The 144,179-nt window shown below is 38.8% G+C and overlaps 7 protein-coding genes and 1 pseudogene across 11 annotated transcripts; 4 read left to right on the top strand and 4 right to left on the bottom strand.

The window, feature by feature from the left end:
- The first annotated feature begins 30,957 nt into the window (after positions 1-30,957).
- LOC110607348 (receptor-like protein EIX2) lies at positions 30,958-81,270 on the top strand. Of its 5 annotated transcripts, none has more exons than XM_021746439.2 (3): positions 30,958-31,756; positions 32,405-33,742; positions 33,879-34,108. In XM_021746439.2, the coding sequence occupies exons 1-2, from the start codon at positions 30,982-30,984 to the stop codon at positions 33,736-33,738; spliced, it is 2,109 nt and encodes a 702-aa protein (XP_021602131.1). In that variant the 5' UTR covers positions 30,958-30,981; the 3' UTR covers positions 33,739-33,742; positions 33,879-34,108. The 5 variants fall into 5 exon arrangements, with proteins under 5 accessions (XP_021602131.1, XP_021602130.1, XP_043811062.1 ...); XM_021746438.2 differs by having other exon boundaries at positions 30,958-32,866; positions 33,044-33,742; XM_043955127.1 differs by lacking the exon at positions 33,879-34,108 and adding an exon at positions 81,117-81,270 and having other exon boundaries at positions 30,958-33,742.
- On the top strand, positions 67,050-72,019 carry LOC110607341 (receptor-like protein EIX2). Its single transcript, XM_043953832.1, has 4 exons — positions 67,050-67,261; positions 67,354-67,449; positions 67,648-69,042; positions 71,971-72,019. Exons 1-4 carry the CDS (start codon positions 67,050-67,052, stop codon positions 72,017-72,019), a joined length of 1,752 nt encoding a protein of 583 aa, XP_043809767.1.
- On the top strand, positions 78,221-81,089 carry LOC110607342 (annotated as a pseudogene).
- A 7,365-nt stretch (positions 81,271-88,635) lies between the features above and the next one.
- LOC110607343 (receptor-like protein EIX1) lies at positions 88,636-90,900 on the bottom strand. Its single transcript, XM_021746431.1, has one exon. The coding sequence runs from the start codon at positions 90,898-90,900 to the stop codon at positions 88,636-88,638; it is 2,265 nt and encodes a 754-aa protein (XP_021602123.1).
- Positions 90,901-93,242: 2,342 nt separating this feature from the next.
- On the top strand, positions 93,243-94,085 carry LOC122722531 (receptor-like protein 50). Its single transcript, XM_043953702.1, has one exon. It carries the CDS (start codon positions 93,243-93,245, stop codon positions 94,083-94,085), a length of 843 nt encoding a protein of 280 aa, XP_043809637.1.
- Positions 94,086-99,878: 5,793 nt separating this feature from the next.
- On the bottom strand, positions 99,879-100,909 carry LOC122721573. The gene is made up of 2 exons (XM_043949667.1): positions 100,888-100,909; positions 99,879-100,524 (listed from the first exon to the last, which is right to left on the bottom strand). The coding sequence occupies exon 2, from the start codon at positions 100,518-100,520 to the stop codon at positions 99,906-99,908; it is 615 nt and encodes a 204-aa protein (XP_043805602.1). The 5' UTR covers positions 100,521-100,524; positions 100,888-100,909; the 3' UTR covers positions 99,879-99,905.
- An 11,999-nt stretch (positions 100,910-112,908) lies between these two features.
- On the bottom strand, positions 112,909-113,783 carry LOC110607350 (receptor-like protein EIX2). The gene is made up of 2 exons (XM_021746441.2): positions 113,157-113,783; positions 112,909-113,020 (listed from the first exon to the last, which is right to left on the bottom strand). Exon 1 carries the CDS (start codon positions 113,725-113,727, stop codon positions 113,161-113,163), a length of 567 nt encoding a protein of 188 aa, XP_021602133.1. The 5' UTR covers positions 113,728-113,783; the 3' UTR covers positions 112,909-113,020; positions 113,157-113,160.
- A 4-nt stretch (positions 113,784-113,787) lies between these two features.
- Positions 113,788-117,455, bottom strand: LOC110607338 (receptor-like protein EIX2). Its single transcript, XM_021746427.2, has 3 exons — positions 114,735-117,455; positions 114,472-114,540; positions 113,788-114,405 (listed from the first exon to the last, which is right to left on the bottom strand). Exons 1-3 carry the CDS (start codon positions 117,453-117,455, stop codon positions 113,788-113,790), a joined length of 3,408 nt encoding a protein of 1,135 aa, XP_021602119.2.
- Positions 117,456-144,179: the final 26,724 nt, after the last annotated feature.

The following is a 144,179-nucleotide window of genomic DNA, read 5'->3' as shown; positions in this document are numbered from 1 at the left end:
TTCTATTCAAAATTCAGATTTTCATAAATTTTAAAATTTTAATTATAAATTTTTTCGGTTCGATTTAATTTTGAATCAAATGAATCGAATAATCATCCTAAATAGATTAAGGTGAAAATAATGAATATTAACATAAATGTACACATTATATATTAAATACCAATTAATTAAAAGTTGTAACTCAATATATTAATTTTAGATTATATGACATTATAATACCCTCTCATCTCATCGATTAAAAGATAGATCATTGTTAATTAAATAATTTTTATATTCTTTATTACTATAATTTTTTAATATCATTGAGAAATGTAATTATAAAATTAATTTACAATTACAATTAAGTTAAAATTAATTTACAATTACAATTAAGTTAAAGTTATATTATTATTTGATAAAATCAATAAATTTTGAAACTATATATAGAAAATATCAAATGATAATTGATTATGGCTAACAATTGATTGGGTATACTGATTCAATTAAACTTATTAGAATAATTTGGGTAATATATAATCTGGTTTGGAATAAATTTAGATTTGAAAATTAATAATTCTGGCTAGCTTTTAATTGTTATATATCTTTTAAAAAAAATAGAGTTTAATTTTTTTAAATAAAAATTATTAATTAAAAATATATTTTTTCGGATATTAAAAATATTGTTTGAGTTTGGTTTAAATACGATAAGTCATGGGTAATCTAACACTTGTCATCCATACTATTAACTTTGATCATAACTTACAAGTATCAGATTATGAAATCATTAATGCTTATTTATCTTACAAATATTAAATATACTAATAATTCAATTTATATATTAATTATTGATATAATTAAATTTATATATTTACAGAAAATATATTAGTTATAAATTACACTTTAACAAAAAGACTTTAGAGCAAAGCTTTATTTTTTCCTATTTTCATAAATTTGTAATTTTTTATTTAATTAAAGGTCAATTATTCTTATTTTGTTAACAGTAACTATTTAGTTTCTATATAAATTATTCAATTAAATATTTACATATTTTATAAAATTAAACTTTTTAATTTTTCAATAAAACAAAATGTTAACAACAAACTAAAAATTTTAATTATAACAATTAAATACTAAAATTAATAGCTATTACAATATAACATACTTTTAAAAATTAAAAGTAATAGTATATATATATTAAAATAACAAATATATACCACTAGTAAAAAATGTGGAAGGCAGGATAAATAAAAATTAGTTATCTTAATTTAAATAAAAAATTTTTACAGAAAAAAATAGAATTTTTCTCGATATATAGACTATTTCAGTATTCGTTCATGGAGTAATACGGTACAATTTCAGATAACTTTTAAACCGTAAAAATATATATATTATTTATCTAAATATGTGATTATGTTCAAATTATGTGATAAAAGATAATATTTAGTCTTTTTTTTTAATCTAAAAATTCTTCCATTTTCTAACACATAAAATATGAAAACCCCACATGAAAAAAAAATAAAAACTCAAACTATTACAAGAAAAAGGGATTTACATATGAAAATATCCGTTTATAAAATAAGAAAATATGTTCGTAAATATCTTATAAACGGATTAAATCCGTTTAGATAAACCTGGTTTATAATTCTATTATAAATGAATTTTAGTGTTTTATTTTATTACAAATAAATTCTTAAAAAAATTATTTATTTATAATACAAATAGATTTATAAATTTATTTGTAATTTTTAATAATTACAATTAGTGATTTATGGACGAAAAATAGAATTTTCATTTATAATATATTATTTTGTAATTTATTTATAATCTATGTATAAATTTATCTGTGTATAATTTACTTATATTACTGTCAGATTTTTCCTTTGTAAAATATTTATAATCTATATGTAAAATATTTGTATTATAAATGGATTTTCCGATTGTAAATCCATTTATGATCAGTTGTATTACAAACAAACTTCCATTTGTAATTCCCTTATTTCCAAATGATCAATTCATAATTTACTAAACCACCTACTAAATACACAATCAATTGTCTATTACTTGTGCTGCAAGTTTTGGATCAAATGAACCACAGCAATAATCTGCTTTGCTGTGGATCTGCAAAATATAAAAATATTTATAAGGTATTAACATACACGATGCACTTGATTAATATAAATTGGCTTTAAATATAATTACAAATTACTAAGATAGTAAAATGCTTAATTATATCTAAAAACAATATAAATGAATTTCATATCCAAAATGATTTCTAACTTTATGTGAACTTCATTTAGGCATCATCTTTAAATATAAATAGACATCAAGCAAATTATTTTATATTCTCTCATTCTTATCAAGATAGTAATTTATTTATTACATTTTTAATATTTTCTTTATTTATTATGTATTGAAAAGGTAAAATTTATTATCATTAATAATAGACAATATAATATTTATTGCTTTAATTATGCTAATTATATCTTCTTAAATCATAAGGTAACTATAAGATTATCTTTAGGAAAAATTACTTTTTTGTCCAAAAAATATAGCGTAATTAACGGATTCGTCTCTCTATTTTTAAAATCCAACACTTTCGTCCCTTAGATTTAATTCTATTAAAATTAGAGATCACTCTGTTAAAAATACCGTTTGATGATCTGAGATCCAGAAAATAGGGTTTTACAGAGGTTCTATAAGCTTGGAGAAAAACTTAAAATTTAGGGGTGAGTATTTCCCCCTTTTATCTGTTTTTTTTGTTTGCTAGTGACGTATAACAAATTATCTGTCATTGGACCACCTGTCCCTGCCAGACTGATACGGGCGTACAAGGATATCAGATTCCTGACTCATGTGTAACAGCCTCTGATTCTCCCCGGGTGCATACATGGATGGTCCCACAAGGCGAATGGGTTGAACTCCTTCTTGATGCCGTGCTGCACCGGAAGATAAGGTTAGAACTGAGCCCAGAAAGGATCTGCTTGATGGGCCGTGGGGCTGGCCCAGCCTGATTGAAGAAATTGACAGGAGCCCGGCACTGGGGGCTGAGGGGACCGGACCTGATACAAATAAGAGGCTTGAGAGTCTCTGGATAATGGGCTGGTATCATGGGCCTGGCCCCATACCGGGGTGAAGAAGCCCAGTGGTCATCAATTGTCCCTTTACCTTCTCGGCAGTTATTGCCCCAACTGTCGAGGGAGTAAATACCAAGAATCATTATGGTCGCGCCTGTTTGAATACAGCTTGCCTCATAACACCCTTTCATCTTATTGTCATTTGGAGTTTTGAATCCTCTCTGTCTTTTTCCATTTCAGGCTTTCCTCTATTCTTCGTGCGCACTGCCATCTTCACTTTCTTGCCTTTATCTTCCAGGTACGCTTTCTTTCATTTCTCATGAATAGCCTTTAAGGATCCTGATGCCATTAGCCTAGAGTCTAATGTCACCCTGTCTCACATTAAAACTTCAGTCTCTGGTTATATATTAATATCACCTCCTTTTCACCCTCAGGCACCTTATCGAGACGAATGGGTCTTTCTTTCTGATCCTCCTCCCTCTGGTTTAATCGATCCCCAGAAAGACGTAAGTTTAGTTTTCTTTGTTAGATAGAAGATGTATGGTTTATCCTTTCCTTATCTCCTTCCTTTAACGGGGTTTTCCAGTACTTCGAGATTACTCCTCAAACGCTGGCCTCTGATTTCTCTCTCTTCATATCTTCTTTCGAATCTGTCTGTCTAAGCGGGAGTTTTACATCCACAGGGCATCCGTTCGATACCTTCTTCAAGTTGACCAAGGCGAGCCAAAAAATTTTATTACTCTATCTCTTATGGAGGTCTGTTTTAATCTTGCCTTTGTGATTTTTGCAGAGAATCGTGCAGACTTGCCCCGATTTTTGCAGCTTTTGAGATGAAGATGAATCGGATTAAGCCTACTAAAATTCTTACGCCACCCATAGGGAGCTTGAACGTTGCCCCGGACGCCCTCCTAATAGGGCGATCGGCAGAAGGGATTGCCCAACGAGTGGCCGAAGTCATATCGTCCAGGTCGTCAGGCCGGCCTCCTCCCCTTGCTCTTGTCCGAGCTCCAAAGTCGAGCTCTCGAGGTGCTGAATCTTCGAGGCCACCAAGCAGCGGCAGGTCGATCGCAGCTGCTCAAGCTGTTCAAGCTCTCAGGTCCTCTTGGACTTCAAGGCCGAGCGAGGACTCCGGATTGATGGGGACGAAGCCTGCCTCGCCTTTTAGCTATGCTTCTGGGGAGAGGCTCGAGGCCTCCATAGCTGAGATGGGGGTCCTTGCCGAGGTCAGCCCAACTACCGAGGAGAGGGAACTCAGTTTTGTAGATGATGGGGGTGTAACGGAGAAAGTCGGGGACAAGCGTCCCGCTCCCACCGAAGTGCCTGTCCTGGTTCGCGTTCCGAAGAAGTCTTGGGCTTCTAGGAGATCGGCTCCTGCCTTTCTTCCTCTCGGGAAGAAGGAGGAGGTTCCCGTGGTGCCCCTGATGTCTGCTCCTGACTCAAACTCATGGAATAACATGATTTCTGAAATTTGTTGTGGAATACAAGATGCAGTCCACACATGTAACATAAGGCAGCTCATGGTGGGTTCGTGTCAGGATTTCCTTGCTGGAAATGGCGAAGATGATCAACTTGCCGTCGATTTTGATATAGAGCGCTTGTGCTATGAGAAACAGAGATTTGCTGCACTCAATCGAGCTTCTGTTGATGCTTTCAAACATGTGTTTCGTGATATTTAAAGTTTAGCTTACAAATATGCAAGTAAGGACAATGCATTGATGACTATTTGTAAATCAGGAAGCAAGGGTAATCTGCTAAAATTAGTCCAACATAATATGTGTGTAGGTTTACAACATTCACTTGTTCCATTGCCCTTCAGAACGCCTCGCCAACTTTCTTGTGTTGTTCATTTCTCCTATAATAACGAGACAGAATTCAGCTGGATTGCGAGGAGCGTCTAAGAGAGTATAAGGAGTCCTCCGAGTTGAAAAAGGGGAGATCCAGCAGGCCCGCAAAGCTCGTCTTCTGAACTATAAGGATTCTCCTGGGTTGACAGCTAAGATAATAGTGTAGGTAATAGTGATGTAAACATAGATGATAATGTATCTAGGCATGTAAGTCCTTTAAGGACAACTTTTCCTTCAGTGGAGTAGGTACTTGTAACAGGCTGCAATGTACTTTTCTTTTAATGAAATTTTATTTTTATTTGCTTGAACTACTTGTTTTTCATTCATACATGAACTTATCTCTGCTTATAAAAAATGAAACACTTAAACTATGTGCTTCGTAATTTTTCTAAGGAATTCACTACACTGTTTTTCCTTTTTGCCTTCAAGCCCATCAGCATTAAAATTCTATTAATTGACTGAACTTGTGGCTTATAAATTTATCTATTTTACTAAGGCATTCTTATCCGTAAGCTTTTTCCCGGCTGGACTAGCCGTACCCGTGAGCTCTGTTCTTAATAGTGGGTTAAACTCTCAACCTACAAGTTTTTATGATTCTTGTAAGGTCATTGTAATAGCCCGGAAATCCGAACCGCTACCGGCGCTAGGATCCAGATCGGCATAAGGCCGCCGGGAACCGTATCAAGCCTGACATAACCTGTAATCCTGTTTAATCCCATACATGATCAACAATGCTCATAAACCTGTAATCATTCTCATATAGCAACCAAGCTCAACCTGTACATAAACATAAACATAACATAAACCTCCACTGGAGCCCTCATCAAATGCTCCAATGGGGTATCTCATCATACATAAGCTTGGTTGAAACATAACCTCATATCTCATATCATAGAGACCATGTACATACAAGTGGGATTAACAATCTGTATTGGTCAAGCACAACTCTATCCTCAATATTCAAATTACATAACATAACTTAAAACACTTTTACATTTCATCATAATACAATTGTCATGTCCACAATCTAACTATTACATAAACATAACTTCCATACACTGGCTAACCTCCTGATCTACCCTGTACCTGCACATCTGGGGTTAGGGGAGAGGGGTGAGCTATAAAGCCCAGTGAGCAGAATAGAAAAAAAAACATATATTAAAATATTTCATGCTTCCATGAAATGCAACACATCACAAACATATCACATAACGATGGTATTATCACCTATAGTCCTCAACATAGTCCAATCGTGCCAGGGGCGTAGAATGGGCCTCACTGGTCTTTCTCTTAACATAGTCCAGGGGCGTAGAATGGGTCTCACTGGCAATCCATACCGTATCATCATCATATCATACCATAGGGGGACTAGAGGATCATTCAATAGCCAATCCGCATCCACATCATATTATGCAATGCAACATATTCGTGAATACTAATGCAAACAACCTAAAATATCACATGGCATATATGATGCATGAACATGCTCAAAATGTTATATTTCATTTATTTAAAAACTTAAGGTTCATTCCACTCACCTCTGGCTGAAGCTCTACAGACTCTGAAGCAGCTGTCTCACTGCTGAGGTCCTCGGTTCCTCGGGTCCGAGCCTACACAGGTGGACTCCAATGAGGGACCAAACATACATAAACATAACTCTAATAAACTCCCCAAAAACCCCCTAAAACATCAGGAAAACATCACATAAAAATATGCATGAAATGGCTGAACAGGGCACTTTCGGCGGCACCTTCGGCGGCCGAAAGTCCTGGACAGATCCGAAAGTTAGGCACTTTCGGCGGCACCTTCGGCGGCCGAAAGTCCCAGACAGAGACGAAAGTCTCTTTTCAGGGGCAACTTCGGCAGCCGAATGCTGCCTCCACAAAGGGGGTTCGGCGGCCGAAACTCCCTTCGGCTGCCGAACCTGGTTTCTGCCAAAGGGCAGAAACTTGGCTCAAACGAGCCTCTTGCCTCTCAAATCCTCAAATCATGCATAATCTTGCTCTACAACATGCATATTTCACATACATTACACCTAGGGGTCTCAAACTAGCATATACCCCAACTACAACACTTCAAACACACAAAAATCAACATACATTGTTCATCAAAACATCAAAACCCATAAACTCAACAACAAGCCTAACATGCATTTCTACCCAAGGAACTCATAAAAACTTGCTTAAAACATTCAAGGAGCTTAAGATCGGCTCTTACCTCTTGAAGATCGAGAGAGAGACGACCTAAACTTGGAGATCCAAGAAAATGAACTCCTGAGTTCCCAAAGCTCCAAAATTTGGTTTAAATGCTCAAAACTTGCAATGTGAGTTTAAAACTCAAGAAAAATGGTGGGGATTTGGAGGAAGATCACAAGATTTGCAAAGGGGAGGTTGGAAGCTTGCTGTGGCCGAAAATGGGAGAAAGCTCGCCCATTTTCGGCTAAGTACCCCATTTATAGTGGCTGGCCAGGCCACGTTCGGGGGCCGAACATGCCTCCGCATCCATGCAATGTTCGGCGGCCGAACCTGGACTTCCCTCACCTATGCTTTCGGGGGCCTAACGTGCCTCCAAAACGCATGCATGTTCGGCGGCCGAACTTGACTTTCGGCTGCCGAACCTGGGTTTTCCTCCAATGCTATTTTCATGTAAAAACTCATTTAATTTCCTACTTAAAACCATTAAAAACATGAAAACATTTCATAACAACATACTTTTACCCTTCTAGAGGTTTCCGACATCCGAGATTCCACCGGACGGTAGGAATTCTGATACCGGAGTCTAGCCGGGTATTACATTCTCCCCCCCTTAAGAACATTCGTCCCCGAATGTTCCTCAACTAGTACATGCATAGCAAAACAACATAACATACATATAAAACACATAGGAACTAACCTTAAAAGAGGTGGGGATATTGCTGGAGCATGGACTCCCGTGTCTCCCAGGTACATTCTTCTATATTGTGGTGGTTCCAAAGGACTTTCACCATTGGGATTTCCTTGTTCCTCAACTTTCTGATCTGAGTGTCAAGAATCCGCACTGGCTGCTCTACATAGGTGAGATCCTCTTGGATCTCTACATCAGGCTCACTAAGAACCTTGCTCGGATCTGACACGTACTTTCTTAACATGGAAACATGGAAAACCGGATGGATTCTTTCCATAGATGCAGGCAAGTCCAGCTTGTACGATACACTCCCAATCTTTTGCAAGATTTCAAAGGGTCCGATGTACCGTGGAGCTAGCTTACCCTTTTTACCAAACCGAACCACCCCTTTCATTGGAGACACCTTGAGCAATACTAGATCCCCCTCCTAAAAGTCTACCTGTTTCCTGTGGAGGTCTGCATAACTCTTCTGCCTGCTTGTAGCAGTTTTGATTCTCTCTCTGATGATGGGTACCACCCTGCTGGTGATCTCTACTAACTCAGGCCCTACCAAGGCCTTCTCTCCTACTTCCTCCCAACAGACGGGTGATCTGCACTTCCTCCCATACAAAGCTTCATATGGAGCCATCCCGATGCTAGCATGATGGCTGTTATTGTAGGAAAACTCCACCAAAGGTAGATGCTGCCTCCAAGAACCGCCAAAATCCAGCACACACATTCTGAGCATATCTTCTATTGTCTGAATGGTCCTTTCTGACTGTCCATCAGTCTGGGGATGGAAGGCAGTACTGAAATCCAACCTGGTACCCATAGCACTCTGCAGACTCCGCCAAAACCTGGAGGTGAACTGGGGCCCTCTATCTGACACTATAGATACTGGGACCCCATGCAGTCTGACAATCTCATCAACATACACCTGCGCTAACTTATCCACAGAGTAGTTGCTCCTAACTGGAATGAAGTGAGCAGATTTAGTTAGTCTGTCCACAATCACCCATATGGAGTCTAATCTGTTGGACGCCGCCGGTAGCCCCACTACGAAATCCATAGCTATATTTTCCCATTTCCACTCTGGAATAGGTAGCGGGTTAAGCATTCCAGCCGGCTTCTGATGTTCCAGCTTCACCCTCTGACATACCTCGCAGGCTGACACAAACTGCGCCACTTCCCTCTTCACAGCTGGCCACCAATATACTCTTTTCAGATCCTGATACATTTTGGTGGCTCCAGGGTGAACGCTGTATCTTGCATTATGAGCCTCTCTCATAATGTCTCCTTTTAGCCCTATGTCATCTGGTACACACAATCGACTCCCATAGCGGAGGATCCCCTTACTGTCAAATCTGAACTCACTATCTTTGCCTGACTGAACAGTCCTGGCAATCTTCACTAACTTTGGGTCCTCATGCTGTTTCTGAGCCACCTGCTCCAGAAACACGGGTGTCACTTTCATTTGAGCAACTAAGGCGCCTGTACCAGACAATTCCAACTGTAAGCCTTCCTCAATGAGCTTGTATAACTCCTTCACCACTGGTCTCCTCTCTGCTGTGATGTGGGATAGACTGCCTAGTGATTTCCGGCTTAGGTCGTCCGCCACAACATTCGCCTTACCCGGATGATACTGAATTTTGCAATCGTAGTCATTGAGCAGTTCCACCCACCTCCTCTGTCTCAAATTCAGTTCTCTCTGGCTCAAGATGTGCTGCAGGCTCTTATGATCTGTAAAGATCTCATATTTCACCCCATAGAGGTAGTGCCTCCACATCTTGAGTGCAAAGATGACTGCTGCCATCTCAAGATCGTGTGTGGGGTAATTCAACTCATGCCTCTTCAGTTGTCTAGAGGCGTAAGCGATCACCCTGCCATTCTGCATCAACACACAACCCAAGCCTACTCTGGATGCATCACAGAACACTGTGAAGTCATCATTACTAGTCGGCAGAGCTAACACTGGTGCTGAAGTTAACCTCTTCTTGAGCTCCTCAAAACTTTCTTCACACTGATCGGTCCATACGAACCTCTGGTTCTTTCTGGTCAATCTGGTTAGAGGAGCTGCAATCTTTGAGAAGTCTTGAACGAACCTCCTGTAATAACCAGCCAAACCCAAGAAACTTCTGATCTCTATCACTGAGGTGGGTCTAGGCCAGTTAGTCACAGCCTCTATCTTCTTGGGGTCTACTTCAATTCCGTTCTCTGACACTACATGCCCCAAGAACGAGATGCTCCTCAACCAGAACTCACACTTGGAGAACTTGGCATACAAGCCATGTTCCCTCAAGGTCTGCAGAACTATCCTCAGATGATGGGCATGCTCCTCTGCATTCCTGGAATACACTAAGATATCATCTATGAAGACAATAACAAAGTGATCCAGGTACTGTCTAAACACTCTGTTCATGAGGTCCATGAATGCTGCGGGGGCGTTAGTCAGCCCGAACGGCATCACAAGGAACTCATAGTGCCCATATCTGGTCCTGAAAGCTGTCTTTGGTACATCCTCTTCTCTGATCCTCAGCTGATGATACCCAGATCTCAGATCTATTTTGGAGAAACAACCCGCTCCTGCTAGCTGGTCGAATAGATCGTCGATCCTTGGCAATGGGTACTTATTCTTGGTAGTGACTTTGTTCAACTGCCTGTAGTGGATACAAAGTCTAAGGGATCCATCCTTCTTTCTTACAAACAGCACTGGAGCACCCCAGGGGGAGGTACTCGGTCGGATGATGCCCTTGTCTACCAACTCTTGCAACTGTTCTTTCAATTCCTTTAACTCGGCTGGGGCCATCCTGTAGGGAGGGATAGAGATCGGTCTGGTTCCAGGCATCAATTCAATCTCGAACTCTATCTCCCTAACAGGTGGTAAACCTGGCAACTCGTCTGGGAACACATCTAAAAACTCATTGACCACTGGCACTGCGACGGGCTCTCTAATCTGACTGTCTAGCTCTCTCACATGAGCCAAATACGCCTGACATCCCCTCCTAAGCAACCTACGAGCCTGAAGAGATGAGATCAAACCTCTAGGTGTACCCCTCCTGTCTCCTCTGAAGATGACCTCTGATCCATCCTGACCTCTGAACCTGACTACCTTGTCCCTGCAGTCCAAGGTAGCGCCATGGGTAGATAACCAGTCCATCCCTAGAATGACGTCAAAATCTATCAACTCTAGAACCACAAGGTCGGCGGACATGCATCTCCCCTCAACAAAAACTGGACTACACGGACAGACTGACTCTGCCACTGATGGATCACACTTGGGTCCACTGACCCAGAGAGGACACTCTAACCCAGAGACCATTAATCCCAACCTCTCTACGGCCCTCGGAGCAATAAAAGAATGAGATGCACCAGGGTCCATTAATGCATACACATCATAACACCCAATGACTAAGTTACCTGCCACCACGGTGTTAGATGCATCTGCCTCCTGCTGTGTCATGGTGAAGATCCTTGCTGGAGCTGATGGACCCTCACCTCTGAACCCTGCTGAAGAAGAGGCTGACCCTCTCCCTCTGCCTCTGCCACTGGCCTGTGTCATGGCTGGAGCTACTGGCTGTGCCACACTACCAGAAGCTGTCTGCTGAGACTGTGTCACAAAAGCTGCTCTAGGACACTCTCGTGCCATGTGTCCCTCCTGCCCACATCTGAAGCAGGCTGACGTCCCAACCAGACATACTCCTCTGTGCGGTCTCCCACATTTCTTACATACTGTATGATCTGCACCTGAGCTCGAGCCACTTCCTAATCCCAGACCTGACTTGATCTTGTTCCAGAACTTGTTCTTCTTAAACTTCTTGGTGGTACTGCCCCACCTCTTACTACCTGAGCTTAAGGAAGAAGGATCCACTTTTCCCTTACCTAGGGTTTTGGAACCAGAAGGCTGTGCTGCTGACTGTTTGACTTTTCCCTCGATGATAGCACTAGCCTCCATCCTCCTAGCCATGTCTACTATGGCATGAAAACTCTCTCTATCTGCTGACTGTATCAAGGAGGAATACCTAGAATGGAGCTTCATGATATACCTCCTTGACTTCTTCTGGTCTGTGTCAAGGTCCTGCCCAGCAAATGGCAGCAACTCCATAAACCTGTCAGTATATTCGTCTACACTCATGTCATCAGTTTGCCTCAACTGCTCGAATTCTATCATCTTCAATTCCCTTGAAATATCAGGGAAAGCCCACCCTGCAAACTCATTAGCAAACTCCTCCCATGATAGACTATCCACCCTCGGTTTCACATAGCTCTTGAACCACTCACGGGCCTTCTTGCATTTTAGTGTGAACCCAGCCATCTGAATGGCTCTACTGTCGTCCGCCCCTATCTCATCTGTTATCGCCTTGACCCTCTCAAGGTACACAAACGGGTCATCACCGGTTTCAAACTGGGGAGCACCCAACTTTATATAATCAGTCATTCTGACCTTGCTCCCTCCAGATGAGCTAGGTTGAGGTATTTGGGTTTTTGGGACAGTAGGTGCTGCTGGTGGTGGAGGAGGTGCAGCATCCCCTGAGATAGGGTTTGCTGGATTTGGGTGATAGGGTGGGGGTGGATACATAGGGTACTGTGGGTATGGTGGGTAATATGGTGGGTATGGCATCTGTGTGGGGTAAGGGCTAAAACTAGGGTAATCCGATGTACCTCCCATCGAATACCCGGGATTCTGTGAGAAAGGTGGGTAATGAGGTGGCTGAACAAAACCCGAGGCCTGAGTGCCTCCTTGGGACTCTCCCATACCTTCCTCTGACATACTCATCCCCAAACTGCCATCCCTCCTCTGGTCCACATCCATGTCATCTCCCACATCTTCTGACATTCCTCCCTGAACTGTTCCTCGTACTGACCTGCTTCTACCCAGATCCAGAGACCTTCTAGGGTCTCTCACTGCTCTTTCTCTGTTAGACCTGGTAGACATTGCCCTAGGCAATGCTGGAGGACGGGCGCTCATGCCCTCATCCTCAGGTGGTACTCCAGTCAATCTTGCAGATCGACGAGTTCCTCTCATCCTGCTTTCTGAAAAACCACACATATCACAAACATCAGCATCATATGGTTCATGTGGGCACACATGAACCATCATCACATACATTGCATACATAACATATCATTTATGCACATGCATATAATCATGGCATATCACATCATCATGTAAGACAGGACTCCACATCCTATCCTAGTGGACATGACCTTTCCTATTGTGCTTGACCCGCTATAACATCTATGAGCCCGACACTCTAGGTCCGACCATATTAACCTAGGGCTCTGATACCATTCTGTAACAGCCCAGAAATCCGAACCGCTACCGGCGCTAGGATCCAGATCGGCATAAGGCCGCCGGGAACCGTAGCAAGCCTGACATAACCTGTAATCCTGTTTAATCCCATACATGATCAACAATGCTCATAAACCTGTAATCATTCTCATATAGCAACCAAGCTCAACCTGTACATAAACATAAACATAACATAAACCTCCACTGGAGCCCTCATCAAATGCTCCAATGGGGTATCTCATCATACATAAGCTTGGTTGAAACATAACCTCATATCTCATATCATAGAGACCATGTACATACAAGTGGGATTAACAATCTGTATTGGTCAAGCACAACTTTATCCTCAATATTCAAATTACATAACATAACTTAAAACACTTTTACATTTCATCATAATACAATTGTCATGTCCACAATCTAACTATTACATAAACATAACTTCCATACTCTGGCTAACCTCCTGATCTACCCTGTACCTGCACATCTGGGGTTAGGGGAGAGGGGTGAGCTATAAAGCCCAGTGAGCAGAATAGAAAAAAAAACATATATTAAAATATTTCATGCTTCCATGAAATGCAACACATCACAAACATATCACATAAGGATGGTATTGTCACCTATACTCCTCAACATAGTCCAATCGTGCCAGGGGCGTAGAATGGGCCTCACTGGTCTTTCTCTTACATTCATAACATAACATAACATTCCAATATGCCAGGGGCATAGAATGGGCCTCACTGGTCTTTCTCTTAACATAGTCCAGGGGCGTAGAATGGGCCTCACTGGAAATCCATACCGTATCATCATCATATCATACCATAGGGGGACTAGAGGATCATTCAATAGCCAATCCGCATCCACATCATATTATGCAATGCAACATATTCGTGAATACTAATGCAAACAACCTAAAATATCACATGGCATATATGATGCATGAACATGCTCAAAATGTTATATTTCATTTATTTAAAAACTTAAGGTTCATTCCACTCACCTCTGGCTGAAGCTCTACAGACTCTGAAGCAGCTGTCTCACTGCTGAGGTCCTCGGTTCCTCGGGTTCGAACCTACACAGGTGGACTCCAATGAGGGACCAAACATACATAAACATAACTCTAATAAACTCCCCAAAAACCCCCTAAAACATCAGGAAAACATCACATAAAAATATGCATGAAATGGCTGAACAGGGCACTTTCGGCGGCACCTTCGGCGGCCGAAAGTCCTGGACAGATCCGAAAGTCAGGCACTTTCGGCGGCACCTTCGGCGGCCGAAAGTCCCAGACAGAGACGAAAGTCTCTTTTCGGGGGCAACTTCGGCAGCCGAATGCTGCCTCCACAAAGGGGGTTCGGCGGCCGAAACTCCCTTCGGCTGCCGAACCTGGTTTCTGCCAAAGGGCAGAAACTTGGCTCAAACGAGCCTCTTGCCTCCCAAATCCTCAAATCATGCATAATCTTGCTCTACAACATGCATATTTCACATACATTACACCTAGGGGTCTCAAACTAGCATATACCCCAACTACAACACTTCAAACACACAAAAATCAACATACATTGTTCATCAAAACATCAAAACCCATAAACTCAACAACAAGCCTAACATGCATTTCTACCCAAGGAACTCATAAAAACTTGCTTAAAACATTCAAGGAGCTTAAGATCGGCTCTTACCTCTTGAAGATCGAGAGAGAGACGACCTAAACTTGGAGATCCAAGAAAATGAACTCCTGAGTTCCCAAAGCTCCAAAATTTGGTTTAAATGCTCAAAACTTGCAATGTGAGTTTAAAACTCAAGAAAAATGGTGGGGATTTGGAGGAAGATCACAAGATTTGTAAAGGGGAGGTTGGAAGCTTGCTGTGGTCGAAAATGGGAGAAAGCTCACCCATTTTCGGCTAAGTACCCCATTTATAGTGGCTGGCCAGGCCACGTTCGGGGGCCGAACATGCCTCCGCATCCATGCAATGTTCGGCGGCCGAATATGAGCTTCGGCGGCCGAACCTGGACTTCCCTCGCCTATGCTTTCGGGGGCCTAACGTGCCTCCAAAACGCATGCATGTTCGGCGGCCGAACTTGACTTTCGGCGGCCGAACCTGGGTTTTCCTCCAATGCTATTTTCATGTAAAAACTCATTTAATTTCCTACTTAAAACCATTAAAAACATGAAAACATTTCATAACAACATACTTTTACCCTTCTAGAGGTTTTCGACATCCGAGATTCCACCGGACGGTAGGAATTCCGATACCGGAGTCTAGCCGGGTATTACAGTCATCCTCATTTTTCCCTTATTACTTCGTTACTATGAGCTTGGGCATATAGCCTTTGCTTAATAATAATAAGTCAGATCATGTACCTTCTAAGGTGATAAGCAGGGCTGGCCTTTTTGCTTTTAGTTCTGCTTTGGCAGGAATTGAAGCTGGGGTCTCATCTGCTCACGCCATTGGATTTCTCCTCGGGTTGCCCCTTTACCTCCTCAGCATTTATTACATGAGTGGTGATGGGGTAAATCCCTAGCCTTCATTTGTAACTGCGTGGCTTCATTTTAGACGATTTTACCTTTCTTTCTGGTTGTGAGCTCGGATATCTGGTCCCTCTTGGAGTGACCCTTTGTCAATTGGTGCGGTTTGGGCTGTGTGCTCGGCTGGGTTGGGGAGTTTAGCTTTTTGTCGTTTTCCTGTCCCAGAGTTATTTTTGCTAAGCGTTTGTTTACTGTGAGTTGATTCGAGATGTGGGCAGGATCTCTTGCTTTTGTTGTGAGTCCATCCATTCAGTGGATTAAGGAGCTCGAATTTTTATTCTTTGCTTAGGTTTTTGTGTTGTCTGTGTTACGGGCTCAGGAGTTCAGAATTTCGTCTTCCTCACTGTGAAGTCAGACTTAGCTTTCTTGTCGAGCCCTCTACGGGCTGTGTTTCAGGGATCATGGCCATTTTTGCTCCGGGGAGATCTTGAAGATCCCGCCGGCCGTTTTTTGCTTCGGGGAGATCTTGGAGATCCCACCGGCCGTTTTTACTCCGGGGAGATCTTGGAGATCCCGCCGGCCGTTTTTGCTCCGGGGAGATCTTGAGGATCCCGCCGGCCGTTTTTGCTCCAGGAGATCTTACGGGATCCTGTCCGTTTTTGCTCCAGGAGATCTTACGGGATCCTGGCCGTTTTTGCTCTGGGGAGATCTTAGGGATCCCGCTGGCCGTTTTTGCTCCAGGAGATCTTACGGATCCCGCCTGTAACGACCCAGAAACCGAACCGCTACCGGCGCTAGGATCTAGATCGACTTAAGGTCGCCAGGACCCGTAGCAAGCTTATCATATAACCTGTATACCTGTTGAATCCTATACATGATCATACATAAACATGAAAACTGTAAACTTTTTATTTTCGTTTACCAAGCTTAACCCGTACATACACATACTCATAACATAAACCTCACACTGGAACCCTCATCAAATGCTCCAACGAAGTAACATAACATACATTGAGCTTGGTCTATCATAAACATCATAAAACATTATATAGATCATGTATCCAAGGGATAACCATACATACTAGGGTCAAGCACAACTCTAATCCTTAAATATATCATTACATAACATTAATGTACTATCCTTTACATTACATGTCAAATCATCATGTCCACTACTATTCTATTCCAGAAACCATGACTTCTTACTCTTACTGACTCCCCGGTCTATCCCGTACCTGCACACCTGGGGGTTAAGGGAAAGGGGTGAGCTACTAGAGCCCAGTGAGCAGAATAGTAAAAAGATTAAAACACATGACAACATGGAATGCATCACATCACAACAAATCACATAAGGATGGTATTGTCACTAATAGTCCTCAACATATTCAATCGTGCCAGGGGCGTAGAATGGGCCTCGACCTAGACTTTCTCTTAATATAGCATAACATAACATGACATTCCAATAGTGCCAGGGGCGTAGAATGGGCCTCGACTTGGTCTTTCTCTTAAAATAGTGGCAGGGGCGTAGAATGGGTCTCGACCTGGACTTCCATATCATACCATATCATCATCATATCATATCATACGAGGACTAAAAGATCATCCAATATCCATCCACATCATCATCATCATATGCAATGCAACATATTCATGAATTCTAATACAAACAACCTACTATATCTCATGGTATTCGTGATGCATGAACATGCTCCAAAATTGATTTATTTACTTTAGAACATAAAAGTTTATTCTACTCACCTCGAGCTAACTCTGAGGCAGCTATCTCACTGCTGGGGTCTTTGGTTTCTCAGGTCCGAACCTACACAGGTGAACTCAAATGAGGGACCAAACATACATGAATATGACTCTAAACTACTCCCCAAAAACCCCCTAAAACACCTCAAAACAATCATAGAAAACATGCAAAGGAAGGCTGAACAGGGCACTTTCGGCGGCAGGTTCGGCGGCCGAAAGTCCCTCTAGAGCCGAAACTAAGCCACTTTCGGCGGCACCTTCGGCGGCCGAAACTCCCTTCCAGAGCCGAAAGTCCACTTTCGGGGGCAGGATTCGGCAGCCAAAAGCTTGCCTCCACAGGCAGGTTCGGCGGCCGAAAGTCCCTTCGGCTGCCGAACCTGAGTTCTTCCAAAGGGCAGAACTCAGCCTCCACACATGCACATAGCCTCCCAAACCATCCAAAACTCAAATTCAACACTTCCAAAGCATGCATACACATACCAACAAGCATATAGGGGTCTCAAACTATCCTAAACCCCAACCAAAACACATATAGCAACTCACATTGTCCATCAAAGCACATAAATCCTATTCAACAACCAACTAACCTAATCATGCATTTCCTCCCCATAAACTTCATAAACCTTGTTTAAAACATAGAATGAGCTAAAGATCAACTCTTACCTCTTGAAGATCGAGAGGAGAGGCGATCCAACTCGGAGATGGGAGGGATCTAGCTCCTTGGGTCTCCAAGCTCACAAAACTTGATCTTTAGCTCAAAACTTCAAAAGCCAAGCACCCACTTGTTAAAACTCGAAAGATTTAAGGAAAATCATTAAAATCAACCATGAGAGAGCATGGACTCACCTCTGGCCGGAAATGGGGAAGAAACTCACCCATTTTCGGCCATGGAGCTTCTTATAGGGGCTGGCCAGGCCACCTTCGGAAGCCTAAAGTGCCTCCAAAACTCATGCAAGTTCGGCGGCCGAACATGGGGTTCGGCGGCTGAACCTGGAATTCCCTCTTTGGTCTTTTTCATTCAAAATTCAATTTCTTTCTTATTTAAAATCATAAAATACATGAAAACATTTTATAAAAACATGATTTTACCCTTCTAGAGGTTTCCGACATCTGAGATCCCACCGGACGGTAGGAATTTCGATACCGGAGTCTAGCCGAGTATTACACCGTTGGCCGTTTTTGCTCGAGGAGATCTTACGGGATTCTGGCCGTTTTTGCTCCAGGAGATCTTACGGGATCCTGGCCGTTTTTGCTCCAGGAGATCTTACGAGATCCTGGCCGTTTTTGCTCCAGGAGATCTTACGGGATTCTGGCCATTTTTACTCCGGGGAGATCTTGGGGATCCCGTCGACCGTTTTTGCTCCAAGAGATCTTACGGGATCCTGGCCGTTTTTGCTCCGGAGAGATCTTGGGGATCCCGCCGGCCGTTTTTGCACCGGGGAGATCTTGGGGATCCCGCCGGCCGTTTTTGCTCTAGGGAGATCTTGGGAATCTCGCCGGCCGTTTTTACTCCGAGGAGATCTTGGGGATCCCGCTTGCCGTTTTTGCTCCAGGAGATCTTACGGGATCCTGATCTTGTACCTCTTTGAGGTCTTGCACAAGATCCGGGCTCATTAGCCTTACTGTTGCTTCGTTATTTCAGCTGATTTTGTGGTGTCGGGGGCCTTTTGGGAGCTCGGCCACCTGCCTCACTGAGGTCTTGAGCATTTATGCCTGTTTCATTTTTCTTTTTTGTTTCTTTCATGAAAGCAATGTGAGTAGAGACAAGTAATGAATAAGGACGATAATCAACGCCTATTTTATTATCATGCTTTAAAATATAATAGGTCTTTTACATTTGACGATACTTCAGGGGAAGTACCTTTTCAAGTGCTGGATATTCCAGGCATGGGGCTCAGGGTTTCCCTGCATATCTTCAATTCGGTACACCCCTGGCTTGACCACTTTTGCTATTTTGAAGGGGCCCTCCCAGGTCGGTGCCAACTTGCCTACTGCCGCTCTTTTTTCCGTAGCCTCCAGGTTTCTTAGGGCTAGGTCTCCCACCTTTAGGATTCTTTCTCTGACCCTTTGTAATAATGGGCTGCCCGTTGTTGATAAGCGGCAGTTCGGATTTGAGCTTCCTCCCTAACCTCTTCGAGAGCGTCCAGGTTGCTCCTTAACTTGTCATCGTTAGTGCTCTCGTTAGCAAATTGGACTCGATGAGTTGGGATTTGCAACTCGACTGGGACTATGGCCTCTGTGCCAAAAGTAAGTGCAAAGGGCGTTTCTTTAGTGGACGTTCTGGGGGTAGTTCAGAGTGCCCATAGGATGCTGTTGAGCTCTTCCACCCAGTTTGCCTTTGCCCCATCCAGCCGTTTTTTAAATCCTAGGAGGATAGCTCTATTGGTGACCTCTGTCTGACCGTTGGTCTGAGGATGGGCCACTGAGGAGAACTTATGCCATATGCCTATGTTTGCCATGAACGCTCTGAAGGCGCTGCAATCAAATTGCCTGCCGTTGTCTGATATGAGCACCCTTTGTATGCCAAATCTGCAGATGATGTGCCCCCATACAAAATCTATCATCTGGCGGGCTGTGATTGTGGGAATTGCTTCCGCCTCGGGCCACTTTGAGAAGTACTCCACAACCACTACTACAAATTTTTTCTGCCCCGTGGTTTTGGGAAGGGGTCCCAAGATGTCTATTCCCCATTGTGAAAACAGCCACGGGCTGGATATGCTGGACTGAGGAGTGGCTAGGACATTGATGGCGTTGGCAAACCTTTGGCATACATCGCATATCCGGACGAACTCTTCTGCCTCTTTTTTAACAGTGGGCCAGTAGTACCCTTGCCTGAATATTTTATTGGCTAGTGTTCCTGCTCCTTCGTGAGCTCCGCACATTCCCCTGTGTATCTCTTCCATCACCTTTATTGCCTCCTCCGGGCTCACACACCGGAGCTACGGGCTGGACTTCCCCCTTTTATATAAGGTCTCCCTTACTGCTTGGTAATTAGCAACATGAGCTGCTATCTTTCTTGCTTCATCCTTGTCTTCAGGGAGCTTTCCTTTTTCTAGATATTTCAGGTACGGGGTCATCCAGGTCTGGCCTTGTTCTACCTGCAACACAGTGGCTGTTTTATTAAAAGCAGGTGTACTGACATGCTGTATGTATACTTCATCAGGGAGCTGTTCTAGTTCTTCCTTGGACAACCGACTAAGCAGGTCTGCTTCTTCGTTTTCTTCTCGAGGTATCCTTTGATATTTGATGATGACTCCCTGACCCTTGAGCTTGGCTTCTATGGCCTTTACCTTTGATAGGTAATTCTGCATGGTTGGGTCTCTGGCTTGATATGCCCAGTTACCTGATTGATCACCAGCTGGGAGTCACTATTTACTTCGAGGTCGGTTGCCCCTACCTCCATTGCCACCAGCATCCCATTTATTAGGGCTTCATACTCTGTCACGTTATTGGAGGCCTTGAATTCCAGGGGTAGGGCGTAGCAGACCTTAAATTCTCCAGGTCCCTTAAGCATTATTCCAGCGCCACTGCCCCCAGCGCTTGATGCCTCGTCTACATACAACTTCCAGCTGAATTCTTGGAAGGGCTCTCCTTCTCTTCCATTCCCCGACGCTTCTGAAGATGACTCTCCCCGCTCTTCATTGAATGTGCACTCTGCTATGAAGTCAGCAAGGGCTTGAGGTTTTATAGCTGTCCGAGGTCGATACTTTAGGCAGTAAGGGCCGATCTCAATGGACCAAGTAAGCATCCGACCTGATGTTTCTGGCCTGTGCAGAATCTTCTTCAGGGGTTGGTCTGTCATTACTACTCCTTGGTGGCTTTCCAGATAAACCCTAAACTTTCGGACTGCTAGCAGTAGAGCATATGCCATCTTCTCAATGTTCAAATATCTGACCTCGGCATCTTTAAGCACCTTGCTGACATAGAAAACAGGCTTCTGCTCTCCTTCTTCTACCCTTACTAATACTGCACTGACTGCTTGCTCGGAGGCTGCCAGGTATATCAGAAGTTCTTCTCCTTCTAAGGGGCTACTGAGCACGTGAGGCTAGCTGAGATAGCTTTTGAGCTCTTTGAAAGCTTCTCGGCAGTCTTCTGTCCATTCGAAGTTCGGCACTTTTCTCAACTTTTTGAAGAATGGCAAGCATTTCTCTGCCGATCTTGACATAAAGCGATTTAACGCCACTACTCTTCCAGTCAGTCTCTGGACATCCCTTACACAGGTCGGCTCTGGCATATTTAGTATAGCTTCTAATTTCTCCGGATTGGGCTCTATGCCTTTCCCACTCACCATGTATCCCAGGAACTTTCCTCCCCTGATGAAGAAGGCACACTTTGCTGGGTTCAGCTTCATTCTGTACTGTTCTAATACTCTTAATACCTCCCTCAGATTTGCCATATGCTGCTGGAAAGTCGGACTTTTGACCACCATATCGTTTATATAAACTTCTACATTTCTACCGATATGATTTTTGAAGATTTTGTTCATCAGTCTTTGGTATGTTGCCCCGACATTTTTCAGCCCGAAGGGCATGGCCTTGTTGCAGTAGGTCCCATTTTCTGTTATGAACGAGGTCTTCATCCGACCTGTCCATTGGAATTTGATGATAGCCAGACATAGCATCCAAAGAAGACATGTAATCGAAACCGGCCATAGAGTCGACCATTTTATTAATATCAGGGAGGGGACAACAATCTTTAGGACAGGCCTGATTTAGGTCAGTAAAATCTATGCACATCCTATATTTTCCATTGGCTTTTTTGACTAATACAAGATTTGCTAACCACTACGGGTACATGACTTCCCTAATAAAGCCTGCCTCTTCTAACTTCCATACTTCCTCCCCGGTGGCCTGTTGCTTCTCCCTTCCTATCACCCTCTTCTTCTGCTTCACCGGTCTGGCATCGGGGAGGACGTTCAGCTTATGGGTCATCACCTCAGGGTCAATCCCGGGCATGTCAGAAGGCTTCCAGGCGAAGCTCAATGCGTGACCTCGGATCAGGGCTATGACTTCAGTTTTTTATTCTTCAGTAAGGTCGGCATTGAGACTGAAGACCTTATCTGTCTCTGCTTCTGATAAAGGAAAAGTCTCCAGCTCTCTGACCGGCTCTGTTCTGGCCTCTTTCTTATCGTCCCTGACCTCTAGCACTTCCGAGTCGAGCTTCTCTTCGGCCGAGCTCGATTCTGCCACTGTAGCCAAGTACACCGCTCTCGCCTCTTCCTGGCTACCCCGACTACTCCCACCCCTGTCTCTGTTGGGAACTTCAACGCCAGATATCTGATACTGATGACGGCCTCAAAGTCAAACAGCGCAGGTCTCCCTAGGATTGCGTTGTAGCTCAATGGGAGTTTGACCACTAAGAACACCGCATAATGGGTGCGAGTTCTTGGCACTTCGCCTAAGGTAAGAGCCAGCTTCACCTTCCCTTCCATAGGTACTGGGACTCCTCCGATTCCTTTGACAGGTGCCTGATCCCGGACTAGCTGCTCTTCAGGGATTCCCATCTGCTGGAAAACCCGGAATGGCAGCAGGTTGACCTTACTCCCGTCATCCACTAGGATCTTCTTCACCCGATAGTTGTGAATGACGGCTTCAATTTCAAGGGCATCGTCGTGGGGCATCTAAACACCCTGAGCATCCTCCGGGGAGAAAGTGATGGCCACTGGAGAATGCTCGATGACCTGCATGACCTCGGTGCTGCTGCCTTCCCCCTCTCGACTCCTCTTCTTCCCCCTACGGCTCATTCGACCTCCTGTTCCCCCAACAATCATGTTGATGGTCCCACTGGACCCATCATTCACTGGTCCACCTCCCACTCTCCTTGGCGCTTGGGCTGCCGGATTGAGCTGAGGCCTCTGTCCCTCTTTTTATCAGCCTCTCAATCTCTGTGATCAACTGGAAGCAGTTATTGGTGTCGTGGCCGTGTGTACGATGGTACTAACAATATTTGTCAGGATCTTGCTGGTTTGCTTCCGTTTTCATAGGCCTGGGCCATTGGAGGAACTCCTTGTCCTGGACGGCCATGAGCATTTCGGCCCTAGAGGCATTGAGTGGGGTTGGCTTCTCTGGAACCTACGGAGGGAATGGCCTCTGTTCTGAGATCCGAGGAGAGAGAGGTCTTTGGTCCCTTTGCTCCCAGGGCTGTCTGTAAGTCTCAGGTCTCTTGCCATGCTTCTTCTCGTGCCTCTCTGGCCTCCTTTCCTCTGAGGCTCTCCCTTTATCTGTCGCTCCCCTAGAGAACCTGCTTGTCACTAAGGCGTCATCCTACCTTATATACTTCTCAGCCCTCTTCATTAGCTCTGCCAACGTAGTAGGGCGCTTCCTACTCAATGAGCCAAAAAACTCTGCAGAGGTCGTGCCCTTCTGCATGGCCTTCCCTCATCGAGCTCGGGAATCTGCAGGGCCTCTGTGTTGAAACGGGCGACGTATTCCTTGAGCGATTCGTCTCTCCTCTGCCTGATTGTCTCCAGGTAACTTGTCTTCCTATCCGTGGGCACCTCGGCGATAAACCAGCTGATGAAGCAAGTGGCCAGATCTCCAAAGCTGCTGATACTTCCGGCCTCAAGACTGTTAAACCACGCCCGTGCTGGCCCTGAGAGCGTCGTAGGGAATACCTTGCACATCAAGGCATCTGAAAGGGTCTGCAGCTCCATAAAAGTCTTGTAGTTCAAGACGTGCTCCCTTGGATTGCCAGCCCCGTCGTATACTGCCATAGGAGGCATCATGAACTTTTTGGGAATGGTCTCCTGTTGCACCCACTTTGAGAAAGGTGAAGAGGCGGGCAGGAGAGCCTGATTCTGGTCCTTCGTCCCTAGCTCGGCTAGGAGCTGTTCCCTGAGCTTTTGCAACTTCTGATCCACATTCTCCTCTTCTTGTATGGGTCTTTTCTCTCGACGGTATTCCTCCTCCCATGTGTCACCTCCCGTCGCCCCGGTTGGTCCGGCAGAACGACTATCCGCCTCGTCATTCTCTATTAACTCCCTCACCCTTCTTCCATGAATTCTGGCCTCTGGCTCTACTTCTCCTCCAGCTCTTCTGTCCCTTTCTCCGATTTCATGGCTGGTTGTTTGAGGAGGGTTGAGGGTAGGTTGGTGTGGTTCATTGGTTCTGGGCTCTTCGACCATTGGCAATATGTTTACTGGGGTACTGAGTCCCCGCTGTTGCATTAGCTACCCCAACCAGTGGGCGGTGTTTTGTAGCTGAAGGGCCATGGCTTGAAGGTCCTGGTTGGATAAGGCAGCTCCAGGTACATTCCCTGCCAAGCTTGGCGAGGGGTTGAAAAGGATTGGTGTTTGGTTGTTCGGAGTTGTAGGACTGGAAAAAGAGAACTGCTGCCCCCTCCTGGGCAGAGCTCAGGTCATTGGGAGTGTTAAGATTGTTGTTTTCGTTGTGGTTGGCCATTGTGGATCTCAATGGGTATTGTGAGAATGGAACTCCGGTGATGGAAAAATCTCCTTCATTTCCTACAGACGGCGCCAATTGATGATCTAAGATCCAGAAAATAGGGTTTTACAGAGGTTCTGTAAGCTTGGAGAAAAACTTAAAATTTAGGGGTGAGTATTTCCCCCTTTTATCTGTTTTCTTTGTCTACTAGTGACGTATAACAGATTATCTGTCATTGGACCACCTATCCCTGCCAGGCTAATACGAGCGTACGAGGATATTAGATTCCTGACTCATGTGTAACAGCCTCTGATTCTCCCCGGATGCATACGTGGATGGTCCCACAAGGCGAATGGGTTGAACTTCTTCTTAATGCCGTGCTGGGCCGGAAGATAAGGTTAGAACTGAGCCCAAAAAGGATCTGCTCGATGGGCCGTGGGGCTGGTCCAGCCTGATTGAAGAAATTGACAGGAGCCCGGCACTAGGGGCTGAGGGGATCAGACCTGATAAAAATAAGAGGCTTGAGAGTCTCTAGATAATGGGCTGATATCATGGGCCTGGCCCCATACCGGGGTGAAGAAGCTCAGCGGTCATCACCGTTAATGATAGAAAAATAATCGAACTACTCTTTCTAGGACTCAATACTATGACCGAACTACCATTTCTAGGGCCCAACACTTTAATTCCTAAAATTCAATTTCTATAAATTTATATGTCTATCTCTCAAAGAATTAAAGGAAAAAATATTTTAGCCTTAGTTTCCTTTATCTGTGATTGCACTTTCTTTTTATCTAAATTATTATACTCGGTTCATTAGAAGAAAAAAAATTCATAAATTTAAAAAAATAAAAAGATATAATAAATAAAAATTCTGATTTTGGAAAAGGATTTCGAAATCAGAACCCCTTCCTTCTTCCTCCCGAAAAAAATAGAGTTTTGTTATGCTATTTATACAAAAAAAAAATACTTTTTCAATTCAATCTTTTTTTTTCAACTCAATCAATTCATAAATTTTTAAAAATTTCAATTAAATTTTTATTTAAATTAATATTATAATAAAAAAAGAAATTCTAATATTTGAATAAATAAATTTTATTTCATTTATCCGTATTATTGTAATTTAATTTATTTTTTTATTATTAAATAATTATTTTTGTGATTTAAAAATTAAAAAAAATTAATTAGTAAAATTTTATTTTTAAAATTAATAATTTTCTTAAATTAATTTAAATAATATTCATAGTAATTTATTCTGTGTAATTTTGAGAGTTCTAACTCTATCAAAATATTGACAAAATTTTTTTAAAAAATATATTTCTTTAATATTTAAAATTTAAAATTTAAAATTTATATTTTTATCCTAAAATATTTACTTATCATTTAGTTTTTTTTTAATTCTAGAAGAGAATTTAATTTTCGGTATAAATAATAAGATATGCACTCTAAATTTATTTTATCCTCGATACAGGTAGGTAGATAAATATATATATAAATAAATTTATATTTTTTAAATTAATAAAAGTAAAATTTAAAATATGACTGAATAAATAGTCGATTATATTATATAATATACTAAATAAATAACGGTTAATAATAAGTGATTTATTTTTAGTTTAACATATATTTATACTATTTTTAAAATACTTGATATACACATGTGTATGCCAAGTGATTATCTTTTGAAATTGCTCCGAAAAATATTTTATTTGCTTTTAAGTCAATATTTTCATTATAAAACCTAAAATATCAACATTACTCTTATACTATTATTATTTTATTTTAACATACCTGAAAATATCAATATTATCTTTATGTTATGAGTTTATGTAAATTTTATTTATCATATTTATAATTTTATATTTATCATTCCAGTAATGATATTTTAGCAAAATATTTATTTAATTTAATTTATATTAATTAAATTTAATTTAATTTTTATACATATTTTAATTATAAATAAATTATATAATATATATTTTTATTCATCAATTTAAATTAAATTTTAATAATTATAAAAATATAAAATAAATTAAAAATATAATAAATTATGAGAGTGAAAAAAAACTTAATTAAAAATATATATAAATTTTAAATTATGTTATAAATTAAAAAATAAAAAAATTTTAAATTTTAAATTATATTATAAATTAAAAAAAAAAAAAAAAATGGCGCTGCATTGAAGGGGCATCTCCAAAGCCAAAATAGAATTTGGCGCGCCGTTGGAGATGGCCTAATAAATTATTTTTATGCAAAGTGAAAACATATATATTTATCAAATACATTTACTTAATATTAATTATTTTAAAAAAATCATAATTATTTCTAAATTTTGACATTTTAATAAATATTGAAACAATTTTAAAATATGAGATTAAATAATTTAGTTCAAGCTTATCAAAATGTTTATAGAATCTCTATTTTTTTTTTCAAATTGTATTTTTTTATAAAAAAAAAATTATACATTTTGCAATTTGAATAAAATGAATTGAATTTAAAGAATTTTTTAATAATTAAAGTTTGTGATATGGGAAAATTACATTTTAGTCCCTGAGGTATAGCGTAATTAACGGATTCATCCCTCTATTTTTAGAATCCAACACTTTCATTCCTGAGGTTTAATTCCGTCAAAATTCAAGTTCCCTTCGTCAAAAATTTATGTTAAGTCAATGATTTTCACCTGGTCAAAAGAAAGAGAATAAATATAATCCCAAAAATACCCTTATCAATAATAAAATAAAAAAAATACTATTTAGTCCCTATAGTATGGAAAAACTCGCTACTTAGTCTCTCAATTTTGAAAAATATATTAAAATATCTTTAACATTTTAAAAAGTCTACTAGTTAGTTTCTGTATTAATTTTATCATTAAATATTTTACTATTTAGTCCCTATAGTTTAAAAAAAAATTAATTAGTCCCTCAAATTATTAAAAAATTTACTAATTTGTCACTCCATATCATGAAAATTTTAGATTTTTTTTGTAATACTTAACGACTAAAATTAGCGGAAAGACTAACTAGTAAATTTTTTAAAATATCAGAGACATTTTAATAAATTTTTAAAATGGCGATCAGTGATCGACGACGAACAACATCACAAAAAATATTTATATTGAGTTTTAACTTTTTATTTTTAATAATTTAAATTTTATATATTTTGATTTTTATTATTTTTGCTGAATTTGAATCTTAAATTTATTAAAAATTTTATTTGTTTATGGAGATTGAGTTTGAGATTTTCTTCCTTGAATTTTGACGAAATTAAACTTTAGGGACTAAAATGTTGAATTTAAAAAAATAGAAGGACAAATATGTTAATTATGTAATATCTTAGGGATAAAATTGTATTTTTTTCTTCAATTCTTTGAGAGAGGGACCTATAAATTTGTAGGAATTAAATTTCAGGAACTAAAGTATTGGGTTCTAGAAAGGGTAATTCGGTCATTTTTTCTATCACTAACGGCATTTTTGACGGAGGGACCTCTAATTTTGACGGAATTAAACCTCAAGAACGAAAGCGTTAGATTTTAAAAATAGAGGGACGAATATGTTAATTATGCTATACCTCAGGGACTAAAAAGTAATTTTCCTATTAATCTGCAATTTAAGCATGATAGCATATTACCTTCAAATTTACTATAGAATAGGCTTTTACTATTTCAGGAAATTAGACAGAAATTGAATTATGCTTTAATTGGGATTTTGCTACCAAAGGCATTCATTGAATTTTAATCTTATATACTCAGCTTTATTTATTTATCCACAATACATCAATTTAATTAACTGAAATTTTATACCGTGAAAACTAAAGAAGAGACTTTAACTAATTTGACCAAAGCTATAATTCTTATGTAATTTTTTAAAAGAGATCTCAATTATCCTTGTTTATTTATTTTAATTTTATGTGATTGTATTACGTATTCATGGTTGGAGTTCTACTGCAATTAGTAGAGCATAATGTAATTAAATGCAACCCTACACAATCAAGAATAGTGTACATTTTATACCGTTGTTGTCCAAAATGATCGGATAAACTTTTGCATTAGAGTTTTAGAAATTTTTTAGAATTTACTCGCTCCTCATTCATCAAAGGCTTTGCTCTCGCTATTGCTTTAAGAGCAGAGGCTATTGTTTTAAGAGAGACCCTTTTCGAATTTAAACAACTTAACGAGCAGAGACTATTGTTTTAAAAGAGACCCTTTTCTAATTTAAATAAATTAACGTGCAAAAAGTTGATTTTAAAATAAAACTCCTTATATTCATTGGATTTTACTTTGGATTTGATAACAAGTTAATGTGGTTGCTCATATGCTATGTAGAGTAGTTATATATTAGGCTAGTTACACGAAGTGATTTGTTCTTTTTAGTGATATTTTATTTGTTTTAACTTCTGAGCGTACTTATATGTTATGTATTAGTTGGAAATAATCTTTTTCAGTTATTATTTTATTTGATTTTTTTAGTTTAAAAAATTTATAAATTAATTAAAAAATAAAAAAAATCACAAATGAAAGAAAAAAAGTTAAATTCTGATAATATCGTTTCAACAAAATTGGCAGCAATTGAATTAATAATCTATGCTTCAATTGGAAATTTGGTACCAAAGGCACTGGATGACTCAAAATTCCAAGTCTAAGGAGATGAGTCTTTCAAAATCAATAATCTGTGGTGGGCAAGAAATTAATTTAACCCATGCTACACTCCCAAGTCTTGTGATGGAGGAGGAGACTTTCATATTTGAATGCAATAATAAAACATTTTAAATTTGTTCAATAGATTATATATTTTTATTAATTTTAAACATAATTAAAAAATATCCTTGTTTGATAGAGTCAATGTTATAGGATAAGATATTAGAGGTTGAAATCCTGACACCCATCCCATTCCAGTGAAAGTTGAACTAATTAATGCTTTAATTGGAATTTTTGTACCAAAGGCATGAATTTCTAAGTCTACGGAAGATGAAAATTATATATTTTATATTATAAAAAATGGTAATTACCCTTATAAAAATATCATTTTATGAAAAAAAATTGAAAAAATTATTTTTTAGTCTTTAAGATATAGCACAATTAATAGATTCGTCCATCTATTTTAAAAAACCAATACTTTTGTCTCTGATATTTAACTCCATCAAAATTAGAGATCCTTCTGTCAAAAATACCATTAGTAACATGAAAAATGACCGAACTACCCTTTCTAGAACCCAACACTTTAGTCCCTGAAATTTTCTACAAATTTATAAGTCACTCTCTCAAAAAATTGAAGGAAAAGATGCGTTTTCATCCCTAAAATATTATATAATTAATATATTTGTTCCTCTATTTTTTAAATTCAACACTTTAGTTCTTAAAGTTTAATTTTGTTAAAATTTAAAAAAGAAAATCTCAAACTCAATCTCTATAAACAAATAAAAATTTCAAAAAATTTAAGATTCAAATTCAGCAAAGGTAATAAAAACTAAAATATATAAAATTTAAATTATTAAAAATAAAAGGTTAAAATTTAATAGAAATTACTTTTGTGATGTCGCTCGCTGTCATTACTGCTTGCGATTTGAAAAATTCATTAAAATATCTCTGACTTTTTAAAAAGTCTACTAGTTAGTCTTTCTGTTAATTTTAATTATTAAGTATTATAAAAAAATCTAAAATACCCCTGATATGGAGATACTAATTAATAAACTTTTTAATAATTTAAAGAACCAATTAATAATTTTTTCTAAACTATAGGGACTAAATAGTAAAATATTTAATGATAAAATTAATAAACTTTTTAAAATGTCAGAAATATTTTAATATATTTTTTAAATTGAGAAATTAAATAGTGAGTTTTTTCATGTTATAGAGATTAAATAGTAATTATTTTATTTTATTATTGATAAGAATATTTTTAAAATTATATTTATTCTCTTTCTTTTGATCAAATGAAAATCATACTTAAAAGAAAGTTTTGAAGGATGTACATTGGATTTTGACGGAATTAAATGTCAAAGACAAAAGTATTGGATTTTAAAAATAAATGGACAAATTTATTAATTATGCTATATTTTAGGGACTAAAAAAATAATTTAAAAAAAATTAATATTAAATTAATGAAAACTAATTTCTAAAATATATGAATATATTTTTTATAAATTGATATAATAAAAACTATATTGAACATTAATTAATAATATCATTATTGATTAATTATTTTATTATTTATAAAAATGTGCTAATATAGTTAAATATATTAAAATTTGTAAATTAGTTACAAAATAAGCATATAAATATTATAGATTTAATTTCAAAAATCTGCTAGAGTGTTTGTTTTTGAATTGAGAAGTTATGGGAACATCAACTGCCAATGTTGTTGAGATTCTTGCCTTGCTCATTCTACTTCAAAGCGTTTCCTCCTTCTGCAATGGAGATAATTTCAATGGAAGCTGTATCAAGACTGAAAGAGAAGCTCTTGTGAAGTTCAAGTCAAGCCTCCTCAACAATTCAAACTCATTGCCTTCATGGGTGGGAGATGACTGCTGCAGATGGGACGGAGTCACTTGCGATGACATAAACGGTCATGTAGTTGAGCTCGTTCTTTCTTGGGCGTCCATCATGGGAAACATTTCCCTTCATCTTGGAAATCTTTCAAACTTGCAGTATCTTGATCTCAGTATGAAGCCTTCATTGGCAATCCACAGCCTCCATTTTCCATCTTCTTTGAAATACTTGAACTTGTCGTATGTGCTCCTGGACAAGTGTGACAATTGGTTGCAGTCAATAAACATGCTTCCTTCTTTACTAGAATTAGATTTGTGGAATTGTGAGCTTTCCATCATTGCTGATGTTTCACATGTCAATTTTACATCTCTTGAGGTTCTCAACCTTGGATGGAACAACTTCCATTCCACAATCCCTAGATGGTTATATAATATTACCAAACTTCAAAATCTTGTTCTACACTCTGGTCCTTTCCGAGGGTCTCTTTCCACTGATATCAGTAATCTTAAATCTCTTGCTTCCCTTGATGCGGATTTTAATTCTTTGGAAGGCAACATACCCAACACGTTGAACAGGCTTTGCAATTTGATTGAGCTATACTTGGGTTACAACAAGTTCAGCGGTGAGATTTCCGGAACTTTTGGCAACTCATCCGGTTGCATCAAGAACAGTTTAGAGAATCTGTATCTTTTAAACAATTCCTTTTCTGGTAGTATTCCAGATAATTTGGGCCAATTTAAACGCCTGAAATTTCTTTCTCTTTCTAAAAACTCTTTCTGGGGTTCAATTCCTGTATCCATTGGACAGCTTTACAACCTTGAAACACTAAATTTCAGTAAGAATTCATTGCATGGGAAAGTTTCTGAACTTCACTTGTTAAACCTCAGAAGCTTGATTGAGTTGAGTATGGGTGGGAATTCTTTAGTTTTTGATATTGATCCCGAATGGATACCTCCTTTTCAACTTTCCTCGATTGATTTATCATCTTGTGAAGTAGGGCCTTCGTTTCCACAGTGGCTCAGAACACAAAAGAGCATTAGGTTTTTAGAAATGTCTAATGCAAGCATCTCAGATAACATCCCTGACTGGTTTGAAAATATTTCTTCCAATATTGTATCATTGGATTTATCTTATAATCAGTTGTTTGGGACCTTGCCAACTTTCAGAAAACTGAACATAACTTATGCTAACGAATATAGGATCATATTGTTGAAATCTAACCAGTTTGATGGTTTTTTAACCTGTTCTCATTTTGATGCAACCATATTAGATATCTCCAACAACTTGCTCCACGGCCAGATTCCCCAGAATCTCAGTGAAATGATGCCAAGTCTGCAACTCTTATCCCTCTCCAACAACTACTTGAATGGTACCGTTCCAGCTACTTTATGCAGGAGTGGATCTTTACAAATTCTTGATCTTTCGAATAATCATCTATCAGGAAGAATACCTTCATGTTGGGGAAATTTGCCAAGTTTAACTGTGATTGATTTTTCAAGTAATATGTTGAGTGGTGATGTTCCAATGTCCTTGGGTTCTCAAGAGTCGCTTGTTTCCCTGCATCTGCAAAACAATACTCTGCAAGGAAAGATCCCAATGTCATTAAGGAATCTAGAATCCTTGGAGACTCTTGATTTTAGCATGAATGCTTTTGATGGTTTTATTCCTTCATGGATAGGTGAGAGCCTATCTTCTCTGAAAGTACTGAGTATTCACTCTAATAAATTTGAAGGTGAGATTCCTCTGCAGCTTTGCTACCTTGCTTCTCTTCGCATATTGAACTTGGCAAATAACATGATGACTGGAACCATACCTAATTGTTTTGGCAATTTTACTGCAATTGCTATGCATGAGCAGAAAGGGCATTGGGACTATTACACTAAATATGAACCCTTTGCTTTTGTAACAGCTAGCTATGGTGAGAATGTGCAGGTTTATGTCAAAGGAATAGAGCTTGAATATACTAGAACACTTCGATTTCTCTATTCCATTGACCTTTCAGGAAATAACTTTGTTGGAGAAATTCCCCAGGAGTTGATGAATCTTTCAGGTCTACAGATCCTGAATCTATCTACAAACAAATTGGATGGACATATCCCTTGGAACATCGGCAAGTTAAGCTCACTAGAATCACTCGACCTGTCTGAAAATGAACTTTCTGGCTCTATTCCATTCAGCATTTCTGATTTGAACTTTTTAAGTCACTTGAATTTGTCATTGAATCACTTATCTGGACGAATTCCAAAGGGAAACCAACTTCAGACTTTGGATGACAAATCCATCTACATCGGCAACGATGGACTTTGTGGACCTCCATTGAATAACTGTTCAGATGATGCAGATGAATTGCCTAAAGGTCATGAAAAAGGTGGCACTAGGAGGAAAGATGACTCTGAAATTGTTTGGTTCTACGGTGGTATGGGAATGGGATTTGCGGCTGGATTTGTTGGAGTTTGTAGCATCTTGTACTTCAACGACTCAAGGAGGTGTGCTTGGTTTGGGTTAGTTGACAGAGTCTACAACAAGCTTTGGGTAACAATTGCAATTAAGGCAAATCAAGTGAAGAGAAAGTTTCTCAGAAACAAATTAGAAGGAAATGCATGAGAAGGTTAGTTCTTTCTATTTAATCACTCATAATTCATGGATGCTTTATTAATGTTGTTAGAGATGCAAATTGACAGAAATTTCAATTACATGATCATAATGCTTTCTATGTTAATTGTTGATGATAGTGCTTAATGTAGGATTCAAGGTTGTTTGAGATTGCAGCAGATGTTAAGCTAAGTTTAAATAAAGACCCTCCTCCATTCAAGGTTTGAAGTTTGGAAGGCTGGAAGATTTTCTTTAAAGGGGATGTGTTTTTGTGTGATTGTTTCCAGGATTTGATATCCTTGACCTTTTTCTAAGATAATTCCTATATTAATAACTTTACATTTTTTGTACAATAACTTTAAATTGCTATAAAATAATATAAAAATTGTCAATTACAAAAAAAAAAATCTTATGAATTTTAATATAAAAATTGTCAATTTTTATATATTTAATAATTTCTAACAACCAAACCCAGTTTTAGCATTTTTTGCAATTTCTTTTTTTTCTCTCTGAATTTTCCAACCTCGTGCCACGCACGTGATCTAGCATGAAAATAATCAATTGGCTAGAAATTAAATCCCTCATATTTTGGAATTTCAAGAAACAACAAACAGTTGCTCGTTCGTCAACAGAGGCTGAATATCGAGCTATTGGTCTTGCTATCACTGAATTAACTTGGATTCAGTCAATGTTGCGTGACATTACTTTCCATTCCACCAAAACTCCCAACTTGTGGTGTGATAATATTGGTGCAACATATATTTCTATCAATCCTGTTTTCCATGCTCGGACGAAGCACTTGGAAGTCGATTTTCATTTTGTTCGTGATAAAGTGCAAAAGAATGAAGTCAAAGTGCAGTTTATTTGCTCTAAAGATCAATTAGCTGACATTCTGACTAAACCATTATCCAAAATGCGGCATCAAACTCTAATGCAACACTTAACAATTCGTACTGTCCCTGCAACGCACAAATTGAGGGGGTGTGATAAGGTTTAGATGTAATACCCGACTAGAGTCCGGCACCGGAATTCCTATTGTCCGGTGGAATCCGGGGTGTCGGAATCCTCTAGAAGGGAAGGACTTATGTTTTTCTAAAGAAATGTTGTAAGTTTTCATGTTTTAAAGTTTTATAGAACTAAGTTTTGAGTTGAAATGAACCAAGGCAGACGAGCCAAGTTCGGCCGCCGAAGGTAAGTTCGGCCGCCGAAAGTGCCAAATGTTCGGCTTCCGAAGTGCAAGTTCGGCCCCCGAATGTTGCATGGTTTTGCATGCGATTCGGCAGCCGAAGCTGAGTTGCTCAGCCAGCTATGTGCATTCCTTAGTCAGCATTTTGGACAGGTGTTATCACCAGATCATGTCCAGAAGCTTGGCCACATCTCCCATGACTTATCTGCAAGCCTTGTAGCAGCTCATGCAGAGTTGTTGTTGGTTATCAAAGGTTTTGAAAGTTTTGCAAGCTAAAAGCTAAGTTTTGAGTTTGAAGAAAGTTGATCCATTTTCTTTGTCCAGATCGTTCATCTTCTTGTTTACAGGAGGTAAGTGAAGATCTTGAACTTATTTTAAGGTTTTACAGAAGTTTTGTGGAGGTTTGGTTAGAGATGCATGCTTAGGTTAAAAATGATGTTTTTGATGATTTATGCTTGTAAGCATGATTATGTGTTATGTTTGATTTGTTTGTTGGGGTTTTTAGGTAGTTTTGGACCCCTTTGTACATATACTTGGGTATATGTGAGCTGAGGAGTTGAAGTATGCATGTTTTGAGAAGTAGAAGGGGATTGAGGAGCTAGAGTGCCATCGGGACTGAGTTCTGGATGAACTCAGGTTCGGCAGCCGAAGGTGCATTCGGCCGCCGAACCCCTTGCATGGTGGCTTTGATTGCCACAGCTTGCCCCCGAGAGTTTTGAGGTTTGGCTCTGTTTGGGGGGTTCGGCCGTCGAAGATTGAGATTCGGCCACCGAAGGTTAGAGACTTTCGTCTCTGGAGTGCCTTTTAGCCCCCGAAACTTGCCACCGAAAGGGTTCGGCCGTCGAAGATTGAGATTCGGCCGCCGAAGGTGCATGAGTTTCGTCTCTGGAGAGGACATTCGGCCGCCGAACCTGCAGCCGAAAGTGTCCTGTTCAGCTTTTCTTTTGCTTGCTTTGCATAAGTTTTAGCGTGAGTTTAAGGGGAATCTTGGGGAGTTTAATAGAGTTATTCTTAAGTTAGTTTGGTCCCTCATTTGAGTCTTTCTGTGCTTACACAGATCAGAGGAACCAGAGAGAGCAGCAGTGAGTACTGCTCCAGAGTTTACTGAACCTGCAGAGTCAGTCCAGACAGCCAGAGGTGAGTGGAATTAAACTGATTACTCGTTTTAATTAAGACATTAACTGCTTTTAGCATCTTTCATGCATCATATTTATGCAATAGGTTGATTGCATTAGAATCCACAAAGATGTTGCATTGCATAATTATATTGTTGATGTGAGTAAACGCTGAATGATCCAGTAGTTCCAGACAGGAAGTCCAGGAGCCTTTAACTACGCCCTGGCAGGTATAGTAAAGACCAGGAGCCTTTGACTACGCCCTGGCAATGGTAAGTACAGAGGTGTTATACACACACATATATATATATATATTACAGGAAGACCAGGTGCTCGATTCTACGCCCTGGCACAGAGTTACTGGAACTATGTGGTGACAGGTTTACTCTTGACGTGGAATGTTTGTGTTATGATGCATTCCATCAAATCATATTTTAATGAATTGTTTTACTGTTCTACTCACTGGGCTATAGAGCTCATCCCACTCCCTTAACCCCAGTCTTGCAGGTTCGTTGTACAGTGTACAGGGGAAGTCCAGAAGAGTACAGGAAGAGACTTGTAATAGCTTAGAATGGACATGTAATATTAAAGAGATGTACCAGTTGTGTTTACAGTTAGAATTGTGCTTGACTTAGTAATGTTAGTGTTGTAAATCTTTAGTTTTTGTACATGATCTGTACATGTATATGTTTTACAGAGTATGTGAAAAACCAGGCTTAACAGGTATGAGATAGCCCATCTAGAGCAAGCTCTAGTCAGGGGTACCGAGTACAGGGTATAGAGACAGTGCATGCACAGGTTAAGCCTTGGTACAGAGAAAAGAGTTTATTTTCAATGTATGATCATGTATGAGATTTACAGGTACACAGAGAGTAGAGCAGGCTTGCTACGGGTTCTGGCGGCCTTAAGCCGACCTGAATCCTAGCGCCGGTGACGGTCCATTTTGGGGTCGTTACAGATTGGTATCAGAGCCCTAGGTTCATATGATCGGACCTATAGAGAGAGTGTCGGGCTCATAGAGATTACAGTTGGTCAAGCACAATAGGAAATCATGTCCACTAGGATAGGATATTGAGTCCTGTCTTTTTGATGCTATGAAATGCATATGCATGTGTATTATGATTGAGATATATGTTTATGTGCTAATATGCTATAGTATGTTTGTTTTTCAGAGTTAAGATGCGAGGAACTCGTCGATCAGCTCGATTGACTAGAGTCCCATTAGATAGTGAGGGATTAGCTGCTCGTCCTCCTGCATTGCCGAGGGCAAGGTCACCAAGATCTAGCAGGGAAGGCATGTCAATAGACCCTAGAAGGTCTGTAGACGAGAGCAGGAGAGGGATTGTTAGAGGAGGTAGATCAGAGGAAGTGAGGGAGGCCATGGAGACTGATCCGTCTATGGATGAAGGTATGGGAGAATCTCAGGGTGGCGTTCAGGCCTCAGGTTTTGATTATCCAGCTGATTCCCAGGATCCAGTGTATCCGATGGAGGGTATGTCAGAGTACTCTCGATTTGACCCATATCCTTCATACATGCCATATATGCCTTATCCTTACTATTACCCACCATATCCTATGTATCCACCCTCCCCTATCCATCCAAGTGCAGCACACCCAGAAATAAATGAACCAGTACCCCCACCACCACAAACAGAACCAGTAGCCCCTGTTGCTCAAACATTTCCACCTAGTTCATCTGGAAGCAAGGTGAAGATGACTGAGTACCTAAAATTGGATGCTCCTAAGTTCAATACAGGAGATGATCCATTTGAGTACCTGAGAACTGTGAGGATGATTACTGAAGAGTTGGGTGCAGATGACAGTAGAGCCATTGAAATGGCGGGGTTTACACTAAAGTGTAGGAAGGCTCGGGAATGGTTTAAGAACTATATAGAGCCCAGAATGAACAGTATGTCGTGGGGAGAGTTCACCAATGAATTTGCAGGGTGGGCTTTTCCTGACAGCTCCAGGGAGATGAAGATAATAGAGTTTGAACAGTTGAGACAAACAGATGAGATGAGTGTTGATGAATTTACAGATAAGTTCCTGGATTTGCTTCAGTACGTGGGTCAGGCCTATGATACTGATCAGAAGAAAGCGAGGAGATATACCATGAGACTTCATCCCAGGTATTCTTCTTTGATCCTTCCAGCAGAGAAGGAGAGTTTTCACTCTATTGTGGATGCAGCCAGGAAGATGGAAGCTAGTGCTAATATTCAGAAACAGTCAAAGGCACAGGCTTCAGGTTCTAAGGCCCCTAGTTCAGGCACTACAGGCAATAAAAAATGGGATAGAGCGAAAGGAACAAAGAATAGGTTCTGGAGTAAAGTCAAGTCTAGTCTGGGAATGGGTAGTGGCTCAAGCTCTGACACAGCTATTCCAGCATGTAGGAGATGTGGTAGACCACACAGAGGAGCTTGTCAGTTGGGATCTTTAACCTGTTTTAAATGTGGACAGGAAGGGCATTTTGCTAGGGAATGTCCTCAGGTGACTTTTGCACCATCCCAGCAGATGAGTTCAGGCAGTGTAGCACAGCCAGGGGTGCAGCCAAGAGCTCCAGCCATGCCTCAGAGCAGTGGCAGAGGTAGAGGGAGAGGGGCAGCCTCTACTTCAGCAGCAGGTTATCGAGGTGGAAATCCTGTAGCCCCAGCACGGATTTTCACTGTGACTCAGGAGGAGGCTAATACATCGAACACAGTGGTGTCAGGTAATCTCATCATTGGGTGTTCAGATGTGTATGCTTTGATGGACCCCTGTGCTTCTCATTCCTTTAGTGCTTCTCATTCCTTTATTGCTTCGAGAGCTATTGAGAGATTGGGTTTGATCAGTTCTGAATTAGAGTATCCTCTCTGGATCAGTGGACCCAAATGCGACCCATCAGTGGCAGTGTCAGTCTGTCGTTTCAGTCCAGTGTTTATAGAGGGTAGATACCTTCCAGCTGACCTTGTGGTTCTAGATTTGACAGATTTTGACGTCATTCTAGGGATGGATTGGCTATCTACATATGGTGCTACCTTGGACTGCAGAGACAAGGTAGTTAGTCTCAGAGACCAGGATGGGTCAGAGTGTGTCTTCAGAGGAGATAGGAGAGGTACACCCAGAGGTCTGATTTCAGCCCTTCAGGCTCGTCGATTGCTTAGGAGGGGTTGTCAGGGGTTTCTAGCTCATGTGAGAGAGCTAGACAGTCAGGTTAGGGAACCAGCTTCAATACCAGTAGTGCAAGAATTTCCAGATGTGTTCCCAGACGACTTATCAGGATTACCGCCTGGTAGGGAGATAGAGTTTGAAATTGAATTGTTGCCTGATACCAGACCTATCTCTATTCCTCCCTACCGGATGGCACCAGCAGAGTTAAAAGAGTTAAAAGAATAGTTGCAGGATTTGGTAGATAAGGGTTTCATCCGCCCTAGTACCTCACCTTAGGGTGCTCCAGTGCTCTTTGTCAGAAAGAAGGATGGATCCCTCAGACTTTGTATTAACTACAGACAGTTAAACAAGGTCACTACCAAGAATAGATATCCTTTGCCTAGGATTGATGATCTATTCGATCAGCTAGCTAGAGCAGGTTGTTTTTCTAAAATAGATCTGAGATCCGGATATCATCAGTTGAGAGTCAGAGAGGCAGATGTGCCTAAGACAGCGTTCAGGACCAGATATGGGCACTATGAGTTCTTAGTGATGCCGTTCGGGTTGACTAATGCCCCTGCAGCATTCATGGATCTCATGAACAGAGTTTTTAGCGAGTTTCTGGATCACTTTGTGATTGTCTTTATCGATGACATCTTAGTGTATTCCAGAGATGCAGAGGAGCATGCCCAGCATCTGAGGATAGTTCTGCAGACACTGAGAGAGCATGGTTTATATGCCAAGTTCTCTAAGTGTGAGTTTTGGTTGAGGAGCATTTCCTTCTTGGGACATGTGGTGTCAGCAGATGGTATTGAGGTAGACCCCAAGAAGATTGAGGCTGTAGCTAACTGGCCCAGGCCCACTACAGTGACTGAGATTAAAGTTTTCTGGGACTGGCAGGTTACTATAGGAGGTTTGTACAGGACTTCTTGAAGATAGCAGCTCCTATGACCAAATTGACTCAGAAGAACCAGAAATTTGTCTGGTCAGACCAGTGTGAAGAGAGCTTTGAGGAGCTCAAGAGGAGATTGACAACAGCACCAGTACTAGCTCTGCCTGTTAGTGATGAGGATTTCACAGTGTTCTGTGATGCATCTCGAGTGGGATTGGGTTGTGTTTTGTTGCAGCAGGATAGGGTGATTGCTTATGCTTCTAGACAGTTAAAGAAGCACGAGCTAAATTACCCCACCCATGACCTTGAGATGGCAGCAGTTATCTTTGCACTCAAGATGTGGAGGCATTACCTTTACGGGGTTAAATACGAGATCTTCACTGATCACAAGAGTTTACAGTACATCTTGAGCCAGAGGGAGCTGAATTTAAGGCAGAGAAGATGGGTAGAATTGCTTAGTGATTATGATTGTAAGATTCAGTATCATCCGGGTAAGGCGAATGTAGTGGCAGACGCCCTAAGCCGGAAGTCACTAGGCAGTTTATCTCATATAGCAGCAGAGCGGAGACTAGTTGTGATGGAGCTTTACAAGCTCATCGAGGAGGGGTTACAGTTAGAGTTGTTTGGTACAGGTGCGTTGATAGCACAGATGAGAGTGACACCAGTGTTACTGGAGCAGATAGCTCAGAGACAGCACGAGGACCCTGAGTTGATGAAAATTGCCAGGACTGTTCAGTCAGGCAACCATGCAGAGTTTAGATTTGACAGCCAAGGGATCCTTCGCTATGGGAGTCGATTTTGTGTACCAGATAATAGTAGTCTGAAGGAAGACATTATGAGGGAAGCTCATAATGCGAGGTATAGTGTTCACCCAAGAGCCACCAAAATGTATTAGGATCTGAAGAAGGTATATTGGTGGCCAGTCATGAAGAAGGAAGTGGCGCAGTTTGTGACAGCCTGTGAGACTTGTCAGCGGGTGAAACTAGAACATCAAAAGCCGGCTGGAATGCTTAACCCACTGCCGATTCCAAAATGGAAATGGGAGAGCATAGCTATGGATTTTGTAGTGGGATTACCGGCAGTATCTAACAGGATAGACTCTATATGGGTGGTTGTGGACAGACTCACGAAATCTGCTCATTTCATTCCAGTTAGGAGTAACTATTCTGTGGATAAGTTAGCACAGGTTTATCTGGATGAGATAGTGAGATTGCATGGAGTCCCAGTGTCTATAGTTTCAGACAGGGGACCTCAGTTCACCTCCAGATTTTGGCGAAGTCTGCAGAGTGCAATGGGCACGAGATTAGATTTTAGTACTGCTTTCCACCCACAGACTGATGGGCAGTCAGAGAGGACCATCCAGACCATAGAGGATATGCTCCGAATGTGTGTGTTAGACTTTGGCGGTTCTTGGAGGCAGCACCTACCTTTGGTGGAGTTTGCCTACAATAACAGTCATCATGCTAGCATTGGGATGGCTCCTTATGAGGCATTATATGGGAGGAAATGCAGATCACCTATTTGCTGGGAAGAGGTAGGAGAGAAGGCTATTGCAGGGCCAGAGTTAGTAGAGATTACCAGTAGAACAGTGCCAGTGATCAGAGAAAGAATCAGACCAGCACAGAGTAGACAGAAAAGCTATACAGACATTCGCAGAAAACTGTTAGAATTTCAGGAGGGAGATTGGGTATTGCTGAAAGTGTCTCCAATGAAAGGAGTGGTTCGTTTTGGGAAGAAGGGTAAGTTAGCTCCACGGTACATTGGACCCTTTGAGGTTTTGCAGAGGATCGGAAATGTATCGTATAAGCTGGATTTACCTACTTCTATGGAGAGGATTCACCCGGTATTTCATGTTTCTATGCTACGGAAATTTGTGTCAGATCCGGATCAGGTTATCAGTGAACCTGATGTGGAGATTCTAGGAGATCTCACTTATATAGAACAGCCAGTACGGATTCTGGACACACAGATCAGACAGCTAAGGAACAAGGAGATTCCGATGGTGAAAGTTTTGTGGAACCACCATAACCTAGAAGAGTGCACCTGGGAGACGCGGGAGTCTATGCTCCAGCAGTATCCACATCTGTTTTGAGGTTAGTTTCCTCCTTTTGTTGTGTTTTTGTTTGTTTTAGGAACATCCGAGGACGAATGTTCTTAAGGGGGGGAGAATGTAATACCCGGCTAGAGTCCGGCACCGGAATTCCTGTTGTCCGGTGGAATCCGAGGTGTCGGAATCCTCTAGAAGGGAAGGACTTATGTTTTTCTAAAGAAATGTTGTAAGTTTTCATGTTTTAAAGTTTTATAGAACTAAGTTTTGAGTTGAAATGAACCAAGACAGACGAGCCAAGTTCGGCCGCCGAAGGTAAGTTCGGCCGCCGAAAGTGCCCAATGTTCGGCTTCCGAAGTGCAAGTTCGGCCCCCGAATGTTGCATGGTTTTGCATGCGATTTGGCAGCCGAAGCTGAGTTGCTCAGCCAGCTATGTGCATTCCTTAGTCAGCATTTTGGACAGGTGTTATCACCAGATCATGTCCAGAAGCTTGGCCACGTCTCCCATGACTTATCTGTAAGCCTTGTAGCAGCTCATGCAGAGTTGTTATTGGTTATCAAAGGTTTTGAAAGTTTTGCAAGCTAAAAGCTAAGTTTTGAGTTTGAAGAAAGTTGATCCATTTTCTTTGTTCAGGTCGTTCATCTTCTTGTTTACAGGAGGTAAGTGAAGATCTTGAACTTATTTTAAGGTTTTACAGAAGTTTTGTGGAGGTTTGGTTAGAGATGCATGCTTAGGTTAAAAATGATGTTTTTGATGATTTATGCTTGTAAGCATGATTATGTGTTATGTTTGATTTGTTTGTTGGGGTTTTTAGGTAGTTTTGGACCCCTTTGTACATATACTTGGGTATATGTGAGCTGAGGAGTTGAAGTATGCATGTTTTGAGAAGTAGAAGGGGATTGAGGAGCTAGAGTGCCATCGGGACTGAGTTCTGGATGAACTCAGGTTCGGCAGCCGAAGGTGCATTCGACCGCCGAACCCCTTGCATGGTGGCTTTGATTGCCACAGCTTGCCCCCGAGAGTTTTGAGGTTTGGCTCTGTTTGGGGGGTTCGGCCGCCGAAGATTGAGATTCAGCCGCCGAAGGTTAGAGACTTTCGTCTCTGGAGTGCCTTTCAGCCCCCGAAACTTGCCCCCGAAAGGGTTCGGCCGCCGAAGATTGAGATTCGGCCGCCGAAGGTGCATGAGTTTCGTCTCTGGAGAGGACATTCGGCCGCCGAACCTGCCGCCGAAAGTGTCCTGTTCAGCTTTTCTTTTGCATGCTTTGCATAAGTTTTAGAGTGAGTTTAAGGGGAATCTTGGGGAGTTTAATAGAGTTATTCTTAAGTTAGTTTGGTCCCTCATTTGAGTCTTTCTGTGCTTACACAGATCAGAGGAACCAGAGAGAGCAGCAGTGAGTACTGCTCCAGAGTTTACTGAACCTGCAGAGTCAGTCCAGACAGCCAGAGGTGAGTGGAATTAAACTGATTACTCGTTTTAATTAAGACATTAACTGCTTTTAGCATCTTTCATGCATCATATTTATGCAATAGGTTGATTGCATTAGAATCCACAAAGATGTTGCATTGCATAATTATATTGTTGATGTGAGTAAACGCTGAATGATCCAGTAGTTCCAGATAGGAAGTCCAGGAGCCTTTGACTACGCCCTGGCAGGTATAGTAAAGACCAGGAGCCTTTGACTACGCCCTGGCAATGGTAAGTACAGAGGTGTTATACACACATATATATATATATTACAAGAATACCAGGTGCTCGATTCTACGCCCTGGCACAGAGTTACTGGAACTATGTGGTGACAGGTTTACTCTTGACGTGGAATGTTTGTGTTATGATGCATTCCATCAAATCATATTTTAATGAATTGTTTTACTGTTCTACTCACTGGGCTATAGAGCTCATCCCACTCCCTTAACCCCAGTCTTGCAGGTTCGTTGTACAGTGTACAGGGGAAGTCCAGAAGAGTACAGGAAGAGACTTGTAATAGCTTAGAATGGACATGTAATATTAAAGAGATGTACCAGTTGTGTTTACAGTTAGAATTGTGCTTGACTTAGTAATGTTAGTGTTGTAAATCTTTAGTTTTTGTACATGATCTGTACATGTATATGTTTTACAGAGTATGTGAAAAACCAGGCTGAACAGGTATGAGATAGCCCATCTAGAGCAAGCTCTAGTCAGGGGTACCGAGTACAGGGTACAGAGACAGTGCATGCACAGGTTAAGCCTTGGTACAGAGAAAATAGTTTTTTTTTTTCACCGAAAATGTATGATCATGTATGAGATTTACAGGTGCACAGAGAGTAGAGCAGGCTTGCTACGGGTTCTGGCGGCCTTAAGCCGACCTGAATCCTAGCGCCGGTGACGGTCCATTTTGGGGTCGTTACATTAGAGTTGTGATAAGGTTTAGAGTTATGATAAGATTGGAGTTATGATAAGGTTTAGAGTTATGATAAAGTTTAGAGTTGATTGAGATAATATTTGTTATCATACAATCTGTATCCAACTCAACCACTAGCTAACTGTTGATAGACCTGGTATATACTATATAAATGTACTCTATACAGAAATACAAATAATATATATAATTCTCAATACCATAAACCTTCTATATGGTATCAGAGCCATAAAGGTTTTACAGCAAATTATTCTCTTTTCTTTTACGTTTTTCTCATCTTGTTTTTCCCTCTGTTCGTAACAGCAATGGCTAACACTGAGCAATCTCCAATGGCTAATACTGAGCAATCTCCAATGGCTAACACTAAGCAATCTCTTGTTTCAACCACTATCGGATCCACATCATCTATTCTCAATCTTCAGATTCCAAACGTCACTCAATTTCTTACCATTAAACTCACTTCGGCTAATTATTTGCTATGGCATGCACAAATCATGCCTCTTCTTCATGGATACAGATTGGTTTCTCATGTCTATGGTACTGTTACTGCACCAGATCGGTTTTTATCCTTTGGCGAACTAAATCCTGCATTTATGGATTGGTTCTATCACGATCAGATCGTTCGTAGCTGGATCAATTGTTCTGTTTCTGAATTTATTCTTCATTAGATCACTCGTTGCGCCACTGCCAAGGATGCATGGAACAAGCTCACTGTAATCTATTCCGCCGGTGCTAAAATGCGGATTCAGCAGCTGCGTAAACAACTCAAGCATCTGCAGCGAGGTAATAATTTGATTGACAATTACATGCACAAAGAGAAATCATATTATGATCAGCTTTATGCGTTAGAAGGATCTGTTACAGAGGAAAATCTTATGTGCGATGTTTTGGAAGGATTAGGTTCGGATTATCGTCCTTTTACGCGTGCTATAGAAGCACGAAATACTCAGATTACTGTTGATGAGTTGTATGCATTACTACTCAGTGAAGAATCCCAATTGAAGTTTGATTCTCTCACTCTTAACTCTGTCGTTCCTGCTACTGCTCACTATGCAAATTCTGGGCGAGGCAGTAGAGGGCGTGGCCGTGGTTACCGTGGGCGTGGTGGACAGTCATCATATCAAGGACGCGGTTCTGGACAGTCTAGTTATGCTTCTGGTCGTGGCACTTGTACTTTAACATGTTCTAATTGCAATGGAACAGGACATATTTCAAGACAATGTCCCTCACCTCGCATCAATTCTCAAGCCAATGTAGCCAAAACTCAAACTGAACCTCTTCAGACTTGGACTGTAGACTCCGGTGCAAATTATCATCTAGCAGCTAATCAGGAAACTATAGCTCATCGTATTCCTGTCAATGATGCCACCGCTCTCACAATTACCGATGGTAAAACACTTCCTGTCTTATCTCGTGGTTGTTCAATTACTTCTATTAATGGTCATAATTTTCGTTTGAATGATATTCTTATTCAACTGCTATCATTAACAATTTAATGTCAGTTTCTACTTTTACCTCATAAAATAACACTTCAATTAAATTTTTCCCTGACAAATATTTTGTGAAGGATATCTCTACGAAGCAGGTATTATACCAAGGTCCGAGTGACAATGGCCTTTATCTCTTTCCTTTGTAGCCAGTTCGGTCATTCTCTCCAAAAGCTTTCCCAACAACAGTTTCATTATGGCATAAACGGCTAGGACGTACAAATTTTTGAGTTGTTCATGATGTTCTTAGATCTAATAATATTTGTTTTGTTTCTAGTAATAAATTTCATCATTGTCATGCTTGCAATGTGAGTAAATCATATAAATTACCGTTTGTTGATTCTCTTTATCGTGCTAAACAGCCTCTTGAATTCATTTGTTCTGACGTTTGGGGTCCTGCCCCTATTGTATCTATTGATGGTTTTCGTTATTATGTGATTTTCTATGATCATTTTAGTAAGTATTGCTGGTTATATTTTCTTAAACAAAAATCTGATGTCTTCTCTGTCTTTGTTCAATTTCGGTGTTTAGTGGAAAAATATTTTGGACTGCTTATCAAAAACTTTCAATCAGATTGGGGGAGAGAATTTCGGTCTTTGTCCAATTACTTGAAACAACATGGGATTTCACAAAAGGTTTCTTGTCCTCACACTCCTGAACAAAATGGATGTGCAGAATGAAAGCATAGACATATTGTTGAGTTAGGCCGATCTCTATTACATCATGCTTCGGTTCCTTACAATTACTGGACCTATGCCTTCAATACTGCTACCTACACAATAAATAGATTGCCCTCTTCATCCAATAACAAACATACTCCCTATGAAATTTTATTTCATGAGAAACCTACTTATGATGAATTGCGTGTGTTTGGTTCATTGTGTTATCCTTGGTTGAAACCTTATTCATCTCACAAACTTGCTCCTAAGTCTTCTCGTTGTGTTTTTCTTGGCTATAGTAAACTTTATAAAGGGTATACTTGTCCTGAAATTTCTTCTGATCGTCTTTTTATCTCACACCATGTCTTGTTTTTTGAGCAGGAGTTTTCTTTTAAGAAGTTGGATGATAATGGCACTACCTCAGTGGCTGAAGTGAGTCCTACGTCCATTCCATTACCACGCATTCCACCTTTGTCAAATACACAACCTGGTATCCTAGGAGCAGCTCCAAAATGCAGCTTACAAACCTCTCTTAGACATCAAAATGATGTTGCTTCCATTACTCCAGCCCCTACCCAAAATGACGCCACAACTGACACAGGTCAGGCCCACATACCAAGCCCATCACCTGAGTGCACCGTATCACTAAACACCAACCAAATCAAGCTGATCAATTTTCGTCAAACCGAACCGCTTATTCCTCCGACCCAGCCCAACCTCCAACGCACAATTTCAATTACACAACCAAAACTAGATTCCAACCTATTCGACCCCAGTAGAAACAACACTTCATCTCCTCCCCCTGTTCCTTTGCAAGTTAAGACACATTCCATGGTGACTAGACAACAAACGGGCAAGCTCAAACCGCAAACTCCATGGCCTCCAAAGTTAAATAATGTGATTGCTTCTTTCTCAGTACCTAGTTGCTATACTCAAGCTGTCAAAGATCCAAATTGGCATGATGTAACGACCCGAAAATCCGGACCGTTACCGGCGCTAGGATCCAGATCGGCATAAGGCCGTCGGGAACCGTAGCAAGCCTGGCATAGCCTGAAAACCTGTTTAATCCCATACATGATCAACAATACTCATAAACCTGTAAACATTCTCATACATCAACCAGCTCAACTTAAACATTATCATAAACATAAACATAAACCTCCACTGGAGCCCTCATCAAATGCTCCGATGGGGTATCTCATACATACATTGAGCCTGGTCAAACATAACCATCATAAGAAAACTATGGATCATGTATCAAGGGATAATATACACATATGGTCAAGCACAACTCTAATCCTCGTCATCATACTCATTACATTACATGACTTTAGAACCTTACATTCTCATTACATTACAATCTATCATGTCCACAACTACTAGCTATTACATGAGAGCATCTTTACCCTTGCTAATCTCTTGGTCTACCTTGTACCTGCACACCTGGGGGTTAAGGGAATGGGGTGAGCTACAAGAGCCCAGTGAGCAGAATAATAAAACATTATATCTTAAAATTTCATGCTTTCATGAAATGCGTCACATCACAAACAATTCACATCATGGATGAACTTGTCACCATATAGCCCTCCATACAATCTAATTATGCCAGGGGCGTAGAGCAGGCTCGCCTGGACTTCCATGTCATATCATATATACCAATTATGCCGGGGGCGTAGAGCAGGCACACCCGGACTTCCATAGAATGATGCCAGGGGCGTAGAGCAGGCTCGCCTGGACTTCCATGCCTAGTACATAAGGGCTAACGGATCATTCAACATTCATCCGCATCAAACAGCATAAAGTGCAATGCAACATCTTCGTGAGATCTAATGCAAGCAACCTATAATATCGCATGGTAGTCATGATGCATGAGCATGCTAAAAGAATGCATATTTTAGTTAATTTAAAACTTAAGGGTTTATTCTACTCACCTCTGGTTGGCTCTAAAGACTCTGACAAGTTACTGAAGCAGCTAGCACTGCTGGGGTCCTCGATTCCTCGGGTCCGAACCTACACAGGTGGACTCTAGTGAGGGACCAAACATACTGTAACATGACTCTAAAAATACCCCCAAAAACCCCCTAAAACATCATGAAATAATCAAAGAAAAACATGCATGAAATGGCTGAACAGGGCACTTTCGGCGGCAGGTTCGGCGGCCGAAAGTCCCTCCAGAGCCGAAACCCAGGCAGGTTCGGCGGCACCTTCGGGGGCCGAAAGTCCCAGACAAAGACGAAAGTCTCTTTTCGGGGGCAACTTCGGCAGCCGAAAGGCCTGCCTCCCAGGCAGGTTCGGCGGCCGAAAATCCCTTCGGCGGCCGAACCTGGTTTCTGCCAAAGGGCAGAAACTCGGTTCCTCATGCACATTTCACCTCCCAAACTTCAAATCATGCAAATATCTCAACCATCACATGCATACAAGTTCCTAGGGGCCTCAAAACAACAAATACCCCAACTACAACACTTCAAATAACCATAATCAACACACATTGTTCAAAACATCAATATAACCCATAAACTCAACATATATCCTAACATGCATTTCTACCCAAAGAACTCATAAAAACTTGTTTAAAACATTCAAGGAGCTTAAGATCGGCTCTTACCTCTTGAAGATCGAGAGAGAGACGACCTAAACTTGGAGATCCAAGAAAATGAGCTCCTGAGTTCCCAAAGCTCCAAAACTTGTTTCAAAACTTCAAAACTTGCAATGTGAGGTTAAAACTCAAGAAAAATGGTGGGGATTTGGAGGAAGATCACAAGATTTGCAAAGGGAAGGTTGGAAGCTTGCTGTGGCCGAAAATGGGAGAAGGCTCGCCCATTTCGGCTAAGTGCCCCATTTATAGTGGCTGGCCAGGCCACGTTCGGGGGCCGAAAGTGCCTCCGCATGCATGCCATGTTCGGCGGCCGAACCTGAGTTTCGGCGGCCGAACCTGGACTTCCCTCGCCTATGCTTTCGGGGGCCTAACGTGCCTCCAAAACGCATGCATGTTCGGCGGCCGAACTTGACTTTCGGCGGCCGAACCTGGATTTTCCTCCAAAGACTTTTCATGCAAAAACTCATTTTTTCTTTCATGTTAAAATCATAAAACATGTTAAAACATTTTTATAAAACATGATTCTACCCTTCTAGAGGTCTCCGACATCCGAGATTCCACCGGACGGTAGGAATTCCGATACCGGAGTCTAGCCGGGTATTACATTCTCCCCCCCTTAAGAACATTCGTCCCCGAATGTTCCTCAACTAGTACATAGCATAACAAACAACATAACATACATACATAGCACATAAACATATAGAGACCTAACCTTAAAAGAGATGAGGGTACTGCTGGAGCATGGACTCCCGTGTCTCCCAAGTGCACTCTTCCAGATTGTGGTGGTTCCAAAGGACTTTCACCATCGGCATTTCCTTGTTTCTCAGCTTCCTGATCTGGGTGTCTATGATCCGCACTGGCTGCTCAACATAAGTGAGATCCTCTTGGATCTCTACATCAGGCTCACTAAGAACCTTGCCCGGATCTGACACGAACTTCCTCAACATTGAAACATGGAAAACCGGATGGATTCTCTCCATCGAAGCAGGTAAATCCAGCTTGTACGACACATTCCCAATCTTTTGCAAGATTTCAAAGGGTCCGATGTATCGTGGGGCTAGTTTACCTTTCTTCCCGAAGCGAACCACTCCCTTCATGGGAGACACCTTGAGCAATACCAGATCCCCCTCCTGAAACTCTAACTGTCTTCTGCGGACGTCTGCATAGCTCTTTTGTCTGCTTACAGCAGTCTTGATTCTTTCTCTGATTATGGGTACCACCCTGCTGGTGATCTCTACTAGTTCAGGCCCTGCCAAGGCCTTTTCTCCAACTTCTTCCCAGCAAACAGGTGATCTGCACTTCCTTCCGTACAAAGCTTCATATGGAGCCATCCCGATGCTAGCATGATGGCTGTTGTTGTAGGCAAACTCCACCAAAGGTAGATGTTGCCTCCAAGAACCGCCAAAGTCTAGCACACACATTCTGAGCATATCCTCGATAGTCTGGATGGTCCTTTCTGACTGTCCATCAGTCTGGGGGTGGAAGGCAGTACTGAAATCCAACCTAGTACCCATGGCATTCTGCAGACTCCGCCAAAACCTGGAGGTGAACTGGGGCCCTCTATCAGACACTATAGAAACAGGAACCCCATGCAGTCTGACAATCTCATCTACATACACCTGCGCCAACTTGTCCACAGAATAGCCACTCCTGACAGGGATGAAGTGAGCAGATTTGGTGAGTCTGTCCACAATCACCCATATGGAGTCCAATCTGTTGGACGTTGTCGGTAACCCCACTACAAAGTCCATAGCTATGTTCTCCCATTTCCATTCTAGAATAGGTAGCGGGTTAAGCATTCCAGCCGGCTTCTGATGTTCCAGCTTCACCCTCTGACACACTTCGCAGGCTGACACGAACTGTGCCACCTCTCTCTTCATCGCTGGCCACCAATAAACCTTCTTCAGATCTTGATACATCTTGGTGGCTCCGGGGTGAATGCTGTATCTCGCATAATGAGCCTCCCTCATAATGTCTCCTTTTAGCCCTATGTCATCTGGTACACACAATCGACTCCCATAGCGGAGGATCCCCTTACTGTCAAATCTGAACTCACAATCTTTGCTTGACTGAACAGTCCTGGCAATCTTCACTAACTCTGGGTCCTCGTGCTGTTTCTGAGCCACCTGCTCCAGAAACACGGGCGTCATTTTCATCTGAGCAACTAAGGCGCCTGTACCAGACAACTCCAACTGTAGGCCTTCCTCAATGAGCTTGTACAACTCCTTCACCACTGGTCTCCTCTCTGCCGTGATGTGGGATAGACTGCCTAGTGATTTCCAGCTTAGGGCGTCCGCCACAACATTCACCTTACCCGGATGATACTGAATTTTGCAATCGTAATCACTGAGCAGTTCCACCCACCTCCTCTGTCTCAAATTCAGCTCTCTCTGACTCAAGATATGCTGCAGGCTCTTATGATCTGTGAAGATCTCACACTTTACCCCATAGAGGTAATGCCTCCACATCTTGAGTGCAAAGATGACTGCTGCCATCTCAAGATCGTGCGTAGGGTAATTCAACTCATGCCTCTTCAGTTGTCTAGAAGCATAAGCAATCACCCTTCCATTCTGCATTAACACACAACCTAAACCCACTCTGGATGCATCACAGAACACTGTGAAGTCCTCATTACTAGATGGCAGAGCTAACACTGGTGCTGAAGTCAACCTCTTCTTAAGCTCTTCAAAACTTTCTTCACATTGGTCTAACCACTCAAACTTCTGATTCTTTCTAGTTAATCTGGTCAAAGGAGCTGTAATCTTCGAGAAGTCCTGAACGAACCTCCGGTAGTAACCTGCCAAACCCAAGAAGCTTCTGATCTCTGTCACTGAGGTGGGTATAGGCCAGTTAGCTACAGCTTCTACCTTCTTGGGGTCTACCTCAATCCCATTTTCTGATACAATATGCCCCAAGAATGAGATGCTCCTTAACCAGAACTCACACTTAGAGAACTTGGCATACAAGCCATGTTCCCTCAAGGTCTGCAAAACTATCCTCAGATGATGGGCATGCTCTTCTGCTTTTTTGGAATACACTAGGATATCATCTATGAAGACAATAACGAAGCGATCCAGATACTGTCTAAACACTCTGTTCATGAGATCCATGAATGCTGCAGGGGCGTTGGTTAACCCGAACGGCATCACAAAGAACTCAAAATGCCCATATCTGGTCCTGAAAGCTGTCTTCGGCACATCTTCTTCCCTTATCCTTAGCTGATGATACCCAGATCTCAGATCTATTTTGGAGAAACAACCCGCTCCAGCTAGCTGGTCGAATAGATCGTCGATCCTTGGCAATGGGTATTTATTCTTGGTAGTGACTTTGTTCAACTGCCTGTAGTCGATACAAAGTCTAAGGGATCCATCCTTCTTCTTCACAAACAAAACTGGAGCACCCCAAGGTGAGGTACTCGGTCGGATGAAGCCCTTGTCCACCAGTTCTTGCAACTGCTCTTTCAACTCTTTCAACTCGGCTGGAGCCATCCTGTAGGGGAGGGATAGAAATAGGCCTAGTTCCAGGCATCAGCTCTATTTCAAACTCTATCTCCCTAGCAGGTGGTAAACCTGGCAGCTCGTCTGGGAAAACGTCTAGAAACTCTCTAACCACTGGCACCGAGGCGGGCTCTCTAACCTGACTGTTAAGCTCTCTCACATGAGCCAAATACCCCTGACATCCCTTCCTAAGCAACCTACGAGCCTGGAGAGCTGAGATCAAACCTCTAGGAGTGCCCCTCCTGTCTCCTCTGAAGACGACCTCTGACCCATCCTGATCTCTGAACCTGACTACCTTGTCCCTGCAGTCCAAGGTAGCACCATGGGTAGATAACCAGTCCATCCCTAGAATGACATCAAAGTCTGTCAACTCTAGAACTACAAGGTCAGCGGACATGCATCTCCCTTCCACAAAAACTGGACTACACTGGCAGACTGACTCTGCCACTGATGGGTCACACTTGGGTCCACTGACCCAGAGAGGACACTCCAACCCAGATACCATCAATCCCAACCTCTCAACGGCCCTCGGAGCAATAAAAGAATGAGATGCACCAGGGTCCATCAATGCATACACATCAGAACACCCGATGATGAGATTACCTGCCACCACGGTGTTAGATGCGTCTGCCTCCTGCTGTGTCATTGTGAAGATCCGTGCTGGTGCAGATGGACCTTCACCTCTGAAACCCGCTGAAGAAGAAGCTGTCCCTCTCCCTTTGCCTCTGCCACTGGCCTGTGTCATGGCTGGAGCTACTGGCTGTACCACACTACCAGAAGCTGTCTGATGGGACTGTGTCACCAAAGCTGTTCTAGAACACTCCCGTGCCATGTGTCCCTCTTGCCCACATCTGAAGCAGGCTGCCGTCCCAAACCGACATACTCCCCTGTGCGGCTTCCCACATTTCATGCATACTGTATTTTCTGCACCCGAGCTCGAGCCACTGCCTAATCCCAGACCTGACTTAATCTTGTTCCAGAACTTGTTCTTCTTTGACTTCCTGTGGCCCCTGTCCCATTTCTTGCTTCCTGAAGATGCTGCATTAAGAGAAGAGGAGTCTATCTTTCCCCCTCCTGGGGTCTTAGAACCAGAAGGCTGTGCCACTGACTGCTTGACTCTCCCCTCGATGATAGCACTGGCCTCCATCCTCCTAGCCATATCCACTATGGCATGGAAACTCTCCCTCTCTGCTGACTGAATCAAGGAGGAATACCTGGAGTGAAGTTTCATGATATACCTCCTTGACTTCTTCTGGTCTGTGTCAAGAGTTTGCCCTGCAAACGACAACAGCTCCAAGAATCTGTCGGTGTACTCATCTACTGTAACAGCCCGGCCCTCTTACCGGCACTGTTACCGCTCACGGCCCAGGGCTATCCCTCGCCTGGCCTCTTGCCACCTCGGGCTTTCCACTGGCGTCGTGAGCAGCTCTTAACATCCCTTCACCCTCACGGGTTCCAGGCAGGATTTGTCCCCTTGGGTTCTCGTCAAACGCATCCTTCACCAAGTGGATTTGGCCCAAATTTCCCTTAGAAAATTAGGTCGCCTCCCCCACTGCTCGAACCCTTGACCTCCCACTTTAAGGGAATAGTCTGGTGAGAGTGAGTACCAATTGTACCAATGGCACAATTGGTACTCACTCTCATCAGACTATTCCCTTAAAGTGGGAGGTCAAGGGTTTGAGCAGTGGGGGAGGCGACCTAATTTCCTAAGGGAAATTTGGGCCAAATCCACTTGGGGAAGGATGCGTTTGACGAGAACCCAAGGGGACAAATCCTGCCTGGAACCCGTGAGGGTGAAGGGATGTTAAGAGCTGCTCACGACGCCAGTGGAAAGCCCGAGGTGGCAAGAGGCCAGGCGAGGGATAGCCCTGGGCCGTGAGCGGTAACAGTGCCGGTAAGAGGGTCGGGCTGTTACATAAATAACAAAGTGATCCAGGTACTGGCTAAACACTCTGTTCATGAGGTCCATGAATGCTGCAGGGGCGTTGGTTAACCCGAACGGCATCACAAGGAACTCAAAATGCCCATATCTGGTCCTGAAAGCCGTCTTTGGCACATCCTCTTCCCTGATCCTCAACTGATGATACCCGGATACCATTCTGTAACGACCCGAAAATCGGACCGCTACCGGCGCTAGGATCCGGGTCGACTTAAGGCCGCCGGGACCCGTAGCAAGCCTGACATAAAACCTGTAAACCTGTATAATGCCATACATGATCAACAACATGCATAAAAATTAAAACTTTTCTTTCCATGAACATCAACCAAACTCAACCTGTGCATAAACATTAACATGACATTGATCCCTCTGTGGGATCTCATCTGTGCCCTCAAAGGGTGACATAACCTGTGTTGAGCTGGTTTACATAAACATCATCAAAATCTCTAAGATTATGTATAAAAAGGGATACAACATTCTATGGTCAAGCACACACTAACATCCATAAAACTCATTACATAACTATACTGTACTTTTACATTACAATTTGATAATGTCCATTGCTATCTATTACATAAGCATGACTTCTTTACTCTATCCGGACTCCCGCACTATGCTGTACCTGCAAGCCTGGGGGTAAAGGGAGAGGGGTGAGCTAAAAGCCCAGTGAGTAGAGCTAGTAAAACACATTAACACTATGCTCAAATGGAATGCATCATAACACAAACAATCCACATAAGGGTTGGGTGAACTTGTCACCAATTAGTCCAAGCTAACATAGTGCCAGGCCGTAGCATGGGGTCCTGGTCTTCCTGTCATACATACATTACTTACCATTATCCCAGGGCCACCTCTAGGCTCCTGGTCTTCGAGTCCACAATCGTGCCAGGCCGTAGAATGGGGTCCTGGTCTTTCATTTCCGTGCCAGGCCGTAGAATGGGGTCCTGGTCTTCCTGTCATGGACTAATTGGGTCATCCAACATTCACCCACATCATCAACAATCGATGCAATGCGGCATATTCGTGAATACTAATGCAATCATCCTGTTACATAATCATGATGCATGAAACATGATAAAACATTTAATTTAAAAGATTAAGTTTAGTTCCACTCACCTCTGGCTGACTCTGACAACACCGAAGCAGCTGAACTCACTGCTGGGGTCCTCGGTTCCTCGGGTCCGAACCTACACAGGTGGACTCAAATGAGGGACCAAACATGCTAGAACATAACTCTAAACTACTCCCCAAAAACCTCCTAAAACATCCTGAAAATATCACATAGAGATATGCATGAAATGGCTGAACAGGGCACTTTCGGCGGCACCTTCGGCGGCCGAAAGTCCTGGACAGATCCTAAAGTCAGGCACTTTCGGCGGCACCTTCGGCGGCTGAAAGTCCCAGACAGAGACGAAAGTCTCTTTTCGGGGGCAACTTCGGCAGCCGAATACTGCCTCCACAAAGGGGGTTCGGCGGCCGAAAACACTCATGTCCTCTGTCTGTCTTAACTGCTCAAACTCAATCATCTTCATTTCTCTTGAACTATCAGGGAAAGCCCATCCTGCAAATTCATTAGCAAACTCTTCCCATGTAATACGGTCCACCCTCGGTTTCACATAGCTCTTGAACCACTCATGGGCCTTCTTGCATTTTAGAGTGAACCCTGCCATCTGAATGGCTCTACTGTCATCTGCTCCCATCTCATCTGTTATTGTTTTGACCTTCTCCAGATACACAAACGGGTCATCACCTGTTTCAAACTGGGGAGCACCCAACTTCATATAATCAGTCATCTTCACCTTGCTCCCTCCAGACGAACTAGGGTTAGGGTCTTGATTTGTTTGGACAGTAGGTGCTGCTGGTGGTGGAGGAGGTGCAGCATCCCCTGGGGTAGGGTTTGCTGGATTTGGATAGTAGGATGGGGGTGGGTACATTTGGTACTGTGGGTATGGTGGGTAGTATGGTGGGTATGGCATCTGTGTGGGGTAAGGGCTAAAGCTATCCGATGTACCTCCCATCGAATACCCGAGATTATGTGGAAAGGGTGGGTACTAGGGTAGCTGAACAAATCCCGAGGCCTGAGTGCCTCCTTGGGACTCTCCCATACCCTCTTCTGACATACTAACACCCAGACTGTCATCCCTCCTCTGCTCTACCTCCATATCATCAGACATTCCCCCTTGAACCGTTCCCCTCACTGATCCGCTTCTACCCAGATCCAGAGACCTTCTAGGGTCTCTTACTGCCCTTTCCCTGCTCGACCTGCTAGACATTGCCCTAGGCAATGCTGGAGGACGGGCGCTCATGCCCTCATCCTCGGGTGGCACTCCAGTCAATCTTGCAGATCGACGAGTTCCTCTCATCCTGTTTTCTGAAAAACAGTACACATAGCACAAACATTAGCATCATATGGTTCATGTGGGCACACATGAACCCTCATCACATACATCACATAACAGTCATAACATTAATACACATGCATATTGTCATGGCATTTCACATCATCAAACAAGACAGGACTCCACATCCTATCCTAGTGGACATGATCTTCCCTATTGTGCTTGACCTTCTCTAACATCTATGAGCCCGACACTATCTAGGTCCGACCATATGAACCTAGGGCTCTGATACCACTCTGTAACGACCCGAAAATTCGGACCGTTACCGGCGCTAGGATCCAGATCGGCATAAGGCCGCCGGGAACCGTAGCAAGCCTGGCATAGCCTGAAAACCTGTTTAATCCCATACATGATCAACAATACTCATAAACCTGTAAACATTCTCATACATCAACCAGCTCAACTTAAACATTATCATAAACATAAACATAAACCTCCACTGGAGCCCTCATCAAATGCTCCGATGGGGTATCTCATACATACATTGAGCCTGGTCAAACATAACCATCATAAGAAAACTATGGATCATGTATCAAGGGATAATATACACATATGGTCAAGCACAACTCTAATCCTCGTCATCATACTCATTACATTACATGACTTTAGAACCTTACATTCTCATTACATTACAATCTATCATGTCCACAACTACTAGCTATTACATGAGAGCATCTTTACCCTTGCTAATCTCTTGGTCTACCCTGTACCTGCACACCTGGGGGTTAAGGGAATGGGGTGAGCTACAAGAGCCCAGTGAGCAGAATAATAAAACATTATATCTTAAAATTTCATGCTTTCATGAAATGCGTCACATCACAAACAATTCACATCATGGATGAACTTGTCACCATATAGCCCTCCATACAATCTAATTATGCCAGGGGCGTAGAGCAGGCTCGCCTGGACTTCCATGTCATATCATATATACCAATTATGCCGGGGGCGTAGAGCAGGCACACCCGGACTTCCATAGAATGATGCCAGGGGCGTAGAGCAGGCTCGCCTGGACTTCCATGCCTAGTACATAAGGGCTAACGGATCATTCAACATTCATCCGCATCAAACAGCATAAAGTGCAATGCAACATCTTCGTGAGATCTAATGCAAGCAACCTATAATATCGCATGGTAGTCATGATGCATGAGCATGCTAAAAGAATGCATATTTTAGTTAATTTAAAACTTAAGGGTTTATTCTACTCACCTCTGGTTGGCTCTAAAGACTCTGACAAGTTACTGAAGCAGCTAGCACTGCTGGGGTCCTCGATTCCTCGGGTCCGAACCTACACAGGTGGACTCTAGTGAGGGACCAAACATACTGTAACATGACTCTAAAAATACCCCCAAAAACCCCCTAAAACATCATGAAATAATCAAAGAAAAACATGCATGAAATGGCTGAACAGGGCACTTTCGGCGGCAGGTTCGGCGGCCGAAAGTCCCTCCAGAGCCGAAACCCAGGCAGGTTCGGCGGCACCTTCGGGGGCCGAAAGTCCCAGACAAAGACGAAAGTCTCTTTTCGGGGGCAACTTCGGCAGCCGAAAGGCCTGCCTCCCAGGCAGGTTCGGCGGCCGAAAATCCCTTCGGCGGCCGAACCTGGTTTCTGCCAAAGGGCAGAAACTCGGTTCCTCATGCACATTTCACCTCCCAAACTTCAAATCATGCAAATATCTCAACCATCACATGCATACAAGTTCCTAGGGGCCTCAAAACAACAAATACCCCAACTACAACACTTCAAATAACCATAATCAACACACATTGTTCAAAACATCAATATAACCCATAAACTCAACATATATCCTAACATGCATTTCTACCCAAAGAACTCATAAAAACTTGTTTAAAACATTCAAGGAGCTTAAGATCGGCTCTTACCTCTTGAAGATCGAGAGAGAGACGACCTAAACTTGGAGATCCAAGAAAATGAGCTCCTGAGTTCCCAAAGCTCCAAAACTTGTTTCAAAACTTCAAAACTTGCAATGTGAGGTTAAAACTCAAGAAAAATGGTGGGGATTTGGAGGAAGATCACAAGATTTGCAAAGGGAAGGTTGGAAGCTTACTGTGGCCGAAAATGGGAGAAGGCTCACCCATTTCGGCTAAGTGCCCCATTTATAGTGGCTGGCCAGGCCACATTCGGGGGCCGAAAGTGCCTCCGCATGCATGCCATGTTCGGCGGCCGAACCTGAGTTTTGGCGGCCGAACCTGGACTTCCCTCGCCTATGCTTTCGGGGGCCTAACGTGCCTCCAAAACGCATGCATGTTCGGCGGCCGAACTTGACTTTCGGCCGCCGAACCTGGATTTTCCTCCAAAGACTTTTCATGCAAAAACTCATTTTTTCTTTCATGTTAAAATCATAAAACATGTTAAAACATTTTTATAAAACATGATTCTACCCTTCTAGAGGTCTCCGACATCCGAGATTCCACCGGACGGTAGGAATTCCGATACCGGAGTCTAGCCGGGTATTACACATGATGCCATGATTCAAGAGCTTAATGCTTTAATTCAAGCTAGAACTTAGGAATTCGTCCCTCGGGACAAGGCATAGAATATAGTTGGTTGTAAATGGGTGTTCAGAGTTAAACAGAAATCTGATGGCATTATTAATAGATATAAGGCTCGCCTTGTTGCTAAAAGATATCATCAACGTCCCGGCATTAATTACTTTGAAACATTTTCACCGGTTGTCAAACCAACTACTATTCGAATAATTTTGTCCTTAGTCGTCTCAAATGATTGGTTAGTGAAGCAATTAGATGTTTCTAATGATTTTCTGTATGGAGATTTGGATGATGAAGTTTACATGGAGCAACCTCCAGGTTTCACTGATACATCTAAACCAAATCATGTTTGTCGTCTACGCCGTTCACTATATGGTCTTCGTCAAGCTCCACGTCAGTGGTATAAAAGTCTGTTCTCAGCCTTAATCAATCAAGGGTTTCGAGTCTCTCCTGCAGATTCCTCTCTATTTTGCTATGTCAAGAACAATATCAAGTTGTTTATCCTTGTGTATGTGGAAGATATTATCATGACCAGTACATGTAGTCATCCTTTGAATAATATTATTTTCTCTCTCAAATCTGAGTTCATGTTGAAAGATTTGGGCACATTGGAGTATTTCCTTGGTATGGAGGCAACTTTGATCGCTGATGGAATTTTGTTAACTCAACAAAAGTATATACTTGACTTGCTTCACAAAGCACAGATGGGAGACTGCAAGGGAATCTCCACACCAGCAACTCCAAAAGATAAGATGTCTGCTATACAAAGCCGCCCAATGAGTGATCCCACGTTACATCGAAGTATAGTAGGTGGATTGCAATACTTGAGTTTAACCCGACCCGAGGTCTGTTATTTAATTCACAAGGTTTCTCAGTTTCTTCATGCACCTACTGAGGATAATTGGTGTTCAGTTAAGCGTATATTGAGGTATCTCAAGCACACTGTTGGTCATGGTCTTTACATCTCCAAATCGACAAACATAGATTTGAATATCTATACTGATACTAATTGGGCGAGTGACATTGATGATCGCAAGTCTACCACAGGTTATGCTATTTTCATGGGCACAAATCTCATATCTTGAAATTTCAAGAAACAACAAACAGTTGCTCGTTTGTCAACAGAGGCTGAATATCGAGCTATTTGTCTTGCTATCACTGAATTAACTTGGATTCAGTCAAGTTGCGTAACATTACTTTCCATTCCACCAAAACTCCCAACTTGTGGTGTGATAATATTGCTGCAACATATCTTTCTATTAATCCTGTTTTTCATGCTCGGACGAATCACTTGGAAGTCGATTTTCATTTCGTTCGTGATAAAGTGCAAAAGAATGAAGTCAAAGTGCAGTTTATTTGCTCTAAAGATCAATTAGCTGACATTCTGACTAAACCATTATCCAAAATGCGGCATTAAACTCTGATACAACACTTAACAATTCGTCATGTCCCTACAACGCACAAATTGAGGGGGCGTGATAAGGTTTAGAGTTGTGATAAGATTTAGAGTTGGTTAAGATAATATTTGTTATCATACAATATGTATCCAACTCAACCACTAGCTAACTGTTGATAGACTTAATATATACTATATAAATGTATTCTATACAGAAATACAAATAATATATAGAATTCTCAATACCATAAACATTCTATAAAATTATACCGATGTATATAAAAATATAATTATATATATTTTTTCTAAAACGACCCTTTCTCTCTTTTCATCAAAACAAACGGCTATTTAGTAGCCACTATTTTTTTTTTAATTTTTTTCATATACTTAATATTTTACCGGAGAAAATCTTAATCAACTAAATTAATAAATTGAAACATAGATTTTGTAAGAAAATTTCATAAAATATCATGTGATTCTTTTGAGCTTCAAAATATCAAATGATTTAAATTTTAGAAAATACTTGAATTTGACTGCCCATGACCGATAACAATATCCACTAATGTGCTATATACATATATGATATCGATTATTTGGAGAATAAATTTTTAAATTTAGGCTTATTTTTCATATAAAATATTTTCTAACAAAAATTTTATTTTTTATTATTTAATATTAATTTTAAAAAATAAAATATATTAATAAATTTATATATAAATTATTAATACCATTTCCAAAATATAGAAGAAAAAAACCCTTAAAATTACATAACTTTTCATTTCATCAAGAATTGTTTTAATTAAATTTTTGAGTGCGAAAGCTTGAAAAAGTTTTTGAAAAATATTTTTTATAAACGAGTCTTTTTTATATTTATTTTACTTATAAAAATAATTTCAATTTGCTGCTTTAAATTTATTTTTATAGAAGTGATATACCAGTAAATTTTAATATAATGATTATTTAAATAATAAAGTAAAATCTCATGAATTAACTAAATTAATGTTTAAATTTTATTAAATCTTAAATACTATATTATAAATACCTTTAAAATAAAAACTTATGACTTCATTGGAACTTCGATTCCAAAGGGATTACATAAATATTTCAAAGTCATTAATCTGTGGTGGGCAAGAAAGTAATTTAACCCATGCTACACTCCCAAGTCTTGTGATGGAGGAGGAGACTTTCATATTTGAACGCAATAATAAAACATTTTAAATTTCTTCAATAAATTATATATTTTTATTAATTTTAAAAACAATTAAAAAAATATAACAAATTCATAATTCATAATCAATAATCTTTCTTATTAATTGGGAGAAAGACTGGCAAATGGAGGAACTATTTTATTTAGTAATTTTTCCTTTTTTTAAAAACAAAAAAGAGAAGGGCGGTACTTATTTCGTCTTTATTTTTTTTTACAGGTTAGAACTTAAAAGAGTATTTAGTTTATTCTTTACTCTTTTCATCAGTATTATTGGGTGAGTATTCAATCACTTCGGTTAACTAATAAATTGAAAATTAAAATTTTAGTATTTATAAAAATTAAACTAAATCGATTTTGATTAGAAATTAAATTAAATTAAATCGATCTGATTCAATTCGATTCAATTCAGTTTGATCAATTTAAATTTTTAATAAAATTTTTATTTTTATATTTTATTTTTAATATTTTAAAATTTAATTAGAATATTTTAACTTTAATATAACCTAATCTCTCTATATTATTATGAGTAATCGGTTCGTTTTAATTTTTTTAATTTTTTTATCAAAATCGAACCGAATTAAAATAACTGAAATTTTTAAAATTAAAAATTAAATTAAAATAAATAAAAAATCAAACCAAAATTTTAAATTTATTCGATTTATCAGTTTTTTTATTTAAAATTAATGTTGATCAGTTTCCAAACAGTTTATTTTTGCGTTTAATAACTTAAAAAAAAAAAGACTATTAATCCGGAAGGATGATGTGAGTTTTGTGGTTGCTAGAGCAGACTCTTTTTATAGCCAGATGGATGCAAAGTGTGCTGAAGCTATAGTATTCCGGGAAGCATTGAGCTGGATTAAAGAGTGTGGATGGGATCGAGTACTTTTCGAATTGGATGCTCAGGTACTTGTGATGTCAGTTAATTGTGTTTTGTTAGATGATTTATCGTCTTTTGGCCTTTTGGTTCAAGATTGTAAACTGCTTCTATCTAGTTATGAGGAAGCAAAGTGTGTTTTTGTTCATAGATCTGCGAATGATGTCGCTCATGTTCTAGCAACATCGGCTCATTCTGAGTCAGGTCAAGGAATTTGGATTGATATCCCTCCTCCTCACATTGTTTCTTTGTTCTCTTTGAATTAATGAAGTTTTCTTTGTTCTCAAAAAAAAAAATAATGGATAAGCAGTTTATCAACTGCCTTTTTAATTAATTTTAAATTTAAAATTTTTTTCTCATTAGCTGCTAATAAGTGATGAGATTTTATATTTTATTTTGATTATATTATTTTTTAAAATATTTATTAATTATCAAATTTTTATATTAAAATAAATTTTAATTTATATTATTAAATTATTTTCTAATTATAAAATAAATATAAATATTATAAAAATAACTTATATATGCATAAAAATAAAATTTTTTTATTGATAATTATATTTTAAAATTTTATATATATTATATAATAGATTATTAATTTATATATATATTTTAATTATAAATAAATTATATAATATATATCCTTATTCATCAATTTACATTTAAATAATAAAAATTAGATATTTTTTATTAAATATTTTAAATATTTTAACTGTAATTAATATTAGCTATCAATCTTTTGCTATCAACATCAGCTACTAATTATCAACAATCAACCATTAACCATATCAAACGGTTCAACTAAGATAAAAGTGTAAAGAAATACAACATAAAATTTTATTAATCTAATTATTAAATTTATAATACTCTAATTTTAGCCTTAGTTTCCTTTATCTGTAATTGCACTTTCCTTTACTAATTTGCCGTTATCTAAATTACTATACTCTATTTATTAAAAAAAATTTCATAAATTTAAAAAAAATAATAAAAATATAATAAATAAAAATTCTGATTTCAAGAAGGATTCCGAAACTAGAACCATTTCTTCCTCCTTTAAAAAATAACAGAGCTTTGCTATGTTATTTATAAAAAGAAAGAAAATTCATTTTCAATCTAAATCTTCAGTTTCTCATCCCAATCAATTCATAATCTTTTAAAATTTTGAATTAAATTCTTATTTAAATTAATATTTTAATAAAAAATTCAATAATGTTTATAAAAACTTAATATTTGGATAAATAAATTTTATTCTATTTATCAAAATTATTATAATTTAATTTATTTTCTCTATTATTAAATAGTAATTTTTATTATTTAAAAATTAAAAAAAATAAGTTTTAGTTAGATCAATTAATGAAATTTTATTTTTAAGATTAATAATTTTCATAAGTTGATCTAAATAATATTCATAATAGTTTATTAAGTATTTTTTAGTCCGTGTAATTTTAAAAGTTTTAATTATACTGAAATATTAACAAATTTTTCATAAAATATATATACATATATATATATATTTAGTATTTAAAATTTACATTTCACATTTTAAATTTTTATTCTAAAATATTTATTTATCACTTCATATATTTGTTTTTAATTCTAGTTTCCAGTATAGATAATAGGGTATACATTCTAAACTTATTTTGCTACCACTAAATAGATAAATATATAATATTGATATTTTTTAAATATATATATATATATATATATATATATATATTTATGTATATACATATATTATTTTATTTATTTAAAATGAGAATGAATAAAAAAATTTATATTTCTTGAATTAATGAAAATAAAATTTAAAATACGACTCAATAAATAGCCGATTACATATATACTGAATAGATAACACCTTGAGGTGATTTATTTTCAATTTAGTATATATTTATACTGTTTTTGAAACAATTAATATACAAATAGAGACATACGTTAGGTGGTTACTCTTTTAGGTAGCTCTGCATATGACTAGTATTTTATTTGCTTTTGAGCCAATATTTTCATCATAGAGTCTAAGATGCCAACATTATTCTCATACCGTTACTATTTTATTTTAACTCATATGAGATGTCAATATTGTAATACCCGGCTAGAGTCTGGCATCGAAATTCCTACAGTCCGGTGGAATCTCGGATGTCGAAATCCTCTAGAAGGATAAGAAATGTGTTTTTCTAATTGATTTTCATAAGTTTTAAGGTTTTAGTTTTTGAAAGAAAAACACCAAGGAAGAATTGTCAGGTTCGGCCGCCGAAAGTGATGTTCAGCCGCCGAACGTTGCATGGTTTCGGAATCACGTTTGGCCGCCGAAGGTGATCTGTCCAGCCACCTATAAAAGGCTATAGGTCGGTGAATGGATAAGATTTTCTTTCCATTTCCACGGATAGAGGTGAGACCATGATCTTCCTTGGGTGATCTTCATGTTTTCTCCCAATCTTTCAAAGTTTTGAGAAGTTTTCATGTTGTTTTGAAGCTTTTTAGCTAAAGACCAAAGTTTTGAAACTTGGAGACTTTGAGAGCGAGTTTCTCCATATCTCCACGTTAGGATCACCTATCCTCTCGATCTTCAAGAGATAAGTGTAGATCCTTAGCTTCTTTGATGTTTTATGAAGGTTTTATGGAAGTTTTATGGGTAGAAATATTGCATGTTAAGTTAAGTAGGGTTTTTGTATGTTTGTTGGTGATAACATGTGTATGTGTTGAGTTGTGATGCTTGTTGGGGTTTTAAGTTAGTTTTGGACCCCTTTGTACAGGTACTTGAGTATATGCTTATTGTTGAGTTGTTGGTTGCATGTATGAGGAAGTTTGGAGGAGTTTTGCATGAAACAGAGCAGAGTTCTGCCTTACTGGAGAATCCAGTTTCGGCCGCCGAAAGAAGGTTCGGCCGCCGAACGTGCTAAGGAGGTGGTTTCGGCTGCCTAAACCCGCTCCCGAAAGTTTGGACTTTCGACTCTGGAGGGGGGTTCGGCCGCCGAAGGTCCCGCCGAAGGTTGAGACTTTCGTCTCTGGAAAGGACTTGTGATGGAGGAGGAGACTTGCATATTTGAATGCAATAATAAAACATTTTAAATTTCTTCAATAGATTATATATTTTTATTAATTTTAAACATAATTAAAAAATATAACAAATTCATAAATCATAATCAATAATCTGTCTTACTAATTTGAGAAAGGGAACTATTTTATTTAGTAATTTTTTTTTTTAAAAAAAAAGGGAAGGGTGGTACTTATTTCCTCTTTATTTTCTTTTACAGTTGAAATTAATTAAAAGGGTGATTAATTTACTCTTTTCATTCATCCAGCTGAATTTCCAACAAGGCAATTCAAGTGAATTTTTTTTTTCTATGGACATTCACAGTACAGAAATTGCTAGGAAAGTTTACGGCCATGGTGACAATTTGATTTGATAGCATATTACTATAATTAATATAAAATTGAAAGATTGAGTATATAAATTTATAAAAAAATTAAGACAATTCATATAACTTCAAATTTTATTTGAAGGTTATTTTTTTGGTTTAAACATTAATTCTAATTAAACAGTTTTAAATAAGACTATTAGAAATCAAATCCAACCTCAAAATAATTATTGAAGGTTCCCCATATGTAATTAAAGAAGGGAGTTTATTTATTTATTTTAAAATATTATTAATTCTGCCATTTCTAGAGATATTTATTCATCCTTGTTTGATAGAGTCAATGTCATAGGATAAGATATTAGAGTTTGAAATCCTGGCACCCATCCCATTCCAGTGAAAGTTGAACTAATTAATGCTTTAATTGGAATTTTTGTACCAAAGGCATGAATTTCTAAGTCTACAGAGATCTATAAGATGAAAATTATATATTTTATATTATAAAAAATGGTAATTACCCTTATAAAAAGATCATTTTATGAAAAAATATTTTAAAATTTGTAATTTAGTTACAAAATAAGCATATAAATATTATAGATTTAATTTCTAAAATCTGCTAGAGTGTTTGTTTTTTAATTGAGAAGTTATGGGAACATCAACTGTCAATGTTATTGAGATTCTTGCCTTGCTCATTCTACTTCAAAGCGTTTCCTCCTTCTGCAATGGAGATAATTTCAATGGAAGCTGTATCAAGACTGAAAGAGAAGCTCTTGTGAAATTCAAGTCAAGCCTCTTCAACAATTCAAACTCATTGCCTTCATGGGAGGGAGATGACTGCTGCAGATGGCACGGAGTCATGTAGTTAAGCTCGTTCTTTCTTGGGCGTCCATCATGGGAAACATTTCCCTTCATCTTGGAAATCTTTCAAACTTGCAGAATCTTGATCTCAGTTGGAATCCTTCATTGGCAATCCACAGCCTCCATTTTCCATCTTCTTTGAAATACTTGAACTTGTCGTATGTGCTCCTGGACAAGTGTGACAATTGGTTGCAGTCAATAAACATGCTTCCTTCTTTACTAGAATTAGAATTGTGGAATTGAGAGCTTTCCATCATTGGTGATGTTTCACATGTCAATTTTACATCTCTTGAGGTTCTCGACCTTGGATTGAACAACTTCCATTCCACAATCCCAAGCTGGTTATATAATATTACCAAACTTCAAAATCTTGATCTGTATTCTAGTGCTTTCCGAGGGTCTCTTTCAACTGATATCAGTAATCTTAATTCTCTTGCTTCCCTTAATGCGGGTTTTAATTCTTTGGAAGGCAACATACCCAACACGTTGAACAGGCTTTGCAATTTGATTGAGCTACACTTGGGTTACAACAAGTTCAGCGGTGAGATTTCCGGAACTTTTAGCAACTCATCCGGTTGCATCAAGAACAGTTTAGAGAATCTGATTCTTTTAAACAATTCCTTTTCTGGTAGTATTCCAGATAATTTGGGCCAATTTAAACGCCTGAAAGGTCTTTATCTTTCTAAAAACTCTTTCTGGGGTTCAATTCCTGTATCCATTGGACAGCTTTACAACCTTGAAAGACTAGGTTTGAGTAAGAATTCATTGCATGGGGAGGTTTCTGAACTTCACTTGTTAAACCTCAGAAGCTTGATTGAGTTGAGTGTGGATGGGAATTCTTTAGTTTTTGATATTGATCCCGAATGGATACCTCCTTTTCAACTTTCCTCGATTGATTTATCATCTTGTGAAGTAGGGCCTTCGCTTCCACAGTGGCTCAAGACACAAAAGCACATTAGATTTTTAGAAATGTCTAATGCAAGCATCTCAGATAACATCCCTGACTGGTTTGAAAATATTTCTTCCAATATTGTAGGATTGGATTTATCTTATAATCAGTTGTTTGGGACCTTGCCAACTTTCAGAAAACTGAACACACCTTATGCTAACGAATATAGGATCATATTGTTGAAATCTAACCAGTTTGATGGTTTTTTAACCTGTTCTCATTTTGATGCAACCATATTAGATATCTCCAACAACTTGCTCCACGGCCAGATTCCCCAGAATCTCAGTGAAATGATGCCAAGTCTGCAACTCTTATCCCTCTCCAACAACTACTTGAATGGTACCGTTCCAGCTACTTTATGCAGGAGTGGATCTTTACAAATTCTTGATCTTTCGAATAATCATCTATCAGGAATAATACCTTCGTGTTGGGGAAATTTGCCTAGTTTAACTGTGATTGATTTTTCAAGTAATATGTTGAGTGGTGATGTTCCAATGTCCTTGGGTTCTCAAGAGTCGCTTGTTTCCCTGCATTTGCAAAACAATACTCTGCAAGGAAAGATTCCAATGTCATTAAGGTATCTAGAATCCTTGGAGACTCTTGATCTTAGCATGAATGCTTTTGATGGTTTTATTCCTTCATGGATAGGTGAGAGCCTATCTTCTCTGAAAGTACTGAGTATTCACTCTAATAAATTTGAAGGTGAGATTCCTCTGCAGCTTTGCTACCTTGCTTCTCTTCGCATATTGAACTTGGCAAATAACGTGATGACTGGAACCATACCTAATTGTTTTGGCAATTTTACTGCAATTGCTATGCATGAGCAGAAAGGGCATTGGGACTATTACACTAAAGCTGAATGCCCCTGCAGCATTCATGGATCTGATGAACAGAGTTTTCAGTCAGTACCTGGGTCACTTTGTTATTGTCTTCATAGATGATATCTTAGTGTACTCCAGAAATGCAGAAGAGCATGTCCATCATCTGAGGTTAGTTTTGCAGACCCTGAGGGAGCACGGCTTGTATGCCAAGTTCTCCAAGTGTGAATTTTGGTTGAGGAGCATCTCATTCTTGGGGCATGTTGTGTCAGAACAGGGAATAGAAGTGAACCCCAAGAAAGTAGAGGTTGTAGCTAACTGGCCTAGACCCACTACAGTAACAGAGATTAAAAGCTTTTTGGGTTTGGCAGGTTACTACAGGAGGTTCGTGCAGGACTTCTCTAAAATTGCCGCTCCTATGACCAGATTGACCAAGAAGAACCAAAGGTTTGTGTGATCTGATCAATGTGAAGAGAGTTTTGAGGAGTTGAAGAAAAAGGTTGACGTCAGCACCGGTGTTAGCTCTGCCTACCAGTAATAAAGACTTCACAGTGTTCTGTGATGCGTCCCGTGTGGGACTGGGTTGTGTGTTGATGCAAAATGAAAGGGTGATTGCTTATGCTTCTAGACAGCTGAAGAAGCATGAGTTGAATTATCCTACACATGACCTAGAGATGGCAGCTGTGATCTTTGCACTCAAGATATGGAGGCATTACCTCTATGGGGTTAAATGTGAGATCTTTACGGATCATAAGAGTTTACAGTACATCTTGAGTCAGAGAGAGTTAAACCTGAGGCAGAGGAGATGGGTAGAACTGCTTAGTGACTATGATTGCAAAATCCAGTACCATCCGGATAAGGCAAATGTTGTAGCAAATGCCCTAAGCCGGAAATCACTTGGCAGTTTGTCTCATATTACAGCAGAGAGGAGACCGGTGGTGAGAGAGTTCTACAAGCTCATTAATGAAGGGTTGCAGCTAGAGTTATCTGGTACAGGAGCTTTGATAGCTCAGATGAGAGTGACGCCCGTGTTTCTGGAGCAGGTGGCCCAGAAACAGCATGAGGACCCAGAGTTAGTGAAAATTGCCAGGACTGTTCAGTCAGGCAAGAATGAAGAGTTCAAATTTGACAGCAAAGGGATCCTCCGCTATGGGAGCAGGTTATGTGTACCAGATGATGTGAGTTTGAAGGGAGACATTATGAGGGAAGCTCATAATGCCAGATAAAGCGTTCACCTTGGAGCCACCAAAATATACAGGATCTGAAAAGAGTTTATTGGTGGCCAGCTATGAAGAGAGAGGTGGCACAGTTCGTGTCCGCCTGTGAAGTATATCAGAGGGTGAAGCTGGAACATCAGAAGCTGGCTGGAATGCTTAACCCACTGCCGATTCTAGAGTGGAAATGGGAGAATATAGCTATGGATTTTGTGTTGGGGTTACCGACAACATCCAACAGACTAGACTCCATATGGGTAGTTGTGGACAGACTGACTAAATCTACTCACTTCATCCCTGTCAGGAGTAACTACTCTGTGGACAAATTGGCGCAGGTGTTTGTGGATGAAGTCGTCAGGTTGCATGGGGCTCCAGTTTCAATAGTGTCAGACAAGGAACCCCAGTTCACCTCCAAGTTTTGGCTGAGTCTGCAGAGTGCTATGGGTACCAGGCTAGACTTTAGCACTGCCTTCCATCCTCAGACGGACGGACAGTCAGAGAGGACCATCCAAACAATAGAGGATATGCTCAGAATGTGTGTGCTAGATTTTGGCGGTTCTTGGAGGCAGCATCTGCCCTTGGTGGAGTTTGCCTACAATAACATCTATCATGCTAGCATAGGGATGGCTCCATATGAAGCTTTGTTTGGGAGGAAGTGCAGGTCATCTGTTTGCTGGGAAGAAGTAGGAGAGCGGGCTTTGGCAGGCCCAGAGTTAGTAGAGATCACCAGCAGGGTGGTGCCCATTATCAGAGAGAGGATCAGAACTGCTGTGAGTCGGCAGAAAAGCTATGCAGATGTCCACAGGAGGCAGGTAGAGTTCCAGGAGGGAGATATGGTGTTGCTCAAGGTGTCTCCTATGAAAGGGGTGGTTCATTTTGGGAAGAAAGGTAAGCTAGCTCCACGGTACATCGGACCCTTCGAAATTCTGCAGAAGGTGGGGAATGTATCTTACAAGTTGGACTTACCTGCTTCCATGGAAAGAATCCATCCGGTTTTTCATTTTCTATGTTACAAAAGTTTGTGTCAGATCCGGACAAGGTTCTTAGTAACCCTGATGTAAAGATCCTAGAGGATCTCACCTATATTGAGCAGCCAGTGCGGATCTTAGACACGCAGATCAGAAGGTTGAGGAACAACGAAATTTCGATGGTGAAATTCCTTTGGAACCACCGCAATATAGAAGAATGTACCTGGGAGACACGGGAGTCTATGCTCCAGCAATTCCCCTATCTCTTCTAAGGTATGTGTTATATGTTTATGTGTTTATGCGTTTATGTCCTTGCCTTATATGTGTTTGTTTGGTGAACATTCGGGGACGAATGTTCTTAAGGGGGAGAGAATGTAATACCCGGCTAGACCCCGGCATCGGAATTCCTATTTTTCGGTGGAATCTCGGATGTTGGAAACCTCTAGAAGGGTAAAATATGTTTTTCTAAAATGTTTTTACATGTTTTCATGGTTTTAATGAACAAAAGAATTGAGTTTTGAAAGAAAAGCACCAAGGGAGGAAATCCAGGTTCGGCCGCCGAATTTGGTGGAGTTTTGGAGTCACCTTTGGCCTCCGAAGGTGGTCTAGTCAGCCACCTATAAAAGGCCCCATGTCCGAAAATGGGTGAGTTTTCTCCTCCATTTTCGGGCAAATGTGAGTTCATGCCCTTCCATGGTTAGTTTTGATGATTTCCTTCAATCCCTTCAAGTTTTTAATAAGTTTTAACTTGGTTTTGAAGATTTTTAGCTAAGATTGAAGTTGGGAAGCTTGGAGACCCCGGAGCTTAAATCCTCTCAATCTCCAAGTTTGGATCACCTCTCCTCTCGATCTTCAAGAGGTAAGTGTAGATCCTCACCATCTTTGATGTTTTAAGCAAGTTTTATGAAGGACTTTAGGGTAGAGATGCATGTTTAAGCTAGTTGTAAAAAATGTTAGGGTTTATGTGAGTTAAATGATGAATGTATGTAAAATATGTATATGCCATGTGATGTTTGTTGGGGTTTAGGATAGTTTGAGACCCCTATATGCTTGTTTGCATGTTTATGCATGTTTGGGAGTGTTGTGTATGAGTTTGGAAGTTTTGGGAGGCATAAATGTGCATGAGAGGCTGAGTTCTGCCATTCTGGAAGAATTCAGGTTCGGCAGCTGAAGGCACTTTCGGCCGCTGAACCTGCCTGTGGTGGCATGTTTGGCTGCCTAAGCTTGCCCCCAAAAGTTTGGACTTTCGGCTCTGGAGGGGAGTTTCGGCCGCCAAACCTACCGCCGAACATGCATGAGTTTCGGATCTGGAAGGAACTTTCGGCCGCCGAAGGTGCCGCCGAAGGTGCATGACTTTCTGCTCTGGAGGGACTTTCGGCCGCCGAACTTGCCGCCGAACTTACCGCCGAAAGTGCCCTGTCCAGCCTTCCTTTGCATGTTTTCTATGAATGTTTTATGATGTTTTAAGGGGAGATGTTTAGAGTCATGTTAGTGTATGTTTGGTCCCTCATTTGAGTCCATCTGTGTAGGTTCGGATCCGAGGAACCGAGGAGCCCAGCAGTGAGATAGCTGCTTCAGAGTCCGTTCAGAGTCAGCCTGAGGTGAGTAGAATGGATCTTTATGTTTCAAAGTAAATAAATTTTAAGCATGTTCATGCATCACGAACGCCATGATATATATATTAGGTTGTTTGCATTAGAATTCACGAATATGTTGCATTGCATACTATGATGTTGATGTGGATGGATGTTGGATGACCCATTAGCCCTTGATATGATATGATGACGATGTTATGGTATGGAAGTCCAATGAGGCTCATTCTACGCCCCTGGCACAATGTAAGAGAAAGACCAGTGAGGCCCATTCTACGCCCCTGACACATTGGAATGTTATATTATGTTATGGTAATAGAAAGACCAGTGAGGCCCATTCTACGCCCCTGGTACATTTGGATATGTAGAGGGCTATTGGTGACAAGTCCATTCTTGATGTGATCTGTTTGTGATGTGATGCATTTCATGAAAGCATATGTTTTAATATATTGTTTTACTATTCTGCTCACTGGGCTCTAGTAGCTCACCCTTTCCCCTTAACCCCAGGGTTGCAGGTTCGGAATAGACCAGGAAGTCAGCAAGAGTAAATGTGATATGTCTATGTAATAGTTTAGTAGTGGACATGAAATGTAAAATGGTATGATGTAATGTAATTATTTGAGGATTAGTATTGTGCTTGGCCCTAATATATGTTGTTAATCCCTTTGTACATGATCCTTTAAATGAAAAGTTTTATGATGAGAAATGATGAATCAATCTTGATGTATGTTATGATGACCCACTAGAGCATTTGATGAGGGCTCTAGTAGGGGTTTTATGTATATATGTTTAGTGCATGCACAGATCAAGATTGGTGTATGAAAAGTTTTAAGTTTTTATAAAAATGTATGATCATGTATGAGATTTTAACAGGTAAACAAGATGTATGTTAGGCTTGCTACGGGTCCCAGCGACCTTAAGTCGATTTGGATCATAGCGCTGGTAGCGGTCCGGTTTTCGGGTCGTTACAAAAGTATAAAGAAATACAACATAAAATCTTATTAATCTAATTATTAAATTTATAATACTGTAATTGCACTTTCCTTTTATCTAAATTATTATACTCGGTTCATTAGAAGAAAAAAAATTCATAAATTTAAAAAAAATAAAAAAATAAAATAAATAAAAGTTCTGATTTTGGAAAGGATTTCGAAATCAGAACCCCTTCCTTCTTTCTCCCGAAAAACAATAGAGTTTTGTTATGCTATTTATACCAAAATAAAAATAAAAATAAAAAATAAAAAAACACTTTTTCAACCCAAATCTTCTTTTTATGAGTTGAATCAATTTATAAACTTTCAAAAATTTCTAGATTCTTATTTAAATTAATATTTTAATAAAAAAGAAATTTTAATATTTAGATAAATAAATTTTATTTCATTTATCCGTATTATTGCAATTTAATTTATTTTTTTATTATTAAATAATAATTTTTGTAATTTAAAAATTAAAAAAATTAAATTAAATTAATTAATTAAATTTTATTTTTAAAATTAATAATTTTTTTAAATTAATTTAAATAATATTCATAATAATTTATTCTGCGTAATTTTGAGAGTTCTCATTCTATAAAAATATTGTCAAATTTTTTTTTAAAAAATATATTTTTTTAATATTTAAAATTTGAATTTTATATTTTTATCCTAAAATATTTATTTATCATTATTTTTTTTTAATTCTAGGAGAGAATTCAGTTTTCAGTATAAATAATAGAGTATGCGTTTTAAATTTATTTTATCCTTGATACAAGTAAACAGATAAATATATATATAAATAAATTCATATTTTTTAAATTAATGAATGTAAAATTTAAAATACGGCTGAATAAATAATCAATTATATTATATAATACAGTGAATAAATAACAGCTAATAATAAATAATTTATTTTCGGTTTAACATATATTTATACTATTTTTAAAACACTTGATATACACATACTAATGCCAAGTGATCACCCTTTGAAATAGGTCTGACTAATATTTTATTTACTTTTGAGTCAACATTTTCTTCATAAAACCTAAAATATCAACATTACTCTTATACTATTATTATTTTATTTTAATATATCTGAAAATATCAATATTATGTGCATGTTATGAGTGTATATAAATTTTATTTATCACATTTATAATTTTATATTTATCATTCCAGTAACGATATTTTAGTAAATTGTTTATTTAATTTAATTTATATTAATTAAATTTAATTTAATTTTTAGACATATTTTAATTATAAATAAATTATATAATATATATCCTTATTCATCAATTTACATTTAAATAATAAAAATAAGATATTTTTTATTAAATATTTTAACTGTAATTAACAATTAGCTATCAATCATTCGCTATCAACATCGGCAACTAATTATCAACAATCAACCGTTAACTGTATCAAACGGTTCAACTAAAATAAGAGCGTAAAGAAATACAACGTAAAATCTTATTAATCTAATTATTAAATTTATAATACTCTATTAGCCTTAGTTTTCTTTCTCTGTAATTGCACTATTTGCTTTTTTATCTAAATTATTATACTGGGTTTATTAAATTAAAAAAATCTATAAATTAAAAAAAAATAATAAATAAAATAAATAAAAACTCTGATTTTGAGAAGAATTCCGAAATCAGAGCCCTTTCTTCTTCCTCTCCAAAAGAACAGAGATTTGCTCTGCTATTTATATATATATATATATATATAATTCATTTTCAATCTAAATAATCCCCACCTCAACCCAATTAATTTATAAATTTTTAAAATTCTCAATTATAAAAAATTAAATAATTTTTTAGTAAAACTCTAATACTTAAATAAATAAATTTTATCACATTCATTCATATTATTACAATTTAATTTATTTTTTTTACTATTAAATAATAATTTTTATAATTTAAAAATTAAAAAAAATAATAATAATTAGATCAATTAATCAAATTCTATTTTTAAAATTAATAATTTTCATAAACATCTAAATAATATTCATAATAATTTATTAAGTATTTTTTAATCCGTATAATTTTGGGATATTGACGAATTTTTCTTAATATATATATATATATATTTAGTATTTAAAATTTATATTTTACATTTTATATTTCCATCCTAAAATATTTGTTTATCAATTCTAGTGGAGGATCCAACTTCCAGTATAGATGATAGAGTATGCGTTTTAAACTTATTTTACTTTTGGTATTGGTAAACAGATAAATATATAATATTGATATTTATATATATATATTATTTTATTTATTTAAAATGATAATAGATAAAATAAATTTTTAGTTCTTAAATTAATAATAATAAAATTTAAAGTACAGCGAAACACTATATACCGAATAGATATCACTTATCAAGTGATTTATTTTTAGTTTAGCATATATTTAATTTAGTATATATCAGGTGGTGACTTTTTGAGGTAGTTTTGGCTAGTATTTCTTGAGCCAATATATTTTTATATTCTATTATTATTTTATTTTAATACATTTGAAATGCTAATATTATTAAGAGAAAATATATTACGAGTATATTTACATTTTATTTACTACATTTATAATTTTATATTCATTATTCCAATAGCAATATATTAGTAAAATGTTTATTTAATTTAATTTATATGAATTGAATTAAATTATACTTATTCAGTTGATTTATTTTAATTTAATATTACTAAATATTTAAATTTTATCTATTTTCTTTTTTTATTTATTTATATATTTACTGAGTAAATTATACTCACTTTTATATTTTTAATATTATAATTTTTTTGGGTGATCCATCCTTAACACTCTATTAGAATTTAGAAGAGGTCGGATTAATTCTAAATTTTTTATAATTTTAGATCATAATATATAAATTATATGTTCAAACTGATGGATATATTTTAATTGATGTATATATAATCTTTTGATTCTCAAAAAAATAAGATATAGTGATGTAAATATATTATAAATTAATTAGATTAGTTAACGTATCTCTTTTATGTTTTTATATTTTAAAATTATAATAAATTATACATATTCTGTGAATTTTTAAAATTTTATTCATCTTTATAGATTTAGACTAGAGAGCGGGTGTGATAAAGATAATATTTTTTTATTTGGTTATTTGTTTATTAGTAACCATCGAAATCACGCAATGCATAGATATTTTTTTAAAATTTTTAATAATTATAATTTTTAAAAATTTAGAAAATCTTATAATAAATTATTTTTATACAAAGTATCAAATGCATTTACTTAATATTAATTATTTTAAAATAAAAAGTTAAAACTCCTTGTATTCATTGGATTTTACTTTGGATTCGATAACAAGTTAATGTGGTTGCTCATACTCTATCTAGAATAGTTATATATTATGCTAGTTACACCAAGTGATTTATTCTTTCTAGTGATATTTTATCTGTTTTAACTTCTGAGTGTACTTATATATTATTTATTAGTCGGAAATAATCTTTTCAGTTATTATTTTATTTGATTTTTTGAGTTTAAAAAATTTATAAATTAATTAAAAATTAAAAATTAAAAATCACAAATGAAAGAAAAAAAGTTAAATTCTGATAATTTCATCTCAACAAAATTGACAGCAATTGAATTAATAATCTATGCTTCAATTGGAAATTTGGTACCAAAGGCACTGGATGACTCAAAATTCCAAGTCTAAAGGGATGAGCTTCTTTTTATTTTTAAGTCAAAAAACTCACACCAAGCTACTCTCCAACAATAAATATATTTTCCAACAAGGCAATTCAAGTGAATTTTTTTCTATGGACATTCACAGTACAGAAATTGCTAGGAAAGTTCATGGCCATGGTGACAATTTGATTTGATAGCATATTACTATAATTAATATAAAATTGAAAGATTGAGTATATAATTTATAAAAAAATTAAGACAATTCGTATAACTTCAAATTTTATTTGAAGATTATTTTTTTGGTATAAACATTAACTCTAATTAAACAGTTTTAAATAAAACTATTAGAAATCAAATCCAACCTCAAAAAAATTATTGAAGGGAGTTTATTTATTTATTTATTTTATTTTAAAATATTATTAATTCTGCCATTTCTAGAGATGTTTATTCGTCCTTGTTTGGTAGAGTCAATGTCATGAGGTTGAAATCCTGTGAAAGTTGAACTAATTAGTGCTTTAATTGGAATTTTTGTACCTAAGGCATGAATTTCTAAGTCTACAGACATCTATAAGATGAAAATTATATATTTGATATTATAAAAAATGGTAATTACCCTTATAAAAAGATCATTTTATATAAAAAAAATTAATATTAAATTAATGAAAACTAATTTCTAAATATTTGAATATATTTTTTTATAAATTGATGTAATAAAAACTATATTGAACATTAATTAATAATATCATTATTGAAAACTAGAGTGTTTGTTTTTGAATTGAGAATTTATGGGAACATCAACTGTCAACGTTATTGAGATTCTTGCCTTGCTCATTCTACTTCAAAGCGTTTCCTCCTTCTGCAATGGAGATAATTTCAATGGAAGCTGTATCAAGACTGAAAGAGCAGCTCTTGTGAAGTTCAAGTCAAGCCTCCTCAACAATTCAAACTCGTTGCCTTCATGGGTGGGAGATGATTGCTGCAGATGGCACGGAGTCACTTGCGATGACATAACCGGTCATGTAGTTATGCTCGTTCTTTCTCAGGCGTCCATCATGGGAAACATTTCCCTTCATCTTGGAAATCTTTCAAAATTGCAGAATCTTGATCTCAGTTGGAATCCTTCATTGGCAATCCACAGCCTCCATTTTCCATCTTCTTTGAAATACTTGAACTTGTCGTTTGTGCTCCTGGACAAGTGTGACAATTGGTTGCAGTCAATAAACATGCTTCCTTCTTTACTAGAATTAGAATTGTGGAATTGTGAGCTTTCCATCATTGGTGATGTTTCACATGTCAATTTTACATCTCTTGAGGTTCTCAGACTTGATTGGAACAACTTCCATTCCACAATCCCTAGCTGGTTATATAATATGACCAAACTTCAAAATCTTTATCTGTATTCTAGTGCTTTCCGAGGGTCTCTTTCAACTGATATCAGTAATCTTAATTCTCTTGCTTATCTTAATGTGGGTGTTAATTCTTTGGAAGGCAACATGCCCAACACGTTGAACAGGCTTTGCAATTTGATTGAGCTAGACTTGGGTAACAACAAGTTCAGCGGTGAGATTTCTGGAACTTTTGGCAACTCATCCACTTGCATCAAGAACAGTTTAGAGAATCTGTCTCTTTTAAACAATTCCTTTTCTGGTAGTATTCCAGATAATTTGGGACAATTTAAACGCCTGAAAGTTCTTTATCTTTCTGAAAACTCTTTCTGGGGTTCAATCCCTGTATCCATTGGACAGCTTTACAACCTTGAAAGACTAAGTTTCAGACAGAATTCATTGCATGGGGAGGTTTCTGAACTTCACTTGTTAAACCTGAGAAGCTTGATTGCGTTGAGTATGGATGGGAATTCTTTAGTTTTTGATATAGATCCCGAATGGATTCCTCCTTTTCAACTTGACTGGATTGGTTTATCATCTTGTGAAGTAGGGCCTTCGTTTCCACAGTGGCTCAAAACACAAAAGAGCATTAGATTTTTACAAATGTCTAATGCAAGCATCTCAGGTAACATCCCTGACTGGTTTGAAAATATTTCTTCCAATATTGTAGGATTGGATTTATCTTATAATCAGTTGTTTGGGACCTTGCCAACTTTCAGAAAACTGAACACAACTTCTGCTAACGAATATAGGATCATATTGTTGAAATCTAACCAGTTTGATGGTTTTTTAACCTGTTCTCATTTTGATGCCACCATATTGGATATCTCCAACAACTTGCTCCACGGCCAGATTCCCCAGAATCTCAGTGAAATGATGCCAAGTCTGCGACTCTTATCCCTCTCCAACAACTACTTGAATGGTACCGTTCCAGCTACTTTATGCTGGATTGAATCTTTACAAATTCTTGATCTTTCGAATAATCATCTATCAGGAAGAATACCTTCATGTTGGGGAAATTTGCCAAGTTTAACTGTGATTGATTTTTCAAGTAATATGCTGAGTGGTGATGTTCCAATGTCCTTGGGTTCTCAAGAGTCGCTTGTTTCCCTGCATCTGGAAAACAATACTCTGCAAGGAAAGATCCCAATGTCATTAAGGAATCTAGAATCCTTGGAGACTCTTGATCTTAGCATGAATTCTTTTGATGGTTTTATTCCTTGGTGGATAGGTGAGAGCCTATCTTCTCTGAAAGTACTGAGTGTTCACTCCAATAAATTTGAAGGTGAGATTCCTCTGCAGCTTTGCTACCTTGCTTCTCTTCGCATATTGAACTTGGCAAATAACGTGATGACTGGAACCATACCTATTTGTTTTGGCAATTTCACTGCAATTGCTATGCATGAGCAGAAGGGGCATTGGGAATATTACTCTAATGCTGTACCCTATGTGGGTTTTGTAAGAGGCTATGGTGAGAATGTGCAGGTTTATGTCAAAGGAATAGAGCTTGAATATACTAGCACACTTCGATTTCTGTATTCCATTGACCTTTCAGGAAATAACTTTGTTGGAGAAATTCCCCAGGAGTTGATGAATCTTTCAGGTCTATAGATCCTGAATCTATCTACAAACAAATTGGATGGACATATCCCTTGGAACATTGGCAAGTTAAGCTTACTAGAATCACTCGACTTGTCTGAAAATGAACTTTCTGGCTCTATTCCATTCAGCATTTCTGATTTGAACTTTTTAAGTCACTTGAATTTGTCATTCAATCACTTATCTGGACGAATTCCAAAGGGAAACCAACTTCAGACTTTGGATGACAAATCCATCTACATCGGCAACGATGGACTTTGTGGACCTCCATTGAATAACTGTTCAGATGATGCAGATGAATTGCCTAAAGGTCATGAAAAAGGTGGCACTACGAGGAAAGATGACTCTGAAATGGTTTGGTTCTACAGTGGTATGGGAATGGGATTTGCGGCTGGATTTGTTGGAGTTTGTAGCATCTTGTACTTCAACGACTCATGGAGGTGTGCTTGGTTTGGGTTAGTTGACAGAGTCTACAACAAGCTTTGGGTAACAATTGCAATTAAGGCAAATCAAGTGAAGAGAAAGTTTGTCAGAAACAAATTAGAAGGAAATGCATGAGAAGGTTAGTTCTTTCTATTTAATCACTCATAATTCATGGATGCTTTATTACTGTTGTTAGAGATGCAAATTGACAGAAATTTCAATTACATGATCATAATGATTTCTATGTTAATTTTGATGATAGTGTTTAATGTAGGATTCAAGGTTGTTTGAGACTGCAGCAGATGTTAAGCTAAATTTAAATAAAGCCCCTCCTCCATTCAAGGTTTGAAGTTTGGAAGGCTGGAAGATTTTCTTTAAAGGGGATGTGTTTTTGTGTGATTGTTTCCAGGATTTGATATCCTTGAGCTTTTTCTAAGTTGTAATAAAGCTATATTTAATTAGTAAAACAACTTTAGTATTTATGAAATATTACTTGCTATATGTTAAAAATAAATAATTTTATAAAATTAATTAAAAATATTTTATGAGGTTGATCGGTTTGAACCAATTTGATTGATAGACCACATCGACTCGTGGATCTATTGGATCACATCATTTATTACTTTATCTGGTTCAATTTCATGTTATTTATTGGTTAAAACTAAACTTAATAAATATGAGCAAAACTCTAATTATATAGGAATTTTTTAGAGTTATTAATTTTAGAAGATAAAAATTCAAATAATTTAATTATAAGATTAGCCAAATGATTATAGAATCTCCAAAATGTTTTTAACAAGTCCAAAAAATAAAATACATTTTATTCTTGAAAGTCTTTAAAATGGTAATTATAAAATAAGCTATATTTTTTAATTCCTAAATATTTTATTAACATAATTATAAATTACCGAGATGATTGTTGGGTTTCTTGCGTTCGACTGAGACTGGACTATGGAGAAGGAAATAGATCCAAAGTTCAGTGGACCCTACTAAGCAGGCCGCCCATCATCGTATCAACAGCCCATGACTAAAGCAGACCGGATTGACCCTAGACTTGGATCTATCAGAGAAAGAGTCTAGCCCGGTAACGTGATGGGAGGTAAGAGAGTAGGCCCAGTTACCTCACAGCTCTATCAGCATGCGTGCTAGAGGGGAATTAAATGGCTGTCTGACAGATATTGGTACGCTGGTACGTTCGTACGTACGGGTCTGAGTGACGAGGACAGGTGGCACTGTAACAAGGTAGCGGTTATGCGTCACTAGAGGACAAGGAAAAAAGGATAAAGGGGGAGAGACGTGATCTTCCTAGACTAAGCTTACACTCACACTTGTAAACCCTATTTTTTGGATCTCAGGACATCAATTGGCATCGTCTGTTGGGAAACGAAGGAGATCTTTCCATCACCAGAGTTTCCATTTCCATAAACACCCACTAAGATCCACATGGTAAATCACAATGAAAACCACACCAGCAACACCCCAAACGACCTGAGTTCTACTCAAGAACGTCAGCAGTTTTCCTTTTCCAGTCCCACAGCCCCATCAAACCAACCACCTGTGCCATTTAACCTCTCACCGAGCTCGGCAGGGAACATACCCAGAACCACCTTATTTGACCAAGAGCTACAAGCTATGACTCTTCAGCTATAGAACACTGCCCATTGGCTGGGGCAGATGTTACAATAGAGGGGTCTTAATACCCCGTTGAACGTTTCCCTTGTAGCTGAAGGCTTTAACACCACATAACTCCAATCCATCTTCAACTACTAGATCCCCCAGTAGAGTAGCCGAAGGACAGGAGAAAGAAGTGGAGGGGCCGGTAGGGAAGATGAGCCTGCAGTCAGAGCTAGGGGCAGGAGGGTGAGAGAGCTCATCGAGAACGATGAGGCAGAGAGCTACTCTATCGAGCCAATAGGGAAAACAGAGAGTGAAAAATGGGAGGAGGGATGCCGCTTGGAGAAAAGGTCAAGGCAAGAAGAGACAAATGAATACCAAAAGTTACAGAGAATGAAGGAGCAACTCTTGGCCGAACTGGAGGCAAAAGATAGCAGCCAAACCCTCTTACCCACATCTTTATTGTTTTCAAGATGGATCCAGAAGGAGACCATCCCGAAGAAGTTTATAATGCCGCCGATGGCGGCTTATGACGGTGTAGAAAACTCCCAGGAGCACATCCTGAACTATAAGACGTTGATGGAGCTCCAAACTCTCTCAGACGCTCTAATGTGTAAAGTCTTTGATAATTATTGACACCTATTTTTCTTTTTCTTTTTTTTTATAAATTCCATTTGATAATTATCAAATTTTACCTTGGTCCTTAGTATAAGAATGGGTTTTAATTTACTTATTAAATCACATAATTATATTAAAATTATGGTTTTAGTCAACTTTTAATTTATGATGTTTTAATTAAGTATACTATTTTTAAAAAATGTTTATCATGTTTAAATTAATTTAGTCAATATTTTTTTTTAATTTTCAATAAAAAATTAAGAGAGTGGAAACTCAAATATGAACTTAGACAAAATTAAACTAATCTCTTTTTTATCGACATGCTATGAAATAAATTTAAATATTTTCAAAAAATTAAATAATTATAACTTGTCAAAAATATACATATATAGCCGTTAAGTGTGGCCCATAAGATTGGTATATAATAGTAATATTCCAATAGGAAAACAACTCCACGTACTTTTTTTTATTATTATTTTATTAATTTTCTTTTCTATTTTTGCTTTTTTCTTTTCAGATAAGGGTCTGCTCATGAATGATCCCTTTACAGTGTAGTGGTTAAAGTAAACTAAATTATTTTCCACGAAAATTTCGGATAATATCATGTTTTTTTTTTTTTAAAAGCTTCAAATCATATGCTGAGATATTAGATAATGCTTAATTATTTTCCCTTTTTACTGGCGAATCTAAATTAAAATATAAAAATATAAAAATATAAAAATTATTATATGATTTTATTGATTTATTGGGAGTACGAGCTATTCAAATTAAAAAATTTGAAATTTTAAAAATTGTAATTAAATGTTGTTTATATAAGTATAGATTTTTTATATTCTGAAATCTAAAAAAAAAAAATAAGATTACAAGTGTGTGTAAATTTAGTTTGAAAGTCATGTATTTCTCTTTTATTTCTTGCTTTTTTCTTTCATTTGTACACATAATTATTATTTTATGCCATCCGTCTCTGTTACGTAAATCTATACGTATGGATATATGTCCCTTTTTATTGGGCGACCATTTAATTTTCTTCTAGCGTATATGCTGATAGGACTATAATATAGCCGGACTTATCCTCTTACTTTCCATCACATTACAGGTGATAGACTCTTCTATGATGAATCTAAAATTTAAATTAATCCGATCTACTTTAATTACGGGCTAAATGGTGCGCTGATAAATCGGTCTATTTAATGAATTTTACTAAATTTTAAGCCTATTTCCTTATCCAAAATTTAGTCTCAATTTGAATACCAAAAACCTTTAATGAATTTTACTAAATTTTAAGCCTATTTCCTTATCCAAAATTTAGTCTCAATTTGAATACCAAAAACCTCAAGTTCATTGTTTTTTTAAAAGTATATTAATGTTTTTTTTACATGAGATTAAAAATTAGAAAAGTAAAACCTAAAATCTCTCTATCTCTTAGTTTTGATTCATAATTAAAAAATTACTTTCTTTCTGTCAATGTGGGAAAGAAAAAAAAAATAAAGGAGAGAGAGAGTTAAAAACACATTTTAACTTTGGATTAATTTTTAAATTATTTTATTTAAAAAATTTCACATTGGAGTATGATTGACAAGCATAAATAGGACAAATTATAATTAACAAAAATTATATAAAACATCAATTTCAAATGTTATGCAACAGAAAGCAACAAACCAACGAAATTTAAAAAAAAATAAATAAGGAATAGTATTTTTCAGGTAAATGATCCATTGCTGAAAAATATGTGATGGGACACATATTTTATTTTATTTTATTTTATTTTATTTATGTTTTATATATCATGCCTTTTCTTTTCTTCCCTACAGAGATATCTAGTTGATATAGATTTGTTGTTAATTTTGTATATTTAAAAAATATACTAATATAATTAAAATATAAATTTAATGTAAATTTTAAACATATTATTCACTTATATGAGGGAGATAATAATTATTCATATTATCAATCATACAAATTATAATTATATAATTATAATTTAATTTGAAATTAATTACTTAAATAACGAATTTAAACCATGCAAAAAAATTTTATTTTAACTTTAAAATTATATCATAATGTTCTACATTCATACTATAATTTATTTATTTATTTTCTTCGTAAAATAATATTATTGATATTATATAATATTCATTAAAAATATGTTATGAGTTATCATTATAAAATTGATTTACAATAAAATTCTACTGAATTATGATATCCACTAAAATTTTAATTTACATAGCCAAATTCCACTGAGCAATGATATTCAGCCACAAAAAAGTCTTATTTAAAAAAAAAAGATTCAGGCATTATAATGATCAATACTTAAAATGATAAAAAAAATAATAAAAAAACTTGTACTTTTTTTGAATCGGTTGAATCCTTCATAATATAAGATTACCATTAAAAAATAAAATTTAACAGATTTCCATTACGTCTATAGTCGCAGAATCTTTTATCTACGATGGAATTTTCAAAAAATTCACTAGCCGACTCCATTTTATTTTAATTTTAGAATTATATCATAATGTTCTACATTCATATTATGAATTATTTATTCATCTTCTTCGTAAAATAATATTATTGATATGATACAATATTCATAAAAAATATATTAGGAACAGTCATTATATGACTGAGTCATATAGTAAAATTTCACTGAATTATGATACTCAGTCAGAAAATTCTCACCTGAGAAAAAGAACTAAGATATTATAATAGTCGAATACTCATAACGACATAAAATCCAATACTCATAACGACATAAAATCCATTCTCTTATGAGTCAATCGAGTCCTTCTTGATATAAGATTACCGTTAAATAAATAAAATTCAATAGATTTTTATTACGCTTATAATTGTGGAATTTCTTATCTATTAATCGATACCAATTGAATTTTTAAGAAATTCATTAATGGACTCCATCTTCTTATATTGTAAAAACAAAATATATCCAGAATTCAAAATACGCATTCTTACATATTAATTATAAACTCAAACTATTCTTACACTCTTTCTTTGTAATAAATTATTGATTTAAATATCATAGTGACTCTCATAAGCGCCGGCTACTTCACTTTCTCTCTCTTGCATATTAACTTGTCAAATTTTAACTAATTTTCAATCAAATCAATTATAAAAGAAAATTATTATTTGGTCTCTTTATCCGTCCATTCATTCTTACAAATTTAAACATATAAAGAGTTGAGTCCTCCAAAATGTCGACTAGTTTTTTTCATTGAATGCCGTTGAGTTAGTAAAATGGTTGTTCTAGCAATAATTAATTGTTTCAGTAGCAATTAACTAAATATTATAAAAAATAATTTTTTATTTTTATTTTAACCGAGTTTCTTCTTCTGCTGCTTGTTTGCTTTCCTTGGGTACAAGTTTCCTTCCCCTTTAGCTGATGTTAAGGTGTAACAGTTGAACTAAAATTATTTTAAATAATTTTAAGTTAATATTTCTTATTTTAAAATAATTTAAGTTAATAATTTTAAATTATATAAAAAATAAATTAAAAAATTATTTAAATTAATTTTAACCTGGCTGTACATTGATAGAGCACTGCATGGGCTTTCACAAGATGTGGATTGATTGTAGGGTCTTTAGTTAGCCTTGCTTTCTTCTTGCTCTGCGTATGCCTTTTTCACTAGAGCGCAATTCTGTTTTACCCAATAAAAGTAACTCTCGGGCTCCTAAATCAAACATACATGATGGTTGACTCTCAAAAAAAAAAAAAAAAAAAAAAAGCCAAGAAGCCCTGCATACATCAAAGAAGAAGTCGACAGCAAGAGGGTGAGAGTCCCGTCGTGCCTGCGAGTCAGGTTGTTTCGGAATGCAGCCCAATCGGACGGTAAGTGAGAGACCGATAGCAAACACTTCTTTCATCATAATAGAATTTTATCTCCGACTTATTAGTAGTTAAAATCCTAACCCTTCATTCCAGTATGGTTGTCATCAATTCAAATAATCAGCAATTGATAGAGCATATTTTAGTACATATTATCATGATCTTATTGATATTTATTTACACATTTTTTACCTAATTTTGTGGTTTTAATCATATTTTGCAGATATTAGGTATAAAGAGATAATCTGGAGAAAATGCTCTAAAAACTGCCAAAAAGTGCCAAATATGGAAAGTGCCAAAAAAGAAAAGTTTTCAAATATGGAAAGTGCTAAATAAAGAAAGTTTTCTGATAAGGAAAGTGTCCGAAAAGGAAAGCGCAATCAACAGATTTTTTGAAATTCAAATTGCAGATCCTTCCTTCCTTATTCAGAATGTGAAGCCAAACAAGGAAAGTTCTCCGATAAGGAAAGTTCTCCGATAAGGAAAGTTTCAGAAAAGGAAAGTTTTTAAATAAAGAAAGTGCAGAAGCAAAAGCAAATAAGGAAAGCTCAGTCAGAAGATTATTTGAAATTCAAATCGCAGATCTTTCTTTCCTTATTAAAAGATGTGCACACACTGCAGCAGTCAAATCTTCCTATTTAGGCGGTAAGATCTCAAGGAGATGCACTTGCCTCTTGTGCATTCAGCATTCGAAATTCAAATTCGAAATTCAAACGAAGGCTCCACCTAAAAAGGAAAGACATGATATATATCTTTCCACTTCTGCACATTAATGACTGCGCTCCACTTCCTCTTCTGCAAAGGATCTGCGCACCTATTCAGGAAGCAATCCGCGCGCACACCTCTTTCGGAAAGCTTCCCGCGCGCACTCCTTCTTCTTCTGAAGCCTTGATGCATGCCTCACACTCTTCTAGAACCCAAGCCGCACCTCTTTCCTCTTCTGAAGTACAAGCCGCGCCCCCACTTCTCTTCTGAAGCACCAAACGCGCCTCTTTCCTTTTCAGACACAACTTGGGCTGCAAGTCTCTCTTGGGCAGCACATTGGGCAGCCTCTTCACTAATTAGGAAGCAAGTATGACCTAGGGCAGCACTTTCAACTATAAAAAGACACATAAGGAGCATCCACACAACTTTTTACACTCTCATCCGGACACACCTGCGGGATTGCAAGAGACAACACTTCTTCTTCTTCTTCTACCTTTCTTCTTTTCTTTTATTTTTGGTTTTGTTCAGCCATGAGTGGCTGAAACCTTTTCATCTAGTTGAATATTGGTTGAAACTAAAGTTATTTTATGGATTGTGAGATCTGAACATACATTGTTTGCTTTTGGTTAATTCAATATTCATACAATTTCATGCTTAAATCTATTATTGCTTTGTAGTTTTGATTAAATTGGCCACTTTATTATTGATTGCAGGGTAATATATTGTTGGTTTGGATAATTTTAAGTCCGTAATTGCTTGGATTGTTCAACCATTAGAATACTTGGTGTAAAAATTAAGGAAATTGTGTGATCTAACGACATCTCATGCGTTTGAGTAGTTAGGATTGGATCTCTCTATCTCTTCATGCAATTAACAATTGTTTTGATGCCTAAAACACAAAGACGTTCCTTTGCAATTTGTTAATAAGTAATTAATTAGAGTACGTTCCCTAATTGGTTTAATCATAAGGAGAGACATGGTGGTGCGTCTTCCATCTCCGTAACTAATCTATTGAAAGTAACTAAGTGTCAATAATCCAAGGAATGTGCCCATCTAATTTGTTTTTAGATAGATTCAGGTTTTGTAGACCTGAAAGATTCATCAACTCCTTTGGAATTTCTCCAACAAAGTTATTTCCTGAAAGGTCAATGGAATAGAGAAATCGAAGTGTTCTAGTATATTCAAGCTCTATTCCTTTGACATAAACTTGCACATTCTCACCATAGCCATTTTCTTCAAAGGCCTCCCTAGGAAGAAGATAACTATAATACTCCCAAAGTCCTTCGTTTTCATGCATAGCAATTGCAGTAAAATTGCCAAAACAAGTGGGAATAGTTCCAGTCATCATATTGTTTGCCAAGTTCAATATGCGAAGAGAAGCAAGGTAGCAAAGCTGCAGAGGAATCTCACCTTCAAATTTATTGGACTGGACACTCAGTACTTTCAATGAAGATAGGCTTTCACCAATCCACCAAGGAATATAACCATCAAAACAATTGTTGCCGAGATCAAGAGTCTCCAAGTACTCTAGATTCCTCAATGAGATTGGGATCTTTCCTTGAAGATTGTTGTTTTGCAGATGCAGCGAAACCAGAAACGATTGAGAACTCACGGACATTGGAATATGACCACTGAGCATATTACTTGAAAGATCAATCACGGTTAAACGTTGCAAATTTCCCCAGCATGAAGGTATTGGTCCCGACAGATGATTTTTTGCAAGATGAAGAATATCTAAAGATTCAATCATGCATAATGAAGCTGGAATCGTACCATTCAAAGAGTTGTTGGAAAGGGATAAGAATCGCAACATTGGCATCATTTCGCTGATGTTATGGGGAATCTGACCTTGCAGCAAGTTGTTGGAGATATCCAATATGCTTGCATCAGAATGAAAATGGGTTAAAGAGCCCTCAAACCTGTTAGATTTCAATAATATGTACCTATAGTAAACTTCATAAGTAGTGTTGAACTTTCTCAAATTTGGCAAGGTTCCAGAAAGCTGATTATAAGATAGATCCAATCCTTCAATATTGGAAGAGACGTTTTCAAACCAATCAGGGATGCTATCCGAGATGCTTGCATTAGACATTAGTAAAAAAGCAATGCTCTTTTGTGTTTTGAGCCACTGTGGAAACCAAGGCCCTAGTTTGCAGGATGATAACTCAATCCTGGAAAGTTGGAAAGGAGGTACCCATTTGAGATCAATATCAAAAACTAAAGAATTTCCACTCAAAATCAACTGATCCAAACCTCTGAGTTTTAACAAGTGAAGTTCAGAAACTTTCCCCTGCAATGAATTCCGACTGAAATCTAGTATTTGTAGGTTGGAAAGTTGTCCAATTGATACAGGGATTGGACCCCAGAAAGAGTTGTTAGAAAGTAGAAGAAATTTTAGGTGTTTGAATTGTCCAATGTTATTTGGAAGGCTACCAGAAAAAGAATTGTTGTAAAGATACAGATAAACTAAACTCTTCTGCACACAACTCGATGAATTGCCAAAAGGTCCAGATATCTCACCGCTGAACTTGTTGGTTTGCAAGTGTAGCTCACTCAAATTGCAAAGCTGGTTCAACGTTGTGGGTATATTACCTTCCAGCGAATTCCAGGACAGATCAAGGAAAGAAAGAGAATTGAGATTTCCAATCCGAGTTGAAAGAGAGCCTCGAAAAGCACTATAACTCAGATCAAGATATTGCAGGTTGGTAATATTAAATAACCAGCTGGGGATTTTGGAATTGAAGTTGTTCCCACGAAGATAGACAACCTCAAGAGATGTAAGATTGACATGTGAAACATGACCAGGAATGGAAAGCTCACAATTAGACAAATGTAATTCTAGCAGAGAAGGAAGCATGTTTATTGATTGCAACCAATCGACACACTTGTCCAGGAGCACACCCTCCATGTTTAAGTATTTCATAGAAGATGGAAACTGGAGGCTGTCGATTGCCAATTCATTATTCCCACTGAGATCAAGATACTGCAAGTTTGAAAGGTTTCCAAGATGAAGGGAAATATTTCCCTGGAAGTACGTCGAGGAAAGGTCGAGCTTAACCACATGATCTGTTATGTTATCGCAGGATACTCCTTCCCATCTGCAGCAGTCATCTCCGACCCATGAAAGCAAAGAGTCTGAGCTGTTAATGGCGAGGCTTGACTTGAACTTCACAAGAGCTTCTCTTTCAATCTTGATACAGCTTCCATCCAGATTAGTTCCAGTGCAGAAGATCAAAATGCTTTGAATCAGGATGAGCATGGCAAGAATCTCAGCTGATGTTCCCATAACTTCTCAATTCAAAAGAAAGAAACTTTTTCTGTTAGATTATTTTCTTTTAAGATACTTATTTCATGGATATCTTTAGTAATTCTCATCGGAGCTTTGTGTTGAAAATTTAATCCACTCCTTACTTTCCTAGCAACTCCTCCGCTTGGAACTTGGAAGTGTAGCTCGAGGCAAGTGAATATCAAATTTACCTTCAATTTTTTTAATTTACCTTTTTAAAATAATTGACATCATATAAATTTTATTCTATTAAGATTTTTTTTTTATTTTTTATCCGCTACTATAACAAATCGGGTATCTAGATATTTAATTCAACTAAATTTTAATAGAATGAATTTATAATATATAATTGAGTTTGGGATGAGTCTATATTTAAAAATAAATATATGTAAATGATTTCGAAGTAGTTTATATAAATAACTATTTAATATAAAATATATATCTTATGATAATATCATATGAATTTTTTTATATGTTTTTATTTGCAAAATTAAAATTTAATATATATTTTTTAAAATATTAATTTTTTAAATTGAAAATTAATAATAAAAAATATATTTTTATATAAATTATTAATTAAAATATATAAAATTAAACAAATTTAGATATTATTTGCGTAATAATAATATGATTTGAAAGAGGTTACATAATTCCGCTTAATGGAATTTTTTTTTTTCAAAAATTAAAGGAATTTGATAGCAAAAAGCAATAGGCGGATTACTTGAATTTCTAAGTCTATAATCTTGAAGGGCCAAAAACTTGCCCCAACCTACTCTCTCTCTCTCTCAAAACTCATAAAGTCTATGGAGTGGCGATTGACCTGATTTTTTTTATGTATTTTTAAATGAAAATATATTCTCAAGTAGACCATTTAGCTGAATAAATCAAAATTTTAACATTAATCCTAATTAAGCAGTAATTGTTAGAAATCAAGTCCGACATCAGATTAGAAAGGAAAGTAGATGTGACTGAGTCAACAATTTACAATAAGAGTATTTATTTCATAATTTAAAATGTTCAACATTCAAAACCTAACAACCATCCCAATACATTTATTGGATGACTTGAAATTTCTAAGTTTAGATTACAATTCAGTTTTTTATTTATTTCGATTTAGTTTAGTTTTTAATTTCAAAAATTTTAATTATTTTAATTCGGTTTGATTTTGATGAGAAAAAATAAAAAAATTGAACCGAATTAATTAGTGATAATATATTATTTTTAATAATATAGAAAAATTAGATTATATTAATGTTAAAATATTCTAATTAAATTTTAAAATATTAAAATTAAAGTATAAAAAATAAAAAATTTATTAAAAATTCAAATAAATTAAATTAAACCGAATTAAATCGATTCGATTTAATTCAATTTTTAATCAAAATCAATTTAGTTCGATTTTTATAAATACTAAAATTTTAATTTTCAACTTATTCAATTCGATTTGATTTTGAACCAAATCAATCGAATGATTTTATCAACACAGATAAATATTTCAAAGTCTATGATCTGTCCGTGTCGATAAGCTTACTATTTCAAACGGTGACGGCTGTATCCTTCAAAATATATACTTAATAATTAAATTATTATTTTTTAATTTTTATTAAAAATTTAGAGAATTAAGCATATTAATTTATTAATTTACATTTAAAAATTAAAATTTCAGGAGGAGAGTAACCCCTGCCAGCTCCTCTTAAATTTGTCACTGACACCAAACTACATTCTTAAGCGAAGAAATGAATTAAATCATTAAAGACTCGATCTAGGACGGATCCACTCAAGCGAAGAAATAAGAATTTAATTATTAAATTAAATTATTTATTTTTAAATAAAAATAGAGATAAAATAAAAATTAAAACCTTTTAAATTTACTTAAATAAATAAAATAAAAATTAAAATTTTTTAAATTTACTTAAATACACTCACTATCAATTTACTATCGATTTAAGTATGTTAGCACAATTATTAAATTAAATTATAATAATTGAAAAATAAGTTTAATGATAATATAATAAATTTATTTATATGATGCGATTGAATTAGGCATTTATACTTGAGTATATGTCTTATAATAGAGCAATTAAATTAAAGATATTTTATACTATTTAATAAAGTCTACATAGACAAATATTTCAAAGTCTATAATCAGTAGAGGCCAAGAGATTAATTTACTCCATGCCGCAACTCCCAGGTCTCATGAAATCTATGGCGTGATGGTAGCCAACAAGAAGGTTATCTTCGAGTTCGACTCGGAGGTGTTGTTTTCTGCAGTGCAGCAAGGCCCTACTTTGCCAAACTGAGGAATACAATCAACAGTAATTTTTAGTTTGATTTGAGAAGTAATGGGATCATCAGCTAATATCCCTGTTGTTGAGCTTCTTGCTCTGCTTATTCTACTTCAAAGCTTTTTATTCTGCTGCAGTGGAACTAATTTCCATGGAAGCTGTATCAATATTGAAAGAGAAGCTCTTCTCAGGTTCAAGTCAAGCCTGGCCAACAGTTCAAACACATTGCCTTCATGGGTGGGAGATAACTGCTGCACATGGGAAGGAGTTTCTTGCGACAACACAACCGGTCATGTCGTTGAGCTCGACCTTTTTATGCGCGGACTCGAGGGAAAGGTTTCCCTTCATCTTGGCAACCTTTCAAACTTGCAGCATCTTGAACTTGGTTCCAATGGATTGGCAATCGACACCCTCTATTTTCCATCTTCTTTGAAATACTTAGACTTGGAGGGCGTGCCCCTCAACAAGTGTGCCAATTGGTTGCAGTCAATAAACATGCTTCCTTCTCTACTGGAATTATATTTATCTTTTTGTGAGCTTTCCATCACAGGTCATGTTTCCCATGTCAATCTTACATCTCTTGAGGTTCTCAATCTTAGAGGGAACAACTTCAATTCCACAATCCCCAGCTGGTTATTTAATATTACCAACCTTCAGCATCTTGATCTGAGTTACAGTGCTTTCCGAGGCTCTCTTTCAACTCAGATTGGTAATCTTAATTCTCTTTCTTTCCTTGATCTGTCTTATAATTCTCTGGAAAGTAATATACCCAAAACGTTGAACAAGCTTTGCAATTTGAGTGAGAAAATTGTCACACCCAAATCCCAAACTGTAGAGACTGATATGACCCAGAAAACTGACAAAACTTCCCCTGATAGTTATACATATAAAAACATGTAACCTGCTATAATTCCAAATTATAAAACATATAAGAGAAAAACTGATAGTTTCATAAAATATTTACACTCAACCAAATACCTTTTCCACTGGACTGTACAATCTATACATGATCTATCAAAATTACAAACAGTAATAACAAAAGACCTAGGATTGGTCCGACCTCCTCTAGACTCTGAGTGGACAATGTGGAAGGAATGTCAACTAGGAGATGAGGACTGCTGAACGGATCACCAAAAAGGAACTAACATATAAAAGAAATAAGAGTGAGTACAACATACTCAGTGAGCGGATAAATAAATAACAAAGGGGAAAAGATAAGTTTAGGTACTTAATAGTACCAAATATTTAGCGAAAATAAGTCAGCTGAATAAATACAATGTAAATTCCATTAACATAAAATAAACTGTGAAAAATAGAATCCGCATACACTCATAATATGTTCCCTGCAGATAATGCTGGCATCTCAAGTGTAATAAAATAATAACAGCCTGAGAGCAATGCTGACATCTTAGGCTCTATAATGACAAATTTGGCCCAAGAGCAAATAAAATGCTGGTCATACACATGTGCAGAGCTACCCCCAAAGGGTGACCACCTGACATACGCCCCAAAGGCTATTTGTATATCAAGCGCTGTCCCAAAGACAGTATAAATATATATCATGCTGAAAATAAATCACCTGTCATCAAGGTGTTATCTGTTCGGTGCATATACAGAGTGTAATCGGCTATTTATTCAGCTGTGCTTTAAATTAAATTTCCATTTATTTAAGAAATATAAAATAACGTTATCCTTTCCCATTTTAAATAAACAAAATAACATATACACATATAAATATATTTAAGAAAAATATCAATGTTATGTATTTATCCACTCACCAAAACAGAGGACAAAAAGACCTAGGTTGCAGGAGCACCCCTATTGTCTATCCTGGAAGCTGGATCCTCTCCTAGAATTAAAAAGAAAAATAAATAATATATCAAATAATAAATAAATATTCTAGAATAAAAATATAAAACGTAAAATACAAAATTTTAAATATATTTATATATATATATTTTGAAGAAAATTTCGGCAGTATTTCGGCATAGTTAGTCCTCCCAAAAATACTCAAACTCAACAAAAATACTCAATAAGCTGTAAATATTATTTAAATCAAATTATGAAAATCATAAATTCCAAAAATAAATATTAAAACTCATTAATTAAATCTAACTAAAACATATACCCTTTTTATGCTCAAATCACCAAAATTACTATTAAAAGGTAGAGAAAATAAATTATATCGTAAAAATTTGAATAAAAGGGACAAAACTCACCTACCCAATTTTGGAGCCTCTAGAAGAAATTATTGAATTTCTGAGCGGAATATAGGTTTAAATCAGGATCTAGCTGAAGGATCTTAGAAGTTTGTGGGTTGATTGGGTTGAGGAAGAAGAGATTTAGATTTAAAGAAAAGGAAATTTTTTTTTTATTTATTTATTTATGGGCTGGGCCCGATAATTCTCTCCTCCTAAAAGAAATTTCGTCCTCGAAATTTACATACCTGGTGAAGGGAATAAATGTGGAAATTGAATTTGCATATTCTCTTCTTTTTCCCAGGTAGCTTCTTTAGCAGAATGATTACTCCATCGAACTTTAACCAGGGGTATTATCTTGCTCCTTAAAACCTTATCTTCTCTGGCAATGATCTCTACTGACTCTTCTTCATATGTTAAGTCTTCCCTCAACTCGATAGGTTGTTTCTGGAGGATGTGGGAAGGGTCACTTCTATATCTCCTTAACATGGATACATGGAAGACATCATGAATCTGAGATAGCTCTGAAGGTAGTGCTAAACGATAAGCAACTGGTCCAATTCTCTCTAAAATCTCATATGGTCCAATGAATCGCGGACTCAATTTTCCACGTTTGCCAAAACGTACAACCCCTTTCCAAGGAGAGATCTTCAGAAATACCTTGTCGCCAACATTATATTCAATATCCCTTCTCTTCAAATCTGCATAACTCTTCTGTCTGTCTTGTGCTGCTTTTAATCTACTTCTGATCATCTGAATTTTATCTGTAGTGTGTTGTACTAGTTATGGACCTTCTAATTGTCTTTCCCCTACCTCATTCCAACACAATGGCGTTCTGCATCTTCTCCCATATAAAGCTTCATAAGAAGCCATGCCGATACTCGAATGATAACTATTATTATAAGAGAACTCCATTAAATGCACATACCTATCCCAACTTCCTTTAACTCCATCACACAAGCTCTCAGCATATCCTCCAAGGTCTGGATAGTTCTTTCTGATTGACCATCAGTCTGAGGGTGAAAGGAAGTGCTAAACTTCAACTTGGTGCCTAAAGCATTTTGCAAGCTAGGCCAAAAACGAGAAGTGAATCTTGGATCTCTATCTGAAACAATAGAAACTGGAGCACTATGAAGTCTTACAATCTCATTGACATAGATCTCTGCTAACTTGTCTAAAGAATAATCCATTCTGACAGGCAAAAAGTGTGCTGACTTGGTTAATCTATCAACTATCACCCATACTGCATTATGTCCATGCAAAGTACGAGGTAACCCAGAAACAAAATCCATAGTAATGTGTTCCCACTTCCATTCCGGAATAGGGAGCGGTTGCAGCTTTCCTGTTGGATGTTGATGTTCTGCTTTAATCTGTTGGCAAACTAAACATGTAGACACAAAGTCAGCTATTTCTTTCTTCATACCTGGCCACCAATAGTTTTCTCTAAGATCTCTGTACATTTTTGTACTGCCTGGGTGCATAGAGTAAGCAGAACAATGGGCTTCCTCCATAATCTCTCTCTTCAAGCTTTCCACTCTGGGTACACATAGTCTATCACCAAACACTAAAGTTCCATCCTCCCTTAGAGAAAAGTCGGTACGGGTGTCATTTCTTACTTCATTCCTGATCTTACTCAACTGCTCATCTTGACTTTGGGCATCTCTGACTCTTTCCATCAAAACTGGTCGAACTCTGAGAGTTGCTAACAATGCTCCTGCATCATCCACTACTAGTTCTACTCTTAAAGATCTGATCTCTAGTAACAAAGGAAGCCTAACTGTTTTGAGATAAGCCAAATTACTAAAGGACTTGCGACTAAGGGCATCAGCTACCACATTAGCTTTACCTGGATGATATTCAATGGTACAGTCGTAGTCCTTAAGTAACTCAATCCATCGTCTCTGCCTTAAATTCAACTCCTTCTGTGTGAGAAGATACTTCAAACTCTTGTGATCTGTAAAAATCTGACAAGTCACGCCATAAAGATAATGCCTCCATGTCTTTAATGCAAACACAACTGCAGCTAATTCCAGATCATGGGTGGGATAATTTAAGTCATGTGGTCTAAGCTGTCTAGAAGCATAAGCTATCACCTTCCCATGTTGCATGAGTACATAGCCTAAACCCTTGTGAGAAGCATCACTATACACCACAAATCCATCTGTACCTGAGGGTAAGGTAAGAACTGGAGCTGATGTGAGACACGTTTTAAGCTTCTCAAAACTCTCTTGACATTCATCTGTCCATTCAAACTTTGCATTCTTTCGAAGGAGTTTAGTCAATGGTGCTACAATGATGGAGAAATCCTGAACAAAGCGACGATAATACCCTGCTAAGCCCAGAAAACTTCTAACCTCTGTAACATTAGTTGGAGGATCCCAATTGACTACTGCTTCAATCTTCTTAGGATCAACCAAAACTCCATCTGCTGAGATAACATGTCCCAAGAAAACCACCCGATCAAGCCAAAACTCACATTTGCTCAATTTAGCATATAGTTGTTTATCTCTCAAAATCTGCAATACTATTCGTAAATGCTTCTCATGCTCTTCCTTGCTAGGGAATATACTAAAATGTCATCAATAAACACAATAAAAAAGCTATCCAAGTAGGGCTTGAACACCCTATTCATGAGATCCATAAAAGCAGGGGGTGCATTAGTTAACCCGAAAGGCATAACGAGGAACTCATAATGCCCATAACGAGTTCTAAAGGCTGTCTTGGGTATATCAGACTCCTTGATCTTCACTTGATGATAACCAGACCGCAAATCAATCTTAGAGAATACTTTAGCACCTTGAAGCTGATCAAAAAGATCATCAATGCAGGGTAAAGGATACTTATTTCGCACTGTGACTCGATTCAATTGTCTGTAGTCAATACACAACCTTAAGGAACCATCCTTCTTCTTCACAAATAGCACAGGGGCTCCCCAAGGTGAAACACTGGGTCTTATGAAACCTTTATCAAGTAGCTCCTGCAATTGTGCTTTTAACTCCTTCAATTCTGCTGGAGCCATTCTGTATGGTGCCATAGAAATAGGAGCTGTAACTGGATTTAAATCAATAGAGAATTCAATCTCTCTATCCGGAGGCAACCCAGGAAGCTCTTCAGGAAATACATCAGGGAACTCGCTTACTACTGGTATATCTTCCAATTTAGGTCCTTCCCGACTACTATCCATCACATAGGCTAAGTATGCTTGACAACCCTTCCGAAGCAACTTCCTAGTAGTCATGGTAGAAATCACATAAGAAGGAAGTAAACGCCTCTCCCCAAAGAAAGTGAACTTGGATCCTTCTGGACTATTAAATACCACTGATTTCTCAAAGCAATCTATTGTGGCATGATGACGAGATAACCAGTCCATACCTAGGATGACATCCAGATCTTGTAGACACAAAGGAATTAGATCCACTAACAGCTCATGTTTGCCCAACTTAACAACACAATCCCTATACACATATTCACATATTACAGAATCCCCAACTGGAGTACTCACAGCTAATCCACAGTCTAAAGGTTTTAATTCTCTATCAGCATGCTTAGAGAAGGATTGAGATACGAAAGAGTGGGTGGAACCAGGATCTATAAGAATGTGTGCATCTTTATCGAAAATAGTTAACATACCAGTCACCACCTCTGGAGATGCTCGTGCCTCCTGCTGTGTCATAGCAAAAACTCTGGCCTGAGTGCGAGGTCTGCCAGGTTGCATCGTTGGTCTAGACTGAGAAGATGAAGTAGCTCCACTGGCTCTGCTTGTGCCAGGCCCAACTTGTGCTGTAGGTACACCCTGTGATGGTGTCGTACCATACCCTAGATTCTGAGGCGCCACTGATCCTTGCTGAGAACCACTGTCTCTGGCTATCAGCAATGGACAATCTCTCTTAAAATGGCCCGAAGAACCACATTCAAAACAACCCCTATCGAATTTTCTGCACTCCCCAGCATGATGTTTACCACAGGTGGCACATTGAGGAAAATGTCTCTTCCTTTGTTCAAACCCAGAAGCATATCCTTGTCCTTGTCCACGTCTCTGTGCCCCAAAGGAACTACCCGTTGGTTGTGCTACTGAGCTCTGACTGGACTGTGGTCGGGCAACCTGCTGCTCTGTGTTAACAAAAGAACCTCTACCACTACCACTGTATCCAGCTTGGGGCTGAAATGAACTGCTCCCTCTCTTAGCTGGTCTTTCTCTGAACCCCTGTGAGCCCTGCAAATGCTTTCTACTCATCTTCTGTTCATACTCTTTCTCTTCTTGCTTAACTTTTTCAACATTCAAAGCTGCTTCCACCAACTCTCTGAAGTTATTGCCTCTGAACCAGGTCATAGATGATCTGATATTAACATGTAGACCCTGCCTAAATCTGTCACATTTTGCTTCCTCAGAAGGTAATATATCTGAAACAAAGCAATAAAGATCGTCAAACTTGTCAACATACTCTCTTATTGAGAGGCTTCCCTGAAACAGCCTAAAAAAGGCATCCTATTTTCCTTTCCTGTAACTTTCTGACAAATATTCCTAGCGAAATTCATGTATAAATTGATCCCAAGTCAGTCTGACTCCATGTCTACGACGAATGCCATCAAACCAAGCATCAGCCTTACCCTGAAGTAAACCATGTACATTTTCCACCTTCTCTGGATCAGTCAACTTCATTAATTCAAACACTTTTAGCACTTTCTTTAACCATTTATCTGCAATGTCAGCATCAGAGGAACCATCAAAATCATAAGCTCCCAAACGTCTAGCACGATCCACTATCTCCCACGGATCTCTAGGTTTGGCTGTAACAGTTGCTGTAACTACTTGTGCCACAAAAGCACCCAAGTCTGCATTTATCTGGAAAGGATGGGCTGGTGCTACAGGTGGAACAAAAGGTGGAGCTGCAGGTGCAACAGGAGGTGCAACTGCAGGTGCCGAGGAAGGCGATGGTGTAGTCGGATATGCCCCTGACTCAACACCATGAGAGACAGATTCTCCATGTCCTTCTCGGCTCTCAGATAACTCATGATCTGCCACCCCTTGAAGAGGCGGAGGTGCAACTGTAGGATCCCTAGGAGGTCGACCAATATCAGCTAATCTAGCTGTACGAACACCACGGCCCCGACTTCTATTACCTACTCTGGGCGGCATTGTCCTACAAACGAAAATATGAAAGGAATTATCAAAATATAATTAAAAATACTAACTCAAGGAAAGTCTACAGAATCTATAACCTAGGCTCTGATACCAAAAATTGTCACACCCAAATCCCAAACTGTAGAGACTGATATGACCCAGAAAACTGACAGAACTTCCCCTGATAGTTATACATATAAAAACATGTAACCTGCTATAATTTCAAATTATAAAACATATAAGAGAAAAACTGATAGTTGGACCTGTCAATTCATAAAATATTTACACTCAACCAAATACCTTTTCCACTGGGCTGTACAATCTATACATGATCTATCAAAATTACAAACAGTAATAACAAAAGACCTAGGATTGGTCCGACCTCCTCTAGACTCTGAGTGGACAATGTGGACTACACTACCTGAAGCTGTCTGCTGGGACTGTGCCACCGGGGCTGCTCTTGGACATTCTCGAGACATATGCCCCTCCTGACCACATCTGTAACAGGCTGTCATCCCAAACCGACATACTCCTCTGTGTGGCTTACCACACCTTGCACAAACTGCATTGTTTGCACCAGAGCTTGAGCCACTCCCTAATCCCAGACTGGACTTAACCTTGTTCCAGAACTTGTTCTTCTTAGACTTTCTGGGACCTCTGTCCCACTTCTTGCTACCTGAAGTTGCTGCACTCATTGAAGAAGAGCCTGGGGTCTTAAAACCAGAAGGTTGTGCCACTGACTGTTTAACTGTCCCCTGAACGATGGCACTGGCCTCCATTTTCCGGGCCATATCCACTATGGCATGGAAGCTCTCCCTATCTGCTGACTAGATCAAGGAGGAATATCTGGAGTGGAGTTTCATGATATACCTCCTTGACCTCTTCTGGTCTGAGTCAAGGTTTTGCCCTGCAAACGGCAACAGCTCCAAGAATCTGTCTGTGAACTCCTCTACACCCATCTCATCAGTCTGCCTCAACTGCTCAAACTCTATCATCTTCATCTCCCTTGAACTATCGGGAAAAGCCCAACCTGCAAACTCGTTTGCAAACTCTTCCCAAGACATGTTGTCCACTCTCGGGTTCACATAATTCTTGAACCACTCTCGTGCCTTTTTGCACTTAAGCGTGAACCCGGCCATCTGAATGGCTCTACTGTCATCAGCCCCAATCTCATCTATGATCACCTTAACCCTTTCAAGATACACAAATGGGTCATCCCCTTTTTCATACTGGGGAGCACCCAACTTCATGTAGTCGGTCATTTTGACCTTGCTCCCACAGGCTGAGCTAGGTCTAGGAGGTTGAGTAGCTGGGGCTGCTGGTTCTGCTGGAGGAGGAGGAGGTGCAACATCCCCTGGGGTAGGGTTTGCTGGATTTGGATAGTGAGGTGGAGGTGGATACATTGGGTACTGTGGGTATGGAGGATAATAAGGTGGGTATGGCATCTGTGTGGGATAAGGGCTAAAGCTATGGTAATCCGATGTGCCTCCCATCGAATACCCAGGGTTTTGTGAGAAGGGTGGGTAGTAAGGTGGCTGAACAAATCCCGAGGCCTGGGTGCCTCCTTGGGATTCTTCCATTCCTTCTTCTGACATGCTAACTCCCAGACTGCCATCCCTCCTCTACTCTACATCCATATCATCCCCCATGTCCTCTGATACTCCTCCCTGAACTGTTCCTCTTACTGATCTGCTTCTACCTAGATCCAGAGACCTTCTAGGGTCTCTTACTGCTCTTTCCCTGCTAGACCTGCTTGACATTGCCCTAAGCAATGCTGGAGGACGGGCGCTCGTGCCCTCATCCTCAGGTGGTACTCCAGTCAATCGTGCAGATCGACGAGTTCCTCTCATCCTATTTCTGAAAGGTAGCACATAGCAAGCAAACATTAGCATCATATGGTTCATGTGGGCACACATGAACCCTCATCACATGCATATCATATCATATCATTAATGCACATGCATATAATCATGGCATTTCACATCATCAAACAAGACAGGACTCCACATCCTATCCTAGTGGACATGATCTTCCTATTGTGCTTGACCTTCTATAACATCTATGAGCCCGACACTCTAGGTCCGACCATATGAACCTAGGGCTCTGATACCATTCTGTAACGACCCGAAAATCGGGCCGCTACCGGCGCTAGGATCCAGATCGGCTTAAGGCCGCCGGGACCCGTAGCAAGCCTGACATGTAACCTGTGAACCTGTTTAATCCCATACATGATCAACATACATACATAAAATTTAAAACTTCTCCTTTCAACATACACCAAACTCAACCTGTGCATGCACTATACAAAGCATAAACAGAAAACATGATCCCTCTGTGGGATCTCATCAATGCCCCAATGGTATACAACATGTGTTGAGTTGGCTAAACATAAACATCAATAATATTAAGATCATGTTTCAAAAAGGGATTACATTATACTATGGTCAAGCACACTTCTAACCTTAATATCATTACATTACATATCTAAACATCATTATACAATCTATCATGTCCACATTCTAACTATTACAACCATAAGACTTCATTACTCTTCTTGACTTCTCTGTCTAACCCGTACCTGCAAACCTGGGGAATTTGGGAGAGGGGTGAGCTACTAGAGCCCAGTGAGCAGAATCATAAAGCATTTAAAACACATGCTATCATGGAATGCATCACATCACAATTAATCATATCAAGGATGAACTTGTCACCATTTAGCCCTCTACATATTCCAATCATGCCAGGGGCGTAGTGCAAACCACACCTGGTCTTTCTCTTATACATAACATAACATAACATACATATTCCATGGTGCCGGGGGCGTAGTGCAGGCCATGTCCGGTCTTTCTCTTACATAGTGCCAGGGGCGTAGTGCAGGCCACATCTGGACTTCCATATCATATCATCATGCCATAACCTATGAGGGCTAATGGATCATTCAACACTCATCCACATCAACAACATATTATGCAATGCAACATATTCGTGATTTCTAATGCAAACAACCTAAAATATCACATGGCATCCGTGATGCATGAACATGCTCAAAAACTGATTTATTTATTTAAAAGCATAAGAGTTATTCCACTCACCTCTGGCTAGCTCTGACACTGACTCATTGCTGAGGTCCCCGGTTCCTCGGGTCCGAACCTACACAGGTGGACTCAAATGAGAGACCAAACAACTAGAACATAACTCTGAAAACATCCCCCAAAAACCCCCTAAAACACCTCAAAACAATCATGCAAAAACATGCAAAGGAAGGCTGGACAGGGCAGTTTCGGTGGCACCTTCGGCGGCCGAAAGTCACTCTAGAGCCGAAACCCAGGCAGGTTTGGCGGCACCTTCGGCGGCCGAAAGTCCCAGACAGAGACGAAAGTCTCTTTTCAGGGGCAACTTCGGCAGCCGAAAGGCCTGCCTCCCAAGCCATGTTCGGCGGCCGAAAGTTCCTTCGGCTGCCGAACCTGGTTTCTGCCAAAGGGCAGAAACTTGGCTCCCTTTGCACAAAATCTTCTCCCTTCCATTCCAACATGCATATAACTCACCAAATCATGCAAATATACATACATTGGCTCCTAGGGGTTTCAAACTACCTAAAACCCCAACTACAACACACAACAACAACACAATCCAACATACATTGCTCAAAACATAACATTAACTCAAAAATCTAACTATGAGCTAAACATGCATTCTACCCCATAGATCTTGCATAAAACTTACTTTAAACATAAAATGAGCTTAAGATCGGCTCTTACCTCTTGAAGATCGAGAGAGAGACGTCCTAAACTCGGAGGTGGGAGATTTTGAGTTCTTGAACCTCAAAGCTCCAAAACTTGCTTAAATCTCTTCAAAACGACATAAACCTTGTTAAAACATGAAGGATTGAAGGAAAATCATAAAAAATGAACCATGGAGGAGCAAGAACTCACCGTGGCCGAAAATGGGGAGAAAACTCGCCCGTTTCGGCCATGGAGCTCTTATATAGGGGCTGGCCAGTTCACGTTCGGGGGCCGAACGTACCCCCACATCTCATGCATGTTCGGCGGCCGAACATGAGGTTCGGCGGTCGAACCTGGTTTCTTTCAAACACAACTTTCGGAGGCCAAAAGTGCTCCCAAAACCTATCCACGTTCGGCAGCCGAACATGACTTTCGGCGGCCGAACCTGGTAAAGGTTCCATGGTCTTTTTCATTTAAAAACTCAAATTCATTCTTACTTAAAAATCATTAAAACATGAAAACAGTTGTGAAAACATGATTTTGCCCTTCTAGAGGTTTCCGACATCCGAGATTCCACCGGACGGTAGGAATTCCGATACCGGAGTCTAGCCGGGTATTACACTGGGTTTCTCTCTAATGAGTCCGGACCCTCAGTCAGCCCGGCCTACTTCAACCGTGAGCTGGATGGTGTGCTGATGGATTAGCTTATATAGTGAGCTCTATTGGATTTTGAGCTTGACTCTTTTACCAGGGTTCGACCTCTGCCTCAGTGCTAGCGGCTATCATGCTTAAATTGCATATATATCACAAACTTTAATTATTAAAAAATTCTTTAAATTCAAATCATTTTATTCAAATTACAAAATGTATAATTTTTTATAAAAAAATACAATTTGAAAAAAAATAGAGATTCTATAAACATTTTGATAAGCCTTGTAACGACCCGAAAACCGGACCTCTACCGGCGCTAGGATTCAGATCGACTTAAGGTCGCCGGGACCCGTAGCAAGCTTGACATACATCCTGTATACCTGTTAAATCCCATACATGATCATACCGAATATATAAAACTGTAAACTTTTTCTTTCAGACACCAAGCTTAACCTGTGCATGCACATACTCATAAACATAAATCTCACACTGGAGTCCTCATCAAATGCTCCAATGGGGTATCATAACATACATTAAGCTTGGTTTACATAAAATATTATAGAAACATTACATAGATCATGTGAAAGAAGGGATTAACTATACATACTAGGGTCAAGTACAGTTCTAATCCTCAATAACATCATTACATTACATCATATCACTATTCTTAACATTACATATCAAATCATCATGTCCACTACTATTCTATTACATAGACATCTCCTTTTACCCTTGACGACTTCCTGGATTGTCTCTAACCTGCAAACCTGGGGGTTAAGGGAATGGGGTGAGCTACTAGAGCCCAGTGAGCAGAATAGTAAAACATAATATTAAAATTCATGCTTTCATGACATGCATCACATCACAAACAAATCACATCAAGGATGGACTTGTCACTATAGCCCTCTACATAGTCCATTTGTGCTAGAACGTAGAATGGGTCCTGGTCTTTCTCTTACATGGTGCCAGCGAACGTAGAATGGGTCCCACTGGGCTTCCTCATCATATCATAACATATCATATCATCTCGTCTCATATCGAGGGCTATAGATCATCCAATGACCATCCACATCAATATCATATAATGCAATGCAACATATTCGTGAATTCTAATGCAATACAACCTAATATACATACATGGCATTCATTAATTTAAAATATAGTTCTATTCTACTCACCTCGGGCTTACTCAGAAGCAACTATCTCACTGCTGGGGTCCTTGGGTCCTCGAGTCCGAACCTACACAAGAGGACTCAAATAAGGGACCATACATAGACGAACATGACTCTAAACAACTCCCCAAAAATCCCCCTAAAACACCTCAAAATAATCATAGAAAACATGCAAAGGAAGGCTGAACAGGGTACTTTCGGCGGCAGGTTTGGCGGCCGAAAGTCCCTCCAGAGCCGAAACTCAGCCACTTTCGGCGGCAGTGTAACAGCCCGAAAATCGATACCCCTCTGTAACGGCTCCAAACTGCTCGGCGCTAGGATCCAGATCGGCTTAAGGCCGCCTAGACCCGTAGCAAGCCTGCTACTGAACTCTGTGTACCTGATTAATCCCATACATGATCCAACTAGAACGCTAGCTTTTAAAAACTTTTCTGAAAACCTACTAGGCTTAACCTTAAAACCACAGCCGTCAAGGCCTACACCAGTGAGCAACTACTAAACTGAAAACATAGAACCCATTCTTCGGGTTCGCATATTACAGGCTAGCCTTGGTTTCTGTTTTGGGTCAAGGGATTTACCCTTTCTTCCCTCTCTCAAATGGGTCAAGGGGTTTTATACCCTTTCTTCCCTGCTCACTGGAGTTTTATAAACACATCAAATGTTAAGCCCAGCTTGACACATTTCTCATCAAGAAACGGAAAACAGGATACATGCATACACTAGGGATTAAGCAACCACTGGGCAAAGCACAACGCTAGACATTATCTCATTATACTCTATCTCTTTACAACATGCTCTTTCCATCATAACCTGTATATACATCATGCTAAAACATATGTTCATACATCATGTCCACTACTATACTCTATAAACAAGCATACAAACAAGTATAACATAACATCCTTAGATCTTACATCATCTTGCATAAACATATACATCAAGTCTCTTTCTCTTATATACATCAATCTTCTTTACATGCCACTTTATCAAAACCTTGCTATGCTATTACAATACAGCCAAACACGGCAACCCATGCTCACTCTGCTTTTCTCATAGCTCACTCTGCTGAACTCTGGCCCTGCAAAACTGGGGTTAAGGGAATGGGGTGAGCTACTAGAGCCCAGTGAGTAGAAACCATAAAATAGTTCATTCATTATATGCTTTCATGGAATGTGTCACAGCACAAACATCTCACATCTCGGATTAGACATGATCCCAGAACTCCCTCTGTCGGTGCCCGGTCCCTACGGACTCCCAGGTCACTACATGGACTAGAGCCCGGCCCCTAACTGCGGAGCTCCCAAAGGTCTTATCTAGCCATAACAGGTAGCGGGCTACTGAGATCGCCTTGGTCCATCCCATCAACAATAATAATGCAATGCAGCATCTTCGTGATTTCTAATGCAATACAACCTAGTATCACATGGCATCCATGATGATTGTCTCATGCTCATACTGTCATGCTCTGTAAACATTAACTTTAAAACATGCATAGTTAGGTCTACTCACCTGAAATCAAGCTGTAGTTAACTCTGGGCCAACTCTCACACTGGAGCTAAACACCTCGCCTCAGGTCCGATCCTACACAGGTGGACTCACATGAGGTGCCAAACAATGCTAACAGAACTCTAACACATCTCGTAAACAACTCCCCAAAAACCCCCTAAAAAGATCCTAGAACAATCACACAAGGCATGCAAAAGAAGGCTGGACAGGACACTTTCGGCGGCAGGTTCGGCGGCCGAATGTCCTCTCCAGAGACGAAACTCGCCTACTTTCGGCGGCCGAAGTTCTTCTTTCGGCGGCCGAAGCCTTCGGGGGCAAGGTTCGGGGGCCAAAACACACTCCAGAGACGAAAGCCTCTAACCTTCGGCGGCACCTTCGGCGGCCGAACCTTCCCTCCAGAGACGAAAGTCCAATCCTTCGGGGGCAGGTTTAGGCAGCCGAAACCACCTCCTCAACACCTTCGGCGGCCGAACCTTCCTTTGGCGGCCGAAGCTGGGTTCTCCCGTTAGGCAGAACCTAGCTCACCTCATGCACAACTTCCCCCAAACCTCACTCAAACATGCATCTCAACACACATAACAAGCATATACTCAAATATATGCACAAAGGGGTCCAAAACTACCTAAAAACCCCAACAAACAACACCCATAACACATAAACATACTCATGCATAAAAACCCTAAAAAACATCCTTTTACACCTCACCATGCAACTCTTCCCTTTCCATCCATAAAAACTTGCTTAAAACACTAGAAAACACAAGGATCAACACTTACCTCTTCTAGCACAAAGGCTGGTGTGATCCTAGCTTCAAAACAAGCTTCAAGAACTTCAAGCTCCACAACTTACTCTTTTTGCTCAAAACCTTCAAAACCAAGGGAAAACTCATGAAAACCTTGCAAGATTTGAGGAAAACATCATGAAAACATCCAAGGGGAGCATAAACCCCACCTTGACCACAAAGAGAGCTTCCAGCTCCCTCCATGGCCGGTCCAAGGGGCCTAAATAGGTGGCCAACCGCCTTTCCTTCGGCTGCCGAAACTGCATGCAAAACCATGCAACGTTCGGCGGCCTAACGTGAAATTTCGGAAGCTGAACCTATAGCACTTTCGGCGGCCGAACCTGCATTTTGCCTCCTTGGTCTTTTCTCTTCAAAACTCATTCCCTTTCCTTTCAAAACCATAAACACTTATAAAAACATGTTGAAAACCTTGAGCAAACCCCGCAACACGAATCCGACATCCGAGATTCCACCGGACGGTAGGAATTCCGATGCCTGAACGAGCCGGGTATTACAGGCAGGTTCGGCAGCCGAAAGTGGTTCCAGAGCCGAAACTCATGCATGTTCGGCGGTAGGTTCGGCGGCCGAAACTCTCCTCCAGAGCTGAAAGTTCGGCAGCCAAAACATGCCACCACAGGCAGGTTCGGCGGCCGAAAGTGCCTTTGGCTGCCAAACTTGAGTTCTTCCATAAATGGCAGAACTCAGCCTTCTATGCACAAATGCCTCCCAAACCTTCAAAACTCACATCCAACACTTCCAAAACATGCATACACACATACATAAGCAAATAGGGGTCTCAAACTAGCCTAAACCCCAACCAAAACACATCTAGCATACATATACAACACACATTATCCATAAAAGCACATAAACCCTATTCGACAAACAACTAACCTAAACATGCATTTCTACCCCATAAACTTCATAAAACTTTCATAAAACATACAAGAAGGGTAGGATCTAAGCTTTTCTCTTGAAGATCGAGAGGAGAAACGATCCTTAACTTGGAGGTAGGAGAAATCTAGCTCCTTGGGTCTCAAAGCTCCACAACTTGATTTTAGCTCCAAAAATCTTCAAAACCAAGTTAAAAATTTGTAAAAATCATGAGAGACTTGAAGGAAGAACACAATATCGACAAGGGAGGACGGAGACTCACCTTGCCGGGAAATGGAGAGAGAAAACTCGTCCATTTCGGATAGGGGACCCCTTTACAGGCGGCTGGCCAGACCACTTTCGGAGACCTAACGTGCCTCCGCATGCATGCCATGTTCGGCGGCCGAACCTGGATTTTTCCTTCATTCTCTTTTTCCATCCAAAACTCAATTTCTTTCTTACTTAAAAACATAAAATACATAAAAATATTTTATAAAAAACATGATTTTACCCCTCTAGAGGATTTCGACATCCGAGATTCCACCGGACGGTAGGAATTCTGATACCAGAGTCTAGTTGGGTATTACAAGCTTGAACTAAATTATTTAATTTCATATTTTAAAATTGTTTTAATATTTATTAAAACGTCAAAATTTAGAAATAATTATGATTTTTCTAAAATAATTAATATTAAGTAAATGTATTTGATAAATATATATATTTTCACTTTGTATAAAAATAATTTATTATAAGATTTTCTAAATTTTTAAAAATTATAATTATTAAAAATTAAAAAAAAATATCATGCAGTTTCGATGGCCACTAATAAAAAAAAATATTATTTTTGTTACACTCATTCTCTAACGACGGATAAAACCCAAAAAATTAACAGAATTTTTCTTAATTATACCTATAATAAATATGTATAATATGTTATAATTTCAAAATATAAAAACATGAAAGAGATGACAGATAACTGATCTAATTAATTCATAATATATTTACATTACTATTTTCTATTCCCTCTATGAAGAATCAAAAGATTATATATACATCAATTAAAATACATCCATCAGTCAGCATATAATCTATAATTTATCTTCTAAAATTAAAAAGAACTTAGAATTGGGTCGACCTCTACTAGATTCTGATGGAGTGCTAAGGGTGAATCACCCAAAGAAATTATAATATTAAAAATATAAGAGTGAGTACAATTTATTCACAAGTAAATAAATAATAAAGAAAAATAGATAAATACAATTTAATTCAATTAATATAAATTAAGCTGAATAAACATTTTGCTAAGTTATCATTACTGTAATAATAAATATAAAATCATAAATGTGATAAATAAAATTTACATACACTCATAACATATTTTCTGTGGATAATATTGGCATCTTACGTATGTTAAAATAAAATAATAATAGTATAAGAGTAATGTTGGCATTTTAGACTCTACGATGAAAATGTTGATTTAAGAGCAAATGAAATACTAGTCAGAGCTATTTCAAAGGGTGATCACTTGGCATACTCCTCTGTATGTATATCAAGTGTTCCAAAGACAATATAAATATATACTAAACTGAAAATAAATCATTTGTCAGACTGTTATCTATTCAGTGTATTACATGATATAATCGGCTATTTATTCAGCCGTATTTTAAATTTTACTTTCATTAATTCAAAAAATACAAATTTATTTTATTCATTATCATTTTAAATAAATAAAATAATATATATATATATATATATATTTAAAAAATATTAATATTATATATTTATCTGTATTGAGGGCAAAATAAATTTAGAACGCATACTCTATTATCTATACTGAAAGTTGGATTCTCTTCTAAAATTTTTTAAAAAAAAAAGTAATATATCAAATGCTTAATTATATATAGTAAATAGCAAAAACATATATAGCACAAGCTCTTAAAGAACTAAGGCTAGATCTAGGATTCTGTAATTCTTTAATATTCCTAGCAATGACTTTTGAATAAGCTAATATGAGAATTTCTCGATTCGGTGATATACTTGAATATAGAATATGCACATTACTATTGGGATATCCGCACTAAAATATTCTTTCGCTACCAAAGCTTTGGAGTTCTATTCCTTCTTGCATTGCATTTTGCCTTCCCTTTCATTTTCAAAACTTCTGTCGCTCCCTCCCAACAGGAACGGAGAATCCGTCGCTGTCTCGGCTGTTGGAAAGCTTGATAAACAAATATTTTAAAATAAAAATATAAAATATAAAATGTAAATTTTAAATACTAAATATATATATTTTTTAAGAAAAATTCGTCAATATTTTTATAGAATTAGAACTCCTAAAATTATACAGACTAAAAAATACTTAATAAATTATTATAATATTATTTAGATTAATTTATAAAAATTATTAATTTTAAAAATAGAATTTTATTAATTAATTTAATTAAAATTTATTTATTTTTATTATTAAATCACAAAAAATACTATTTAATAATAGAGAAAATAAATTAAACTGTAATAATTTAAATAAATGAGATAAAATTCATTTATCTTAATATTATAATTTCTGTAAAAAATTATTGAATTTTTTTATAAGGATATTAGTTTAATTAAGGATTTAGCTGAAAAATTTGAAAGTTATGGATTGATTGAATTTGAATTGAAAAAGATTATTGATTATGAATTACGAATTACGAATTTGTTATATTTTTTAATTATTTTTAAAATTAATAAAAATATATAATTTATTGAAGAAATTTAAAATGTTTTATTATTGCATTCAAATATGAAAGTCTCCTCCTCCATCACAACACTTTCTTGCCCACCACAGATTATTGACTTTGAAATATTTATGTAATCCCTTTGGAATCGAAGTTCCAATTAAGTCATAAGTTTTTATTTTAAAGGTATTTATAATATAGTATTTAAGATTTAATAAAATTTAAACATTAATTTAGTTAATTCATGAGATTTTACTTTATTATTTAAATAATCATTATATTAAAATTTACTGGTATATCATTTCTATAAAAATAAATTTAAAGCAGTAAATTGTAATTATTTTTATAAATAAAATAAATATAAAAAAATTCGGTATAATTTTATATATATCGGTATAATTTTATTATTTTTTATTTTTATTTATATAATTTTATTTTTATATAAATAATTAAAAATTATTTATATATTTTATATTGTGTGATTTTTTTTAAATAAAAAAATTAGATAAACAACTAACTCAATTTGAAATATCCTGTGCAATTCAAAAAAAAGAGTGAGTCTTGTGAGGGCCGGAGGAATTTCTGTATGCTTCCATTGCTTTTCTTTTGTTTGGAACCACATTAGTAATTGCAGCCGTGAGGGAGGGGATTTTGGTAATTATACCCATCGTTGATTCTTTGGCTGCGGGAGAAGACGCACTTCCGGCGCCTGTAATTCATGCTGGATCACGTGCGTGGCACGAGGTTGGAAAATTCAGAGAGAAAAAAAGAAATTGCAAAAAATGCTAAAACTGGGTTTGGTTGTTAGAAATTATTAGATATATAAAAATTGTCGATTTTTATATTAAAATTCGTATGATTTTTTTTTAATTGGCAATTTTTATATTATTTTATAGCAATTTAAAGTTATTGTACAGAAAATTTAAAGTTATTAATATAGGAATTATCTTAGAAAAAGCTCAAGAATATCACACAAAAACACATCCCCTTTAAAGAAAATCTTCCAGCCTTCCAAACTTCAAATCTTGAATGGAGGAGGGGCTTTATTTAAATTTAGCTTAACATCTGCTGCAATCTCAAACAACCTTGAATCCTACATTAAACACTATCATCAACAATTAACATAGAAAGCATTATGATCATGTAATTGAAATTTCTGTCAATTTGCATCTCTAACAACAGTAATAAAGTATCCATGAATTATGAGTGATTAAATAGAAAGAACTAACCTTCTCATGCATTTCCTTCTAATTTGTTTCTGAGAAACTTTCTCTTCACTTGATTTGCCTTAATTGCAATTGTTACCCAAAGCTTGTTGTAGACTCTGTCAACTAACCCAAACCAAGCACACCTCCATGAGTCGTTGAAGTACAAGATGCTACAAACTCCAACAAATCCAGCCGCAAATCCCATTCCCATACCACCGTAGAACCAAACCATTTCAGAGTCATCTTTCCTCGTAGTGCCACCTTTTTCATGACCTTTAGGCAATACATCTGCATCATCTGAACAGTTATTCAATGGAGGTCCACAAAGTCCATCGTTGCCGATGTAGATGGATTTGTCATCCAAAGTCTGAAGTTGGTTTCCCTTTGGAATTCGTCCAGATAAGTGATTGAATGACAAATTCAAGTGACTTAAAAAGTTCAAATCAGAAATGCTGAATGGAATAGAGCCAGAAAGTTCATTGTCAGACAAGTCAAGTGATTCTAGTGAGCTTAACTTGCCAATGTTCCAAGGGATATGTCCATCCAATTTGTTTGTAGATAGATTCAGGTTCTGTAGACCTGAAAGATTCATCAACTCCTGGGGAATTTCTCCAACAAAGTTGTTTCCTGAAAGGTCAATGGAATAGAGAAATCAAAGTGTTCTAGTATATTGAAGCTCTATTCCTTTGACATAAACCTGCATATTCTCACCATAGACATCTCCTTCGAAAGACCCATCCAATGCATAAGAGTGATAGTCCCAAATTCCGTTGTTTTCGTGCGTAGAAATTGCAGTAAAATTGCCAAAACAAGTAGGAACGGTTCCAGTCATCATGTTGTTTGCCAAGTTCAATATGCGAAGAGAAGCAAGGTGACAAAGCTGCAAAGGAATCTCACCTTCAAATTTATTGGAGTGAAGACTGAGCATTTTCAATGCAGATAGGCTTTCACCTATCCACCAAGGAATAAAACCATCAAAAGCATTCATGCTAAGATCAAGAGCCTCCAAGTACAGTAGATTCCTCAATGACATTGGGATCTTTCCTTGAAGATTATTGTTTTGCAGATGCAGGGAAGCAAGAAAGTGTTGAGAACCCAAGGACATTGGAACATGGCCACTCAGCATATTATATGAAAGATCAATCACCGTTAAATCTCCCAAATTCCCCAAACATGAAGGTATTCTTCCCGACAGACGATTTCTCGAAAGAATAAGAATATTAAAAGAAACAATCCTGCATAAAGAAGCTGGAATTGTACCATTCAAATCCTGGAAACAATCACACAAAAACACATCCCCTTTAAAGAAAATCTTCCAGCCTTCCAAACTTCAAACCTCGAATGGAGGAGGGGCTTTATTTAAATTTAGCTCAACATCTGCTTCAGTCTCAAACAACATTGAATCCTACATTAAACACTATCATCAACAATTAACATAGAAAGCATTATGATCATGTAATTGAAATTTCTGTCAATTTGCATCTCTAACAACATTAATAAAGCATCCATGAATTATGAGTGATTAAATAAAAAGAACCAACCTTCTCATGCATTTCCTTCTAATTTATTTCTGAGAAACTTTCTCTTCACTTGATTTACCTTAATTGCAATTGTTACCCAAAGCTTGTTGCAGACTCTGTCAACTAACACAAACCAAGCACACCTCCATGAGTCGTTGAAGTACAAGATGCTACAAAGTCCAACAAATCCAGCCGCAAATCCCATTCCCATACCACTGTAGAACCAAACCATTTCAGAGTCATCTTTCCTCGTAGTGCCACCTTTTTCATGACCTTTAGGCAATTCATCTGCATCATTTGAACAGTTATTCAATGGAGGTCCACAAAGTCCATCGTTGCCGATGTAGATGGATTTGTCATCCAAAGTCTGAAGTTGGTTTCCCTTTGGAATTCGTCCTGATAAGTGATTGAATGACAAATTCAAGTGACTTAAAAAGTTCAAATCAGAAATGCTGAATGGAATAGAGCCAGAAAGTTCATTGTCAGACAAGTCAAGTGATTCTAGTGAGCTTAACTTGCCAATGTTCCAAGGGATATGCCCATCCAATTTGTTTGTAGATAGATTCAGGTTCTGTAGACCTGAAAGATTCATCAACTCCTGGGGAATTTCTCCAACAAAGTTATTTCCTGAAAGGTCAATGGAATAGAGAAATCGAAGTGTTCTACTATATTCAAGCTCTATTCCTTTTATATAAACCAGAAGGTTCTCACCATAGCTAGCTGTTAGAAGAGCAAAGGGTTCATCTTTAGTGTAATAGTCCCAGTGCCCTTTCTGCTCATGCATAGCAATTGCAGTAAAATTGCCAAAACAATTAGGTATGGTTCCAGTCATCTTGTTATTTGCCAAGTTCAATATGCGAAGAGAAGCAAGGTAGCAAAGCTGCAGAGGAATCTCACCTTCAAATTTATTAGAGTGAATACTCAGTATTTTCAGAGAAGATAGGCTTTCACCTATCCATGAAGGAATAAAACCATCAAAAGCATTCATGCTAAGATCAAGAGTCTCCAAGGATTCTAGATTCCTTAATGACATTGGGATCTTTCCTTGCAGAGTATTGTTTTGCAAATGCAGGGAAACAAGCGACTCTTGAGAACCCAAGGACATTGGAACATCACCACTCAACATATTACTTGAAAAATCAATCACAGTTAAACTTGGCAAATTTCCCCAACATGAAGGTATTCTTCCTGATAGATGATTATTCGAAAGATCAAGAATTTGTAAAGATCCACTCCTGCATAAATTAGCTGGAACGGTACCATTCAAGTAGTTGTTGGAGAGGGATAAGAGTTGCATACTTGGCATCATTTCACTGAGATTCTGGGGAATCTGGCCGTGGAGCAAGTTGTTGGAGATATCCAATATGGTTGCATCAAAATGAGAACAGGTTAAAAAACCATCAAACTGGTTAGATTTCAACGATATGATCCTATATTCGTTAGCATAAGTTGTGTTCAGTTTTCTGAATGTTGGCAAGGTCCCAAACAACTGATTATAAGATAAATCCAATCCTACAATATTGGAAGAAATATTTTCAAACCAGTCAGGGATGTTATCTGAGATGCTTGCATTAGACATTCCTAAAACTTTAATGCTCTTTTGTGTTTTGAGCCACTCTGGAAACGAAGGCCCTACTTCACAAGATGATAAACCAATCCAGTCAAGTTGAAAAGGAGGTATCCATTCGGGATCAATATCAAAAACTAAAGAATTCCCACCCGTATTCAATTTAATCAAGCTTCTCAGGTTTAACAAGTGAAGTTCAGAAACTTTCCCATGCAATGAATTCTTACTCAAACCTAGTGTTTCAAGGTTGTAAAGCTGTCCAATGGATACAGGAATTGAACCCCAGAAAGAGTTTTTAGAAAGAGAAAGAACTTTCAGGCGTTTAAATTGTCCCAAATTATCTGGAATACTACCAGAAAATGAATTGTTTAAAAGAATCAGATTCTCTAAACTGTTCTTGATGCAAGTGGATGAGTTGCCAAAAGTTCCGGAAATCTCACCGCTGAACTTGTTGTAACCCAAGTCTAGCTCAATCAAATTGCAAAGCCTGTTTAACGTGTTGGGTATGTTGCTTTCCAAAGAATTAGAACCCGCATAAAGGGAAGCAAGAGAATTAAGATTACTGATATCAGTGGAAAGAGACCCTCGGAAAGCACTAGACTGTAGAACAAGATGTCGAAGTTTGGTAATATTATATAACCAGCTTGGGATTGTGGAATGGAAGTTGTTCAATCCAAGGTTGAGAACCTCAAGAGATGTAAAATTGACATGTGAAACATCACCAATGATGGAAAGCTCACAATTCCACAATTCTAATTCTAGTAAAGAAGGAAGCATGTTTATTGACTGCAACCAATTGTCACACTTGTCCAGGACCACGTACGGCAAGTATAAGTATTTCAAAGAAGATGGAAAATGGAGGCTGTGGATTGCCAATGAAGGATTCGCACTGAGATCATAATTCCAACTGAGATCAAGATACTGCAAGTTTGAAAGATTTCCAAGATGAAGGGAAATGTTTCCCATGATGGACGCCCGAGAAAGAACGAGCTTAACTACATGACCGGTTATGTCATCGCAAGTGACTCCGTGCCATCTGCAGCAATCATCCCCCACCCATGAAGGCAACGAGTTTGAATTGTTGACGAGGCTTGACTTGAACTTCACAAGAGCTTCTCCTTCAGTCTTGATACAGCTTCCATTGAAATTATCTCCATTGCAGAAGGAGGAAACGCTTTGAAGCAGAATGAGCAAGGCAAGAATCTCAACAACATTGGCAGTTGATGTTCCCATAACTTCTCAATTCAAAAACAAACACTCTAGTTTTCAATAATGATATTATTAATTAATGTTCAATATAGTTTTTATTACATCAATTTATAAAAATTTAGAAATTAGTTTTCATTAATTTAATATTAATTTTTTTTTATAAAATGATCTTTTTATAAGGGTAATTACAATTTTTTATAATATAAAATATATAATTTTCATCTTCTGTAGACTTAGAAATTCATGCCTTTGGTACAAAAATTCCAATTAAAGCATTAATTAGTTCAACTTTCACAGGAATGGGATGGGTGCCAGGATTTCAACCTCATGACATTGACTCTACCAAACAAGGCCGAATAAACATCTCTAGAAATGGCAGAATTAATAATATTTTAAAATAAAATAAATAAACTCCCTTCAATAATTTTTTTGAGGTTGGATTTGATTTCTAATAGTTTTTTTTAAAACTGTTTAATTAGAGTTAATGTTTATACCAAAAAACTAATCTTCAAATAAAATTTAAAGTTATACGAATTGTCTTAATTTTTTATAAATTATATACTCAATCTTTCAATTTTATATTAATTATAGTAATATGCTATCAAATCAAATTGTCACCATGGCCGTAAACTTTCCTAGCAATTTCTTTACTGTAAATGTCCATAGAAAAAAATTCACTTGAATTGCCTTCTTAGAAAATATATTTATTCTTGGAGAGTAGCTTGGAATTTTGAATCATCCAGTGCCTTTGGTACCAAATTTCCAATTGAAGCATACATTATTAATTCAATTGCTGTCAATTTTTTTGAGATGATATTATCAGAATTTAACTTTTTTTTCTCTCATTTGTGATTTTTATTTGAAATTTTTAATTAATTTATAATTTTTTTTAAACTCAAAAAATCAAATTAAACAATAATGGAAAACATCATTTCCGACTAATAAATAGTACGTTCAAACAGATGAAATATCACTAGAAAAAATAAATTACTTAGTGTAACTAGCATAATATATAATTACTCTAGATAGCATATGAGCAACCACATTAACTTGTCATCAAATTCAAAGTAAAGTCCAATGAATACCTAATAAAAAAAAAGAAATTTATTTTAAAATCAACCTTTTTGCACGTGAAGTTATTTAAATCAGGAAAGACCCTCTCTTAAAGCCTCAAGTGAAGGAGGAGCGAGTAAATCCTAAAAGATTTCTAAAATTCCAATGCAAAAGTTTGTCCGATCATTTTGGACAACAACAGTATAAAGTGTACACTATTCTTGAGTATGTAGGGTTGCATCTAATTACATTATGCTCTATTAATTGCAGGAGAACTCCAACCTTGAATATGTAACTCAATCACATAAAATTAAAACAGATAAACAAGAATAATCGAGATCTTTTTTACAAATTACATAAAAATTATAGCTTTGGTCAAATTAGTTAAAGTTTCTTCTCTAGTTTTCAAGGTACAAAATTTCAATTACTTAATTAAATTGATCTATTGTGGATTAATAAATAAACTAGAATATATAAGATTGAAATTCAACGAATGCCTTTAGATGATTTGAAATCTAGAAAGAAATAGGATTCTGTGTATATGAGTAAACTTAATCTGAATAGGTTGTGCTCCCCTCTTTTATTCATTTTTTTTTCTTATCTTCTAGTGACACATAACCGCCATCCTGCTATAGTACCACCTATCGCTGTCACACAGAGTCGTACGTATGGGCATACCTGCCTGCCCATCATCGTTAGACGGCCATTTAATTCCCCTTCGACGCTCCTGCTGATAGAGTCATGGCATAGTTGGGCCTGCTCGCCTACTCCCCATCACGTCAGATGAATTGGGTTCCTCTCTAATGAGTTCGGGCCCTCGGTCAGCCCCGCCTACTTTAACCGCGGGCTGGGTGGTGTGCTGATGGATTAGCTTATGTAGTGGGCTCTGTTGGGTTTTGGACCTGACTCTTCTACCAGGACTCGACCTCAGCCTGGGTGCCAGTGGCTCAGCGGTCATCAAGTGCCCCTTTACCTCCTCATTAGTTATTCCATATTAATGAGGGGGGTAAATCCCTAGGTCTCAATTATGACCGCGCGGCCGTAGGGAGGCTCCCATCAAAAAGTCTCTTTCCTGCCTTTACCCATTTCAAATTCATACCTTCAATTTCGCTTTAGACTCTTCTCTTGCTTTTCTTCCTCAAATCCGTCTTTTCCCCTCTCTGTAAAATTTTCCCGAGGTACGTCTCCATTTTCCTGATGGCCACCGTTAGAATCCCTGATATTGTAGGTCTGAGGTCCACGGTCACCCCTTCTACTCTTTCCAATTTTTTCTCCGTCGACTACATAGACACCTCCATCTACAGGATTAGGGCTCCTCTTCGCAATGAGAGTATTGTTCTTCCTGTTCCTCCGCCAGCAGGTTTGATACACCCTAACAAGGTCGTAGCTTGATCTTCTATGTTAAGCAACGCGACTTCGGATTAACCTTCCCTTTCTCCTCCTTTTTTATCGAGGTCTTTCATCACTTCGAAGTGACTCCTTGCATGCTATCTCCGAATTCTATCCTCTTCATGTATTCCTTCGAGTCCATAAGTCTGTATTGGAGTTTTGCCCCTTCTGTCATTCTGTTTTCTACCTTTTTCTGTTTAGTTCAAGCAAATTACGGGTTTTACTACTTTGCTCCCCGAGAAGGGTTATGCATCTTTATGGGGTACAAAGACTCAATAAAAGGCTGAGCTGAGGCCTTTGTGGTGGTAAAGCTAAAGGAGGGCTTTAAGATCGATTGGGATGTTGTTCTCTCCTGGAGGGAGGTTCCCCAATGCTGTAACGACCTTCATCGGTTGCCTTTGGTGGACCAGATCTGTCTTCTTCGACTGACCTCTATTCAAAGGAAGCATAATGTCAAGAAGTGCATGTTCGTATCTAGTCTCTGAGACTACTAGGAAGCTAGTACTCGTTAATGACTGTTTTCTTGTCTTTTTCTTCCCCCCCCTTTTCTTCTTTTTCCTTTCCAGTAGCGTATTTTCATTTCATTGTGTTTGGCCTTGACTTGGGTAGTTTTTTTTTTTTTTAGCTTCCTCCGTGCCAATGGACAAGATCAGGCCTCCCAAGAATTTCACCATGTCCAAATGAGCATGAAGGCCACTCTAGAGGCCTTTAAGGCAGGTCGGTCAGTTGCAGATGTGCCATGCGAAGTTTTTTATGTTGTCACTCCTACTGTGGCAGGTCGGACTGCTTCCCCCGCTTCTTCTCAGGCGCTGGTGCCCGTGGCTAAAGGCTCTCGATTTGCAGCCTCCAGGGCCTCTACTCAAGGTAAGGCTCTAGCCTCCTCCAAGTCTCCAGCAGCTTCGAAGCCCAAGTCCACCTCCAATCCAGCCTCCCGGGAGCCCATCACCATCAATAAGTCCACTGAGAGTGGCTCCAAGGGGGGAACTGAGGTCACTCCTCTAGCGACTCAATCCCGCTAGGCTGCTGCTATTGTTGTCATTGGTGGAGCTGTTGGCAAGGGAGCCCAAACTTTTGAGGCCTCCCCTGAGGGCCGGACTGTCAAGAAAGAGTGCACGGTAAGGCCTCCAGAGACTGCTCCTCCTTCCTCCATAGACAAAGGGAAACATATCGTGGAGCAGCTATCCTCGGCTCCCGACAACGAACTCCACAACGCCACCGAGGTGACTCCAAAGTCTCTGCCAGCTTCTGTGGTTGAAATGTTGTGCACTCGAATGTTGGGGGAACTTCAGAAGCCTTGGACTCTCGCTTCCTCTCTCGTTAGCCACCTTGCTCGCTCCACTACTCAACAGGTCGCGTTTTATTCCCGCTCTCTAGACAATCTCAGAGATAGCTTGAGGGAGATGTTCCTTACACTACAAAAATTTATCGAATTAGTAACGAAAAATAGTAACGAAAAATATCGATTACTGATTAGAAACGGATTAATAACAGATGTTATGTAAAGAACAATAATAGTAACGAATTAGCTAATCCATTATAAAGCCGTTACTAAATTCTGTAACGGATAAAAATCCGTTATAGAATTGGTTTAATTTGAAAATATTAGTAACGGATGTACAAATCTGTTACTAAATGGTTTTATATTCAGTCATTTAGTAACAGACATATTATCCATTATAGATGTTAAATTTAGTAACAGATGTTTCCGTTACTAAATTTTAAATCCCTAACATAAGAATTCACGAAGTTCCCCTTTCTTAGTTGCACGACCTTTTTTCCCTCTTTCTCAGTTGCATGTAATTCCCCTTAATTTTCCGTCTTTCCTTTACAATTGCTACTATACATCCTTCTCGCTCTCATCAGTGTCAACGTTGAAGCTACCGTCGCCTTCACCGTTGAAGCTACTGTCGGTGTCGACGTTGAAGCCATTGTTGCTGTCCTTGTTGTCCTTCTCATCTATTGTTGTCTGTGTCGATGTTGAAGCCATTATTGTTGTCCCTGTCTGTAACGACTCGAAAACTAGACCGCTACCAGCGCTAGGATTCAGATCGACTTAAGGTTGCCGGAACCCGTTGTAATACCCGGCTAGACTCCGGTATCGGAATCCCTACCGTCCGGTGGGAATTCGGATGTCGGAAACCTCTAGAAGGGTAAAAAACTATGATTTTATGAAATGTCTTCATGTATTTCATGTTTTAAGTAAGGAATTTAATGAGTTTTTACATGAAAAGTCTTTGGAGGAAAACCCAGGTTCGGCCGCCGAAAGTCAAGTTCGGCCGCCGAACATGCATGCGTTTTGGAGGCACGTTAGGCCCCCGAAAACGTGAGTGAGGGAAGTCAAGGTTCGGCCGCCGAACCTCATGTTCGGCCGCCGAACATTTGCATGGATGCGGAGGCACATTCGGCCCCCGAACGTGGTCTGGCCAGCCACTATAAAAGGGTCCCTTAGCCGAAAATGGGCGAGCTTTTTCTCCCCATTTCGGCCAAGGTGAGCATTCCACCATCCTTCCCCAATCTTGAGTTTTTCCTTCCTTTTTCCATGATCTTTACAAGTTTATAACTTTGGTTTTGAAGATCTTTGAGCTTAGAACGAGTTTTGGAGCTTGGAGACCAAAAGTTGGAACTTCTCCCATCTCCAAGTTTAGATCTCCTCAACCCTCGATCTTCAAGAGGTAAGAGCCGATCTTAAGCTCAATGTATGATTTAAACAAGTTTTATGAAGTTTTAAGGGGTAGAGAAGCATGTTAGAGTTAGTTGAGCACATGTTAGGTTTATGTGATTTTTTGAACAATGTGGCTTGCTTGATGTGTGTTTGAAGTGTTGTAGTTGGGGCATATGTTTGTATGAGACCCCTAGGAACTGGTATGATGTGTATGCATGAGTAGAATCAAGTTTATGCAGGTTTTGAGGCGTTTTGGAGGCTGTGGACACAAGGGAGCCAAGTTTCTGCCCTTCGGCAGAAACTCAGGTTCGGCCGCCAAAGTGACTTTCGGCCGCCGAACCCCCTTGTGGAGGCAGTTTCGGCTGCCGAAGCCTGCCCCCGAAACTCAAGGTTCGTCTCTGTCTGGGAGGTTCGGCCGCCGAAAGTGCCGCCGAACCTGCATGACTTTCGGCTGCAGAGGGACTTTCGGCCGCCGAACCTGCCGCCGAAAGTGCCCTGTTCAGCCATTTCTTGCATGTTTTCATGTGATGTTTTCAGGATGTTTTAGGGGGTTTTTGGGGAGCTTTTCAGAGTCACGTTCATGTATGTTTGGTGCCTCATCTGAGTCCACCTGTGTAGGTTCGGACCCGAGGAACCGAGACCCCCGGTTGTGAGATAGTTGTTCAGAGTTCGTTGTCAAGCTTCAGTTACCAAGTGAGTGGAACAACCTCTTAAGCTTTAAAGTAAATGAATAAATGAATGAATCATAAAGCATTGCCCATGCATCATTATGCCATGCAATATTAGGTTGTTGCACTAGAATTCACGAATATGTTGCATTGCATACTTTGTTGTTGATGTGGATGAATGTTGAATGATCCATTAGCCCTTGTATGTCATGATAGCCTATGTGAGTCCAGGTGTGCCTGCTACGGCTCTACGCCCCTGGCACTATGACTGATTATGAAAGTCCGGGTGTGCCTGCTACGGCTCTACGCCCCCGGCATGTATAAGTAAGAAAGATAGGGGCTAAATGGTGACAAGTTCATCCTTGTTGTGAAATGTTTGTGTTATGGCGCATACATGAAAGCATGAATGAGAAAATGAAAGAAAAAGTTAAATAATAATAAAATGAATAATAATATATCTAAAAATGGTGGAATTAAAACAAATGTTTTTAGTTTCTGCTCACTGGGCTTTTAGCTCACCCCACTCCCATTATCCCCAGAGTTGCAGGTACAGGAGAGATCAAGAAGTCGGCTAGAGTGAAGTCAAGTCATATGTATGTAATAGCTAGAGTATGTGGACATGACATATGATAAGAATGAAATGTAAAATTTGAACCGTTATGTTTATGTAATTATGTTATTGAGGATAGATTTGTGCTTGACCATAGCATATGTTAATCCCTTGGTATGTACATGATCTTATTATTTGATGTGTATGTGAACCAACTCAACACAGATTTTATATTGCCATTGAGGCTTTGATGAAATCCCACAGAGGGATTAATGTTTATGTATATGATGAATATAGTGCATGCACAGGTTGAGTTTGGTGTATGAAGAAAAAGAAAAGTTTTAATTCTTAAGGATGTTTGTTGATCATGTATGGGATTAAACAGGTAGACAGGATGTATGTAGGCTTGCTACGGGTCCCGGCGGCCTTAAGCCGATCTGGACCCTAGTGCCGGTAACGGGTCGGTTTTCCGGGTCGTTACACCCGTAGCAAGCCTACTATACATCCTGTATACCTGATAAATCCCATACATGATCATACATTTTCATGAAAAAATTAAAACTTTTCTTATACCAAGCTTGACTTGCATGCATCAAAACTATGTACATAAAACCCCATACTAGAGCCCTCATCAAATGCTCTGGTAGGGTCAACACCTCGTATACCAAGCTTGGTTCAACATGTATCAATACTAAAAATATTTACATAAAGATCATGTACAAAAGGGATTACAACTGACATTAGAGTCAAGCACAGTATTAATCCACAAATACATTACATGTTCACTACTAATCTATTACATTAAACTTGAACTAAAACCTTGCTGACTCTCCTAGAGCTACCTGCTGTCCTGCAAACCTGGGGGTTAGGGGAAAGGGGTAAGCTACAAGAGTCCAGTGAGCAGAACAGTAAAAACAATTTGATAACCATATGCTCGTATGGAATGCGTCACAGCACAAACAATACACATCAAGGATGGACTGATCCAAAAATCCCTCTACTCTGTGCCCGGCCCTCGGTGGAGCTCCTCAGGACTTCTTTACATACATAAACTGTGTGCCAAGGGTGTAGAATGGGCAATCCTGGTCTTCCATTACATAACATAACATCTAGAGGGCTAATGGGTCGTCCTGTTGTCTATCCACATCAACAACCAATTATGCAATGCAGCATATTCGTGAAATCTAATGCAAACAACCTATTACGTATACATGATGCGTGAACATGCTTAAAACATTTGGTTTCTGGAAATAAAAGATTAGTTTAGTTCTACTCACCTCTGGCTGACACTGGAACAGCTAACTCACTGCTGGCCTTCTTGGTTCCTCGGGTCCGATCCTACACAGGTGGACTCAAATGAGGGACCAGACAAACTCTAACATGACACTAAACATCTCCCCAAAAACCCCTCTAAAACATCATCAAAACATGCATAGGAAACAGGCAAAGGAAGGTTAAGCAGGGGACTTTCGGCGGCAGGTTCGGCGGCCGAATGTCCCTACAGATCCAAAAGTCAGGCACTTTCATGGGCAAGGTTCAGCAGCCAAAAGCCTTAAAAGATCCGAAAGTCACTAACCTTCGGGGGCAGGTTCGGCGACCGAACCTGGGTTCTCCAGAATGGCAGAACCCGATTCTGCCTCTCTCATCCAGCCACCCAAAACCTCACAACAAGCATTCAACTATTCTAAAACATGCAATAACACTTATTCAAGCATATAGGGGCATAAAACTAGCCTAAACCCCAACAACCAACAACATAACAACACATTAAACATACATTTAGCAACAAACTCACATAAACCCTAACATTTTAGATCTACTCTAAACATTCATTAAACACCCTTAAAACTTACTCAAAACATAAAAGAAGGGAAGGATCCACACTTACCTCTTGAAGATCGAAGGTAGGCGTGACCCAAACTTGGAGATGTGGAGGAACAAGCTCCGGGGGTCTCCAAGCTTCAAAACTTTAATTTTGAGCTTAAAAACTTCAAAACAAGATAAAAGCTTGTCAAAAACTTGAAAGATTTGAAGGAAACATAAAATCAACCATAGGAGGGCGAAATCTCACCTATGCCCTAAAATAGAGAGAGAAAACTCGCCCATTTTCGGATAAAGGGCCTTTTATAGGTGGCCGGCCAGACCACCTTCGAGGGCCAAAGGTGCTTCCACAAACTCCCCATGTTCGGCGGCCGAACCTGGATTTTTCCTCCATGGCTTTTTCTTTCAAAACTCAATTTTCTTTCTTTGTTAAAACCTTAAAAAATTAAAACATTCTATAAAAATCTTATTTTACCCTTCAAGAAGGCTCCGACATTTGAGAATTCCAGATTCCAACGGAGATTCCGCCGGAAGGTAGAAATTCCGATGCCGGGGTCTAGCCGGGTATTACATTCTTCCCCCCCTAAAAATATTTGTCACCGAATGTTCAACAAACAGCATAGCATGGCATAACACACATAACAGCAAGGAAGCACATAAAACAAAATACTAACCTTAGAAGAGATACGGGTACTGCTGGAGCATGGACTCCCGTGTCTCCCAAGTGCACTTTTCCATATTGTGGTGATTCCAAAGGACTTTCACCATCGAGATTTTCTTGTTCCTCAACTTTGTGATCTGCGTGTCTATGATCCGCATTGGCTGTTCAACATAAGTGAGATCTCATAGGATCTCTACATCTGGTTCACTAAGAACCTTGCCCGGATCTGACACGAACTTCCGTAATATGGAAACATGGAAAACCGGATGGATTCTTTCCATTGAAGCAGGTAAATCTAACTTGTATGATACATTCCCAACCTTTTGCAAGATCTCAAAGGGTCCAATGTACCGTGGAGCTAGCTTACCTTTCTTCCTAAAACGAATCACCCCTTTCATAGGAGACACCTTGAGCAACACCATATCTCCCTCCTGAAACTCAACATGCTTTCTGCGGACATCTGCATAACTCTTCTGCTGACTCACAACAGTTCTAATTCTTTCTCTAATAATGGGCACTACTCTACTGGTGATCTCTACTAACTCTGGCCCTGCCAAGGCCCTTTCTCCTACTTCCTCCCAACAGACAGGTGACCTGCACTTCCTCCCATAAAGAACTTCATAAGGAGCCATCCCTATGCTAGCATGATAGCTATTATTGTAGGCAAACTCCACCAAAGGTAGATGCTGCCTCCAAGAACCGCCAAAATCTAGCACACACATTATGAGCATATCTTCAATAGTCTGGATGGTCCTCTCTGACTGTCCGTCAATTTATGGATGGAAAGCAGTGCTAAAGTCTAACCAGGTGCCTATAGCATTCTACAGAATCTGCCAAAACGTGGAGGTAAACTAGGGTCCCCTGTCTGACACTATCGAGACTAGAACCCCATGCAGCCTGACAATCTCTTCCATATACACTTGTGTCAATTTTTCCACAGAATAGCCACTCCTGATAGGGACGAAGTGAGCAGATTTGGTCAGTCTGTCCACAATCACCCATATAGAGTCTAGTCTGTTGGACGTTGCTGGTAACCCCACCATGAAATCCATAGCCACATTCTCCCATTTCCACTCTGGAATCGGCGGTGGGTTAAGCATTCCAACCGGCTTCTGATGTTCTAGCTTCACCCTTTGACATACCTCGCAGGCGGACACGAACTGTGCCACTTCTCTCTTCATAACTGGCCACCAATAGACTCTTTTCAGATCCTGGTACATTTTGGTGGCTCCAGGGTGAACACTATACTTAGCATTATGAGCTTCCCTTATAATGTCTCCCTTTAAGCTTATGTCATTTGGAACACATAACCTGTTCCCATAATGGAGGATCCCTTTGTTGTCGAATCTGTACTCCTCATTCTTGCCTGACTGAACAGTCCTAGCAATTTTCACCAACTCTGGGTTCTCATGTTGTTTCTGCGCCACTTGTTCCAGAAACACGGGTGTCACTCTCATTTGAGCTATTAAAGCACTTGTACCAGACAACTCCAACTGCAGCCCTTCATCAATGAGCTTGTAGAATTCCCTCACCACCGGTCTTCTCTCTGTTATAACATGGGATAGACTGCCAAGTGATTTCCGGCTTAGGGCATCTGCCACAATATTTGCCTAACCCGGATGGTACTAAGTCTTGCAATCATAGTCACTAAGCAGTTCTACCCATCTCCTCTGTCTCAAGTTCAACTCTCTCTGACTCAAGATGTATTGCAAACTTTTATGATCTGTAAAGATCTCACATTTTACCCCATACAGGTAACGTCTCAACAGCTTGAGTGCAAAGATCACAGCTGCCATCTCTAGATCATGTGTAGGATAATTCAACTCATGCTTCTTCAGCTGCCTAGAAGCATAAGCAATTACTCTTCCATTTTGCATCAACACATAACCTAGTCCCACACGGGATGCATCACAAAACACGGTGAAGTCTTCATCACTGGTAGGCAGAGCTAACACCGGTGCTAACGTCAACCTTTTCTTCAGCTCTTCAAAGCTTTCCTCACACTGGTCTGACCAAACAAACTTCTGGTTCTTCTTGGTCAATCTGGTCACAAGAGCAGCAATTCTTGAGAAGTCCTGCACGAACCTCCTGTAGTAACCTTCCAAGCCCAAAAAGCTCTTAATCTCTGTTACTGTGGTGGGTCTGGGCCAATTAGCTACAGTTTCTATCTTCTTAGGGTCTACTTCAATTCCCTTTTCTGACACAACATGCCCCAAGAATGAGATGTTCCTCAACCAGAATTCACACGTAGAGAACTTGGCATACAAGCCGTGCTCTCTCAGGGTCTGCAATATAATTCTCAGATGATGGGCATGCTCCTCTACATCTCTGGAATACACTAAGATATCGTCAATGAAAACGATAACAAAGTGATCCAGATACTGACTAAAAATTCTGCTCATGAGATCCATAAATGCTGCAGGGGCATTGGTTAGCCCAAACGGCATTACTAGGAACTCATAATACCCATATCTGGTTCTGAACGCCATCTTCGGCACATCTTCTTTCCTGATTCTTAACTGATGATACCCGGATCTCAGATCTATCTTGGAAAAACAACCTGCTCTTGCTAATTGGTCAAATAGATCATCAATCCTGGGTAAAAGGTACTTGTTCTTGGTAGTGACTTTATTCAACTGCCTGTAGTCAATACAAAGTCTCAAGGATCCATCCTTCTTTTTCACAAACAGGACCGGAGCACCCCAAGGTGAGGTACTTGGTCGGATGAAACCCTTATCTACCAACTCCTGCAACTGCTCCTTTAACTCCTTCAGCTCTGCAGGTGCCATCCTGTAGGGAGGAATAGAGATTGGTCTGGTTCCTGGCATCACTTGTATTTCAAACTCTATCTCCCTAGCAGGTGGTAAACCTAGCAGCTCGTCTGGGAAGACATCTGGAAACTCTCTGACTACGGGCACTGAGGCGGGCTCCCTGACCTGACTACTAAGATCTCTAACATGAGCTAGAAACCCCTGACAACCCCTCCTGAGCAACCTACGAGCCTGTAGGGCTGATATCAAACCTCTAGGCATACCACTCCTGTCTCCTCTGAAGACAACCTTTGACCCATCCTGTCCTCTGAACCTGACTACCTTGTCTCTGCAGTCCAAGGTAGCTCCATGAGCAGATAGCCAATCCATTCTTAGAATGACATCAAAATCTATCAAGTCTAGAACAACAAGGTCGGCTGGAAGGCATCTACCCTCAACAAAAACTGGACTGAACCGGCAGACTGACTCTGCCACAGATGGATCACACTTGGGCCCACTGACCCAAAGGGGATACTCTAACCTAGAAGCTATCAAACCCACTCTATCTACGGCTCTCGGAGTAACAAAAGAATGAGATACACCAGGGTCCATTAAAGCATACACATCAGAACATCCAATGATGAGATTACCTGATACCACGGTGTTTGACGTGTTAGCCTCCTGCTGAGTCATTGTGAAGATCCGTGCTGAAGTAGAAGGACCTTCACCTAGGGAACCTGAAGAAGAGGCTGTCCCTCTTCCTCTACCTCGACCACTACCCTGTGTCATGGCTGGAGCTACTGGCTGAGCTACACTGCCTGAGGCTGTCTGCTGGGACTGTGCTATCCTGGTTGCATTAGGACACTCACGTGCCATGTGCCCCTCCTGTCCACATCTGTAACAAGCTGTAGTCCCGAACCGATAGATCCTCTTGTGTGGCTTACCACACCTCATACAACTGGAGCTATCAGAACCAGAGCTCGAACCGCCACCCAGTCCCAGACCAGACTTTAACTTGTTCCAGAACTTAATCTTATTTGGCTTCTTATTGGATTTGCTCCACTTCTGACTTCCTGAGGCAGCTGCTGCACTCAGAAAGGAGAGATCAAAGTTCCCTATACCTGGGGCCTTGGAACCCGAGGATTGTGCCACCTGCTGTTTAACTATTCCCTAAATGATGGCACTAGCCTTCATCTTTCTGGCTGCATCCACAATAGTGTGGAAGCTCTCCCTCTCTGCTGCTAGGATCAGGGAGGAATACCTTGAGTGGAGTCTCATGGTATACCTCCGAGCTTTCTTCTGATCTGTATCATATGCCTGTCCCATAAACTGAAGCAACTCCAAAAATTTATCCGTGTACTCATCTACATCCATGTCTTTAGTTTGTCTCAGCTACTCGAACTCAACTACTTTCAGCTCTCTAGAACTGTCTGGAAAAGCCCATCCAACAAACTCATTAGCAAACTCCTCCCAAGATAGGCTATCCAGCCTTGGGTCCACATAGCTTTTAAACCACTCCTTAGCTTTCTTACATTTCAATGTGAATCCTGCCATTTGAATGGCTCTACTATCACTAGCTCCCAGCTCGTCTGTTATCATCTTCACCGTTTTGAGATATTCAAACGGATCATCCCCTATTTTGAACTTAGGGGCATCTAGCTTTAGGTAGTTTGTCATCTTTACTTTGCTCCCCACAGATGAGCTAAGTTTGGGTGTTTGGATCTCAAGGACTATTGGTTCTGTTGGTGGAGGAGGAGCAGCATTCCCTGGGTTAGGGTTTGTTGTATTTGGATAGAAGGGTGAGGGTGGAAACATGGGGTACTGTGGGTATGGTGGGTAAAAGGGAGGATACGACATGTAAGAGGGATATGGGTTGAAACTGGAGTAATCTGATGTACCCCCATCGGATACCCTGGGCCCTGTGGATAGGGTTGGTACTGGGGTGGGTGAGTAAACCCTGAGGCCTGAGCGCCTCCTTATGACTCTCCCGTACCCTCTTCTGACATACTCATGCCCAAACTACCATCTCTTCTCTGGTCTTCCTCCACTGATCCCCTCATATCTGCTGACATCCTTCCTGGATCCGTTCTCCTCCTATTCACATCAAAAGACCTTCTTGGGTCTCTTGATGTTCCCTCTCTGTTGGATCTACTAGACCTTGCGCTTGGCAGAGCAGGGGGAAGGGCATCTATGCCCTCATTCTCTGGTGGTACTCCAGTCAATCGTGCAGATCAACGAGTGCCTCTCATCCTGACTTCTGAAAAGCACATCATAAAACAAAACATTATCATATGGTTCATGTGGGCACACATGAACCCTCATCATACATAGCATATCATTAATGCACATGCATATAATCATGGCATTTCACATCATCATCAAGATAGGACTCTACATCCTATCCTAGTGGACATGATTTTTCCTATTGTGCTTGCCCTTCCATAACATCTATGAGCCCGACACTCTCTAGGTCAAACCATATGAACCTGGCTCTGATATCACTCTGTAACGACCCGAAAACTGAACAACTACCGACGCTAGGATTTAGATCGACTTAAGGTCGCCGGAACCCGTAGCAAGCCTACTATACATCCTGTATACCTGATAAATCCCATACATGATCATACATTTTCATGAAAAAATTAAAACTTTTCTTATACAAAGCTTGACCTGCATGCATCAAAACTATGTACATAAAACCCCATACTAGAGCCCTCATCAAATGCTCTAGTAGGGTCAACACCTCGTATACCAAGCTTGGTTCAACATATATCAATACTAAAAACATTTACATAAAGATCATGTACAAAAGATATTACAACTGACATTAGGGTCAAGCACAGTACTAATCCACAAATACATTACATGTCCACTACTAATCTATTACATAAACTTGAACTAAAACCTTGCTGACTCTCCCAGAGCTACCTGCTATCTTGCAAACCTGGGAATTAGGGGGAAGGAGTAAGCTACAAGAGTCCAGTGAGCAGAACAGTAAAAACAATTTGATAATCATATGCTCGTATGGAATGTGTCACAGCACAAACAATACACATCAAGGATGGACTGACCCAAAAATCCCTCTACTCTGTGCCCGGCCATCGGTGGAGCTCCTCAAGACTTCTTTACATACATAAACTGTGTACCAGGGGTGTAGAATGGGCAACCCTGGTCTTCCATTACATAACACAACATCTAGAGGGCTAATGGGTCGTCCTGTTGTCCATCCACATCAACAACTAATTATGCAATGCAGCATGTTCGTGAAATCTAATGCAAACAACCTATTATGTATACATGATGCGTGAACATGCTTAAAATATTTGATTTCTAGAAATAAAAGATTAGTTTAGTTCTACTCACCTCTGGCTGACACTGGAACAGCTAACTCATTGTTGGCCTCTTTGGTTCCTCGGGTCCGATCCTACACAGGTGGACTCAAATGAGAGACCAGACAAACTCTAACATGACACTAAACATCTCCCCAAAAGCCCCCTAAAACATCATCAAAACATGCATAGGAAACAGGCAAAGGAAGGCTAGGCAGGGGACTTTCGGCGGCAGGTTCGGCGGCCGAAGGTCCCTACAGATCCGAAAGTCAGGCACTTTCGGGGGCAAGGTTCGGCGGCCGAAACTCCCCTCCAGAGCCGAAAGTCCAACTTTCAGGGGCGAATTTAGGCGGCCAAAACTGCCTTCACAGGCAGGTTCGACGACCGAACCTGGGTTCTCCAGAATGGCAGAACCCGATTCTGCCTCTCTCATCCAGCCACCCAAAACCTCACAACAAGCATTCAACTATTCTAAAACATGCAATAACACTTATTCAGGCATATAGGGGCATAAAACTAGCCTAAACCCCAACAACCAACAACATAACAAGACATTAAACATACATTTAGCAACAAACTCACATAAACCCTAACATTTTAGATCTACTCTAAACATGCATTAAATACCCTTAAAACTTACTCAAAACATAAAAGAAGGGAAGGATCTACACTTACCTCTTGAAGATCGAAGGTAGGCGTGACCCAAACTTGGAGATGTGGAGGAACGAGCTCCGGGGGTCTCCAAGCTTCAAAACTTTGATTTTGAGCTTAAAAACTTCAAAACAAGATAAAAGCTTGTCAAAAACTTGAAAGATTTGAAGGAAACATAAAATCAATCATACCTATGCCTGAAAATAGAGAGAGAAAACTCGCCCATTTTCGGACAAGGGGCCTTTTATAGGTGGCTGGCCAGACCAAAGGTGCTTCCGCAAACTCCCCATGTTCGGCGGCCGAACCTGGGTTTTTCCTCCATGGCTTTTTCTTTCAAAACTCAATTTTCTTTCTTTGTTAAAACCTTAAAAACATTAAAACATTCTATAAAAACCTTATTTTACCCTTCAAGAAGCTCCGACATCCGAGAATTTCGGATTCCAATGGAGATTCCGCCGGAAGGTAGGAATTTCGATACCGGAGTCTAGCCGGGTATTACACTGTCACCTTCACCGTTGAAGCTACTGTCGGTGTCGATGTTGAAGCTATCGTCACCTTAATCTATTGCTGTCGCTGCTACTCCTCAGAAGTGAGGAAATTTAATTCTTCTTTTAGATTAGATTTTGGTTTTTGATTGTTGTTTGGTGTTATCCTTGTTTGTGATATCCACACTATAAATTTTTAGGAGTACTTATCCACACTGTAAATTTTAGAGTTAATGTTTAAACCAAAAAAATAATCTTCAAATAAAATTTGGAGTTATATGAATTGTCTTAATTTTTTTATAAATTTATATACTCAATCTTTCAATTTTATATTAATTATAGTAATATGCTATCAAATCAAATTGTCACCATGGCCGTAAACTTTCCTAGCAATTTCTGTACTGTGAATGTCCATAGAAAAAAATTCACTTGAATTGCCTTGTTGGAAAATATATTTATTGTTAGAGAGTAGCTTGGTGTGAGTTTTTTGGCTTAAAAATAAAAATAAGCTCATCTCTTTAGACTTGGAATTTTGAGTCATCCAGTGCCTTTGGTACCAAATTTCCAATTGAAGCATAGATTATTAATTCAATTGCTGCCAATTTTGTTGAGACGATATTATCAGAATTTAACTTTTTTTCTTTCATTTGTGATTTTTTTAATTTTTTAATTAATTTATAAATTTTTTATCAAATAAAACAATAACAAAAAATATTATTTCCGACTAGTAAACAACATATAAGTACGCTCATAAATTAAAACAAATGAAATATCACTAGAAAGAACAAATCACTTGGTGTAACTAGCATAATATATAACTACTCCGGATGGCACATGAGCAACCACATTAACTTGTCATCGAATCCACATGAATACCTGATAAAAAAGGAAAAAAAAAAAGAATTTTATTTTAAAATCAACCTTTCAGGAAAGGATCTCTCTTAAAGCAATAGCCTCTAGTAAACTATGAACGAGTAAATCCTAAAAAATTTTTAAAAATCCAATGCAAAAGTTTGTCCGATCATTTTGGACAACAACAGTGTAAAATGTACACTATTTTTGAGCATGTAAGGTTGCATCTAATTACATTATGATTTACTAATTGCAGGAGAACTCCAACCTTGAATATGTAACTCAATCACATAAAATTAAAACAAATAAACAAGAATACTCGAGATCTCTTTTTAAAATTATAAAAAAATTATAGCTTTGGTCAAATTAGTTAAAGTTTCTTCTGTAGTTTTCAAGGTACAAAATTTCAATTATTAATTAAATTGATCTATTGTGGATTAATAAATAAACTTGAGTATATAAGATTGAAATTCAACGAATGCCTTTAGATGATCTGAGATTTAGAAAGAAGTAGAGTTTATGTGTGTATGAGTAAACTTAATCTGAATGGGTCGTGCTCCCTTCTTTTATTTTTTTTTTCTTGTCCTTTAGTGACACATAACCACCACCCTGCTACAGTGCTACATATTGCTGTCACACAGAGTCGTATGTACGGGCGTACCTGCCTGCATGCCATCGTCAGGCGGCCATTTAATTCTCTTCCAACGCTTGTGCTGATAGGGTTGTGGCATAGCTGGGCCTGCTCCCCTACTTCCTGGCACGTCAAATGAATTGGGTTCCTCTCTAATGAGCTCGGGTCCTTGGTCAGCCCAGCCTACTTCAACCGCAGGGTAGGTGGTATGCTAATGGATTAGCTACGTAGTAGGCTTTGTTGGGTTTTGGGCCTAACTCTTCTACTAGGGCTCGACCTCAACCTGGGTGCTAATGGCCCAGCGGTCATCAAGTGCCCCTTTACCTCCTTGTTAGTTATTCCATGATTAATGAGGGGGTAAATGCCTAGGTCTCAATTATGACTGTGCGGCCCTAGAGAGGCTCCCATCAAAACGTCTTTTTCCTGCCTTTACCCATTTTAAATTTGTGTCTTCAGTTTCGCTCTAGAATCTTCTTCTTGCTCTGCTTCCTTGAATCCATCTTTTCTCCTCTCTACAAAATTTTCCCAAGATACATCTCCATTTTCTTGATGGCCACCGTTAGAATCCCTAATGTTAGGCCTGAGGTCCACGGTCACCCTTCCACTCTTTCTAATTTTTTCTCCGCCGACTACGTAGACACCTCCATCTACAGGATTAGGGCTCCTCTTTGCAATGAGATGATTATTCTTCCTGTTCCTCTGCTGGTGGGTTTGATAGACCCCCAACAAGGTTGCAGCTTGATCTTCTATGTCAAGCAACGCAACTTTGGGTTAACCTTCCCTTTCTCTCCCTTTTTTATTGAGGTCTTTCATCACTTCGGAGTGAGCCCTCGCTTGTTATGTTCGAATTCTATCCTCTTCATGTGTTCCTTCGAGTCCATAAATCTGTGTTGGGCTTTTGCCCCTTCTGTCACTCTATTTTCTTCCTTTTTCTGTTTAGTTCGAGCAAATTACGGGTTTTACTACTTTGCTACCTGGGGAGGGTTGTCCATCTTCGTGAGGTACAAAGAATCAATAAAAAGCTAGGCTGAGGCCTTTATAGTGGTAGAGCTGAAGGAGGGCTCTAGAATCGACTGGGATATTAATCTCTCCTGGAGGGAGGTTCCCCAGGGCTGTAACGACCTTCCTCGGCTGGCCCTAGTGGACTAGATCTGCCTTTTTAGACTGACCTCTATTCAAAGAAAGTATGATGTTGAGACGCGCATGTTCGTGTTTGTGTTTAATCTTCGGGACTGCTAGGAAGCTAGTACTCATTAATGATTGTTTTCCTGTCTTTTTCTTTTTTTTTTATTTTCAGTAGCATTTTTTCCTTTCATTGTGTTTGGCCTTGACTTAGGTTGTTTTTTTTGTTTAGCTTCCTCTGTGCCAATGGACAAGATCAGGCCTCCCAAGAATTTCACCATGTCCAGGGAGAGCATGAATGCCACTATGGAGGCCTTCAAGGCAAGCCGATCAGTTGCAGATGTGGCCTGCGAAGTTTTTCATGTTGTCACTCCTACTGTGGCAGGTCGGACTACTGCCCCTGCTTCTTCTTGGGTGCTGGTGCCCGTGGCTAAAGGCTCTCAGTCTGCGGCCTCTAGGGCCTCTACTCAGAGTAAGGCTCTAGCCTCCTCCAAGTCTCCGACAGCTTCAAAACCTAAGTCCGCCTCCAATCCAGCCTATCGAGAGCCCATCACCATCAATGAGTCCACTAAGAGTGGCTCCAAGGGGGGAATTGAGGTCCCTCCTTTGGCGACTCAATCCCGCTAGGCTGCTGCTGTTGTTGTAACTGGTGGGGCTGCTGGCAAGCGAGCCCAAACTTCTGAGGCCTCCTTTGAGGGCCGGATTGTCAAGAAAGCGCACATGGCAGGGCCTCCAAAGACTGCTTCTCCTTCCTCCACAGACAAAGGGAAACAGATCGTGGAGCAGCTGTCCTCGGCTCCCGACAACGAGCTCCTCAATGCCACTGAGGTGACTTCGAAGACTCTGCTAGCTTCTGTGGCTGAAGTGTTATGCACCTGGATGTTTGGAGGAACTCCGAAAGCCTCAGACCCTCGCTTCCTGTCTCTCGTTAGCCACTTTGCTCACTTCACCACTTAACAGTTCGCATTTAATTCCCGCTCTTTGGACAATCTCGGAGAAAGCCTGAGGGAGATGTTCGTTATGGTAAGTCACTGTTCCTTAAGGGCATTTTAATAATTTTGCTTTCTCTAACTTTGTTTTTTATTTCAGGCTTTTGGGATCTTCCTCAAGATTGACACAAGGAATCGGTCTTTCCAGAGCTCGATGGAGCAGCGCATCGCTGAGGAACAGAGGGACGAGAACATCATTGCCAATGGTGACACTCAAAGGCAACTCATCGTCTCCTAAGGGATCATTGACGACATTACCAAGCAGTTGGGAGACATGAGGGAGGAAGTGGCCCAGGCCGCCGAGCGCATCTCCTTAGCCGAGTCTGAGCAGGATGAGGCCTTGTCCTAGCTGTCTTCCCTGAAGGAGGCCTGCCAGCAACGTGATGAGGCTCAGGCCCAACGAGACAAGGCCTTGGCCCAAGTGGACACTTTGCAGCAGGAGGTGAATAAATACATTGAGGACCTGAAAGGCATGTCCTTTGCGCTACGGAGAGGACAACAATCCCCTGCCTAGGAGGGCTCCTCCCCCGCCAACTGGGCCTCAAAGAGAGGACACTGTAGATAAGCCTTTGAACGATCTTGTTATTTTAGGCTCCCCTTCCCCTACGGTATCCTCTCTCCAACTCTTTGGTCTCCGGCCTCCTCATTGGCTCAGTGAAATATCTCTCAGCCTCATCATTCTCGATGAGCTCTCTTACCCTCCAGCCTCTTGCTCTAGCCGCAGTCTCATTTTCCTTGTTAGCCTCTCCGCTCCTTTCGCTCATTCTTCGGCTGCTTTGTTGAGGGACCTGGTGGTTTAAGGTGGATCAGATTTTAGTGGCATTAAAGCCTTCGGTTAGAGGGGTTACATTCAGCGGGGTGTTGAAACCCCTTTGCTGTAGTATTTGCCCTAGCCAGTGGGCCATGTTTTGCAGCTAAAGGGCCATATTTTATAGCTCCTGGTCAGATAAGGTGGTTCTGGGTGTATTTCCTGCCGAGCTTGGCGAGGGATTAAACAATACGGGTGGTTAGGTTGATGGGGCTGTAGGGTTGGAAAATGAAAACTGCTGACATTCATGAGTAGAACTCAGGTCGTTTAGGGTATTGGTGGTATGATTTTCGTTATGGTTAGCCATTTGGATCTTAGTGGCTGTTATGAGAATGAAAATTTCGGTGATAGAAAGATCTCCTTCATTTCTCATAGACGACGCCAATTGATGATCTGAGATATAAAAAGAAGTAGGGTTTCTGTCTGTATGTGTAAGAAATGGGTCGTACTCCTCTCTTTTATTCCTTTTTTTTCCTTGTCCTCTAGTGATGCATAGCCGCCACCCTACTACAGTGCCACATGTCGCTGTCACACAGAGCCGTATGTATGGGCATACCCGCCTGCCCACCATCATCAGGCAACCATTTAATTCCCCTCCGGCGCTCGTGCTGATAGGGTCGTAGCATAGCTGGGCTTGCTCTCCTACTCCCCGTCACGTCAGATGAGCTGGATTTCGCTCTAATGAGTTCGGGCACTTGATTAGCTCGGCCTACTTCAACCGCGGACTGGATGATGCGCTGATGGATTAGCTTACATAGTGAGATCTATTGGATTTTGGACCTGACTCTACTACCGGGGTTCGATCTCAGCCTGGGTGCCAGCAGGTAGCGATCATCACCTTTGGTAGCAAAATCCCAATTAAAGCATAATTCAATTTCTGTCTAATTTCCTGAAATAGTAAAAGCCTATTCTATAGTAAATTTGAAGGTAATATGCTATCATGCTTAAATTGCAGATATATCACAAACTTTAATCATTAAAAAATTCTTTAAATTCAATTCAATTTATTCAAATTGCAAAAATGTATAATTTTTTATAAAAAAATAAAATTTGAAAAAAAATAGAGATTCTATAAACATTTTGATAAGCTTGAACTAAATTATTTAATTTCATATTTTAAAATTGTTTCAATATTTATTAAAATGTCAAAATTTAGAAATAATTATGATTTTTTAAAATAATTAATATTAAGTAAATGTATTTGATAAATATATATGTTTTCACTTTGCATAAAAATAATTTATTATAAGATTTTTTAAAATTTTTAAAAATTATAATTATTAAAAATTAAAAAAATATATCTTGCGGATTCGATGGCCACTAATAAAAAAATAATCAGTAAAAAAATATTATATTTATCACACTCATTATCTAACGACGAATAAAACTCAAAAAATTGACAGAATTTTTTTTAATTATATATGTAATAAATACGTATAACATGTTATAATTTCAAAATATAAAAACATGAAAGAGATGACGGATGACAGGTCTAATTAATTCATAATATATTTACTATCACTATTTTCTATTCCCTCTACGAGGATCAAAAGATTATATATATACATCAATTAAAATACATCCATCAGTCTAAACATATAATTTATATATTATCTTTTAAAATTACAAAGGATTTAGGAGTGAGCCGACCTTCACTAGACTCTGAAGTGTTAAGGGTGGATCACCCAAAGAAATTATAATATTAAAAATATAAGAGTGAGTACAATTTATTCAGTGAACAGGTAAATAAATAACAAAGGAAAATAGATAAAAATAATTTTATTCAATTAATATAAATTAAGCTGAATAAATATTTTGCTAAGATATCGTTATTGAAATAATGAATATAAAATTATAAATGTGATAAATAAAATCTACATACACTCATAACATACTTCCCGTGGATAATATTGGCATCTCAGGTGTATTAAAATAAAATAATAACGGTATGAGAGTAATGTTGGTATCTTAAACTCTATAATGAAAATATTGGTTCAAGAGCAAATAAAATACTAGTCATATGCAGAGCTATCCCAAAGGTGACCACCTGATATACGCATCTTTGTGTATATCAAGTGTTCCAAAAATAGTATAAATATATGCTAAACTGAAAAAAAATCACTTATTATCAGGATGTTATCTACTCGGTGTATATACATAGTGTAATCGGTTATTTATTATGTCGTATTTTAAATTTTATTTTCATTAATTCAAGAAATAAGAATTCATTTTATCCATTCTCATTTTAAATAAATAAAATAACATATAAATATATATATAAATAAAATAACATATAAAATATATATATAAAAAATATCAATATTATATATTTATCTGCTTGGCAAAAAAAGTTTAGAATGCATACCCTATTATCTATAATGGAAGCTAGAGGATCCTCTACTAGAATTAAGAAGAAAAAAAATATATATCAAGTGATAAACAAATATTTTAGGATGAAAATATAAAATGTAAAATATAAATTTTAAATACTAGATATGTAATAATTTAGAAATTAAATAAGTTTCCCTCTGTGGTCCCTTTGTGACTCGATACTCTCGCATTTTCCTATTTTTTAAACCTAACTTCTTCTTTCCCTTTCCCCATGAAAGACGATCTGCGTCAATTGACTATCGATGAAGAAGAAGATATTGTTGTCCCTATTAAGAGCTCCAGAGATATTCTGATTGTCACTTATGATTTCTACATGATGGGGATGTTTCTCACATACAATCCAATCAATTTTCAGAATATGCAGACCTCTTTGCAGATTTATGGCATCCTTTAGAGGGAATATCTAGTATGGAATTAGAGGCAAAAAGATATTTATTTTGGTTACAGGTTGATACAGGTTTTTCTTCCTCTCAATAGGATGCCTTTAACAACACCCTTGCAAATGTTAATTTGACATGCAACAGTGAAGCGGCTCATCCCGTCAAAGGTCGGGATAGCCGAAAGCAATGATCGTCCTGTGTTGGAACTGCCGAGGACTCGACAATTCTTGGACAGTTAATGCATTGAAGGATTTGGTTACTAATTATAAGCCAGACATTTTATTTTTGATGGAAACAAAAACTCTTAGTTCTCGTATGGAATTTTTTTGTAGTTTTTTACATTTTGATGGTTGCTTCTCAGTCAATAAACAAGGATTAGAAGGAGGACTTTTGTTAATGTGGAATAGTCATGTGTCTGTTTCTGTAGTTGGCTTTTCTTCAAATTTTATTGATTCGGTTGTTTCGGAAGGTAATATTCAATGGAGGTTTACTAGTTATTATGAGTTTTCGGAATCAAAATGACGACGTTAGTCTTGGAACCTTATTCGAGTTTTATCTCATAAAAGCTCTCTTATGTGGCTTTGTTCGGGAGACTTTAATGATTTATGTTCAAGAGATGAGAAAGAAGGAGGAGCATCTTTGCCAAATTATCTTATGCAGGGGTTTAGACAGGCACTTGAGAAGCATCTTTTGCCAACTTATTTTATGCAGGATGTAACGACCCAAAAATCGGACAGCTACCGGCGTTAGGATCCAGATCAACTTAAGGTCGCCGGGACCCGTAGCAAGCCTGCTATACTCTCTGTGTACCTGTAAAATCCCATACATGGACATACATACTCTATCAAAACTGTAAAACTCTACTATGTACCAAGGCTCAACCTGTGCATGCACAATCTCTGTACTCTGTGCACAGACCCCTTACTAGAGCCTTCATCAAAAACTCTAGTTGGGTCCATACTGTAATACCCGGCTAGACTCCGGTATCAGAATTCCTACCGTCCGGTGGAATTTGGATATCGGAGACCTCTAAAAGGGTAAAATCATGTTTTCATAAAATGTTTTCATGTATTTAATGTTTTTAAATAAAAAGGAATTTGAGATTTGAATGAAAAAGACCATGGAGGCATTCCCAGGTTCGGCCGCCGAACATTTGAGAGTTTAGGAGGGAAGTTAGGCTCCCGAAAGTTGGCTCAGGTTCGGCCGCCGAACCTCAATGTTTGGCTGCCGAACTTGCATGAGTTTAGGAGGCACTTTAGGCCTCCGAAGGTGGTCTAGCCAGCCCCTATATAAGAGCTCCATGGCCGAAACGGGCGAGTTTTCTCCCCATTTTCGACCACGGTGAGTTCTTGCCCTCCCATGGTTCATTTTTTATGTTTTTCCTCTGATCTTTCACGTTTTAATGAGTTTTATGTCGATTTGAAGGTTTTGAGCATATAGAACAAGTTTTAGAGCTTGGAGATCCAAGGAGCTAAATCTCTTCCAACTCCAAGTTAGATCGCCTCTACTCTCGATGTAATACCCGGCTAGACTCCGGTATCGGAATTCCTACCGTCCGGTGGAATTTGGATTTCGGAAACCTCTAGAAGGGTAAATTCATGTTTTCATAAAATGTTTGCATGTATTTTATGGTTTTAAAAAAAAAGAAAATGAGTTTTGGAATGGAAAAGACCAAGGAGACATTTCCAGGTTCGGCCGCCGAACATTGGATGGTTTAGGGGGCAAGTTAGGCCCCCGAAAGTTTTCTCAGGTTCGGCCGCCGAACTTCACGTTCGGCCGCCGAACATGCATGAGATGTGGGGGCACGTTCGGCTGTCGAAAGGTGGTCTGCCAGCCCCCATATAAGAGCTCCATGGCCGAAACGGGCGAGTTTTCTCCCCATTTTCGGCCACGGTGAGTTCTTGCTCTCCTATGGTTGTTTTTAATGTTTTTCCTCCCGATCTTTCATGTTTTAACAAGTTTTATGTTGATTTGAAGAGATTTGAATAAAAAGAGAAAGTTTTGGAGCTTGGAGATTCAAAGAGCTAAATCTCCCTCATCTCCAAGTTTGGGTCGTTTTCCTCTAGATCTTTAAGAGGTAAGCTTCGATCCAGCCTCCTTATTATGTTTTAAGTAAGTTTTGTAAAGTTTTTGGGGTAGAAATGCATGTGTAAGCTTATGTTGAGTTTATGGGTTTTTTATGAGTGTTTGAGCAATGTGGCTTGTGTATGTTTGTTTGATGTGTTGTAGTTGGGGTTTAAGTTAGTTTGGAGCCCCTAGGAGCTTGTATGCATGTTTTGGTTGAGCTAAATGCATGTTGGTATGAGTTGAGAGGCATTTGTGCATGTTTGAACCAAGTTTCTGCCCTTTGGGAGAAACTAGGTTCGGCAGCCGAAAGGACTTTCGGCCGCCAAACCCTCTTGTGGAGGCAGCATTCGGCCACCGAAGGTGCCCCCGAACATGCATGAGTTTCGTCTCTGTCTGGGAGTTTCAGATGCCGAAGGTGCCGCCGAACCTGCCTGACTTTCGGCTCTGGAGGGACTTTCGGCTGCCGAACCTGCCGCCGAAAGTGCCCTGTTCAGCCATTTCTTGCATGTTTTTCTATGGTTGTTTCAGGATGTTTTAGAGGGTTTTTGGGGAGTAGTTTAGAGTTATGTTCATGTATGTTTGGTCCCTCATTTGAGTCCACCTGTGTAGGTTCGGACCCGAGGAACCGAGGACTCCAGCAGTGAGTCAGCTGCTCCAGTGTCTGGTCAGAGCTAGCCAGAGGTGAGTGGAATAACTCCTTATGTTTTAAAGCTAATAATGAATGTTTTAGCATGATACACGCATCATGAATGCCATGAGATATACTAGGGTGCTTGCATTAGAATTCACGAATATGTTGCATTGCATAATATATTGTTGATGTGGATGAATGTTGTATGATCCTTAGCCCTCACCATGATATGAGCTATGATGATGATACGGTATGAAAGACCAGTGAGGCCCATTCTACGCCCCTGGCACGATGTAAGAGAAAGACCAGTGAGGCCCATTCTACGCCCCTGGCACGGTTGGACTGTTATGTTATGTTATGTAAGGGAAAGACCAGTGAGGCCCATTCTACGCCCCTGGCACAGTTGGACTGTTATGTTATGTTATGTAAGGGAAAGACCAGTGAGGCCCATTCTACGCCTCTGGCACAGTTGGACTATGTAGAGGGCTATTGGTGACAAGTTCATCCTTGATGTGATTTGTCTGTGCTGTGTTGCATTCCATGAAAGCATGAAATATAATGTAATGTTTTTTTTATTATTCTGCTCACTGGGCTTTATAGCTCACCCCTCTCCCCTAACCCCCAGGTGTGCAGGTACAGGGTAGACCAGGAGGTCGGCAGGAGTAAAAGTCAGTTTTATGTAATAGTTAGAAGTTGTGGACATGATGAATATTGTAATGTAATGTCTGATATAGTATTGTTATGTATTAATGATTTTGAGGATTAGAGAGTGTGCTTGACCCTATGTATATGGTTATCCCTTTGTTACATGATCTATAGATTGTTTTTATGATGATGTTCATGATAGCCCAAGCTTAA

The sequence above is a fragment of the Manihot esculenta genome, chromosome 1 (assembly GCF_001659605.2).
Source record: "Manihot esculenta cultivar AM560-2 chromosome 1, M.esculenta_v8, whole genome shotgun sequence".
Lineage (NCBI taxonomy): Eukaryota > Viridiplantae > Streptophyta > Magnoliopsida > Malpighiales > Euphorbiaceae > Manihot > Manihot esculenta.
The sequence above is the reverse complement of the archived record's forward strand: the minus strand, read 5'-3'. Positions and strand labels throughout refer to the sequence as shown.

What these genes read in the sequence shown, in the direction of transcription:
- LOC110607341 (XM_043953832.1), top strand. Translation starts at nt 67,050, where the DNA reads ATGGGAACATCAACTGTCAATGTTATTGAGATTCTTGCCTTGCTCATT. An exon ending in TGCAGATGGCACGGAGTCAT is followed by an intron (nt 67,262 to 67,353) that starts GTAGTTAAGCTC and finishes TCTTGATCTCAG; the next exon opens with TTGGAATCCTTCATTGGCAA. An exon ending in CTGGACAAGTGTGACAATTG is followed by an intron (nt 67,450 to 67,647) that starts GTTGCAGTCAAT and finishes TCTGTATTCTAG; the next exon opens with TGCTTTCCGAGGGTCTCTTT.
- LOC122721573 (XM_043949667.1), bottom strand. Translation starts at nt 100,520, where the DNA reads ATGCCGCCCAGAGTAGGTAATAGAAGTCGGGGCCGTGGTGTTCGTACA.
- LOC122722531 (XM_043953702.1), top strand. Translation starts at nt 93,243, where the DNA reads ATGGGATCATCAGCTAATATCCCTGTTGTTGAGCTTCTTGCTCTGCTT.
- LOC110607343 (XM_021746431.1), bottom strand. Translation starts at nt 90,900, where the DNA reads ATGGGAACATCAGCTGAGATTCTTGCCATGCTCATCCTGATTCAAAGC.
- LOC110607350 (XM_021746441.2), bottom strand. Translation starts at nt 113,727, where the DNA reads ATGAATCTTTCAGGTCTACAGAACCTGAATCTATCTACAAACAAATTG.
- LOC110607338 (XM_021746427.2), bottom strand. Translation starts at nt 117,455, where the DNA reads ATGGGAACATCAACTGCCAATGTTGTTGAGATTCTTGCCTTGCTCATT. An exon ending in GGGTAACAATTGCAATTAAG is followed by an intron (nt 114,541 to 114,734) that starts GTAAATCAAGTG and finishes TGTTTAATGTAG; the next exon opens with GATTCAATGTTGTTTGAGAC. An exon ending in AAGCCCCTCCTCCATTCGAG is followed by an intron (nt 114,406 to 114,471) that starts GTTTGAAGTTTG and finishes GATTGTTTCCAG; the next exon opens with GATTTGAATGGTACAATTCC.
- LOC110607348 (XM_043955127.1), top strand. Translation starts at nt 30,982, where the DNA reads ATGGGAACATCAACTGCCAATGTTGTTGAGATTCTTGCCTTGCTCATT.